The following is a 133,613-nucleotide window of genomic DNA, read 5'->3' on the forward strand; positions in this document are numbered from 1 at the left end:
AGTGGGTGTTGTCCTACTTTCAGCTCTATGGCTGTTGCTTCTACTCTTTCTAGTGGAGGGATTACTATTTGCCTATGTACTATCCTATTTTTGACTAAAACTAGTGTTCCGCCCCCTTGGCGATTTATCCTATCGTTCCTATATACTACATAGTTTCTAATGTTAAGGTTGTCCCGTGGGGATAGATGTGTCTCGTTAATGAGGGCAACATCTATGCCACAGTCATCTAGGAATAGTTCTACAGTTTCTTTTTGGTTCAGAATACCATCGGCATTCCAGATTGATACAGTTAAACTTCTTTGGGCACTACGGTCCATTGAAGTATGACATGACACCCTGAGCTATTATCATGATTTTACTGAAATTGTTGGGGGCATTTGCCAGTTGCTCTAGGGTAGATTTTACCGTTTGGAATAGTCTGGACACGTCACAGTTTCCTAGGAGACTCATGATTTGTGCGAGCATGTCCATTTGATTGGTTTGTGGAGGTGTAGGGATGTTCCAAGCTGACCTGCGTGGCGGTGCAGGTGCAGCACGCCCGACAGTCTTGGGAGTGGCGGTAGAAGTGGTGGTAGGGGCAGCAGCTGGCTGTTGTGCAGCCTGGGCTTGCTGACGACGGTTCTGACGTAGAATTGGGAATTGGTTTAGTGTGAGATCTGGGGTTGGTTTAGGTGCTACTGTGTTTGCTTTTCGAGTGGTGTTAGCACTCATTTGCTGGATCATGGAAAGCCAAGCTGTGCATTTTCTGTAGTTGGCTGGGTGCGCCCCCTGGCAGTGGACGCACTTTGCCGGTGTCGTTCGCGGTTTAGTGCACAGATTGCTGAAGTGGTCACCGCCGCACTTGACGCAGCGGGGGTTTGCATGACAATTCCGTGACCCATGGTTGAATCTCTGGCACCTGAAGCACTGGGTAGGGCCATCTGATTTTTTGAACGATTCAATCCTGCACTTAAAGTCGAGGAGGCGTTTGATCTTATAAATGGAGTCCCAGTTTGGACTCTTGGAGATGGTGACACAGAAGATCGGCATTTTACCGATCTGCCGCGTTCCATCGACTTCCTCTACTTTTTTGTATGCGACAATGTTGTGGACTTCATAGTCTAGCTCCTGTATCGCGTCCTTGACCTGGACTTCTTCAGCTTCTATCGGGAGGTCTCTTACGATAACTTTCATGAACTGTTTAGGGTCCAGGTCGTACGTGTGATATTGGATGTTTCTAATCTTTAGGCATTTTTCTACGTACTGGTAGTCATCAATATTGTCAAGTTGAATTTTTATACTATCTTTCCTGTATGCACACAGGATTTTGCTTTTGAGTCCAGGTTTGAGTTCTGTTACAAGATCTAAGTACCCCCTCGTCATGTAGCAGATGAGTGGGGGTACTTTGTATTTCCTTTCCACTGATTTGAGGTGCTGGGGCGGAGAGCATCTTCCGCATCGCGGGTAAGTGTTTCGTATCGATTAGCGGTAGGAACAGTGACCTCCATGTTTATATCCTCACAGTCTTGAGGTAGGGGGGTTTCAGCAGCTGCTGTTAGGTCCTCTGTGGCCTGACGCTTAGCCTGGCTGTCAGGACCATCACCTGGCTCATTCAGTGGTCGCGCCTGTTTACGCGGGTTTTTCTGTATAGTCGACATGTCCTGGCTGTGGTAGCCCAGTGGGCTGCCACAGCGGAGTGTGTTTGTGTCCTGCCCAGGGGCGGTTTGCTCAGACGTTTGGCTTTGGGAAAGTCCACCAGCCTCCATGCGGGGTATGTCAGTTACACCTTGGTTAACACCGCAAGGTTGCCGGTCCAGTGCTGACCCTAGCATACACAAGCACGGGACACCGGGCAACGCCACGAGCCCTGACTTGGAGTAGTCCCTATACTCGGTGGATGCAGAGTGGGAGCTCTGCTGCGTGTTATACTGGTGGCAGGAGTAACACGACAACTTTGCGAGCTAGCCAGGGGCCAGCATCATGAACAGCCTCGCGAACACTGACAATTTTGCTTTCTGCTTCACGCACGTATACGAGCGCGCAGCAGAACACCTAGTTAAAGTCGCAGAGTCCGTCCGTCTTTGTTCGAGACCGCAGTCCGAACAAAGGCAGCGAGCGGACAAAGGCGGCGGCAAGCACACGCGCGCCAGGTAGCAGGAAGCTCCGTTCGGCGCGGAGTGCGAGCTCGGAATGGCGGCTCCGTGCCCCGACGACGCGCGGCGTGGACGGTGGTGGGGGAAGCGGTGGCTGCGGTAGGTGGTGGGGGAGGGGGAGGGCAGTATCGCTATGGCGGCCGTGGCTGAATGGTCTCGTGTCCATTTGCACCGTTGCTTCTAGTTAGAGTTAGGATTGATTTCCACACCTTACTGAGTTGGTTACCAGTGTCCCTGTTGACGAGGTTGTCTGTTACGCGAATTTCTTTGAAGATGCGGTCCCAGTAGTATTTGTGGAGGCGAATACTTTTGTTTCGTCATAATTCACTGCGTGTTCAGTGTTTATGCAATGTTCTGCTATGGCAGATTGGCTTGGTTGGCATAAGCGCGTACAGTGTTGGTGTTTCTTGCATCTATCTTCCACCGTACGAACCGTTTGGCCGACATAGGATTTGCCACAGCCGCACGGAATTTTGTATTCGCCCACTTTCTTAAGTCCGACGTCGTCCTTCACCATTCCTACCAAGGCGCGCGTCTTTGCCTGTGGTCGGAAGACTGTGTCGATCTTGTGTTGCCTTAATAGTCTTCCTAGTTTGGACGACACGTTGCCTGCAAAAGATAGAAACGCCAGACCTTTTTTCTCTTCTTCCATCTTCTTCATCTTGGTCCCTACTGCGTTGCTATTGTCCGAAGGCCCTATGGATTTGGCGGTGTTCTCGCGGAACACAGTCTCCAGATGTTTGAGTTCCGTTGATAGATTTCGTTCGACCGAGATTGTATGTGCACTGCCTACCAAGGTGTTAAGAACTCTATTTAGCTGAGCCTGATTGATGATGGCAGCTGGAAGCATACAGGTACAGATCTGTGTGTGGCCTTGTGCTACACACTGTGACCTAGCGAGCCATCTGACCTGCGCGTACACCAGGATGTCAAGAACGGGTAGCTGTCCATCTTTCTCGATTTCCATAGTGAACTGTATCTTATTATGGATGGAATTTACGTGTGGACGACACATTTGTAATCTGGTCACGTGGAAAAGACCAACTACAAATATTTCCACAACATCTAAAATCGGCGCCTCCCTTCCAGATCAGCGCCGAAGTTACAGAAACTTGGACTGCGATCATTTCCAAGCGGAAGTACTAGAGTCCCTAGAAGGTGCGACTAACCCCGATGTAGTCGGGGCTGACTCAGCTCTAGCTTTTCTCAACAGAAGGATACTACGAGAAGCAAACTCAGCCAAACCGAGACGACCACAGCGACCAGGAGACTTCTCGCGGCAATTACCGTCACACAGCGTGGCAGCTATCGCCGAGAAGAATCGACTGTGCCACGAATGGCAGTTCACTCGCCAACGCAACACCAAAAGCCGCGTCAACTGCATGCAACGATAGATAAAGAGAGCAGTCGAAGAACATAGGAACAGAGGTCCACGCTCAACGCAGACGACGGCAGCTCGCCGGCCAGAGTGGCCGAGCGCTTCTAGGCGCTTCAGTCTGGAACGGGGCGACCGCTACAGTCGCAGGTCCGAATCCTGCCTCGGGCATGGATGTGTGTGATGTCCTTAGGTTAGTTAGGTTTAAGTAGTTCTGAGTTCTAGGGGACTGATGAGATTCAAATGGCTCTGAGCACTATGGGACTTAACATCTGAGGTCATCAGTCCCCTAGAACTTAGAACTACTTAAACGTAACTAACCTAAGGACATCACGAACATCCATCCCCGCGGCAGGATTCGAACCTGCGACCGTACCGGTCACGCGTTTCTAGACTGAAGCGCCTAGAACCGCTCGGCCACACCGGGGACTGATGACCTCAGATGTTAAGTCCAATAGTGCTCAGAGCCATTTGAACCATTTTTGATGGCAGCTCCTGGAGAATCATAAAGAACCTCATGCGGCGCCGACAGTGCGTACCACCGCTACAAGTCGGCAATGAATACTTCAGTGAGCCAGATACAAAAGCCAGCGTGCTTACTGACGCATTCGCCGAAAACTTCACACCAGTGGCCGACATCGTGGACTAGGCACACAGACGACGGGTCGACGAGCAACTACCAACCGTCCTAGCAGTTAGGAATGAAGAAGACGTAATTGGGCCGATTACAGAGGGCCGGCCGAAGTGGCTGTGCGGTTAAAGGCGCTGCAGTCTGGAACCGCAAGACCGCTACGGTCGCAGGTTCGAATCCTGCCTCGGGCATGGAAGTTTGTGATGTCCTTAGGTTAGCTGGGTTTAACTGGTTCTATGTTCTAGGGGCTAATGACCTCAGCAGTTGAGTCCCATAGTGCTCAGAGCCATTTGAACCATTTGATTATAGAGGAAAACGTTGCGGTATAACTTCGTTCCCTAAACACCAAGAAAGCAGAAAGAAGCGTCGGAATAAACAACCAATTGCTGAAGAATCTCCCACCAGGAGCACACCAGCATTTAGCCAACGTGTTCAACGATATATTCCGCACAGGCTGCTACCTGGCAGCCTGGAAACACGCTGAAGCTGTGGCCATCCCGAAGACCGGCAAAGACCCACGCCAGGTCACCACCTACTGACCCATCAGCCTTCTCCCGTCACTCTCGAAAGTTTTCGAGAGACTGTGCTCGAAAAGACTGATGGGAAACGTCACCCAGGAGGGTGTTATTCAAGACGAGCAGTCTGGTTTCCGTAGCGGTCATTCTACCTCTCACCAGCTTCTGAGACTGTTAGAGCTGGCGATCAGCGCGCTGGAAGCAAGAGAATACCTTAGGACAGTGTTCCTCGACGTGTCCAGGGCGTTAGATTGTGTCTGGCGTGACGGTCTCATGGTACAGACTCCTTCTACTCGTGATATCAACATCACAGTCAGTCGTCCTCGGTCCTACCTAGTGGAGCGAACGTTCCACGTCAAGGCTGAAGATGGTAGGCCACAGACCGAAAGATACATGCTAGGGTGCCACAAGGGTCGGTGCTAGGCCCGTTGCTGTACTCACTGTACACTGTTGACACAACGCAGATGGCACACATCGAATTGGCTTTCTATGCCCATGACACAGCGCTGCACACACACACACAGCATGAACGCACACACGATGCAATGCTGTCTCCGAACAGGCGCCCTGGGTTCGTGGTCAACGGAATGGCGGCTGAGATTCAACACAGCGAAGAGCCAGGCAGTGATCTCCACCTGAAGAATACTGTCCCAGATATCCCACCCATCGAAATCCTGAGAGCACCTATCCCATGGATCAAGACGGCGATGTACCTAGGTGTTACCCTAGACCAAAGACTCTTCTGGGTGCATCATATCCGAGACGTCAGAAGCAGAACCATAGGGTGCCTTCTCGTGCCACTGGCGCCTTTGCTCTCTTTACCCGCTGCTGAACACACAGTATATACTGCCACCGCAACATAACATCGTACTGTACCTAACACTGGTCCGACCAGTGTTTGAATATTCAGCAGGGGCGTGGGGAAATCCCGCAGATTCGCTCATCGCAATGCTGCAAAGGATCTATAATCAAGCTCTAAAGACCACTCTATGTCTTCCGAGAGACTGTTCCACTCGCCTGTTGCATGCAGACAAAGGCATTCCGCTCCTGAAGAACAGATTCAGGATCATCGCGAGATCCTTCAATGTGAAAGCGGGGCTATCCCGTAACCAGTTTGTCCTCGGCCTGGGTCACCAACCACACCACAGGCTGACAACAACTTGATGTGACCTGCTGCGAGAATAATTTTCTCACAGCAGACACAGGCTATCAACATATCATCCAAGGACAATTCGTATAGGTAAGGTTCTCTTCTTTTCCTCCCCACAGGAACAGCATTTTTATGCTTACACTGCTCAACATGCCGAGTAAGGAAAGCTCGCCAATGGAGCGACTGCGACAGCAGACAGATCATTGCATCAGCACCACCTGATAATGGTTGAATGGTTATTCGCCGAAACATCATGGGCATTTGACAATCATATCTGGCTGGTTATCTGAGAAACCTTCAAACAGCACGTAAGCCAGGAAAGCCTCAGATCACGCTTTAAATAGTTTGCATCACCCTGCTAATGAAATTATATATGGCAGGCAACTTAACAACATTTTTAATGAATTAATAGAGTATCTTGAATGTAAAAGCTTAAACTCAGGGAAAAGGGAAGAAATTGTTGGGAAGCTCATGGAACAACAGTACAATTTAAGAAAACATAGGCAGTACAAAAAAACGAAAGTTACGCAATTCAGAACTGGGGAACTGGTTCTTATGAAGACCAATGAAAAATCTAGAGCAATTAGCAATGGAATCAAACAGTTTTTTGATATATACTTTGGGCCATTTGAAGTGATATCAAGTCCTCATCCAAATGCATACAAATTAGTTTATCCTGAAACGAGGAAGATATTTGAGTTAAGGAACATAGAGAAACTAAAAGCTTACGGATGAGGAAAGAGAAAGTAAACTGTCATGTGATGTGGAGTAAAAAAGTTGAAAATATTTTACATACTATTCTCTGATTGGATAATGGTGTGATATATGATTTTTAGTTCACAACAGTGTCCTCATTCCCTCTGGTAAATGTGCTTTCTTTGCACATTAAGAGTGTAGAAACTCACTCCAGTACCATTTTTTCCTGTAATTCAGCCTTCTGAAGGTTCAGTCATTCTATGAGTATTATTTTAGTCTATCCTTACCACTGACATCTGACATGTGAATGTCAAATTTCTTCTAACTAGTGCTGTTAATTATGGTTATTTTGCGTATTTAGAAGAAAAAGTTTAAGTTACTTCGAGATGTTACTCAGTTACAGAATATGAAATGGTAATCTTACAAAGAATCTTAGTCTGAGTACTAAACTTTATTTTTTTCTGTGTTAACTTCACCTTATTTGTACTCTGTGAGTTTATTAACTACACAGCTACACAGCCTGTCTCTCCTAAGAGTCGTCAGGGTTTTCTCTTTTGATGCTGTCAATTGTCAGGATGAACATTCTAAAGCATTCTGTCAGGGTGAAAATATTAAATAAATCAACTTTTCTCTCTTAACAACATGTGGGCAGGGTGGGTTCTTCCTTGGCTCGGGTATGAGGTCGAATGAAACATCATTTTTACATAAGATAACTTTTATTGAAGATTTGTACAACTGTATCTTACGGGATGTTCTGGTTCGGAGAGCGGCAGCTGTGTCGTTGTGAAGTCTTCTGCTGCGGCAGTGGCGGCGGCGGCGGCGGCGGCGGCGGCGGCGGCGGCGTCTGATTACGCGTAGCGGTGTGTATCTCGTGTCGCCATCTCGCCCAGTTGACTGGAGACGCGCAGCGCGACGTGGCCCCTTTAATTATTGCGAGCGAAGTCGTGCATCGGATGGTGATACCTTGGATGTGGCGTCCCAGTGTTTCTCTTCTCTAAGCGGCCGCGTGTGTTGTGCGTCGACCAGCGGAGCGGCGCGGCGGGGCAAGGCCAGTGTCCCGAACTCGAACCACGGACTCCCGCTTGCCAGTCTTCGGCTGTCAGGTCTTCATCCCAGCTCACAGGTGACTGCTGAGGTGAGGCCGTCTCCTTCCCGTCCTCACGAGTCACCCGGGTACGTAAAAATCAGACTTCAAATACCTTTCAACTTCTGTCTTCTGGCGCCGCGGCTGCTGCTTGCTATTCCATTACAGCGGCGGACTTGGTGCGTCTGTGCATGATGCAGTTTCTTCTTGCATGACGGTCTTCAGCACCGAAACTGACTGAAAACTACTGCTACTCTTCTTTTCTTCCTTCGTCTCTCGCCTTCGTCTCCGTCTCCGTCTCCGTCCCCGTCTTCATCTGTCAGGCCCACCGCGTCTTGCGTATTTATTCACTTCAGTTCACTGGCGGTGAACGACTTCACGGCCATTGCCTCTTCTGTCACGTTGAAAAGCTTCTCGAAGAATCTTCTTGACCTCGGTCATTGGCTCTTGGAATGTAGGCGGGGGCCTCTGATCGCATGTGATGACTGAGAAACACGTGAGCCGGTCATTGCCTCTTCTGTCATGTTGAAAAGCTTCTCGAAGAATCTTCTTAACGTCGGTCATTGGCTCTTGGAATGTAGGCGAGGGCCTTTGCTCACATGCGACAACTGAGAAACACATGAGCCAGTCAGGCGATGCCCTGACGGCTGAATTGACAGTGCCCGCTTATGTGGAGCTTGCTGACTTCACGGTCATTGTCTCTTCTGCTCTGCTGTTGTGCCCGCTGTGTGCCAGTATGTAACTCTCCAAACTAAACCAAGTTTTCCATTTATATTCTAATTTCTAGTTCACTTTGATTTCACTAATTTATTTACTTAAGTACCACTCAACATTCCTCCACCCTTCAGAGAAATTCGCCCTCGAATTTACCACTCAACATTCCTCCACTCTTCACACGGAAAAAGCACAAGCACTGGAAACTCTCGACTTAGAAGATTACACACGCTTCACATTAAGTACGTGGAAAATACTTTATCACTTTACAAAAGCACTGTACGGTCAGGAATCACATAGTTCTTACATAAATGGTTGTAATAAGTGTAACAAATCTTGATGACAATGAATAAACAAAAACTAGATTTTGCACTTAGAAAATTACAGAGCAACAGCTGTTTAATCTACCCTATACTAATGCAAGAATATCTATTCTACAGTATTGTTTATGTTAACAAGAGACTGTTTAATAAAGAATGAAGTACAATAAACAAAATTAATACACTAATGCTCAAAATTAACTGCTGAAGTACACCAGTTAAGAGTGTGGTATGCAGTTAACAGGGATTTGATGAAGTGGTATATTATTATTTGGCTTAGTTTTTCGTCTTAAATAAAAGGAAACTGTACAAAGCAGAAACACCAACACAAAGGTTGCAGATATAACCGTTTCTAGCATTATAATTTTAGTTTTGTTCACCTTTTAATTGTAAGACATGTTGCATCATAACATTAGTATCAATTTTGCCTTGCTGTGAGTTTATGACTTCAGAAGGGAACTGTCAAGGGAGTCATTGAGGTAGGATAGGTTTTGTGTAGGAAATGCTTGCATGGCGTTTTCTGAAAAAAGCAAACAACATGGTTATGAACCTACCAACCTAGTAAAAACAAAAATAAAGAAAAGAGGAAATACGTTGTTAACTACAAGATCTACATGTTTCTACGTTCAACTTTTTTTTTCTTAAAAAATAAACCATTATCATTTATTAATTATTTACATTTGTATACTACAGTCTACTAAGATTCAACTAGGACATTCGCACTCTTGGTCGAAGATTGTACGGTGCCGTGTCAGTAAGTTGTGGTGGTGTGGCCACTCTTTTTCCTTTTTGGGAACTTCCTCCACTCTTCGGAAAAGCAGACACTATTGTTGAAGGAATTACATCTGGAGCGCCCTTAAAAGGTTTTAAACGACTTGCATGGATAATGGTAGTTCGGGTGGGCAGTTGCAATTTAACGTTGACTGGTGACGTGATCTCAATAATTTGATAAGGACCTCTGTAGTTTGTTACAAATTTCTTCGTTTTTCCTTTCGCTATGTAAGGAGTTGAAAGCATAACCCACTGACCGATTTTGTAATTTGGATATTTAGCTTGGGTATTACCTAATCTTTCCTGTCGTTCCAAAGCCTTTGTATTAGATTTTTGAACCTTTTTCCATACCTCCTTCATCATTAGACTGAAATCTCTTACTGTTTCTCCGACTTTTCCGTTTTTCTGCCTGATTACATCAAAAGGGGACGGCATTTTTTTCCCATAGACCACTTCATAAGGTGACATGCCAGTTGCTTCATGCGTTTTGGCGTTGTATACCGACACGATTATTGGTAAATACGTATCCCAATTAGAATGTTGTTCATTAATATAATAACTAAGCATCTTGCCAATTGTCCGATGAACTCTTTCTGTGCGCCCGTTGCACTGAGGGTGTAACGGAGTTGTGCGTAATTTGCGTATTTTTAATAAGTGGCATAGCTGTTTCATTAATTCAGACATAAAATTAGATCCCTGATCTGTGATAATAGCTTCAGGTACTCCAAATTTGGGCAACTGTATTTGCTTGCTGATCTGGGAGACTCACCATAGCTAGATAGCGTGAATAGTGATCGATAATTGTAAGAACATACTTATTACCAGCAGGTGTTTTATGAAATGGCCCGTAGAGATCCACTCTGCAGATTTGAAATGGACATGAAGCCTCGGGGAGCCTCTGTAAGGGTATTGTTGAACGAGAAAGTTCAGCTCTTTGTGCGCACGCAATGCAATTACGAACGTACTGCGCAACATCCTGCTTTCTGGTTTGCCACCAAAATCGCTCTGCTATTCGTCTTTCGGTTGTCCGCTGTCCACCGTGTCCTGCAAGGATATGATCGTGGGCCTCTGCCATTATTTCTTGTCTAAGGTGTTGGGGAACAACAATTCGCGGTCCAAGTTTTGTTTTACGGCATAATACACCATCTTCAAAGCAAAATTGTTTTTGAGTTGCATATTTTTTACATTCTGTATCCTCATCTTGTGCCTTTCTCCAGTCCTCAGTATCTCGGCCTGTTGCTTCCAAAAGTGCTATTTTCCGACTTAGGCAATCTGCATTCGTGTGTTTTTTGCCTGGTTTATGGATAACTTCGAAATCCATTTCGGAAAGACATAGGGCCCAACGGGTAAGACGACTAGATGGATCCTTTAATCCAAGCAACCATTTTAAAGCTGCGTGGTCTGTAATAACCTTGAATTTCCTACCATACAAGTAGCATTTAAAGTATTTGATACCATAAATAACACTTAACAATTCTTTCTCCGTTGTGGAATAATTTCTTTCTGCCGTTGTTAGTTGTCTCGAAGCATAGGCTATGGGGTGTTCCGCACCATTAATATTCTGACTCAAAACAACTCCTACTGAATGACCACTTGCGTCACAGGATAAAATAAATTCTTTGTTATAATCAGGGTAGGCTAATACTGGACTGTGTGTTAACTTATCTTTAAGGGTTTGAAATGCAGATTCACAATCTTCAGACCAATGAAATTTTGCACCCTTTTTCAATAATTGGGTTAAGGGTCGGGCAATTTCAGCAAAATTTTGAACATATTTTCGGTAATACGAGGTGAGACCAATGAAACTTTGTACCTCCTTAACGCGTTGTGGTGTTGAAGTCCTTAACTGCCGAAATTAATCGAGGATCTGTTTTAATTCCTTTTTCACTAATGACATGCCCTAGGTATGTAACCTCTGTCAATGCAAAAGTACATTTTTCCATATTTACTGTTAATTTAGCTTTTCTAAGTCTCTGAAAAACATTACGCAGACGCACAGCATGTTCATTAATGTCTCTGGAGAATACAATAATATCGTCTAGATATACACAACATTGCTGAGTTTTGAGTCCTCGCAATACTCCATCGAGTAGTCTTTGAAAAGTTGCTGGTGCATTTTTCAAACCGAAAGGCATTCTTTTAAATTGCCAGTGGCCTCCAGGGGTAGAAAATGCTGTTTTATGCCTATCTTCAGGAGCAACTTCCAATTGATGATATCCATTACGTAGATCGATTGTTGAAAAGTATTTACTGTTACCCAAACTGTCAATGATATCTGTAATGTTTGGAAGAGGATAAACATCTGAGATAGTTTGTTTGTTAAGGTGTCTGTAGTCACAACAAAATCTATATCGTTTCGTACCATCGGGAGACTTCTTTGGAATAATTACGATATTTTAATTATAAGGCGAATCAGAATATTCTATAATTCCATCTTTTAGATGCTGTTCTATAAATTCATCCAGTACTGGCTGTAAGTGATGCGGAACTCTATAAGGCTTCCTATAAACTGGGGGGCTATTTCCTGTTGGGATCCTATGCTGTGTGATGTCTGTTGCTGGCAATGGACCTTCTGCATTAAATAAATCTTGGAACTCAACTAAAACTGCTTCTATCGTGTCTCTATCCTTTCCTTTCAAATGCTCAATCTTCTGGCGCAATGCGGTTTTATAGGCGTCTGGTTTCTGACCATCATTAATATCTGACCAAATGAAATCTTCTTCTTCAAAAGTACTGACTGTAGCTACTAATATTCCCTTATGCAACTCTTTGTCCTCCACTCCGAAATTGTCAATATGCACCGGTACTTTTCTTTCTCCCTCAACGTCTTGAACCCGTACAACACTCCTACGTACAAAACAATGTGATACATCTAATTCCTCATTTTCCTCTAAAGGCTCTATTAGACACACTGTATCTGTAGGTACTTCGTGGTCAACGGTCATCCAGAGAAGTTTTCCTGAGCCAGATGGTATCTGATCCCGCGAATCAACCTTCAAGGACGTTGCACGCAGTATAGTTGATTTCGCCTTCCGGTTAGGGAAATCTTGCGGCAGAGGGCCCTTTGCAGCGGTGTCACCTAGCTGAAACACTATTCCGCTAAGTTCTACAGTTTGCTGTCTGAGGTCGATTTTAGCGTGATGTTTATTCAGGAAATCCAACCCTAGGATCGCGTTGTACCCATCAGTTACCTTTGTTACCACTTCTACATCTTCTTGAAATTGTACACCGTGAATATAGAAAATCAATGATGTACATCCTAATGACTTAACTGTACCTCCTCCTACTCCATTCAATCTATACCTTGGAGGGTTATATTTCTTTTCTCCAATACATTCATTACTTACTATTGATACGTTTGCGCCTGTATCCACAAGTATCCTTGCCTTTTTATCCTGTATGGTAGCAGATAACCAGCATTCCGCCTTCACATTCGCCTTAATGGCATGAAATTTTATTGGGAACGCCTGGCGGCGGCTCCGACATTCCCGTTTGAGTTTAACTGATTTCTATTTCCAAAAACTTTCTTAGACCTGCATTCCTTGAATGTGTGACCTATTCTTTGACAATTAGTGCATTGAGGTTGTCTGCAGTTTTTTGCTATATGTCCGTGTCGATCGCACCTAAAACATCGTACTCCTGCTGAAAATATATTTCGCTTCTCCTTGTATCTGGTGGCAATGTCAATTTCTTCAAAAGCTGTCGCCACAGATACAACTTCTGCTAAATTTTTAGGAAACTCTGCCGTGACACGACGGGACGTTTCAGGAGGTAGCCCACGTAAAAATGTATCCAGAGCTCTATCTTCTGCCTCTTGTAAAATAACTTTATTTGCTTCATCACTAGTTGTCAACTGATAGGTGTTAATATTAACATTTCTAATCCTATATACAAAGCTTTCTAACGACTCGTTTTGCCTCTGAGTGATAGTGTTTAACTGTTCCCTATAAAATCTACAGCTGTTCTGTTTTTGAAAACGTTTAAGCAATCCTTTCTTCAATTCCTCAAATGTTGGAGCATTCCGTAATTCTTCATGGTATAAGACGTGTGCTTTAGCCTCTCCTGTCAATCTTAACTTTGTCATTTGTAAGAGCTGTTCATCTGACCATGATCCTAACTTTGCCGCTGCTACTAAATCATCAAAATAGGCTGTTATGTCCTCGCCAGGTTTACCTGAAAAAGGAGTTACTAAGGAATCTAGGGTGGGAGGGATTGAACTGGTTTGCCTAACCTCACACAACTGCTTAAATAATGCATTATTATCATTTTTAAGCTGTGCTATTTGATTAACTAAGCTCTGAATAGCTTCATCAGTAGAAACCGCTTGTGGTGCTGACTCTGACTTTGTACGACTTCGTGTCATCATTTTACAAACTGTTAGTTACACAATCTTCCTATACTGAATTTAAAAGATGTTTAAATATTTCCGACAAACTCTTAAAATCATGAGAGAAAATACACTTCTAAATAAAGAAAATATTACGACTGCTATGCAAACCTCTATCCCTTCACACATTAAAAAATACTAACTGGGGACCTTTAGTGAATGTCATTCACACCTCATATTGAGCCAAGGGTTTTTTCTCTGACACCAAATGTAACAATTGTGTTACTAAATGTGACACTTCTGTCACTCAATGTAACTAGGTTTTCTCTTTTGACGCTGTCAATTGTCAGGATGAGCATTCTAAAGCATTCTGTCAGGGTGAAAATATTAAATAAATTAACTTTTCTCTCTTAACAACATGTGGGCAGGGTGGGTTCTTCCTTGGCTCGGGTATGAGGTCGAATGAAACATCATTTTTACATAAGATAACTTTTATTGAAGATTTGTACAACTGTATCTTACGGGATGTTCTGGTTCGGAGAGCGGCAGCTGTGTCTTTGTGAAGTCTTCTGCTGCGGCAGTGGCGGCGGCGGCGGCGGCGGCGGCGGCGGCAGCGTCTGATTACGCGTAGCGGTGTGTATCTCGTGTCGCCATCTCGCCCAGTTGACTGGAGACGCGCAGCGCGACGTGGCCCCTTTAATTATTGCGAGCGAAGTCGTGCATCGGATGGTGATACCTTGGATGTGGCGTCCCAGTGTTTCTCTTCTCTAAGCGGCCGCGTGTGTTGTGCGTCGACCAGCGGAGCGGCGCGGCGGGGCAAGGCCAGTGTCCCGAACTCGAACCACGGACTCCCGCTTGCCAGTCTTCGGCTGTCAGGTCTTCATCCCAGCTCACAGGTGACTGCTGAGGTGAGGCCGTCTCCTTCCCGTCCTCACGAGTCACCCGGGTACGTAAAAATCAGACTTCAAATACCTTTCAACTTCTGTCTTCTGGCGCCGCGGCTGCTGCTTGCTATTCCATTACAGCGGCGGACTTGGTGCGTCTGTGCATGATGCAGTTTCTTCTTGCATGACGGTCTTCAGCACCGAAACTGACTGAAAACTACTGCTACTCTTCTTTTCTTCCTTCGTCTCTCGCCCTCGTCTCCGTCTCCGTCCCCGTCTTCATCTGTCGGGCCCACCGCGTCTTGCGTATTTATTCACTTCAGTTCACTGGCGGTGAACGACTTCACGGCCATTGCCTCTTCTGTCACGTTGAAAAGCTTCTCGAAGAATCTTCTTGACCTCGGTCATTGGCTCTTGGAATGTAGGCGGGGGCCTCTGATTGCATGTGACGACTGAGAAACACGTGAGCCGGTCATTGCCTCTTCTGTCACGTTGAAAAGCTTCTCGAAGAATCTTCTTAACTTCGGTCATTGGCTCTTGGAATGTAGGCGAGGGCCTTTGCTCACATGCGACAACTGAGAAACACATGAGCCGGTCGGGCGATGCCCTGATGGCTGAATCGACAGTGCCCGCTTATGCGGAGCTTGCTGACTTCACGGTCATTGTCTCTTCTGCTCTGCTGTTGTGCCCGCTGTGTGCCAGTATGTAACTCTCCAAACTAAACCAAGTTTTCCATTTATATTCTAATTTCTAGTTCACTTTGATTTCACTAATTTATTTACTTAAGTACCACTCAACAGTACATACCCTAATATATTATCTCTTATTCATAAAAGATATAAATTATCTATGTTTTATGTACACACACACAGAATCTGTGCAAAATCATATTGAATAACATGCAGAAAAAATTGTCTGAGCGATTAAGTCACAGCACTTTGAGAACCTATTTAGTCAGTACTCTTGTCATGGACACACATTCCTACATTCTTGTATTTAAGACCAGTTCACTGGTCAGGTATTCTAAGGTCAATGGTCGGAGAACGGGATGATTGGAGAGTTTTTTGCTTATTAAGCCATTTTAGTACACTTGTATTTCACATTTTACTTTGGTAAATGCACTTAGCCTCAGTGACACACTCGTAAACTTACACTTTAGTCCTTTTGTTCATTGAGAGATGCATTTATATACACAATTTCACTATCTTTTCCTTTAGAGGCGCGTGCAACTGCAAAACTTTGTAAGTAGGCTGTTTAGGTTTTTTTATTGGTAACGCCACCTCTGTATGAAAATCACTGGCTGTGCTGTGTGCAGTCTGTGGCTGCTTTGCATTGTTGTAATACTCGCCATTGTAGTGTTAGGCAGCTGGCTGTGAACAGCGCGTAGTGTTGCGCAGTTGGAGGTGAGCCGCCAGCAGTGGTGGATGTGGGGAGAGAGATGGCGGAGTTTTGAAATTTGTCATGAACTGCTATATTTATATATGATGATATCAAGGTAAATACATTGTTTGTTCTCTATTAATATCTTTCATTTGCTAACTATCCCTATCAGTAGTTAGTGCCTTCAGTAGTTTGAATCTTTTATTTAGCTGGCAGTAGTGGCGCTCGCTGTATTGCAGTAGCTTGAGCAGCGAAGATTTTTGTGAGGTAAGTGATTTGTGAAACGTATAGGTTAATTTTAGTCAGGGCCATTCTTTCGTAGGGATTTTTTTGAAAGTCAGATTGTGTTGCGCTAAAAAATATTGTGTGTCAGGTAAACGACAGTCGTGTATTATTGTTCAAAGGGGACGTTTCATATGTCGACCCTTAGCCGAGGATACCTCACTGGAATCTTCTGATCTTTTGTTGTAGTTTGTGTAATTAGTGTAGATTTTGTTTATTTCTAGCGCGTAATTGTAGAGAAAATCTCCTTTGTAGTTGCAGTCTTTCATTGTTGTACAGTAAAACAGTTGTGGCATGCATGTAGATTTGCACCAAGTATTTCGCAGCTGCAATTAACTAGATATTATTTTCAGTGTTATGTTAATGTGTTCTCTTATTTTTGCTATTCAAATTGTGCTTTTCTGTGTTGTCGTGTGAAATACTGTGACAATAATGGCGTGTGAAAAACGTAATACTAGGCTCCAAAGTAAACTGAGAAATGACAGTGAAAATGAAAGCAGTGTGTTAGCGCCACCGAGTAATGAATTAACTGATGTTCAAAGTAGTAATTTGATAATTATGCATAGGGAAATGGAGCGGGCGGCAAACAATGGCGTGGACAGTGAAACAATTAGTGAAGAGGGAAGCATTATCGATCGATCGGTCGGCAACAGCTCGCCTCAGGAATCCGAAATGACAGGACACAATTTTGCAAATACTGTAGATTCAGGTTTTGCGTCCTCACCGTTTTCCCAAATGAGTCAAGACACGTTTTCCGCTTGTCAAAATGTGAATGTTGCCGGTGCAAATTCACTGCCGAAAAGCACTGAGGAACATGTTTCAGACACCAGTGCATTGTTATTACAGTTAATGCAACAAATGGCACAAAAGCTACAAAAGTTAGACACAACACTTGAACAAAATCAGAAACAAATGGGACAAAAGCTTCAAAAGTTAGACACAATGGAACAAAATCTTCAAAAGTTAGACACCACACTTGAACAAACACGTGAAGATTTAACTACTGAGTTACATAAAATCGAATCGAAATGTCAAAAAGTCTGTAACGACGTAAAAACACAAATTTGTGAGCATTTTCAACCTATTTTTTCGCGGTATGAAAATGCATTACAGAATCACGAAGCAGCCATAAAAGAACTGCAAATAATTGTTCATGAAAATCATGAGACCTTGCAAGCTAAAATTGACTCAGTTGCATCTACCGATTCGGTTACGCAACTTACAAAAACTCAGGAAAACTTAAAGGACACAGTAGAAAGACACATGGAGGAAATTAGTTCATTATCAGAGAAAGTAGTTGAACTTTCGGATCAGCTAAATAATTTATCTACGAAGGTAGATGATAATCTGAATGACACAAAACCGGTAGTCTTTAATAACACAGAAGAGAGCGAACAAATTAGGAAACTGAAACAAAATCTGAATCAAATTGATACGCAACACCAAAGAGAAATCCGGGAAGTACAAGATCAGCTAACACAGGTAATACAAGAATTACGTATTTCAGAGGACACTCGCGCCCCAATAAGGGAAGAGGGACATAGAAATACGGAACAGCCACAAAATAATAACATAGGGCATTTCGGAAGTTATGAAAGAAATTGGCAATGTGCACCGAATTTTGAGTTGGAACCGCCGAAGCGACGTAACAATGACCGACATGCGACTCGCCGACATGATGATTTTGACTATAAGCTGTTCATTACTACACGTAAATTCAAAACGTTTAAGAATTCTGCCAACGACATTCATCCACAAGCGTGGCTCCATCAATTCTCTCATTGTTTTCCTCCCAACTGGTCATTGGAGCACAGGTTAGAATTTATGTGTGGCTACTTGGAGAATGAACCAGCTGTAAGAATGCGATCGGTCATTCACGATTGCCACAGTGAAGGAGAGTTTTACCATGGCTTCCTCTCAGCATATTGGTCTCAAGCCACACAAGACCGAGTAAAACATGGCATCATAATGATGAAACATTTCGAACAATCTGAATTGCTTAATCAAATTGCCTGAACATTTACGACATATTATTTTAGCAGGACGTTGCAAAGATGACATTGAAGCTCTTCAGGGTCTGTTACAAGAATTGGAAATTGACACTGACAATCGGGGAACGTGGAAACGGGAGCACAACAATTACAGGTCACATCTGTCACAATTCCACGATGAAAGAAATAATAACTGGACACGACAAGGCTATTCTCACAACACATATCGTGACCAAAACAGACACCACCCGTATGACAACCGTTGGCAGAGTAGTAATAATTACAGGGAAGGATCACCTCTGTGTGGTAATGACTATCACAGAGACAATCAGAGAAACAGACAATATGGGAACCAAAACAATTATCATCAAGGGAGACAGAATAACTTTAGACGCAACGGTCCAGCGCGCAGTTACGATTCAGGGAGAAATTCTCCACCACTTAACCGACAAGCAAGAAACTATGTAAACTACCGACAAAACGACAGACGTGAATTTCATCAGAACTGGCGGGATTCAAACAGAGCAGGGCCCTCTCGTCACGGTGAATTTGTAGAAGTTAGGTCTCCTAATCCCAATAACAACGCGCGCCAACAAAGAGACAGACAATGATTCGCGCCACAGGCACCCACGTGCGCCGGCTGGCTCGGAGAAAAATAACATAGACGCTAACCTTGAGAAAAATTTTAGCATTCTTTACCGATGTATACAACATGATAATTGCGTTGAAGCTGAAACTCTGTGCACTAGGAAGAGTAAAGGTTTACACCACATTTCACATGCAAAACCGTTTATTGAAAGATAATCTGCTTTTTAACTTTGTCATTGCCATAAAACTTTTCACTTTGCATTACTAATACGATTTGGCAGACTTAGAATCTGTTTGCGGTGTTTCTGTTTCATATCTGCACAGTTTTTCTGTTTTATTCTGGAAAGTAAAACATGTTTTAGTAGTAACTTTTGTGGTATAGCTACAATGAGACTGCCTTTTCCGTAGCACAACAATACGTTACTGTACAGTACTTTCTTCATCACAACAATAAGCGTAATAACTACGATATCTATACGCAAAGCATTTCACTTTTGTGTATTATGAGGTAAGTACATTGACTTATGCAGAACTTAGCTTTCGGAGGACAATAACTATGACACTTCCACAGAGATTATGTTGCAACAAGACGCACATTTAGCGCTACAGGACACGCATTTCAGTGATTAATTTTGTACTTAAAACATTTATTTTTAAAGATTTTTGAATTACAAAGAAAGTTTTCCGTGATACATTTCATTCCATTGCTGTAATCTGTAACACCTGAGGGTATAATTACATTAATCCTCAGGGGGGTACACGCTTACTTTGTGTACCATGTGTGTGGCAACCACAAGGAACCCTAGCTAATATGGTATTTGCTTATACAACTTTACACATCGGTACCATATTTCTCTAACACATAAATTACACAGCTATCTGATCATTTAACTGAGAGATAAACATTTTTTTACTACATCAGTGACACATGTTTACGCAATACACAGTTGGGTAACTTCACACTTATGAAACTGTATTTTGTCTGTACTTTGTAAACTGTTCATATTTTTTCGGAACCATTGTGATACTATGAGAGCTTTGAATGATGTATTTGGTATGGATTCATGATTTTTAAAGTACGTTTGAGGCAGATGACACTTTTGACATGAGCAGAGAATTTTTTTAATTATTGGAGGAAGCTACGACGATTTTGAGATTTGACTGAGGTGTTATGATGTTATTTTTACGACGACGATGTGTATTATGCTGCTGAGGTATGTTTACGATTAATAGGCTGAGGCTATATGAGTTATTTGATTATGCTTCATATTTATAATGACGAAATATTGACGAGTGTCGATGGATACGTATATGTGTAATAAGGTAAGGAGTAATGAATAGGGGGTAGGGACTCTTGACTTGTGAAAAAAGATGTTGGAAACCAAGAATCGTACTTTAAGAGTTATGAAATGTGCGTAAATGCGTGACTGTATCACAATGCTGACGAATATTTTATTTGGACACTTATATTTATAGGATTTTCTTTCTACAGATTTGCAACGCTAATTCTTGACCTGTGAAATATTTTTATGTGAGACTGTCACTGTAGCGGAAACTGCTGTCGTAAATATTTCCGTAAGAAAGTTAAGTGACCACCTGCACCAAATGCGTCGTGGGCACCCAGCTGTGTCGGACGCCTGGAGAGAGGGCCATTGGCGCGTGCCTTTCAGAGCACAGGAAGGAAAAAAAAAGGGAGGCCATTATCCTGGCCATTGTCATTCCTTTAGAGAAAGCATCGCAAATCCGACACGCTAATTACTTGGAAACATATCGTACTTTCTGATATTTACTGAAATGCCTAATGAAATGACAAGAAATAGTTTGTCTACACACCTGACTATGACTACTGTCTCTCTAGTTGAGAGATTTTTCTACTAACTTATGAAATGCCACATGGCTATTGAACGATGTTCTTATGCTTTGCTGTGTACATAGTTGCTTATTTCATTTGATATCTAGTTTCTAGCTGCACTGCTGCATTGGTTCAAATAAAATTTTATAGATGTACTAATATAAATATTTTCTGTCTACAGATCGAGTATATAATAATTTTTTTCAAAAAAAATGAGGGAGCACAAAGCGACATTTACCTTCACAGGAACTGCATTCATAATTTTCTTTTCAAGTACTTGGTAATTTCTTTTGTAGAATAAATTGTGATGCATCACTCTAGTGTTAAGATGTGACATAGGTATTAGACATGGCCATTTTTAGTGTAATATTTTTTTCTGCTTGAGCTATGTCATGTTTTGATATAAGTTATTACATTTGCTGCTGCTAGCTTTGCCAATCTGTATTTTTTGTCATTGCTGCTTGTGTTAATTGTTTTGTGCTGCTGCATTGCCTCGTCCCTTAGTTTAGCATCTGAGCTCAGTAGATAGTAGATTTAAGTTAGCTTAAGATGGGGTAGGCTATATGAGAGAACGAGATGTGATGAATTGGAAGAAATGCATTGAGAAGCTATAAGAAAATGGTTTGGCCAAAATAAGTATTTTGAAAGAGGATATGAGCAAAAAAGTAGGGTTTAGGGACAACAGGTTTACGTAGGATTTTCTTGGAAATAAATAATGAGGTAAGAAATATGTGAACATATAAATACAGAAAGCATGCTTTGATAGGATTTTTTTGGTGGAAACAAATTTTGAAATAAGACGAAAGATCTATGGAATGAAGTTTTAGGTTGGACTGCAGTACCAAATGTTACACTGAAAACAAACCCTGCCCTTTCCCTTTTGTGTTATCCCACTATATGTTTGTGTACCCTTGTGTATTTGTTTTCTTCCTGTCTCTGTGTACTGTTTCATAGAACTTTTTTCTCTTCTAATACTAAGTTACATTCACTATGATGAGGAATACTGTTATCCTCAAATACAATTGGCATTAATAATGTGTTATTTACTTTGTAAAGATGTTTAGAAATTATTTATTCTGTTTTGTGTTAATGCTCATGTGTGAAGTTGATGTTTCGAAAGTTATTCGATCTTTTATGTATGTACTCATGTCATAATTCCTGTAACACTGATGTATATGTCTATTTCTATTCTTTTGTAAAGCCTGTACTACAAATGTTATCTGTATTATTATGTTCTTTAATGATGTATTTTGTACGTTTGTAATTGTATTTTCATGTTGTAAATTTATAAAATTGTAACTGACACCAGTTCATCTTATTATTAACTTGTAAGTTACATTTCACTGCACACGTTTCTGTTGGTCATAGTATATGGACAATATGTGAGAAGTAGGGACTGTTAGTGTTTGCACGTGTGTTAATAATTCAGCAAGGGACTGGATAACAGCATTGCTGGTTCTAAGGACAATTTCAAAAACTTTGTGAGTGCACAAGTGGTGGTTTATGGACTTGCTATATTATCCGCAAGACTCTTCGATGGTGATTGTGCACCTGCACAGTCACAACACATGGCTGCTGGCCATCTCTATAAGGACTACAGTGGGTCTGCATCTTTGATGGCCCACCAATACCATTATTTCTACAAGGACTACAGTGGGTCTACATCTTTGATGATCCACCAGTACCATTATTTCTACAAGGCCTGCAGTGGGTCTGCACCTCTGGTGGCCCACCAATACCGTAATCTCTACCAGGACTACAGTGGGTCTGTTCTGTGATGACCTACCTACCAATATTCTTCAAAACGTCGAATGACTCTGCTGTGGGTTTGCTATGTTGTGGCCCATTACCTGTCTGCATGTCAAGAGTCAGCACTGTCTTTCCGTTGGAAGGACAACACTAATTCTTCAAGACTGCATGGAAATCCACTACTTCTATGTGCATTTTCTTTAACTGCTCAGACTTTGAGAAAAACTCTGCATTTTTACTGTGATGAACAATGTGGACTGTCTTTATGGACTGTGAGAAATTTTTAGCTTTTGACCAACATTGTATCAATAAGTGTGTGCATTTGATTTCTTTGTTATTGTAATTATGAAAATTTTTTTTCAAATCTGTATTGGCCACTGCCCAATCCAATTTGTAAAAATTTTTGTGGGGAGCATGGGGGCTATGTAAGTAGGCTGTTTAGGTTTTTTTTATTGGTAACGCCACCTCTGTATGAAAATCACTGGCTGTGCTGTGTGCAGTCTGTGGCTGCTTTGCATTGTTGTAATACTCGCCATTGTAGTGTTAGGCAGCTGGCTGTGAACAGCGCGTAGTGTTGCGCAGTTGGAGGTGAGCCGCCAGCAGTGGTGGATGTGGGGAGAGAGATGGCGGAGTTTTGAAATTTGTCATGAACTGCTATATTTATATATGATGATATCAAGGTAAATACATTGTTTGTTCTCTATTAATATCTTTCATTTGCTAACTATCCCTATCAGTAGTTAGTGCCTTCAGTAGTTTGAATCTTTTATTTAGCTGGCAGTAGTGGCGCTCGCTGTATTGCAGTAGCTTGAGCAGCGAAGATTTTTGTGAGGTAAGTGATTTGTGAAACGTATAGGTTAATGTTAGTCAGGGCCATTCTTTCGTAGGGATTTTTTTGAAAGTCAGATTGCGTTGCGCTAAAAAATATTGTGTGTCAGGTAAAGGACAGTCGTGTATTATTGTTCAAAGGGGACGTTTCAACTTATGTGAATAATTTATGGTAGATCACAGAAGTGTTAAAATGCAAGTTTACTATTGAGCCATGATGTGTACACTTTGAGCATGTTATATCAAATATTTGTATGACAGACATGATCGATACTAGTTACACGATATATTTGAAGGAAGTTTACATTGGATAAGCTATTTGTGAAATAGCTGACAGTAAATGATGAGATGCATTGAAAACCAGCATGGATTTCGAAAACGTCGATCACGCAAAACCGAGCTTGCTCTTTTCTCACATGGCATACTGAAAACTTTGTATTAAGGCAACCAGGTAGATGCAGTATTTGTTGATTTCCGAAAAGCATTTGACTCAGTACTGCACCTGTGCTTATTGTCAAAAGTACAATCATATGGGATATCAAATGAAATTTGTGACTGGACTGAGGACTTTTTGCTATGGAGGACACAGCATGTTATCTTGGATGGAGAGTCATCGTCAGATGTAGAAGTAACTTTCTGTGTGCCTCAGGGAAGTGTGTTGGGACCCTTGCTGTTGATGTGGATATTAATGACCTTGCAGACAATATCAATAGAAAAATCCGGCTTTGTGCAGATGAAGCAGCTATCTCTAATGAAATACTATCTTAAACAAGCTGCATAAATATTCAGTCAGATCTTGATAAGATTTGAATGTGGTGTAGAGATTGGCAACTTGATCTAAATGTTCACAAATGTAAAACTCTGCACTACACGAAACAAAAAAACGTAGTACCCTATGACTGTAATTCAATGAGTCACAGTTAAAATTGGTCAAATCATATAAAGACCTGGGTGTAACACTTCTTAGGAATATGAAACTGAGTGATCTCATAGATTCAGTCGTGGGTAAAGTAGGTAGTAGGCTTCGGTTTGTTAGAAGAATACTGGGGAAGTTCAATCAGTCTACAAAGGAGATTGCTTACAAATCACTTGTGCGACCAGTTCGAGAATATTGTTCAAAGTGTTTGGGACCCATACCAGATAGGACTAACAGGGGATATTGAATGTATACAGATATGGGCAGCACGAATGGTCACAGGTTTGCTTAGTCAATGGGTGTCACAGAGCTACTGAAGGAGCTGAATTGGAAGACCCTAGAAGACAGATAGAAACAATCCCAAGAAAGTATTAACAAAGTTTCAGGAACTGGCTTTAAACCCCCTATGTGTCGCTCACATAAGATAAGAGTAGAATAATTACTACATGCACAGAGGCATTCAAACAATTGTTCTTTCCATTTTCCACATATGACTGGAATAGAAAGAAACCCTAATAACTGGTACAATAGGACATATCCTCTACCAAGCACCTCATGGTGGTTTGCAGAGTATAAACGCAGATATGCAGTGCTGAGAAACTGAAAGAAGGAATTTATGAATTACTAATTGTACTACTCTATGAACACATGTATCACTTTACTGACATGAGAGGGATACTAGCACAAAAACCTGTGCCTGCACAATGATTCCCATCAGTAAACAAACGATTTTTTATTATTTAATATTTTTAAGGTTATCGATTTTATGCGTTACTTTGCAGAGAGAGCAAGTGTAATGTCAGAATGAATATACAAACACGCAAAGAATTTGAAAATATTTTATCTCAATGAACACACAAACCAGTTTTCAGGCTGTCTACACAATGATTTAACTTGTAGTCTGTACTGGAGGTGATATTTGTGAATGTTAGCCACAAATGCCATTTGGGGAAAGTTACACACCCATACAGGTAGAAATGTCAAACCTTATCTCACTAGGAAACTACTGTTTATGGAACCATATTTGTGTACTAGAGACTATTTAATACAAATACTGTGTCTTGGTATCTTGCACTTTCAGCATCAACCATGTATAATTAGTTACTGTTCTGTTCCTTTATACACTATTTTCTTTTTGTTGGGCTGATGAATAGTGACTATAGTATGTATTTACAAAACTATTGGACATGGAGATTGTGTGCATGGGAGCACCAGAGAAATACAAAGAGACTGAAAGGAGGTATTACCGCAAATGGACTGGGATTTTCTCAAGCACTGAAACAAGTTGTAATGCCAAAGAATATATATATGTTTTATAATTTTGTGTAACTGATTCTTTTATCTATTTTTTAAATAATTGATTATTTACATTTTGAATCTTTTTGCTAAACTATTCTTTGCATATGTATTCATAGTTATTGCATACTTGATCTGCAACATTCACTTTTACACTTTGTATTCACTGAACTCTGTTGCCAACTTCATATTGATCTGAATGGTGACTTTCAGGGAATTATTCTTTTACACAATATTTGTGGCAACTGACTGAAGTTTAATTGTGGCAGAGTATCATATTTGATTCTCATCTGTGATACTCTGGAGGGAGGGGGGGAATTGTTGAAACACACCAGTATATGATCATTAGGATAAGTATGACATGAAGTATTGACACCAGGAGACAGACCATCACATTCGCAGCCTTAGACAAAATTTTGAAACACTCTTATTTTATTTATCTGGTCATATTGAAACTCTATTTATTACACTGTTTCATATGTTATCACTAATTTCATTTCAGTTTTATCAAGTGCAAAAATATCTCTGTTCTAGTATAACCACTACTAATCGATACTTAAACATAAATCATAAACAACTCTAATTTTGTATCAGTAAACTCTTCCGGGCTAAGTTGCCGTGGTCGATATGTAGAACTTCTTCTCCCTGACGTTTCGTTCTCAACTACGGAGAACATCTTCTTAGGTGAGTCGACGACTGGCTGCTAGGAGCTGGGGCCGCCGCTTATATAGAGATCGTAGGGGGCGCCACCACACGTCACGTGGCGTCGATGTGCAGCTATCTCTGGCTATCGTCTGTTCTCTCGATTGCAGGCAATCGATTGTCACGTGATTGATGCAACGTCGACCGCCATATCTTATCCAATTTTAATCCTTCTTCTTTACGATTAAAATTGTATTGATGTTTGTGGATTTCAATTGCCTCTCTATACATACGTGTGTAATAGTGCGACGTCCTCGCTAGCACGCTTGTTTCACCAAATTTTATTTCATGATCTCCATCCTTAAAAACATGTTCCGCTACTGCCGATTTGTCGATATGTCCCAAGCGACAGTTTCTTTTGTGCTCCGTCAACCGTGTATTGATGCTTCTTTTTGTAGTTCCTATGTAAACCCTGCCACAACTACACGGAATTTTATATACCCCGGGGGTGGCTAGGGGGTGACGAGCATCTTTTGTTGATCTTAGGCATTCACTAATTTTCTTAGTAGGTCTAAAAATGGTCTATGCCTGAAACTTGGCTAGTACTTTTCCAATGCGATCCGTGATATTATAGATGAACGGAAGAAATACTTTTCCAGCTGATGGTTGTTGCTGTCTCCTATTTTTAGGCATTTTTCTATTTGGGTGAAGTGTTCAGTTAATCTCGTTTTTCGTATAACCATTTTTCGCAAAGGCCATTCGTAAATGATTTAGTTCTTCTTGTAAGTAGCAATACTATGCATTTTAGTCATTGGAACAAAGTAGACAGTTTAACATTTAGATCCATGGAGATTAGCGCAGAAGTGTCTTCCAATAGGCAGAAGGAGAAGTTTGATCGTCTACAAGAGGGTCGACAGGAAACACCGATTCCAAACAATTCCCAAACGGTTATTAATTTATCGGAAAAAGAATTGTCTAAGGAAGAACTTTCTGTTCTGTCTAAAGGAGGGAATTTTGCAATAACTCCTCCAAGATTCCTGTGGAGGACATTATTGCTAATATAGAGGCAGGAATTCGTCAGTTACCATCATATTCTGCTGATGAAATTAGAATGGAAACCTCCAGGATATTACGCAAAGCTAAGCCACCCAGCAGCAATCTGTCTCAAGGGGAAAGGAAGGCATTATGGGAGATCAATGCAGACAAGAATGTTATTATAGTTGCCACTGACAAGGGAAATGTTACTGTTTTAATGAATACTGAGGATTATCACAAGAAGATCAGTGATCTCCTGGAACCCAGCACATACAAAAAGTTGAAAAAGGATCCCACAACGAATGTGCTGAATGCCACCAATCGTCTGATAAAACAGTCTTCCATTCCTACAGAAGTTAAAAAGTATCTTTGTAAAACGGAGGCTTATCCTCCGAGATTATATGGATTACCAAAGATACATAAACCTGATGTTCCTTTGAGACCAATAGTCAGCGCTATTGGAGCTCCTACCCAAGAACTAGCCAGACACCTTTCCTCTTTGTTACAACCTTACATAGGCAAAACTGAGAGTAATATTAAAAACTCTCTACACTTCATTGAGAAATTGAGGGAAATTACTGTCGGTCCTAATGACATACTTGTCAGTTTTGATATAGTGTCTTTGTTCACGATGGTTCCAGTTGATGAAGCTCTCTCCCATATAGCCGATGTGTTCCCTATTGATATAGTAGCCTTGTTCCAACACTGTCTATCCTCAACCTATTTTCAGTACAATGGTGAATTTTATGAACAGATCGATGGGGTAGCCATGGGAAGCCCCCTAAGTCCCGCAATTGCGAATTTATTCACGGAATATTTTGAACATCAAGCACTGCAGTCGGCCAAAAAAAGCCCCTCGAAGTGGTATCGGTATGTTGATGATACCTTTGTAATATGGAATCATGAGGAAGAAGACTTGAATGATTTTCTGGTACACTTAAATAGCATCAACCCAAAGATTAAATTTACTATGGAGAAGGAGAAGAATGGACAACTTAACTTCTTGGATGTATCAGTTATCAAACGAGCAGATGGGACCTTAGGTCATAAGGTCTACAGGAAAGGTACACATACTGATCGCTACCTCCATAAGAACTCAAACCACCGCCCTAGGCAAAAGAGGGGGGTCATAAAAACACTAGTGGATAGGGCCAATAATATTTGTGAACCAGGCTACTTACAAGAAGAACTAAATCATTTACGAATGGCCTTTGCGAAAAATGGTTATACGAAAAACGAGATTAATCAAACACTTCACCCAAATAGAAAAATGCCTAAAAATAGGAGACAGCAACAACCATCAGCTGGAAAAGTATTTCTTCCGTTCATCTATAATATCACGGATCGCATTGGAAAAGTACTAGCCAAGTTTCAGGCATAGACCATTTTTAGACCTACTAAGAAAATTAGTGAATGCCTATGATCAACAAAAGATGCTCGTCACCCCCTAGCCACCCCAGGGGTGTATAAAATTCCGTGTAGTTGTGGCAGGGTTTACATAGGAACTACAAAAAGAAGCATCAATACACGGTTGACGGAGCACAAAAGAAACTGTCGCTTGGGACATATCGACAAATCGGCACTAGCGGAACATGTTTTTAAGGATGGAGATCACGAAATAAAATTTGGTGGAACTAATGTGCTAGCGAGGACGTCCCACTATTATACACGTATGTATAGAGAGGCAATTGAAATCCACAAACATCAATACAATTTTAATCGTAAAGAAGAAGGATTAAAATTGGATAAGATATGGCGGTCGACGTTGCATCAATCACGTGACAATCGATTGCCTGCAATCGAGAGAACAGACGATAGCCAGAGATAGCTGCACATCGACGCCACGTGACGTGTGGTGGCGCCCCCTACGATCTCTATATAAGCGGCGGCCCCAGCTCCTAGCAGCCAGTCGTCGACTCACCTCGGAAGATGTTCTCCGTAGTTGAGAACGAAACGTCAGGGAGAAGAAGTTCTACATATCGACCACGGCAACTTAGCCCGGAAGAGTTTACTGATAAAGACGCCGGCCGTGAAAGCCTACATGGAATGATTCTAATTTTGTAATTCTAGAATACATTTCACAAGAAGAGAAACTAACTTTCCATTTGCATCTGTTGTTGTTGTTCTCGTCTTCAGTCCTGAGACTGGTTTGATGCAGCTCTCCATGCTACTCTATCCTGAGCAAGCTTCTTCATCTCCCAGTACCTACTGCAACCTACATCCTTCTGAATCTGCTTAGTGTATTCATCTCTTGGTCTCCCTCTACGATTTTTAACCTCCACGTTGCCCTCCAATACTAAACTGGTGATCCCTCGATGTCTCAGAACATGTCTTACCAACCGCATTTGCATCTGTCTAAAGAAATTGTGTACATTTTAATTACATTTTCCAGCCAATAACGTTAATGATATAAGTGATTTTGTAAAACGTTTTGTTAGTGAATTTATTTTGTAATTTCAGTACTAAAAACCAAGAACCAGCAATACTTATTATTTTAACATAAAAAGAACAAATTACTCTTAATGCTCTGCTATCAGTTTGTGAATGCTAACATGAATTTTATAGTAATCCTCAAATATTTTGTCCGTAGTAATGGATGACATCACCTGTCATTACTGAAATGATATAAACAGCAGTGGTGAATCAGTTTTTTAGAACTAGCTTAGTTACAAATTTTGTAAATTTAATAAATATATAATTGTAAAAGTGAAACTTTGTGTCAATGTGACTACTTAAAATATCTCTTGACAGACCCAATCGTTACCAAAGATGTGAAGAGCTTGGGAAGTTACAGCAAGTTTGGTGAAGAGGTACTCTCTATTCTTTTACAGCTGCTGAAGTGACAGAGTTCACCAAAACACAAAGATGAGTATTTTGTACTAAGTGTTACACTGACAAAAACAGTATATTAAATTGAGACAAATCAAGATTGCACTCCCTCAGCCTAGTTTATTTCAGCACTTGGACTGAAAATCATTCAGTAGTGCGAATGATCCTTCCATTTCCGATGTGCTACCACAAGAATTAAAAACTCTTAACAGTAATTCTAGCGCTGTCAAGTCTAAACTGAAGAATTTCTGCATGGTTCACTCCTAACATTCTGTTGAGGTGTTTGTTGAAAAAAATTAGAAAATTCTGGTATTTTAATGTTGAATATTCAAATATTTATTCTGCAGCTTGCAATCTGTGTAACATATATGTAAATTTAATTTTATATGTTATTAACATTTCTGTTGTTAATTTCATGTAATCACTCATTGCATGACCATGAAGCTTTCCTCCTCAGTTTGGTCCTATTGAACTAAATGTTTGAAATTTAAAAAAAAAGAATGTTCTTCTAAATGTCAGTGTCATTCTCCTGTGGGTCGAACAAAGCTGTTACAATTTTTGTTGCCTTTCTTTGTACTAATTAAACATCCGATGACAGACTTGTCAGGTATGGGTCCTACACTTTAACTGTATTCTAGGACTGATCACGTGAGTATTTTGTAACCAATCTCCTTTGTAGACTGATTTTATTCTCCCATGATCCTACCAAAGACCCTACATTTACAATCTGTTTAACCTACAATTGTGCCAGTTTGATCATTCTGTTTCATATCTTTATAAATTTTTCCTCTGCTGTATTTGTATGAGTCACAGATATTGTAACTATAGAAGACGACGTTTCTGTGATTTGTGAAATGCAAATTTTAAATTTATGAACATTTAAAGGAAGTTGCGAATCTTTGGACCACTTTGCAGTTTCATCAAGATCTGACTGAACTTTTCTGCAGCTTTTTTCAGACACTGATTCACTATAGATAAAGTCTGATTCAGGCAATTCACCACTGCAATTAATAGGAACACAAGGCCACATCACTGTGAAATGGTACAGTGTCCACACTAGCTCAGTATTCAAAGGTGAAAATGAGATTGTGAGATGCCATCTGTGATAATGTATGTCAGAATATATTACCTAAGTTAAGGAACTAGCAATGATAAAGTTTATGATGGTCAAAGCAAAATTCCTAACGCATGTTCTTACTAGGAAGTAAAACAACATTTCAAGGAAATAAACATACATTATCTAGCGAAAATGTATACTTACAAACACATCAACAAATATTTTAAGGGAATACATAGAGCCTGCTAATTTATCTGTTGAAGGTATTGTCCTATCAGCAAATACTATCAGAAACACCTTTATTTTTATCCTTCAGTAGAGATGAAATTTCCTTTAATAAAAAACCTTATTTAATGTAATTTTTTCATCAATTTATTTCGTTCTTAAATACAGTCCAAGAGGGAGTTCTGTTCATTTGTTGTAAAATCTGAATAATTTTTTGCCATCAGAAAATTGACCTCTTTTACTGAACGGCTCTCACTGTAAAAATATCTAAGTTGTCATGGAACATTTGCAATGCGTCATAAAAACAAAGCTAAATAACAAAATGAAGACTTAAAGGACACAAAAGCACGAAATCGTCAGCCATAGCATAAGTAGATGTGTTGAAAACAGATCAACTTTCCATGTTAGATGGCAACGCCACTGTTCCCCCACCATTAACTTCAAAACTTTCCTTCCGAAAAACGTAGACCTAGACATCCCATTCCATTGACGGTTTGCGTGAATGCCGCCGTGGAATGCACTGTGGAATGTTTTGAAGTCCTACTCTGCACCATCAAATATGTCACAATTACTATTTTCAATCAAGTTATTCATATACAAATTTCTCAATACACTTCCCTTGGCCCCACATGAACTAATTTTGCATCAGTTGATGGCTCCGCACCCAAGATAACATCCTGCATCTGTCCTATAAAGAACCTCTCAAATCAGTCACAAAATTCGTTTTACGCCTTGTGTTCCATGCTTTTTGTCATTGTTGGAATACAACACAAAAATGTGAGGAATGTTATTCACAACTATGCATTTCAGAAAGCGAGCTCCCATCGTTTCATTCTGTGTTCAACCTTCACACACACACACACACACACACACACACACACACACACACACACACACACACACACACACACTTAAAAAGCACAAAATACTCATGACATAAAGTTAAATAAAGGTATTCTGACTCAAAGTCCTTGTCTTACTCTAAGATTGGTAATACCTAATTTCCTTTTTAACTTCTTTGTACTTGTATGAAAGAGAGTCAAGAGCTTCTGATTTTAAAGTAAGACAATGACTTTATGCCTGAATACCTTTCTTTCATTTCATGCCTATCTTGTACTTTTTAAGTGTGTGTGTGTATGTTCGAAGGGTTGAATGCAGACACCCAGAGAATTGAGCTTGATTTCCTTAATGCATAGCTGTGTACAACATTCCTCACATTTGTGTGTTTTATGCTACATAGCGAAACAGTTACTTTCACAATTGCTGCCTCCAGTTCTTAAGGTGGATATTAGAATAATCATACTTTTATTAACGTGGTACTCATAGGTGGTACTGAGTCAAATGCTTTTCCAGAAGTTTAGAAATACTGCAGTTAGATTTTACAAAATGTGGACATCAGATATATTGAATAGTAGTTTTGTGTAACGCTTCTGTTACTCTACCTGTAGATAGATATGAATTGTTCTTTCTTTGACCTTTTGGCCTAAGATTTTTTTCTCAAAAGATTCTGATAATCATTTATCTCGTTCCATCTCAATTGCCTCGTATGTGAAATTTTGATGTGCCTTAAGGCCTATTCACACAGTCAGTCATGACACTGTCATGACATGGCACCATCATGTCTTGGCGTATTCACACTGTCCATCATGTAATGGCATGTCAAGTCAATTCAAGTCATGTGATCTGAACATGCTTTGCTGTCCACAACAGTTCTTTTCGCAGGAATTGCGATCTTTGCACGACGATTTTCAACTGTTTTTATGTGCAAAGTGCACGTACAGAATGCAGTAGCTTACATGCACTAATGCTGGAGTCCACATTTATTTGAGTCAAATGGCTTGCAGCTTGCAGGAATGGTTTGTGTATTAGAGGAGGGAGATGGAAGTGCAAAACAACACAAGCAAAGTGCGTGGGTCAGGAAAAATGTCATTACATGGTACGGAAGGAGAATTTCACACATTATACAAGGAGTTTGAGGAAGAGGAATCTGCATTTTATATTTTGGAAAGTGTAAGCATCAGTTTTTCCATTTGTTACATCAAACTACATCTACAATTACTAAAAGGTACGGTGTTACAAGCTGGCATCACATCTTAGTTTAAGGTTAACTTTAGATGCTAGTCCAGTGCAAATTTTTTTGAGTTAGTCTTATCTACCAAAATTCCTTTCCTTGACATATACAGGTTTTCTTTGAATGTTGCATTTGGCTTTTAGTAGTTCAAGTGCCTTATCTGTATGGTGCTAACTAGTGAAACCACACAAATATTGTTTTTCTTCGGGCTTTCCTGAGGATCTGTTGATATGTTGAATAATCAGGATTTCTGCCGGATGTTTCGACGATGTAACTCGCTGTCTTCTTCAGGTGATACCCGAAAATGGTCCTTGGATGGATCGAGTCCAGTATGTATGTCCGGATGGTTCTGGGCGCTCCGTAACCGGTCCGCACCCCATCGAGTGTTCCGGCCGCTGTCCGCGCCCGCCAGGTGCGGCTCCAATAGACCTCTCTGGTCGCTGGTGTTCTGACTGCCGTCCGCGCCCGGCTCGGCCAAACTATGGGGTCGTGGTCGTCATCTGAGATGTGTCGAATCCGATCTGTAACGTCTGGTGCTCTGGCTCATGTCAGATAAATATTGACCACAGATGCTTGCAAAACTGTTTCACACACAAATCAGAGAGCTGCTTAACAATAAATAGGCCCACTACAGAAACGTTTTTAAACAATCAGCTTGAAGTGTCTGAAGGTTTCAATGCATTTCTTTATGTAACGCTAAAAATGCCCGACAACAAACAAATAAATTCCACCTACTAATCAAACTGATTTACTCACATTATTTTTTCACTCCAATTTGCAGACATGTTGTAATCCACTTCGTTGTAAAATATTAATTGCGATACCGGTATCTATAGTATTCCATTTTATAAATGTAGGATAAGACAATTAATTTAGTAGACCTATATTGTGCAGTTCAGACTGTTGTCCCGATGCTTCAATTAAACTGTCGTCATTTATTACAAATTTTAACAAAAGACATAACGAAACGAAACAATTTATAGCAAATAACGAACACAAAAGCAACTGATATCATCCACGACGAAACGAAATATGGAGGTCTACCCATAGCTGTGTATCTGGAGGAACTGAGCTTATGGGACATGTGATCAGCAACGGACGAATAATGTCAGCCGTCAAAACTTCCCTCCAGAGAAACCTTGACGTGACGTGAAGGGACGGGACGGCCAGTGTGGATGCCGGCTATTGACATGCATTGCGGAATATTTTGACGGGATGGGACATTCCGTGACGTGACGGCCATTGTGAATTGGCTTTTGTATCGATTTTTCATCTACTTTCTTTTTTCATCTATTTCGAGCAAAGAATAGTAGTTTCTTCAGAAACCTCTTGATCGTTAACATTTCGTCTATTTCGCAGCATTATTGCCCTTTTTTTTTATCAGTCTAGGGAAAACTTCAGTAACGTTGCACAATATTAATCGTTTGAGGACCGCTTTAGACTAAACAAATGTGAATAATATTTCACTGCTGATAAATCTCAAGAAAGAGTGCAAACTGGTGTAGTCCCATAAATAATTTCACTTCTCCTGATTAATGCGTGTGGATTATGTTTTCATCGAATGTGGTTACCCTCTATCGATGAATTATCTCGATAGTCTTCGATAGCATTCCAAAGTTGAAGTAGAATCTATGGAAATCTGTATGTTTATGCATATCGCTGCTGCAATGTAACAGAAGTAATAAATGCTTTTGTCAAGATGTCGCTGACAAGGTAGTATTTGTTATTGTGGTGGTGTTATTATGTAGGAAGTAAAAATTGTCTAACAGGAAATACAAATTGTGTTTTTATTTACATTTTTAAATGTTTTGAAAGAATTTTTGCCTCGTAACTCTTTTAATTTGCCATCCAACAGCGTAGGCAATTTTTTATTTGGCTTTATGTGAAAAGCTTATTAAATTTGAATGTTCTAGTAGTTTGCACCTTCAAAATTGAATGACAACATAGGCGACTTTTTATTTGGCTTTATGTGAAGGGCTTGTCAAATGTGTATGTTCTTGTAGTTTGTACCTTGAAATTCAAATGAGTTATTTCCTTGTACTTCACAGCATATTACCAGCGCCCACACAACCTGTGTGGGACAGGGATGAAGAACGAGCCAAACAGAAAATACCTGCGGCAGCTCTAGTCGTCGCCAGTCCAACTGCACCTCCATACGGACAGAGAAGAGGATGGATTCCAAGATCTTTAGAGGTACGTCTGTGTTGTTTTGTACCATTCTTATGTGCTGTATATATTCTAAAGTTCCTTGGTGGCCAGGGAAACTTTAAATTAAACTCAACTTTGTAAGTATAATTGATGCTGCTAAGAAATAGGTACTCACTTTGTGTACAAAGGATTACAACTAGTATATACATTCAAGGAACAGCCATTGTTCCTTACAGTGTGTGTATACCAAAGGCTGGAACGTTTTTAAGTATTGACTTGAGTGCGTCTGCTCTAAACTTTGAGTATTGCCTTCTCACAATGTAACTTTACAGCTTTTAAATTGGGTCTAGTGTAGCAGGGGATACAACCCGTCGGCTTTGGACAATGACGTCACAAGTCGCCAGATAGCAGTTTACCATTTTCGCTTTTGCTGTTATGTTTCAGTTTCGTTTTTTTACTGATTGCTTAATAAAGTGGATATGTTTATTCTATCTCGTGAGATTTTTTTTTCAAAAAGCCAAAAAACACTAATCAGCCACTGAAGGGAGCTACAACACTAAGAAGAATCGCTTCTCGATTGGCGACTTGTGACGTCAATGTCCAAAGCCGACGGGTTGTATCCCCTGCTACACTAGTCCCTTTAAATTTTCATTCTGATATAGACATCCTTAGAGGTGTTGGAAACTAGGTAAATGTTTTAAACAATTATTTCCAAGCAGTTTGCTGTGTTGTTTCTTCATTGAAACCGTTTGAATTAGCCCATACAGAATAAATCTTGACTGACTAGTGCTTCTGCTGGGTAGCGTATTAACACAATCATATTGCTCTAGGTGGCACTGTGTGTTTCTGGGAATTTTATTAATAATTATGAATGCAAATATTGTGTGCTACCAGTAACATTATGGTACAGTCTCTTTCTAACTGCATTTATTTCAACATGTGTAATTTATTCAAAGGTAAGGTATGGAGTTCATGCCATGGGTGGTAGTAGTTCTGTCTGTATTGCAATATGGTCTGCTAACATGCCTTTCGTACAGACTAATACAGTAGTTTTACCTGTAAATGCCACCATATATTAATGGAAACATATATATTTCCGCTGTTGTTATTGTGAGTTAGTTTGCATGCTATAATGATATTACACATTTCATTGGTGAAGATCATAGGAAACTGACTCTCATTTCCTTATGCTTATTTTATTGAGCATTTGTATGATTGGATGTTAATTTTTGCTGTTTAAATGTACTGTAATACTCATTTGACTTATGATCGTAGTGAGAGAGTATCACACCTTTATGTACATATACCTTGTGCATGTTTTTCCCAGGATTTTGGAGATGGAGGAGCATTTCCAGAAATTCCAGTTGCACAGTATCCCTTAAATATGGGAAGAGAAGGAAAAGAAAGCACCTCAAATGCCTTAGCTGTACAACTAGATGCCCAAGGAAAAGTTAAATATGACGTAATAGCAAGGCAAGGCCATTCCAAAGACAAGGTAATCTAAAATGCTGAAATGAAGTAGGCAGCTTTGATTTAGTTTATTTGAAGTTTGATGCTTGGTGTAACCATTTGCATTTTGTTGTTTCAGATTATTTATTCAAAATTAACAGATCTGCTCCCTGCAGAAGTTGTTGCAGAAGACGACCCAAGCCTGGAGCGACCTAATGACGACGAGATACGGGAAACAACAGAAAAAACTAGGCTCGCTCTTGAAAGACTCACTCACACGAAGATAGCAGCTGCAATGCCCGTTAGATGTGCAGAGAAGACAGTAAGTTTATTATCATCAGAAATTTGCATCTTTTAATATCTCTTGTGAAACGTTGTGTAGTATATAAGTGACTGACTTTATACTGGATTACATTACCACACTGGTACAAATGCATAGCAAGTACAACAAAGATACTGTTTGAAACACATATTATGTGCTGAACAGTTAGACTGTTATGTGCCCATCAGCATCAAAGTCACTGGGAAATTACAAATAGCAATAATGAAATTTCTAAGACTATTCATGATAGAAAGCAGAATGTAACCATTATCAGCTGGGAAGCAATTCTGCAATTGAGATTTCGCCCCCTGCAGGTGCAGGGGTTAGAATTGGCCTGTGGTATTCCTGCCTGTTGTAAGAGGCAACTAAAACAAGTCTCACACATTTCGGCCTTTATGTGTTGGTCCCCTGTAGGGTTTGTCCTCTATTCTTCAGAATTTTTCCGAAGACCGAACCAATTGGGGGGAAGGGCACCTTACATGGTGCATCGTGTCCATAGTGTGTTGAGATTTTAGCCCCCTTTCTTGTTATCGCATTGCAGTCCCGCTCGTTCTCCATCTCTCGGGCGAGGATACATTGCTGGGTGCAGTTTCCAACATGCACTATGCAGTGTTCCTTTCTATGCCGATGACGACCATGGACTTCTTTGCACCTGATATCCAGCACGTTAGCCAGTCCGTTGTGGTGGGACCGCCATGTACCCTGTTGGTACAGGGATCGCTGTGCTGATGCCTGTGTTGTTGTTGTCTTCAGTCCTGAGACTGGTTTGATGCAGCTCTCCATGCTACTCTATCCTGTGCAAGCTTCTTCATCTCCCAGTACTTATTGCAACCTACATCCTTTTGAATCTGCTTAGTGTATTCATCTCTTGGTCTCCCTCTATGATTTTTACCCTCCACACTGCCCTCCAATGCTAAATGTCTTACAGTTTAAAATCTGGTTCCTAAATCTCTGTCTTACCATTATACTGTATAATCTATCTGATACCTTCCAGTATCTGATGCCTGTGCCGTTAAATCCCCACATATGCCAAGGAGTAGATGCCCATCACTCCGGGCAATGGCCATCCTGCCAGTTGGCCCATGTTGTGGTTGGGTGGCGCCCTTGGGAAGGGCTCTTGGTCGGAGTGGGTGGCATCAGGGTGGATGATACACAATGAAGCGTGGCACATCATCTCTTGTTGGTGGCCAACCATCTGCAGTCTCTAAGCGTTCGAGGGCTCAATTCAGTGCACAGAAGTGTGACCCCAAATCATTCCCCTCCATGGCCACATCATGGGAGGAACGAAAGGCTAAGGTTGGCAGTGAAGCTCATTCGCCCCGCTACCTAGTGCGTACGAGAGCTGATGGGAAGTTTTTCATGACAACGAATTCCTAGTTCATTGTAGAACATTTAGAGGATAAGTTTGGGGAGATGAAGGACTTGTCCAAAATGAACTCTGGGTCAGTTTTGATAAAAACAGCATCCTCTGCCCAGTCACGGACATTACTCGCTTGTGACAAGTTGGGCGATGTTTCTGTTACCATCACGCCCCACAAAAGTTTAAATATGGTCCAGGGTATTATATTCCACAGGGACCTTCTTTTGCAGTCTGATGACAAGTTGCATGCCAATTTAGAGTGTCGAGGTGTTTTTCATCTGGCGAGTTGATCGGGTTCCGAGGGATAATCAGGTTGCCACCAGTGCCTTCAACTTAGCCTTCGAGGGTGATACATTACCTGAGAAGGTCAAGGTGATGGTCTACCGCTGTGACATCAAGCCTTATATCCCTCCCCCGATGCAGTGCTGGAAGTTCGGCCATATGTCTTCCCGCTGTACTTCCAGCCTCACAAGTCGAGATTGCGGACGCCCATCACATCCCAATACACTATGTGCCCTGCCTCCCATCTGTGTCAACTGTGGAGGGCATCATTCAGCTTGCTCACCAGACTGCAGGATTTTACAGAAAGAGAGGAAAATCATAGATAATAAGACCCTGGACCGACTGACCTACACTGACGCTAAGCGGAAGTTTGAACGCCTCCATCCTGTTCGTATGACCTCCTCTTGCGCCTCTGCTGCAACTGTTCCTTGCCCCATCAGCTCCACCTACACCAGTCACCTCTAAGAGCCGGAAGACTACACCTTCCCCCTTGATGGTGGAGCGCAATTCCCTCCCTGTTTCTCCAGCACCACCTACATTGAGAGCAACATCCCTCCACCACCCAAGGAGCTGTGAGAAAAGTCCAGGAAGAAGACCCCAAAGACCAAGGACCTTGTGGTGGCACCCACCCCACCCCACCACCACCTACAAGCTCTGCGTCTGAGGATGGGATCTCACTGCACACTCAGACACAGTGGATATCGGCTCCTCAGGAAAACAGTCAGTGGCAGCAGGTGACCCTGAGGCGTAAGCCGCCTCATTGAATGTTCAATGTCTTCCCAGCCTCTTGATCCTATTATCTTCCAGTGGAATTGAAACGGTTTTTTCCATCAGCTTGCTGAGCTCTGACAACTTAGCCGGTTGCTCTCCAGGAAACTTGCTTTCCAGCTATGCGAACCCCCACCCTCCACGGCTTTCGGGAATATTATAAGAATCGGGCAGCTTATGAGAGGGTATCTGGTGGAGTCTGTGTCTATGTTCTTAACTCTCTTTACAGCGAGTGTGTCCCTCTTCAAACACCTTTAGAGGCTGTCGCTGTTCGGGTGTGGATGCCTCGGGCTGTTACTGTCTGCAGTATCTATCTTCCACCGGACGGTGATGTACCACAGCATGTACTGACTGCGCTGATAGCCCAACTGCCACCACCTTTTCTGTTACTGGGTGACTTTAACGCCCATAACCCTTTGTGGGGTGGATTGGTGGCAACAGGCCAAGGCACTATCATTGAGCAAGTGTTGGCACAGCTTGACCTGTTAAATAATGGGGCCTCCACACATTTCATTGTGGCGCATGGCACGTACTCCGCCATTGACCTTTCGGTCTGCAGCCCTGGCCTTCTACCGTTTGTCCAATGGAGTGTGGAGTGGGTGATTGTGCCACCTTCCGATCTTTCTGTCACTGCCGCAGTGTCACTCCTCTGGGTGCCTCCCCAGATGGGCTTTGAATAAGACTGATTGGGTCTCGTTTGCCTCCATTGCCACTATTGAGCCTCTTTCTCATGATGCCATTGATGGGGTGGTTCACACAGTAACCACTGGCATCGTCACTGCAGTGGAATCTGCAATTCCCTATTCTTCCAGGTCCCCTCAGCAGAGGACTGTGCCTTGGTGGTCACCGGAGATCACTGAGGTGATTAGAGATCGCAGGCGGGCCCTCCAACGTCATAAGCGGCACTCGAACACCTCCTTATCTCTAAGCGGCTCCGTGCCTGAGCCCGACGCCTTATTCACCAACGGAAGCAGGAGTGCTGGGAAACGTATAACTCCACCGTTGGCATCCATAGCTCTCCATTGCAGGTTTGGACCAAGATCAGACGACTCTATGGATATCAGACCCCTGTCAGCATACCTGGGCTTTCCCTGAATGGAGCAGTCTGTACTGAATTAGACACGATTGCAGAACTCCTAGCAGAGCATTGTGCTCAGAGTTCCACTTCTGTGAATTACCTGCTGGCCTTCTGCCCCTTAAAAAGAGCGGTTGGAACATCGGAGCCTTTCATTCCATACGCGGCATCCCAAATTGTACAGTGCTCCATTCAGTGAGTGGGAATTCGAAAAAGCTCTAGCCACTTGCCGTGATACGGCTCCCGGTCCTGTTCGCATCCACGATGAGATGCTCAAACACCTCTTGGTGGACTGCCTGCGACACCTCCTCGACTTTTTCAACTATATCTGGGTTTGAGGGTGAGTTCGCATCACAATGGCAGGAAAGCATCGTCATTCCAATGTTGTACCCGGGAAGAACCCACTAGAGGTGGACAGCTACCGCCCCATTAGCCTCACCAATGTTCTGTGCAAGTTGCTCAAGTGCATGGTGAGCCGGAGGTTGAGTTGGCTGCCTGAGTCTCAGGGCCTTCTGGCTCTGCCACCGATAATCTGGTCTGCGTGGGGTCTGCTGCATTTGCCCGCCATCAGCATCTGGTTGCTGCCTTATTTGACATGCGGAAGGCATACGATGCAACATGGCGACATCACATCCTCACCACGCTTCATGGGTGGGGTCTTAGGGGTCCGCCCCCGATTTTTATTCAAAATTTTCTGTTGCTTCGTTCCTTCTGTGTGCAAGTTGGTTCCTCCCATAGTTCCTCCCGAGTCCAGGAGAATGAGGTCCCGCAAGGCTCTGTCTTAAGTGTCTGCCTCATTTTAGTTGCTATCAACAGGCTCGCTGCAGCTTTGTGAACGTCCGTAGCAGCTTCTCTGTATGCTGATGACTACAGCTCTGCTGGCATTGCAGTTACTGAACAGCAGCTGCAGGGCGCTATCTGCAAGGCACAGTCTTGGGCCATAGCACACGGCTTCCAGGTTTCGGCCACCAAGCTTTGCGTCATGCATTTCTGCCGACGTCGCACTGTTCACCCTGAGCCATAGCTTTATCTAGACAGCAAACTTCTTGCTGTGGTGGAGACGCATCAGTTTTTGGGATTGCTTTTTGATACCCGGTTGAGTTGGCTCCCTCATATTCAGCAGCTTCAGCAAACATGCTGGCGGCATCTTAACGCTCTTCGTTGCTTGAGTCACACCAGCTGGGGTGCCGATGGGTCTACCCTTCTACGACTGTATCAGGCGTTGATTCAGGCCCGTCTCAATTATGGGAGCCTGGCTTACGGTTCGGCATCGCCTTCCACATTGCGGTTGCTTGACCCCATGCTTCACTGCGGGAACAGACTCACGACTGGAGCTTTCCGCACAAGCCCTGTAAACAGCATACTTGAGGAGGCTGGTGTCCCTCCATTGCAGATCTGGCGCCAGCGACTATTGGCCACTTATGCTGCACATGTTTGTAACTTGCCCGGGCATCCAAATTACCGTCTCCTGTTCCCCAACTCGGCCATCCATCTTCCCGAATGGCGGCCCTGGTCAGGGTGTCCGATAGCAGTTTGCATCTGGTCTCGTATTTGTGGGCTTGAGTTTTTCCCTCTCCCACCTCTTTTCCGGACCCATATACGCATACCCCCATGGTGTGTGCCATACCGACGGTTCGCTTGTTGCTGGTTGAGTTGGGTGTGCTTTTACTCTTGGGGAACAATCTGAACAACACTCCATGCTGGATGGCTGCAGTGTTTTCACTGCAGAGCTTGTCGCCATCTCTAGTGCCCTAGAGTATATCCGCCCCTGCTCAGGTGAGTCCTTCGTTATCTGTAGTGACTCTCTGAGCGGTTTACGAGCTATCGACCAGTGTTTTCCTCGCTCTCATCTGGTGATGGCTTTGCAGGAGTCCATCCATACTCTTGCTCGTTGCGGCCGCTCCATGGTTTTTGTGTGGACCCCGGGTCATGTTGACATCCTAGGTAATGAACGTGTTGACACGCTGGCCAAATAGGCTATCAGTGTGCCGGCCCTGGAGATTGGCCTTCTGAAATGTGATCTCCAGTCAGTATTGCGCCAAAAAGTCCTTGGTACTTGGGGTGATGAATGGCACACCCTGCATCCCCCAACAGACTTTGGGTCATCAATGAGACTACAGGTGCGTTGCACTCCTCCTTGCGAGCCTCTCGCAGGGACTCAGTTGCTCTCTGCCGGCTACGCATTGGCCGTACCTGGCTGATGCAGGGTCATTTATTGCGCTGCGAGAACCCACCTCTATATCGCTGTGGATCGGCATTGACAGTGGTCCACATCTTGTTGGACTATCCACTTTTAACTGTGCTCAGGCAGACGTTTGCGCTGCCTGCTACACTCCCTGCCCTTTTTAACGGATGACGCTGCAATGGCAGGCTTAGGTTAGAGTTCTATTCGAGCAGGGGGCTTTTATCGCTCAATCTGAGGGTTTCTCCCTTTCATGTGTTGAGTCTGGCCTTTGGCGTACGGTTTTAGATTCGGGTTTTTAGTTTCTCTCTTGCTGGTTGGCTTTTCCTTGTGTTTTTTGTTTCCATGGTCGGCCAACCACTGTAACACTCTGTGTGCTTTTAATTCCTCTTTTCTGGTCTTTGTCTATGTCTTTCTTGTTCCGTGTCATCCCTTGTCGTCTCCGTTGCTTGTTTTTCTTCCTTATGGGTGTTCCATGGTCATGGAAAAGGGGACCGATGGCCTTTGTAGTCTGGTCACTTCAGCCCCCACAAACCAACAAACCAATTGAGGTTTTCTGGTTAATCTGATTGATAGAGTCTGGTCAGTGTATAATTTTGAAGGTAATGAGAGACTGAACTATGGTGAAAACAGCACCCCCTCCCAACCCCCCACCCCCAACTCCCCACCCCCCCCGGTGGGTGGCACACAAATATTTTGTATGTTCACAGCGAGCATGAGGCCTTGATCCGTTGCTGTACTTCTTCATTTCTTGTGCTGCAATCTTACTCTCTGACAGATTCCCTGTTGACTAACTCATTTGTAGGACATTCATTATGGCTTTCCCCACTTTATTTATTTCACACAACTTATTTCATTTACTCATATTTGGTCCCTGCATCTGGCTTTGACCTCCACCTTTTGTTTTACAAAAGTGCGAGCCATACAAGGAAGATCACCCAATGCCCAATACGGTAGCCTGTCAGTGTAATGTAGATAACCCAATGGTGGTATCCCCTCAGACTACGCAGGGTATGCAATATTGATGCCATGCTCAGAAGTAGTTGCCTGTCTGTCTGAAGGCACTGGCTCCACCAGGTTTGCATCTGTGGATGTAGCTATTGTTCTGAGCAGATGGCATCATGACAACTTAAAACTTTGTGTTCTGTCTTACGGCATTTCTTGTCATGGGGGAGCCCCATCAGAGAGGTCCATCGCATGAGCATCTTGGGAAGTGATTCCAGTGGTGGTTTCCCATTGCCTTCCACTGATGGTAAAGAAATGATCTACATCTACATGGATACTCTGCAAATCACGTTCAAGTGCCTGGCAGGGGGTTCATTGAACCACTTTCACAATTCTCCATTATTCCAGTCTCGTATAGCGCACAGAAAGAATAAACACGTATATCTTTCCGTACGAGCTCTGATTTCTCTTATTTTATCATGGTGATTGTTCCTCCCTATATAGGTCGGTGTCAACAAAATATTTTCGCATTTGGAAGAGAAAGTTAGCTATTGGAATTTCGTGAGAAGATCCCGTCGCAACGAGAAACGCCTTTCTTTTAATGATTTCCAGCCCAAATCCTGTATCATTTCTGTGACTCTCTCTCACATATTTCGCGATAATACAAAACATGCTGCCTTTCTTTGAACTTTTTCGATGTACTCCGTCCGTCCTTATCTGGTAAGGATCCCACACCACACAGCAGTATTCTAAAAGAGGACGGACAAGTGTAGTGTAGGCTGTCTCCTTAGTAGGTCTGTTACATTTTCCAAGTGTCCTGTCAATAAAACGCAGTCTTTGGTTAGCCTTCCCCACAACATTTTCTATGTGTTCCTTCTAATTTAAGTTGTTTGTAGTTGTAATACCTAAGTATTTAGTTGAATTTATGGCTTTTTGATTAGACTGATTTATCGTGTAACCGAAGTTTGACTTCCTTTTAGCACTCTCGTGAATGACCTCACACTTTTCGTTATTTAGGGTCAACTGCCACTTTTCGCACCATTCAGATATATTTTCTAAATCGTTTTGCAGCTTGTTTTGATCTTCTGATGACTTTATTAGTCAATAAACGACAGTGTCATCTGCAAACAACTGAAGACGGCTGCTCAGATTGTCTCCAGAATTGTATATATAGATAAGGAACAGCAAAGGGCCTGTAACACTACCTTGGGGAACGCCAGAAATCACTTCTGTCTTACTCGATGACTTTCCATCAATTACTACGAACTGTGACCCCTCTGACAGGAAATCACAAATCCAGTCACACACCTGAGACAATATTCCATAAGCATGCAGTTTCACTACGAGCCGCTTGTGTGGTACAGTGTCAAAAGCCTTCCGGAAATCCAGAAATATGGATTTGATCTGAAATCCCTTGTCAATAGCACTCAACACTTTATGTGAATAAAGAGCTAATTGTGTTTCACAGGAACATTGTTTTCTAAACCCGTGTTGTCTGTGTGTCACTAGACCATTTTCTTCGAGGTAATTCATAATGTTCGAACACAATATATGTTCTAAAATCCTTCTGCATATCTACGTTAATGATATGGGCCTGTATTTTACTCATACTACCTTTCTTGAATATTGGTGTGACCTGTGCAACTTTCCAGTCTTTGGGTACAGATCTTTCGTCGAGCGAACGGTTGTATATGATTGTTAAGTATGGAGCTAATGCATCAGCATACTCTGAAAGGAACCTAATTGGTATACAGCCTGGACCAGAAGACTCACTTTTATTAAGTGATTTAAGTTGCTTCACTACTCCGAGGATATTTACTTCTACATTACTAATGTTGGCAGCTGTTCTCGACTCGAATTCTGGAATATTTCCTCTTGGCCACAGTTTGGTAGTGGCTTTTTATCCTGGTGGGCAGGTGGTTAGCAGTTGTACTAATAAAATAAAAGAGGAAAAAAAAAAGAAACTTCCCTTCGCTGACTCTCCACCATCCCCACGCCTTTACTTGCTGGTTCCCTGCTTGTCACTGTTGACACCATTTCCAATTACACCAACATCCCTCATGCACATGACCTTGCCACTGTTGAATACTACCTCTCCCAACATCCTTTAGATTCCAAAGCCACTACCTCAATCCTCAAACCACCAGCACACTTCTCCTTTGAAGGGAAGATATACAACAAATCCATGGCACAGCCAATCTGTTTATAGGCCATCCCAAACTGTTGGTGTGGATCAGGTTCACTGATCATAACTTCTTGATCTGGAAACTGGGTCAAGAAACCCTATCCTAATTCCTTTACAACCCCAACACCTTCTCTCCCCATTCGGGAGGACGACGGTTCAATCCCGCGTCCGGCCATCCTGATTTAGGTTTTCCGTGATTTCCCTAAATCGCTCCAGGCAAATGCCGGGATGGTTCCTTTCAAAGGGCACGGCCGACTCCCTTCCCCGTCCTTCCCTAATCCGATGGGACCGATGACCTCGCTGTCTGGTCTCCTTCCCCAAACCAACCAACCGACCAACCTTCTCTCCCATCCACTTTACCTGTCCTCCTTAACTCAGTATGCCACCTACCTAGACACTGACCTCCTCCTCTGTAATGGCTCCATCCACACTCTGCCCACATTAAATCCACCAACCATCGAAAGTACCAGCATTTCGACAGCTGCCATCCCTTCCGCACCAAAGAACCTCTCCCATACAGCTTGGTCCCCATGGATGCCGTATCTGCATTGACAAGAACTCCCTTTGCCCAGTATGCTGAAGGTCTCACAAAGGCCTTTCTAGACAGGCACTGTTCCCCCAGACCTGGTCTGCAAACAGATTTCCTGTGCCGTATCCCCACAGACCTCTAATCCTCCCACTACCCCTGAGAACCACATCCTTCGTCAGGGCTTCGGTTACATGTCATGCCCTGAAATGAGACATCCTACCCAAGATCCTTCCCGTCCCTCCTAAAGTGGTGTTCCGTCACCCACCCGACCTCTTGCCGCAGGTTTCATATCCCTGTGAAAGACCCAGGTGCCAGATCTGCCTGATCCACCCACTCAGCACTTCTTATTCCAGTCCTGTCACAAGCTTATTCTACCCCATCACAGGCTGGGGCACCTGTGAAAACAGCTGTGTCATATACCAGCTGTGCTGCAATAATGGCACAGCTTTCTGTACTGGTATGACTATCAAGCAGCTGTCCACTACGATGAATGGCCACTGCCAAACTGTGACCAAGAGCAAAGTGGACCATTCTGTGGCATAACATGCAGGTGAACCAGTTTGTATGCGTTCCAGAACAGCTGCGAAATCCGGGAAAAATGTGGGAATTTTTTTCATCTGGGAAGAACACAGGAATTTTTCATTGGTGTAATTTTGAGTTAAATTATTGTAATTTTGGTAGGTAAGAACTGACACTTAACAAGAATTTTACTTTAGCCCACTACTGCAGAATAATACTGCAACAGTAAAACATAAAGAAGCGAATGACACAAAAATAAAACTTTAGGTGCAAAGAAAATGTGCCATTGGCAACAACAAATCACAGCACACACACAAGTGTCTGCTAACATCAAAATGTGTCACACGCTTTAAGAAGAAGACTATGCAATACTTCGTAACAACAAACTGCTGTCGATGAGTATTGTGTCACAACTGTTTACATTTCTGATAGGTCATGGGAAAATGTTGCCTTGAGAAGCATTACTTTCAAAGTAAATTTCCTTTTACACAACATTAATTCTGTTACGTGTAGGAATGTGCAATGAATATCCTATATCGCGGATCATTTGACTTTCATTTGAAACTTAACACTGTGAAGACCAGACACTTAGAAAAATTTTGGGCCCAGAAGACCAGCCATTATTTAAAATTTTACTGTTACATTTGTGTTTGGTATATCTTAAAGAATAGCACATGCTATAAAAGATCAAGCTTCAAGGTTAGTTTTTCATATTTATTTTAGTTCTTTCATAGATTACAAATTATGCAAAAATGATGGCAAAAAGTATAATCATCCTTAAAAAAAGGGGGGGGGGGAGTTGAGTTCTTGAGCAATTTCATACATAACTGGCTTTTTTATGGAAAAGTCAAAATATTCTGGCATGCAGAGAGAGATATGTTGCAATTAGAGCAATACCCATTTGCTTCTTTTCTGAGTGTTTCGCCAGCCACTTTTGTCATCTTCCCCTAGCGATGCTCCAAACAACTCTAACGTTCGCTAGTGTTTCTTTCAACGTAATTCCATAAATAGATAACAGAAATCACTGTCAAGTGACAGGTGCAGGACATCCGTACCTCGCTCTCATACAAAATGAGTCCAGTTTTCGAACGATACATGGTTTGTGGGTCGAGAAAGTTGCACCCCGCACTGTGTTTGGGCTTGATTGACAAAGTGTTAACCATAAAGTGAAAACATATGATTGAAGTTCAACTGCTATAGTCACTGCTTTAAAATTTGTTTTCAATCTGGACAAGTTTGTCCTTTAGCTCTTTCGTTACCCAATTTTTCTGATCATTTTTTATATTATCTTTTTATTTAAATACAAAAGCTTTGCTGTGTGATTTAATCATCGTTATGAAGTGTGTCAGTTACCCTTGCATTTTTGTCCCTTCTCTTGTTTTATAATAATAAAGAGATTTTCTTCCATAAAATATTTTGTTAGTTCTTAAAGACTTTCCTATTTGTGTGTTCAGGCGACTTAACGATCATGTTGTCATTGGTTGACTACATCACATTGCATAAACTATTATTGGTTGACAAAAGCTCATTGTGCAGAGCAATCAGGAGTTCAGTACTTTGGAAGCTACCACGCTGTATTTGTTCAAATCCGTGTTTATACTTTCGTCATTCTAAAATATGCAGTGTGCGTGTTGCAGCGCATCAAAGTCTCTACAAAACAAGTCACTTTTTGCTAGTGCTTGGAAGTTCTAAGCCAATGAATAAAACCTTTGCCGTTCAAAGGATTGACAAGTTTTACAGCTCCGAGGGAAAGTTTATTACCACTTAACGCAGAAAAAAATGTATTTTGAACTGAGAAAAATGTGGGATTTTTTTTTCTTCTCCATGTATACGCCCTGTGAAAGCAGTAGGCTTGATTTCATTGGCTGCTTCACAACCTGGGCCATGCGGATCCTCCACCAGCTTTTCTGAACTGCACAGATGGGAATTACATTTACAACACATTCCCCATTCCTCAAATCGTCCTGGCCTTAATGTACAGTAACCTGCTGTTCCTACACCCTCCACCAACAATTTTTACCCCCTCTGTCTCCCAATTCAAGTCACAATTTTCTGCCCCCTCTTGTCTCCCAGTTCAAGTCCTCTTACACTCGTTATGCGCTCCTCTCTGCCAACGCACCAGCTAATCTGTCCCATTTTTCTGCTCTTTTTCCTTTTCCACTACCTGTGCCCCTCCTCCTCCAGAGCCTCTTGATGCTGCACCTGGCACCTTTCTCCTGCCAACATCTAGCCCCACCATGCTCCGTCGGCCAATGCTAGATTCTCTCCTCCCACCCATACTCTGATACCTCTCCCCACTCTGGATTGCTGCTTCTGTGTGATGCGGCACAGTTGCATTCTGGCCAGAGATAGCATTGTATATACGAGGTGTGCTTGCTTGTATGAGAAGGTTTTGGCCAAGAGCTCAAATGTGCAACTGTCTTCACATCATGCCTGTTTGCAACTCAACATGTCATCATTATGATGAGTACCAGTCTATCTGTTTCATAATACAGTTCATACCATAAGCTCCATTTTTATAATAATGAAAAATGTCATCTAGATCACAACTTTTTATTAATGATGACTGTTTTGATCTGAGTAGTGGATCATCTTAAGATCTAATGCTGCAAGGTGCAGTTAGTGAGTAGCGCTGTGGATGTAACATAATAACCAGCATTAGATATGAATGTGGCCTGCAGGCCAAATGGAAACCAATAACCAGTCATCATTAACAAAAAATAATGATCCAGTTGGTGTTTTTATTTATTATTTATTAAGGAGAAAAAGAAAAAGTCTCAAAAGACTTATGTGGTGATTCTAAATGCATCAGATCTCCCACACCATTGGGTTCAGAACATTTAATTGATGATGTCGTACCATCCCCACTGAAATGTACTTTTTTCTTTGCAGTGGAGGGATAGTGTCATCATCCCAATCTTTAAGCCAGGCAAACTGCAGTGTCCATTTACAGGTACCTTAACCAACATGCCCTGCAAACTGCATGAAAGGATGGTAGTGCAACAATAATGTTTGGTTTTGAATTACAGGTGTTTTGTCCCCATATCAGTATGGTTTCTGGGAGAGATGATCCACAGTCAACCATCCAATTATGTTGGAAATTGCAATCTGACAAGTTTTATCTTAATGCCAACCACTCACATTCCAATCTTTTTTGACTCGTGTAAGGCATACTAAACCACTTGGTTCCATCGCATTTTCCTTATCCACCATGACTGGAGATTTGAGGCTTCCTACTGATTTCTGTTTGTCAGTTTTATCCCCATGATCATTTTAGGTTAGAGGAGATATGTGACTCAGTTCCCTACAGGTCAAAGTGAAATGGCACCCCACAGGGCTCCATACTGAGCTGAAACTGTTCCTTACTGCCATTAGTGGGCTAGTGATCTCCAAAACAGTGGTTACCTCCACACTTTATGTTTACGACTTGTGCATTTGGTATTGGACAGATCAGTTGCAGTGAAATATATTTTCAGTTGCCCTCAGGAGTGCAGCATGCTAACATAACTGATACTGACAGATCTAAAACCATGCAGAGCACAGGTATACTTTTACATCTCCCACCAGTCAGGAACAACACTGATAGCCATTAACATGGCCCTATGTTTTTATTAAACAGATCTTCCTCAACCAAGTTTTGATTTGTAGTGACTCAATCATCAGTTTCCAAATAATTGACCATGTTACTGTTGCCACCCTGTGGTATCTGTTGTTTAGACTCTTCTCTCTGACAGAATGTATTTCTCTGCATCCCAGTTTGTGTAGGTAGGGACATGGTATCAATACTGTACTCATGAATAGTATTATACCCAGGAAAGTATTGCTACCCCTTACAGAATAGTATAAACTTAACTAATTAGCAAATAATGGAAATAATGGAAATAATTCATTTCAAATTGAATTAATCAGTTCTATGTTACTCATCGTAAGGATAATTCAGAGGTTGTTGCCAGTGTTTAGATGGAATAACCTTTTGGCATGTCACTGTAACTACAATGTGCCACTAGGATCAAATGGGTATCACAATACCTTTCTCAGGATGCACCAGTCATCCCATTTTTCTTACTTAATATAGGCTCAAGACCTTCTACGTCTACTTCTAATTTACTCTTTCTTTTCTTGTGATTTGTTTTCCAAAAATAATTAATTTTCCTTTTGTTTGTACTGTACAGCGCAAACTTAAATGTGCTACTGAACCTTACTCTTCTCCTCTCAGTACCAAGTTTCTCTCTTAATGCTTGTACTAAGTTATGGTAATATAATTCCGTAACAAAATCACACTGTCCTCATAAATCAACGTCAAATACCATCTGACAAGCAAAGTCACTGCAATTAGCTCTAAACTGTCAACAAAAATCATTTATATATTTTTCCCACCAGTTTAGCTGCCGTTATGTGCTATATTTACACAGTTACTTTCCATGCGGATTCCTCACATGCAACAGAATTAAAATTACTTTCTGCTTGTGAATGTAAATTATATGCTTACGTATTTTTATCGTTAACTGATGAGTTAGGTGTCTCTAGGATGATTTGGTCTCCTCTTGAACCTTTTGTTCAATTAAAATATTAACACTTTCCTCCAATGTTGAAATGGAACATAAAATTTCTATTTCGTTTGAGTATGTACTTTGTTTTGAAATAGTAAGTATGACACTTGTCTGAAATTTGTTTCAGATCTGTAAAAAATTCACTAGAATGTTCATTTATTGAATCAGGCTGTTCATTTGTGCCTGAATGTTATTTTTCTTTAAAATTTAATATTGTAGATTCCAGCTCTATTAAATTTTTGTTTATTTCTCCATTTTTCTTGTGGGATTTAGCAATGTGTTTATCTAATTTATTGTAATTTATTGTCTTGTTTGTCTAACTTTACATTTGTTTCGGCAGTAACTCTCAGATTATTTGCTTGTGCATTTATATTAATATTGATCTGCCCTATATTATCATTAGTTAATCTAGCTTGGCATTTAGTTTAATACTTAATTGTCCTTGCACCTCTCATTTAACATTAATTTGCCCTGTTGTTGCATTCACACCAATATTGTTTTGTGCAAGCTGACCTATTTTAGTGTTCAGACCTGCTTATAACTGCTCTTGATCTGTCCTAAATTGTTACTGATCATCCTTATATTGTTCACAAATTTTTTTTGAAAAATCTATGAAATAGTATTGGAGGGCAGCGTGGAGGGTAAAAATCGTAGAGGGAGACCAAGAGATGAATACACTAAGCAGATTCAGAAGGATGTAGGTTGCAGTAGGTACTGGGAGATGAAAAAGCTTGCACAGGATAGAGTAGCATGGAGAGCTGCATCAAACCAGTCTCAGGACTGAAGACCACAACAACAACAACATAACACTTTCATAGAAAATTTGTAGTAAAATCCAACTCCTAAACTAAGAAATTAAAAGTTTTTGAGTAAATACAGCTCAACAGGCCCTATCGCACAGCTTTTGCTGCAAGCACCTACAGAATTATCAGTCACCCATTAAAAACAGTTCCTATCTGTAAAAGCATTGACCATCAATCTTTTGACACACTGTCTTAATAACTGGCTTTGTCATATGTATTTCTGTCAGTTTTAACTGTGTTTCGTCAGCAGTAATATAACAGCATCACATTTTCAGTGCCTGTACTGATATGCGCAAATCTCATCAGTTGATTATTTATATGGTTGCCAAGAACAACAGCACCATTTTAGAATAACCCTTTATTCTTTTCAAATAATTCCATTTAAAAATAATTCTTATCAGCATTTGATTGCCTGTATTTCTTCCAACAATAATTAGATCTTCGTCCTGCACTATGATGCCACGAATGTAGTGTGTTGCCATAAAGTTAATTTGTTTACAATTCTCAGCCTTGGACACTGTATGTTATACGAAAGATTTATAAATCTGTCACTCATCGATAAAATGTCTATTCAGAAGATGTCAAGCCCTGGCCACTATGAAAGTCTGTAAGTGTTATTTAGCTGTTCAGTACAATGTCTGTTCATAAGGTGTGGAGCCCTGACCACTGTAAAGTCTAAAAATGTTATTCATATGGCAAACACACAAATGGGCTCAGTGCATAAATATTGGCTTAGGTACAAACACCACTGATGCTCTGGAGAGGGGATGCTTGCATCTCATTTGCACACTCGTGCCTCCGTGGCAAATGTAGGGAACGCATTGGCGTAACTGGCGATGCACGTATTTGAAAGTGCAGTCGTCCAGATAATGGCTGTTACCGCAGTTATTACTGTAGGAAATGTGGTACTGCTGCTCTAAATTCTCTTGAATAATATGTGAAGGCCTTTTTTCACCATTGTCGATAAACGTGTAGAACATCAACTGGATAACGTCAAACTTCTGCCTGATTACAACGTCCAATCCGAAACCTCTATGTAGAAGTGTGTCCAAAGAATGAATGAATGAATGTGAATGTAACATTTGATTCGGCTGATCAACATCATAACTATTATCAAAAAATGTGTATTTTCCCAGGACTTCTTGCTTTTCAAAAGTAGCCCGATGATGTTAGGAGCTTCTATATTCACATGAGTGCAGGTACTTCCTCTCACGAAGTTACTGCAACCACCATTCAGTGTTGAAGACACATGTTGTCCTTAGGAATAAGTCTCTAAATGCAAATAAAGTAACAAGTCTGCCCATATTTGTGTTCTTCTCTGCAACAACTTGTTTTATGGTTTCATTCATGAGTATCAGTTATAGCCAAGAATACATAAGGATGCGCATCATTCTTCAGTAGTGTGTTGCTGACCATCAGTGTGGGTGAGGTCAACATCAAGGAAAGTGATATGTGATTTAAAATAGGCCCATGTGAAATTTAATTGGGAGAATGTATGTAGAGATGCCAAAAATAATAATTCCATCCATCCTCCATCTCCTTCGATACTTCTGCCAATAGAAGGGGCCATTGGCTGTGATAGCTAGCATACTTTTTCAACCTTTGTGTGTAGTTTTTTTTTTATTCTGCCACCACTTGGTCAGCAGATTTTTTTTATCCATCCAGTTGTATTATATTTTCAAAAATTGATTATTTTCATTTACTTATTCTGTTGGAAAACATGTGATGATGGTTTATAGCCTCACACAACTTTTCTTTATAAGTCATATACACAGGTACATTACTATACAAATGTATTTAATGAGGACGGGACAGGTGGGTGGCTATGGCCTTGTTAATGAAACCATCCTTGTATTTGCCTGAAGTGATGTAGGACAACCACAGAAAACCTGTATCATGATGGACAGAGACAGCCTGAGCCTCCATTCTTCCAAAAGGCATATCTTTAACAAATGCTCCACCTCAGTTGGACATACATAACTTATTGTTCTTACATTTGTACATACTTAGAACATGTTATCTTAGAAACGTAAAAAAAAAAAAAATTATGCATTTTTCATTTAACTCGATAAAAGAAGATACTTCACTGCACGCGATCCCATACACTCGCCGTTGACTTTAGTACCACAACCATGCTGCCATGCCTCTATTACATCGCCATGTCTTCCCTTCTGCCAGTCTGTAAAGCTCAGTCAGCATTCCCTCATGATGTCTGAGATACTGAACTCAGAAAAAGGGTGAGACATTAATATTACACTCTAGCAGTCACCAATTTTTATTGTTATCTTGTACTCGGAATTTCTTAAGTAATCTTTAACTGTGTAGTACGCAATATTTTAAAGGTATGCTTCCTGTCTTCTTAAATAAATGTATTTTTGTTAGCTCTTTCATTTCAGTGTACAAATTACTATACAATTTTAATCCTTGATAAAAAATGCTGTTTAGAGTTTGTGTCTGTTTTCCCTTAGCAAAAGTCAGTCCGAATTAGCTCTCCCCATGATGAAGTGTAGAATTGTTTGGGACATACTTAGTAATGTTTATTATGATGTGCACTACAGATTGGTTATCTTACTGCATCATGTGAGTTCATCTGATGTAGTAAGGGTACCCATTTTTTTTTAATTTTTACTGCCAGTGACCTCTGCTACTACTTTTACTTATTATCTGTACACCCTTTTCTGATAGTTTGAATATTGCATCAAAGTTTCATGGATTTGATGCCCAGAATGGAGTTACATAGCTAAGAACTGAACCATACATTGAAACAGTATGTTCCCAAAAGGTACTGGCTGTTCACACAAGATACGACACCAAGCCCTTAACATGCTGATGAGTCTCTTTGCCAGTACCAACATGCATTCATTACATGTCAGTTGACAATCAATATTCATCCCTAAAAGCTTTGTGTTTGCTATTTAGTCTATAATTTAACATTTATGCTTAAAGTGACAGAATTATTTTCCCTAATCTATCTGAAATTCATGTGATTTGTTGATTAGATACTTTGTGCCACATGAAATCTGTGTTCTGTGATGTGACGTGGTGTGTGTGTGTGTGTGTGTGTGTGTGTGTGTGTGTGTGTGTGTATTTTACACCCTCAGTACACATTTTAATGTCTCTTTTTCTCGTGTTTTTTAGGGACCAGCCCAATACATTCGTTATACTCCTTCACAACAAGGCGCTGCATTCAATTCAGGAGCTAAACAGCGTGTGATTCGAATGGTAGAAGCACAGAGAGACCCAATTGAGCCACCAAAGTTCAAGTAAGTTTAATGCAAACCTGTGAGATCAGTAGCTATTCAGTGGAAAAGTAAAAGATTTTTTACTGTAATGAAGTAGTCTTTGTTTAGAATTATTTTGTATTAGCAACAAACCTAAACTTGTATGTGACATCAGTTACATCTTTGCTCGAGCATTTTATGTGACACGTGTGTGTGTGTGTGTGTGTGTGTGTGTGTGTGTGTGTGTGTGTGTGTGTTTACTTCCCTCAAGTATATTGATTCAAATTCTTTTCCTTTATGTTATCTGTTTATGCATGTCATGTGTCAAGAACTTAATGAACAAAAGAAGGTTTGTAACTGGGAAAAAAAAAAGTTCAGAAGGTAAGTTAGAAAAGAAATGCACTGCTATCAGTTCCCTTGGAGGTGGTTCTCTTCCACCACGGTACATGAAAAAAATTACACAAAGTACCCTACTTTAGTGCACTTAATTTTACTTCTAACTTAAGTATAAGTAAAAATTGTTTAACACTAATGGTAAATGATAGTCACTACATCATAAATAGACACATTTCATAGTTGTTATAACGTTACCACAGTTAGCAGTAAATTTGACTATAGTACGAAAGGTGTGGACTAGAAAATTTTTTAATTGAAGTGCACATTACACTACAAAACATTACTCTAGGTGATAACTCTTTTCTGAAACTGGTTAAACGTGAAAGACTTGGGTCTCTCTTCCCTTTGCAAAATAGCAAAAACTCAAGATGTGCAGTAGCATAGATTTACTGATCATTACTTTATGAAAAAAGAATAGTGTCACCATTGCATAGCTTAATTACTACTCAAATCAAAATTAAGGGGATGGAAGTTGTACCAAATCATAGCCACACTTGTCTACTCAACTCTGAGCACTACTCTTATTCAACCAGAAAATTAAATCCTCACAAAATGTTACCAAATAGTTGACCTGTCAGAAATATTCACATCAGTCTAGCACCACAGTTATTAGTTGTTGTTGTGGTCTTCAGTCCTGAGACTGGTTTGATGCAGCTCTCCATGCTACTCTATCCTGTGCAAGCTGCTTCATCTCCCAGTACTTACTGCAGCCTACATCCTTCTGGATCTGCTTAGTGTATTCATCTCTTGGTCTCCCTCTACGATTTTTACCCTCCACGCTGCCCTCCAATGCTAAATTTGTGATCCCCTGATGCCTCAGAACATGTCCTACCAACGGGTCCCTTCTTCTTGTCAAGTTGTGCCACAAACTCCTCTTCTTCCCAATTCTTTTCAATACCTCCTCATTAGTTATGTGATCTACCCATCTAATCTTCAGCATTCTTCTGTAGCACCACATTTCGAAAGCTTCTATTCTCTTCTTGTCCAAACTATTTATCATCCATGTTTCACTTCCATACATGGCTACATTCCACACAAATACTTTCAGAAAAGACTTCCTGACACTTAAATCTATACTTGATGTTAACAAATTTCTCTTCTTCAGAAACGCTTTTCTTGCCATTGCCAATCTACATTTTATATCCTCTCTACTTCGACCATCATCAGTTATTTTGCTCTCCAAATAGCAAAACTCCTTTACTACTTTAAGTGTCTCATTTCCTAATCTAATTCCCTCAGCATCAGCCGACTTAATTAGACTACATTCCATTATCCTCGTTTTGCTTTTGTTCATGTTCATCTTATATCCTCCTTTCAAGACACTGTCCATTCCGTTCAGCTGCTCTACCAAGTCCTTTGCTGTCTCTGACAGAATTACAGTGTCATCAGCGAACCTCAAAGTTTTTATTTCTTCTCCGTGGATTTTGATACCTACTCTGAATTTTTCCATTGTTTCCTTTACTACTTGCTCAATATACAGATTGAATAACATTGGGGAGAGGCTACAACCCGGTATCGCTCCCTTCCCAACCACTGCTTCCCTTTCATGTCCCTCGACTCTTATTACTGTGATTGGTATCTGTACAAATTGTAAGTAACCTTTTGATCTCTGTATTTTACCCCTGCTACCTTTAGAATTTGAAAGAGAGTATTTCAGTCAACATTGTCAAAAGCTTTCTCTAAGTCTACAAATGCCAGAAACGTAGGTTTGCCCTTCCTTAATCTTTCTTCTAAGATAAGTCGTAAGGTCAGTATTGCCTCACATGTTCCAACATTTCTACGGAATCCAAACTGATCATCGCTGAGGTCGGCTTCTACCAGTTTTTCCATTCGCCTCAATTCTTGTTAGTATTTTGCAGCTGTGATTTATTAAACTGATAGTTCGATAATTTTCACATCTGTCAACACCTGCTTTCTTTGGGATTCGAATTATTATATTCTTCTTGAAGTCTGAGGCTATTTCGCCTGTCTCATACATCTTGCTCACCAGATGGTGGAGTTTTGTTAGGACTGGGTCTCCCAAGGCCGTCAGTAGTTCTAATGGAATGTTGTCTACTCCCGGGGCCTTGTTTCGACTCAGATCTTTCAGTACTCTGTCAAACTCTTCACACAGTATTGTATCTCCCATTTCATCTTCACCTACATCCTCTTCCATTTCCATAATATTGTCCTCAAGTACATCACCCCTGTATAGACCCTCTATATACTCCTTCCACCTTTCTGCTTTTCCTTCTTTGCTTAGAACTGGGTTTCCATCTGAGCTCTTGATATTCAAGCAAGTGGTTCTCTTTTCTCCAAAGGCCTCTTTAACTTTCCTGTAGGCAGCATCTATCTTACCCCAGTGAGATAAGCCTCTACATCCTTACATTTGTCCTCTAGCTATCCCTGCTTAGCCATTTTGCACTTCCTGTCGATCTCATTTTTGAGACGTTTGTATTCCGTTTTGCCTGCTTCATTTACTGGATTTTTATATTTTCTTCTTTCATCAATTAATTTCAATATTTCTTCTGTTACCCAAGGATTTCTACTAGCTTTCGTCTTTTTACCTACTTGATCCTCTGCTGCCTTCACTACTTCATCCCTCAGAGCTACCCATTCTTCTTCTACTGTGTTTCTTTCCCCCATTCCTGTCAATTGTTCCCTTATGCTCTCCCTGACACTCTGTACAATCTCTGGTTCTTTCAGTTTATCCAGGTCCCATCTCCTTAAATTCCCACCTTTTTTGCAGTTTCTTCAGTTTTAATCTACAGTTCATAACCAATAGATTGTGGTCAGAGTCCACATCTGCCCCTGGAAATGTCTTACAATTTAAAACCTGGTTCCTTAGCTATGATTAAGTTATGCTCTGTGCAAAATTCTACCATCGTCATCTGCAGAGCTAGTTGGCATATAAACTTGTACTACTGTAGTAGGCATGGGCTTCGTGTCTATCTTGGTCACAATAATGCGTTCACTATGCTGTTTGTAGTAGCTTACCCACACTCCTATTTTTTTTATTCATTATTAAACCTACTCCTGCATTACCCATGTATTCATAACCCTGTATTCACCTGGCCAAAAGTCGTGTTCCTCCTGCCACCGAACTTCACTAATTCCCACTATATCTAACTTTAACCTATCCTTTTCCCTTTTTAAATTTTCTAACCTACCTGCCTGATTAAGGGATCTGACATTCCACGCTCCGATCTGTAGAACGCCAGTTTTCTTTCTCCTGATAACAACGGCCTCTTGAGTAGTCCCCGCCTGGAGATCCGTATGGGGGACTATTTTACCTCTGGAATATTTTATCCAAGAGGACGCCATCATCATTTAACCATACAGTAAAGCTGCATGCCCTCGGGAAAAATTATGGCTGTAGTTTCCCATTGCTTTCAGCCGTTCGCTGTACCAGCACAGCAAGGCCGTTTTGGTTAGTGTTGCAAGGCTAGATCAGTCAATCATCCAGACTGTTGCCCCTGCAACTACTGAAAAGGCTGCTGCCCCTCTTCAGGAACCACATGTTTGTCTGGCCTCTCAACAGATACCCCTCCGTTGTGGCTGCACCTATGGTACGGCCATCTGTATCGCTGAGGCACGCAAGCCTCCCCACCAATGGCAAGGTCCATGGTTCATGGGAGAAGGTTATTAGTTAATCAGCAAAATTACTTTTCTTCATCCCAGTATTACCAGTTTAAGCTCATAATTCCTCAGAACACAAATAGAGGTTTTTCAGATAACATAGATCCAATGATGCAGCATTATATGACTTGTACCTCACAAAAATATTTCTGTTTATGCTAATCTCTCATTCCCAACTGCAGTGTCATGAATTGCACTATATAAACAGTCCCCAAAGTTGTCTAGTTCAAAATTAGATCATCAAGATAGTTACACCACATTCATTTGTATATAGTTACCTTTTTCATTAATCATGTCTGTCACCTCCATCATTTCACTTACCTTTCTTACCTCGTTAGCTAGCGGAGTGCATTCTCAAAAAATATCCCTACTGCAGAGACAGGCTCCCTAACCATTAAGACCCTAACATTATTCATTATTTATTATTTCATTATTGTTTCATTTTCTGATAAATAAACACCTGCTCTGCTTATCCACTGCAAAATTGACTCTACTGAAAAACACTCCACAGTAACAGAACCCTATGCTAATCAAACTTAACTCTCATTATCGATCAGACAAAATTATCACTTAGAAAAACTATTATTTTACTGGATTCCATCAACTTGCTTCAGATTCTAGCCTGAAGGCAATATACATACAAACCTAGCTTATTCTTTCCACACATATTACTCGAGGCAACTGTATTTAAAGTTGTAATTCCTTAATGTTAGAAACGGCTGTACCATGACACAGATGGATAGGTACCTCACATATACTGATTGTACCAAACACAAACACTTCTACTATACCATAATTAATATTAAGATGCTTTGTACTGCATATTGCCTCTGGTGCTACATCAATGAGGTGGTTACTTCAGATGTTAATTATCCTCCACATATGCTGACACCTTTCATTTTCAGTTTACCTTACATTTGTTTGACAGAAATTCTTTAACCATGGTACCACTTTATTTTCTTCCATTCTCTTATGATTACATTATTTATCTCTAACACAACATAATACACATAAATAATACTGGAGAAACCTTTTTTAACATATCCCTATACTAAAATATCCTACTGCACAAAATCACATGAAAGTCGAAGAGAGACTGTGTCTAATTGACTTACAAACTACATATAGGATAGGAGAAGAGTTTGACTGCCTCAGGAAAAATGAGCCAGACAGCTGGGGTAAGCATTATTGCCAGATAATGTGCCCAACACAGAATGTTGAACCCCCTACTTACTATTTACACAAGAAATTAGTTCCAAGTATTACATCAATGCTGATATTTTGAATTATCAAGAAATTGCACTCCAACAACTGTCCACCAATTTCACAGTTAATAGTCTCTCTTGTTTCACACTCTTTAATAGCTTACCAGTAGGACCAAGAGTTTTTATTCCAGAAATGTGCTTCACTACTATACCCTCTGTGTTCTTAATAGATTCAAAAAAATGCCTGTGAAATACTATTCAAATCACTAGCACTGTCCCGTAAACACTTAACATATTTACCTTGTATGCCTGCTGTTATTACCGGTTGACACACTTCGTTTTACTTACCATGTGATCTTCTCCACGCAACAAATTATCAGTATTTTCCCTGGAAAAACTATCATCCTGCTTACCAAAATAATTACCCGACCCACTGTCACTTTCTCTATGCTTTAGATTTTGTACTTCTTCCACCTTTTTCTCAATTTCAGCCAATTTTGAATCTACATTTTTATGTACTTTTACCAGTTTTTCCTCTACCACTACTGCACACATGGTTTCTACCTCCGTTTCTAAATCATTTTTAATCTGATCGATTTGGTTCTCAAGTTTAACCCTGTTTTTAGCAAAAAAATTCCTGGCAGCTTTGACTTCATCCTTATACTGTATTTTGGAAGCCTCCACCCTCCTACTATAGGCATCACAAAGCTTCTTTCTCTCTTCTACACATTTACTACTCATTAATGTTATTTTCTCGTCAGTATTCTGATCTGCTTTCTTTATCTTTTCGTCACAATCTGTAACTACTGCATCAAATGTCTTATTTAATTCTGAAAGATTATTGCTAACTTCCTTAATTTCCTTTTTGATTTCTTTCTTCAGTTCATGTTTTAAGTTAATCATGTCAGTTTTAATGCTATCAGTTTTCCTTTTCCACCCTACACATACTACTCATAATTTGCTTTAACATCGCTTCCAAGTTTCCGTCTGCCATAAACTGTTGCCCTTGCTGCCTTTGGTTACTAGGTTCCTTCCTCTTAACCTTAATGATTTCATCCACTTCAGTACTGTTTTGGTCCATTTCGCTCACATGACCACACAATGTAGATGACGCTTTTATCTTTTCATCTACAATGGGACTTTAGTCACCATCATTCAAAGTTACATTCATGTCTGATTTATAATCCCTATCATCTACAGAACCAGTATTACTTACGTCCTTCTGTTCATGTTACAACTTAACCTCTATAGCTTTGTCCTCAGTCACACTGTCTTGTTTGTTAAGGCCACTTGTTATGTATCACTCAATACAAAACAGCTTTTGCTATGAAATTACCTTATTCTCATTCACTCTTCTTCTGCTGCTCTGTTGCTGTTCTTGTTGTCATCTGGATCTGCAAGGCTGTGGCAAGTTGTAATTCTCGTGGCAAGGCATCTCAATTTGTAGTCCTACTCTTTCTGAAACTTCTTTAAGAATTTCAGTTTGTTTTTGAGCTGTGGTAATATCCATAGTGCTAGATCATCTGCAAAGGCAAGGCAATCTACTGTAATATTACTTCTACCTAACTTGATTGCTTGCTCTATATTTTGACTTGACTTTTGCTCTCACTATTTTGTAATTGCCTTTTCCAAAACACAGTTAAACAGTGATGGGGAGAGTCCGTTCACCTGTCTAACACCTCTCTTTATATCAAATGGTTTAGAAATTTCTCCCATGAATTTAACTTTAGAGCTAGTGTCAGTTAACATTTTGTTAATCAGTGTTAGAATTTTGTTATCTAGCCCTTGTTCCTTTAAAATTTTGAAAAGAGATTCACGATCAGTTGAGTCATAGATCTTTTTAAAATCCCCAAATGTACATACAATATTGTTACCAGAAATCTTTTGGTGCCTAAGGATTAGTTTTAAATTAAGAATTTGTTCTGGACAGGATCTGTGTGGTCTAAAGCCTGCTTGGTATTCACCAGTTGTTCTTGGGCTTAATCAAGTAAACACTGTGAGAGAATTTTGTATGTGACTGAGAGGAGTGAGATTCCTCAGTAATTATTAACATCAGTTCTGTCCCCTTTTTTTATGCACTGGATGAATTGCCAGATATGTCCTATTAGTTGAGTGATCTTTTTTATAGTGTTAGGGCCAGCCGATTTTAGTAGTTCTGCAGTTATAGTCTTCTCTGGATGCTTTATTGTTTTTAAGTCTCTTAATTCGTTTAATTATTTAGGTATCGTCAAGTTCGTTAGAGCTAGGGTTGGTGTTATTAGTTTGCCATGATTGGAATTTATTCACTGGTTCTGGACAGTTTAATAGTTTTTCAAAATAACTAGCAAGTACCTTACATTTTTCCTGCTTGTTAAGAGCTAAACTGTTGATTTCATTTTTGAAACAAAGACTTTGTGGTTGGTAACCAGCAAGTTAAGTTTTGAATTTTTATAAAAGTTTCTTATATTGTTCATTAATTTAGATGTTTCTTTTCTTACAGTTAGAAAGGTGTTGTAAATATTTTCAATTTTGTTACTATTCAAATTTTTGAATGCCTCATACCAAGGCTTAACTGGTGTTTCACAATCCACATTCCGCCACGGGTGTTTTTGTGAATTTCGAAATGGAATTAAATTTGTTGCTGTTTTTATTAACTTTTCTTTTGGGCTTTGCCAATTGTTGGATTGTTTTTTTGTCAAGTTCACTTGTTGGAGATGCGGTTATTTTAACAGTGTCAAATTTTGGAATAACATTTTTTGCTTTGAAGAGTTTTTTGAGGTTGAAGTTTTACTTTTATTCATGTTAAATAATGGTCAGAATCAATGTTAGCCCCTTTCCTAACTTGGAAATTTAAAATTTCCTGGTAGTTAGGGCATGAAATTACTACATGATCGATTTGAAATTCCCCTATAAATGTATTGGGAGCCTGCCAAGTTTTTTGTTTAGAAGGATTCTTTTTAAAATGTGTTGACATTATTTTAAGGATAAAATTTTGCATGTTTCAACAATTCTTTGGCCATTTTAGTTTGTCCATATATATGTTGGAAATCCACCCATCAATTCTTATATTTTTTCTCTTTACCCCATTGAGCATTAAAATCACCCATTAAAACTGTGCAGTTTTTTGTTTGTATGAATGTTTTCTAAGTGGATCTTTATTGCAGGATCAATAAGAAAATACCAAGAGGGCCTCCTTCACCACCTGCACCCGTAATGCATTCTCCTACAAGAAAGGTGAGTTTTTGCACTGTATGTATTATTAGCTTATTCATATATGCCTGCATTTTGGGAAGGAAAAAACTGAGAGATTATGTCCCATCCTCTTCATCAGTTGTTAGACATCCATTGCTGTATAAAAGCTTCCTCCAGGTTTCTCTATACATTACAAGCTTCACGCACATTTCATCTGATATGTATATATACCATAGGGCAACGGCCTTGCCACAGTGGGTACACCGGTTCCCGTGAGATCACCGAAGTTAAGCGCTGTCGGGCGTGGTCGGCACTTGGATGGGTGACCATGCAGGCCACCATCCGCTGTTGCCATTCTTCGGGCTGCACTCAACCTCGTGATGCCAATTGAGCAGCTACTCGACCGAATAGTAGCGGCTTCGGTCAAGAATACCATCATAATGACAGGGAGAGCGGTGTGCTGACCTCATGCTCCTCCTATCCACATCCTCCTCTGAGGATGACACGGCGGTCGGATGGTCCCGATGGAGTGGTTATGTATATATACCATTCACCCAATTTGAATTTGGTCTTTACTACAAATCAGGACATGCACAGAAGAGCTGTTTTTTTTTTTTTTTTTTTTTTTTTGCGATGGCTTAATATCTATACCAGTTTTGACTGACCAGCCTTCTTGGCCAATGTTTGCAACCGAGCATGCTAGGAGTCAACATTTCCATGATGCTTTTGCTAGAGCCTTCTACTAGAGGACTTACATGATAATTGAGAGAAATAAACTTAATAGTTAAAATTAATTTGCTCGCCGCTGTTTTCTGCCAACAATATGGGAAGTATGAAGAAATTATTGCCTAGAATCTTGAAAAGTACTTCCTTGGTCAGTTTGCCTTCAGTTCACCTAGCTATAGATCCAATCCATCTCCATTTCTGTTACAGTCATAATGTTGTCTTCCATTCTGCTGTGTTCTCTAACTCATTTATTTGTTTTTCTGTCTCTCCTGGAATTCTCAAATTACATTCCTCAATTGCTTGCTGGGAAACCAAGAGTTTTTCAGTGTTTTTCACATTAAAAGCTCATGCCTTTTGCTGTAAATCAGAACTGATAATATACACTGACTGTAAACTTTCAGTTTCAGACATTTTGGAATCTTTGTTTTAAAAGCACTGTGTAATTTATGGAAAGCACTTAACCCTCCTTAACTGCCCTAAATACAACTTTGTAGCATTATCTTTTGGAGTGTTGGTTGCGCCCTATTTTAGTTGTATTATAAATGATTTTTCAGGGCTGCTTTCAAACATGCTCTTTAATTTTTCCTTTAATTGTTGAGGGTTATCTGCATTAGAGGCAAATGACTTCTGTTGTACAGACTATTTTTGCCTGACCCCTTTTCCAGTTTTTAATCTGCACCTGAAACACTATAATCACTTGGAGTTTGAAGATGTTTAGTACTGCCATATTCTGTGGAATGTCTTTATTGGCTGATAAAATTTGGTTCGTTTGAGTTCCATTTTGATCCTGCAAAGCTAATCTTCTATTTGTTTTCTTCTGTAAGAATACATTTAAGACAAGACATGTTGTTCTTGGCCAATTGCAGTAGTGTTTGACTTGTCATTTCTAACATGATATAAGAAGTTTCCCACTGAAGAACCAGTCTTTAAGTGTTACGCTGCTTTCACTTTGAAATCCCCCAAGGATGATTTGCATCATTTATTGGATTTTGCAAACCTTTGTAAAAGTCTCCTACCTCCTCATCAAATTGTGAGCTTGTTGTTGCACAGACATGAATGATTTCTATGGAGTATATTTTAATTATTTTTAAAACAAATCTTATCATTCTGCTGGAAATTTGTTCAGTATCTGTACATTTTATTGAATTTTCTGATTTTCCATAAACTGTACACTTATATCCCCACCCCTCTGCTGTAGTCTTCTGTACTAAACACATCCTCTGATTTTAATTCAGTTTGTCCTTGGTTTCTCTGGCGCAGTTCTGATAACCTTAACATTTTATTTGATGTTATTTAGCTCCTTTTCCAATTCCACTGAACCATTTACAGATTCTAGAGTTATGGAATTTTTTGCTCCTAAATCAAAAATAACAGCATCAGGATTTCCATGTAATTGTTTAATTAGCCAAACTGTGTGCAAATAGGTGTTGTTTCAGTAGCTTCTCCATATGCCCTGCAGTGTAAGCCCATTGCCTATGTTCCCTCTATCCACTTCTCCAATTGTTATTTCAACCAGGCAGGGATACCAACATTCCAGATACTCCAACAACGCTTCTGGTGCACTTACCTGTTGATGACACATTAATTAGTGACAGATCATGGTCGAATTATGCTCACAGCAGTCTCCGACCAGGCCGGAATATGTCCGCATCTCAAAGAGTATGAGACCAGTGCTACCATTTTTCAAGCTGATCATGTAGCAGCAAACTCTGCTAGTCAGTTTTCTCATTTAGCAGTCAGTCTGTCTTAAATAATATATTATCCCAGAAAATGTTCAGACAGTGTTACCATACTGTCTACAGTGCAGGTTCGTGGGCAGTTATTCCATATTTTTTGTCCATAAAGGCATTCATCAAGTGTTTTCTGGGTACCAGCAACTGTATAATATGAACATCTGGATTGGACATTGGGATCTCCCCTGGTTGGTTCCTTTCATTCTCACTAAGATGCAATTTTTTGCTCCCTCCATTTCTTAATAAAGTCATCTTTTGCAGCCTAGAAAGATACTATATGTACCACTACATGTATTTTTGACAAGCAACTGTACATTGCATGGCAGAGGGATATTTTGTGCTCGCTGGTATCTGCATTAATAACGAAGCAGTGAGTGAAGACTTTACCAGTTTGTATTGAATTTAATCTATGTTTTTCTTTCCAGGTGACTGTAAAGGAACAGAAGGAGTGGAAAATACCACCGTGCATATCTAATTGGAAAAATGCAAAAGTAAGCCCTGCATATGTGATACACAAATTTGTTAGATTGCTTCTGATTTCAAATATTTCTATGTGGTTCAATCAACTATTTTCTCTTTTAGGGCTACACAATTCCACTTGATAAACGTTTAGCCGCAGATGGTCGTGGACTTCAACAAACACACATTAATGAGAACTTTGCCAAGCTAGCTGAGGCCTTGTACATTGCAGACAGGAAGGTAAATCAACACTTCAATTTCATACATAAATACTCATACAAAATGAATATGTTCATTTTGTCTTAGAAACAATAAGCAAGTAGTAGAGTTGAGATCAAGCAATTGTGTGATAAAGTAACATTTCTGGTACTCAAAAATAGTTTTATTTAAGTGATGAAATCCCATGTTCCCTTGTGTCAGTCCCCAATTTAAAATAAATTAGTTCCGTTTCAGTTCATAATGTGGTTCTAAAATTTTTTGAAGATATACCATACTAAGTTAGTCTTACAAAAAAGATCTGTTTCTTTTACTTTTCCAAATAATTTTTGCTAGTCTCAACACATCTATCCATCCTTGAAAACCTAGTGTCAAACATTATTTTGCAAGAGTTCAGTGGCAGCTATAGTTGAGTTAGTGTAAGATGACCTCTGGCAGTGCTGTTGCTAGCTTTCGGCTCCATATCGCTAATGGTTGCACGTGAAAATAGTACCGTATTTACTCGAATCTAAGCCGCACCTTAAAAATGAGACTCAAAATCAAGGAAAAAATTTTTCCCGAATCTAAGCCGCACCTGAAATTTGAGACTCGAAATTCAAGGGGAGAGAAAAATTATAGGCCGCATCTCCAAATCGAAACAAAATTGGTCCATTGTAATATGAGACACAATTTAGGTCGAATGAATGACGATACAGCTACAGTAGTTTGGTTCGAGTCGTAAGTTAGCCGTTAAGCTTTACCAGGTAGCCATTGCTATGCGTCAGGCGCTCCGTCCGTATTTATACGGGTACCCTTCCTTTTCCACGTGCTTCGTCTGGTTTGAATTGATAGCTTATTTTTCTTTGATCTGATAAGCGCAGTTTTCTTTGTTAAAGGTGTTTACGTCACTCTAAGCTGAAAATGCGTTGCTGTACTGTGTCATGCATTGTTTGTCGCATTCTGACAGTGCGTGTTTACGGCCTGTCACCGCTTGCGGCATGGCTTGCTTTTGTGCGCGCTACCGCCGCATTTTTTTTTTTTTTTAAAAAAAAAGAGGAATCGTCTCATTAGCGAAACAATGGCAAGAAACTGCTATTTGTTGTTACTTACACTGCTGCTTTCTTTGATAATGATCAACAAGAACCAAATAATAGACTGCGTATGATAGAAGATGTTCTGAACGAGAGTTTAGCGAAAATTTTTCTCCATTTGAATATCTTTGCAGGCGCCTCTTTAGTACATTACATTCTACACAGAAATTAGAGTCATCTTAGATTTAAAAATCTAGTCAATTGCCGTGCTTCATTTCTGACTGTATCACTATTAAGCATAAGAATAATACGAATATAAACATGACATGATATGTATATTCTTCCGCGTTTGCTGTTGTCTCACTCTAGTTTCGTAGTTTATTAGGCAGACCGGATTTAAATGAGATAGCAGCAAACATGAAACAATATATGGCAAAATGTTTATTTGCGTATTATTCTTATGGTGACAAGAATACTGCATGTGATTCACAATTTATAAAAGTTCCTATTATAGCAACCATCTCTTCTCACAGATAGGAAAAAATTCAGAACGAGTTGGCCGTATTGACAAACATCCCAAACAGTCTTTCCAGTCGGATTTTCTTAGTACATTGAAATGCTGCTACGTTCGAAGATGAACCATGCGGAATTTGTATTTACTTCGTTGGATAATTTATTTATCTTTGTGCCCACAAAGCATGCCTGTGTAGCGCTACATATATTCAACGGAAGAAGTAAGTTGTGACGGCACCCACCAACTTTTTTCAGAATTTTCGCTGGCTTTGCACTCGATTCTAAGCCGCAGGTGGTTTTTTGGAGTACAAAAACCGGAAAAAAAGTGCGGCTTAGATTCGAGTAAATACGGTAGTCTTCTATACAGCTACAACAGCACTAAGCCATAGCCATATAGATGTTTACAAAATTGCGTTCCTCTTTTGGGGGAGGCACATGTACACATGTAGCTGCCGTGCCCAGCTCAGAGCAACTCACCGAGCGAGGTGGCGCAGTGGTTAGCACACTGGACTCGCATTCAGGAGGACGACGGTTCAATCCCGTCTCCGGCCATCCTGATTTAGGTTTTCCGTGATTTCCCTAAATCACTTCAGGCAAATGCCGGGATGGTTCCTTTGAAAGGGCACGGCCCATTTCCTTCCCCATCCTTCCCTCACCCGAGCTTGTGCTCCGTCTCTAATGACCTCGTTGTCGACGGGATGTTCAACAATAATCTCCTCCTCCTCCTCAGAGCAACTGTTGGGTATCTACTTATGCCATCTTGACTATAAGTTCATTTGTTGTCCTAAAATTACAGAAACAAAGTGAGATGGCTTAAACTTTTCAAACATAAGACATCTATTTATATGCACCAAGGCAGAAATCTCCATTTGCCCACCCTGATGTTGGTTTCCCGAATCACTTGGGATGTGTATTGAGATATTTTTTTTTAAAAAAAGTAATTAATTTACTTCCCCAATCGCCTGCAAGTTGACATTGTTCTTCTTTTCTGATGATGTCAAGATGTTCAGGTATCCCTAATCACTTTCCTGTTTCACAATTTGGTTGGAATGTCATAGTAGTAGAGAGAGATAAATACAACTCTAGAATTTTGTCGTTTTGTTACTGTGGTGGCTTTCTCTTTAGTGATTGATCAAGAAATTTGTTTTCAGTGTTTAATACCTCAGAATGATCTACAGATTTTGTCAGTCTCTCAGAAGAATTGTACAGCTAAATTTAAAGGAGGATTTAAGGGTGGGTGTAAATATGCCACCTAAAATTTGAGTAAAAACTTGTTCTCTTTGCCTTCCACCATTGTCAGTTAGCAGATAACAGTATGCTCAAAGCATGCTCATAAACAGAAGCAGACATACATAAACCAAGAAATTCCAAATCACAGAAATTTTATGTATTTGAATTTGATGCAGTTTAAATTTGATGATGTGTTCAGTGATGCTACTCTTTGTTACAAAATAAGTAGCAGTACTGCTTAAATCAAATTTATTATTAAAAGTATTTGAAAGCCATATAGCTACTTCTGATGATTCATATATTTTACTTCATGCTTTTCATTTTACCTATAGGAAACATTGTCAGCTGTAGGGTTTTTGTCTGATTTCCACTTTCATTTGGAAATCTCATTTGCTTCCACATTTTTAGTAATTGCAAATATGAATTTCAAATATCTTGAACAGGCATAAATCATTTACGAATACTGTGACCACACAAATTAAGAATTGTAATCAAGTATCGTTTAGACGGATTAAGGCAAAATTCACACAACATTGAATAGTTACTGGTAACAAAAAATTTTTATTACTTTTGCCGAAAATATATAACTACAAGTACGTTAAATCTGAACACAACAAATCATTACACGGTTGGTCTAGTTTACTCCAGACTGTCAGTTCCACCCTAATCAAGCACAGTCACTTCTCATATAACAATGAAAATAATCAATTATGAGAAGGAAAGCTGTTACTCACCATATACAGGGTGTATATGACCCGGGACAACCGGGAGATCCGGGAAAAACCCGGGAATTTTTTCATCTGGGAGAAAACCGGGAAAAACCCGGGAATTTTTTAGAATTCCGGAAAGTTTTCATTGTTTTAGTTTTCAGTTAATTTTTTGTAATTTTGAATGGTAAAAGCCGTTACTCCAACAAAGGATATTACTGTATCCCGCTACTGCAGAATAATACTTCAACAATAAAACAAAAACGAGAGAAAAAAAGGAAAAGAACTTAAATTGTAAAGGAAATGAGCCATGTACAACGACGACACATAGTCCTCATGCAAGCGTCTGCCAACAGCAAATGTGTCAAAGGCTTTAGGAAGTCTATGCAATACTTCATAACAACAAATTCCCTCCATTGAGCGGGAAGTCACAACTGTTTACATTTGGTTCGTGTTAGCAGTTATGAGCGGGCTTATGCGCATGCTCTGTTGATTTGCATTTGAATTGTAGATTCTCCCCCTTCTGGCTACAGGAATGTGGCTGTTGGCTGTGCAAGCAGTCGCAGCAAGCAGGTAGATGCTACCGGGAAAGGGGGCACCAAATTTATATTCTCGAGGAAAAAAAACTTGTTTCACAAAGCGCCTAGCATCCAGCGCACGTTGATCTATCGATCATTTATATAATTTTGAAACGCATCCCTGTTGGTTTTTGAACATTTTTGAACATGTTTTAAGTTCATTTCTGAATGAATCATAAGTAGATTTTTGAATGCGTGCATAGTGTACGTGATGTCTGTCAGGAGAATCCTTGTCGCATCTGGAAATAAACTTTCCGCAAACTAAAGGGGATGGGGCTACACAAGCTGAGCGGAGTAAAGCCAAACGGATGAATGCCAGTCGCTGTCGTATTATGTGGTTGATTGGGTTTCCGAATGATCAGCGTTGTTATAATTACTAGCGAAATCCATAGATTCAGTCTTCCAGAATGGAAATAAACGACTACAGGAATAACAAGTGAGAAAGATTACGTATTATCTTCTCGTTGTATCCAAGAAAATGAAATTTTGACAGAAAATTTTTGGTGAGACCGCTACACTAGTAAGGAGGACCAGTTGTACAGTCCCCGGCTAGCAGCCGCTTAAGTTCTATTTTGGAAGTAACGCAGAAAACGTTTTGTACGAATATGTAACAACGCCTAACTGCAGAATAATCGTGGGTTTACTAAACTGATTATTCTGGCTGTGTTAGTGAAGCTAACCGGCGAACAAATTTTGAAAATGGCAGGAATAGCTACAGAAATGGTGATGACAAGATTGTTAGAACGATGAAGCAGAAGAAACTGGGACATCACACAAATTATGGAAGAATAAGACGATTCAAAATCTATATAAAAATTTCATAATACTACTTTTCGATCTCGTGCTTGAGAAACCGGTGCGTATGAATGAAATGTGAAACTATTTCCTAACATAAAGCTTTTTGCTTGTAGTAGGCCTAATAGGCATTTGATATTGGCACCCATGAATTATATTCTGTCGTGTTATAAAAATAACCATTTGTGCCAAAACAGTCTCGCTTATTTGGTGTGTGTTACAAAACTGCTGCAATATTAGAAAGGCCTATTTTGCTTTATCTAGCATCAGATCGAGAAACCACACCAGTCCTGGGTATTATTTTGTATTAACAGCTTTTTCAGTATTAGATAACGAAAGTTCGATTTTTCATTTAGCAAACCGTTTGACGAACTTTGGTGAGGTAATAGATTCTTGCGCAGAAAGGAAAGCACATCATGTAAAGCTGTAGCAAGGTTAGAGAGAAAAAATTCTAGGAAGTAAGGATTGAAGAAATGTTTACTTTCTTGCTTGTCTCTTGTCTGTATTGATTTATGTATCCTATATTAAATTTTATGCCACACAAAACAACAAGTTATTAGCTAATAGACAATAAAGAGTGCAAATTTTCTGAGGAGTTCTTGTTCTCCAGATTACAAATAATCTCATCCGCTATTAATGGCGAGTTTTTTAAAAAATAAAATAAAAAAGAGGGGCATGCTGTCAAACCGGCCGACTGGGAGCAGGAGAGGCACCACAGGACATTTCAGTTTCCACTGTCCTGAATATACTTTGATAGTATCGCTTACAAAATATACACGTTTCAATTCCACAGAGCGAAATACGCTGACGTGCGATAGAAGAATGCTGTATGAAGAGGCTTGACACTGCACTTAGGCACACTTAAGACCAAATAACATGTCTTATATTTTCTCGAACACATATGTTTTATGTTTCAAACTTTTCAGAATGATGTGCCCTACAAGATGCACATATTTTTGAAAATTCGATTTTTTTTTAGTATTGACCCGATTCGCAAATATCGTAGATCCGGGGCTGATGCGCAGACCAGCCTGAGTTATAGTGGGTAGTCTCCATGTGACCCGTGTTTACATTTAGTGATTTTGCTGTTTCCCCTTCGTTTACTCTCGCGCAAATGAAAACAAAACGGATATATGTGGCCGGGAGATATCAAGTGAATTAAAATACATTCATGTAATTATGGAAGGCTAAAATACATTATTAGTTTCAGATTTGATTTTATTTCCACCTTTCTGACAGCCAAGCATTAGTCGCCTTGCAGAACAATGAAGTTATTTTTGTCTGTTTGCAGAAGAAATTTGGCTTTCATTAACCTTTTTCGCAGAGACAGTCAATGTATTTGAAACTAAATTTTTAATTCCACAGTACTGGCTAGTTTCAACTGTTCGCTGCGTTTCAAGTGCACGTTTTCATCTTCTAGCACGTATGGCATTATGCCATAATAAAGAACCAAGCATGATATAATACAGTACTGGTGCTCCAAGAAAATTTGCATCCTGAAAACCACACTGAAAAGCTTAATATCAGATCGAGGTCTACTTCATTGGGAATCTGGACATACGAATGTGTACTTTAAGTTGCAGTTTAAATGTGCACATTTTAATATGGTTCACGAAAGTCTGATGCTCTTGGAGTACCCTGTGATGTCTTGCTGTTTTTACAACATAATGTAAAATCTTTTAATGTTTTACATGTACGTACATACGAGCTTCCTACGTCATGGTAGCTGCGCAAGCGAGGTGTTGCTTGTTATCTGCGTGCTCTGGCAACTGCTGAAATGAACCTATTTCTAACAGGTCGCGGAAAAATATTGCGAATGCTGGTTTGAAAAGCATTACCTTCAAAGCAAATATCCTTTTACGTAAGTTGGACTACGCGCGAGAATGTACCAAGAATTTCTTAAATCACAGAGCGTTTGACTCTCATTTAAAAATCAACTCTTTGATGACGAGCCATTTAGAAGAATTTCGAACCCTGAAGATCAGACATTTATGTCATTATTAACAATTTTACTGGCACATTTATGTGATATATCTTAAAGTGTAACACGCGCAAAAAAATCAACATTATATGCGAAAGATTAGCTTCTCTTGCAGCTCATTAACCTTAGGGACCAATGTTATATGTGAAAGCTTTTCTTTTCTTGTAGCAACACTGTGTAGATTAAATTAAACCATTAACTTGTGTGTTCGTGCTACTTAACAGTGATGTTGCTGTAGGCTGACATCATCACGCGTCCTATGCTCTGAATAACCGCAAGCTAGGAAACACAACTCCTGACCATCGCTGCTCTAAATTTCCCAATAGGAGCAGCAAACGCAAATAAACACTGTTTACCAGGCTTCCATCAAATCCACATCCAATTGTGCATTCTATATGAGTGTGTGGTGGTCCCTATCAGTATATTCATTAGACCTGCCAATGTCATTTGGGTTCACTGCATTTTGTACTTCCATTTTGCAGTAACGCTGTTAACAGTCAACATATAACTCGTATGAAATATTTCTGATGGAATACCCTGAATTAGCTGTTTCCTACAAGGGTGCACCACCACCATGCACAAAGTTCTTTCTGTTGACATAGCCTGTGTTCGATCTTAATAATTGTTTCCTTAAAAAATTTGTCACCAAAAACATGATATTGTAATGACCTTGCAGTAAATGCTGTTTTGCACTTTGTCTATACACATGTGATCCTCCCTCTCTCCCACTCTCCCTCTCCCTCTCCATCCCCCCCCCCCCCCCCCTCCCCAAAGCAGGTTACTGTTTGTATTGTTATACTTCTTGTACAAATCCTAGAATAATCGTCAATTGTCGCTTCTGTTACTTGAAACAAGTCAATGTGGCACATTGAAAATGCTGTAGACTTGAAATTGGGAGGAATGTGGTTAATACCCCTTGTAATAGTGCATATTTAGTTTCTCTGCAGGTCTCCCAAACCCTCAAGGCAAATTTTGGGATGGTTTGTTTGAAAATGATATGAGCTATTTCCTTCCTCATCTTTGTTCAGTGTGCAGTTGTTATTCTGCTTACATCATTCACCCTTGGAACCTTTCTTTCCTTCATTTAAGGAACTTGAACTCAGTCGAATCGCTGATTTCAGAAACAACTGTTGTTCACAGAGACTGTTTTTCAGAAAAATGCACAAAAATTTTAATTTCATACATTAATCTGTAACTGCTAAAACATAGTGCACTATCCAGTGGTGTATGTGTATGTATTTTTGGGTGCAATTGCAGGTATCTCGCTTAAAGGGAAGTATTTCATAAATATCAGGTCAAGTATTGTTTCTGAGATTATGTTAATTGAATAACACACAATAGCAGGAAAACAGTATATGATTTGCGCATTTCTTTTTTCAATTTTTAACTTTTACCTTTATGAATTTGATGAAGTTGCACAGTCAAATTTTGAACTAAATCCGTCTTCACATTGTTTTACATTACACTGCACTCCTTTATTCTACTCACAGACCATATCTCCAAGTTAAATTGTTGACTAATTGTAGACTGTGGTGTAAAATTCATGGACTTTATCTGGAATAAATCCTTCTAATTTCTTGATGTCAGCAATTTTCTCCGAACTTATTGGCACACGTGTTATATGCTTTCTCTGTGGGAAAGGGAATTGAGGAGTTGCAGTCAATACAAAGACAGAAAGCTTACATGACAGAGCTGTGGATATATGCCTTTCAAATCACAGTACAAGAAGTGTTACTTTCGTATTCATATTCAAAGAATTTGGCACCACTAACGACTGCTTCTGATCCCTGGGCACCTTTCTACTGGCACTCACCAGAGAGATGGTATTTTGGGCCACCAGTTTTTGAATGCAAGAATACTGCTTGTTGAAACTACCTTCACTTGGAACGTGTTAACTTTTGAACTTGAAATAGCAGTCAGTTCACCAAATTGCTTGATGTGGTACATCCTATCCACTGAGTGGATTTTTCTCTTCACTACCACGAAGTCTCTATCTCAGGGAAGAAATGAATGTCCATGTATAGGGAAATAAAGATTAATAGTGAGGAATCGCTCTGAAGCTTCCAGAGCCAGGAAAAGCCTTACAACTGTATGATTCCTACTTTGCCTGGGGCAACCACCTGAAAAAACACGCAGGTGCTTAAAAACATGCAGATGTTTAATGTTTTTTGGGAAGTTGTTTGTGATGAAATATAATAAGAATGAACACACTTCATTGGGTGTCTTCTTTACTGTTCCTTCATGATAAACACAGAATTTTGATTCACCGGTCTGCAGGTAGTGTATATTAAAGACATTCACAGTAAGCTGTTGATAGAAGAAGACCTCTTGAATGGGTATAGTTGGTAGGCATAGATTCTACATGAAGTCAATAGCAGTTCCTACTATTTCCTCATTATCAGTGCATTTCTCTGTAATTTAACTAATGAGAAAAGAAAACTTAACTGCCCCTCTCTTGTGTATGACAAGTTCTGGAGAAGCTGTCTGTTTCTTTGTGTCATTAAGCATTGTATTTTTCATTTTAGTTGACAGTTATTCAAATTTGCCACACGTGTCAATGTGTCATCTTCTGAAACAGAGTGAAAAGCTTGTATTTTTCAGCCATGTCATGATATTTCACTTGAAACTGTTCATGCATGGTTTTTACATTAAACTGATTCTAGCAAATAATGGTGATCTCGAGAGCCATAGTGGGTTACTTTTTGTGGGTAGAAGTTAATATGTTCAACAGTAGCATTTATCTCTGTACTATTTTTCGCATTGCCTGAACGATTTTTACCTCTTTGATTGGTAGGTGGGTTGACAAGTGCGAGTAGTTTGCTAATCCTTCATACTCTCATGTTTGTCACGCCATGAATGCTCCGGAATGCTTGCGTACATACCTCCACTTTTCTGGTACTAGAATTCAAAGAATATCTGAAGTTTTGCTGTCAAGGTTTATTATTAGAATCATTTGATTCTTTTCGCAAATGTCTTCTTCCAATACCTTTGATGGTAATCAGCCCTTGTGGATCAGTCTTGTGCATCCTTTGAGTCCATATTGTAAAAATGTGTGTAGATCCCTATGCTTGTTTCATTTATTTCCTCAGAGCACTGTCGACAACTTCTGTGAAGTGAGATAAATATTCTATGTGAACCAGCAATACCAGCATTTTGCTTTTTACCAATTAATGCAAAAAATGTTAATAACAACATATAATGGTTATAGTATCTACTCTATTTCTTCAGCACTATTTCCCACTGACGTTTTTGTGCTCCTGTCCTTTAGTATGCAGCCTTTTAATCTTATCATGTTGATATTTTGTATTTCTCACTCCTTCTTTCATTTTAATGTCCTGCAACCTCTAACTGTCAACAGAAGACATGTTGCACAATAATAAACTGCATGCGGTTTACTCTCTTCACATGCAAAAGTGTCAGTGCGAGAGCGCACTTGTCACTTATTTCACTTCTACCAACACTATGTATAGAAACAACACTTCTCAGGACAAGTGTTCTTTCTGTGCTCTCTGTAAATTTTGCCGATCCAAAACGCCTATATCAAGTGTGGGACAAGTTCCATTTCTCTTACCAGCCGACAGTGCTATTCTCACAGGACACTGCTGCACCTTAAACTCAAAACCAACAACTTGTGGACAAGTGTTGTTTCTGAAATCAGCTATTCAACTATATTACTGTCACATACAGTTCTCTGCCATTGACCACTGAGCTGAGCTGTATAAGTCTATCTCGCAGGTTAACCTTAAATTATTATGGTATATATAGGTGTAAAGTGGTTCTTTTTAAGTTCAAATAAATCTTCCTTTTGGGGCATATTGTGTTACTGACATACATCATTTTAAATATCCAAGTGCTGTTTTTTAAGATCTACACCCAGTGCTCTATATTTCCAGTTATTTGTAATTATGTGTGACTTGCAGCTGATGTTATAGTTATATGTTTCAAGCTTTATCTTGCTGATGTATACATGTGTGATTTTTCTTAGGCTCGTGAAGCTGTGGAGATGCGAGCACAATTGGAGAAAAAGCTTGCACAAAAAGAAAAGGAGAAAAAGGAAGAGCACTTGAGACAGTTGGCTCAGAAGGCACGTGAAGAACGAGCCGGAATCAGAACACAGGCAGCGGCAGGTTTGTATTAAATTTGTCCTATAAATATGGTCAGATTTCTTGAGCAGTATAGAGATGTAAATCATTTTCTTTACAGAAAAAGATGAGGAGGCGAGGGAACGTGACCAAATGCGTTATGAAAGGCACAAGGATCGCCAGCGGGAAAAGAACATTGCAAGAGCTGCACCTGACAAAAGGTACCATTTAATTTCTCCATAGTATCGAAAAACATGTAAATTATTTTTACTTTTACTAAAAGAAGTTCTAGTTAGAACTGTTACTTTCCTTTTTCAGAACGAAACTTCAACGAGAACGTGAAAGAGATATAAGTGAACAAATTGCCCTTGGTTTGCCAGCAAAAACCATCTCTGGAGGTGAAGTACAATTTGACCAACGTTTATTCAACACATCCAAAGGAATGGATTCAGGTTATGGAGATGAAGAGAGTTATAATGTGTATGACAAACCATGGCGTGATACTGGAAATCTTGGTTCACATATTTATCGCCCCAGTAGAAATCTGGACAAAGATGTGTATGGTGATGACTTAGATAAATTGATCAAGACAAATAGGTTGGTATTTTTACATTTCTATAGTTTTCTTTATAGATATACAACTGAGAGATGGTGTAGTAAAAAGAAATACTCGAAGTACCTAATTTAGAAATACTGTTCTCATACTGAAAAAACAATTTTATGAGGTTAAATATTGCAGTGTAATATTAGTAGACTTGTGTTCGTGCCATTGACATCATAAAAAGGTTGATTATTCTTTTGTGTAAAAGCCTTCCTTTCATGGATGCGTACCATTTTTTAGTTATATTCTTATTTCAAATTTAAAATATTTTGTAATTCGTATGTTGACGTAGTAGTAATTGTAAGACATACAGTAGTTTTACACATTAAAATGTATATTAATGATACAAATTTAATCTTTAAAAATTTTTTCTTTTTCGTGGGTTTCGGTGAGGAACTGTGGCTTATAAAAGAAATGTCCTGGCAAACATATTTTAGCAACTTGTGATAGCAAGCGAGAGTGCAAGTCTTACATACTGTACAGGCCCATCAGGACAATAGCCTGAACTTTTAGACTTTTAGATCACAAACTGGAATCATTTCTTCTTGTTAGTGGACCAACCTGAAACTGAAGATTTCCATTGACTGCCATCAATTAATATAAATGTTCATCAGCAGTAGAAATCTTTTTCCATGCATTTGTGAATTGAACCACAGAACATATCAGTAATGTTAAAAGAACAAAGAGGAAAGTGCATATCATGCAACTTACACTTTGGAGCATACCATAAACTTAGAGCATTTGTCAGCAGTAATGATTTCACATAATCCTTCTCATATTGATGTGCTTTATTGTATGTAGTTCAACAATGTAGACTGATATAGACAGTCCATTTTTCCATTTGTTGATTCTTGCTAATGGTCTTGTGATCATTATCTTTCTTCATTCTCTGTTTTTGCATTTTTACATGCATGAACCTGAATTCTGTAGATCTTTATTAATTTTTGTATTACCCCATTTGCTGATCAGTGTGCCTGACACACTTGTCTGTCATTTATCCAAGTAAAGTGGTGCAGTGGTTAAGGCACTGGACGCACACTTTGGAGGAACGGTATTCAAGTTCCTGTACAGGCATCCAAATTTAAGTTTTTTGTAATACCTATATTTTCACTCTTCGAAAGGGATACAGTTAAATTCCTAACCTTGCCTTACAATTTTTGTATCATAATGGAATGTTGTGGAATATATGAAAAGAATGCACGTGTACGCGCTCACACATGTGCATACGCGCACGCACACGCATGCGCGTGCGTGTACACACACACAGGAGAGAGGTGTGTGTGTGTGTGTGTGTGTGTGTGTGTGTGTGTGTGTGTGTGTGTGTGTGTGTGTGTGTGTGTGTGTGTGTGTGTGTAACTGATTTTTTTTGTTACTCCATAATTGATAATATAGGTTAAAACTATGGCTGCCATTTTCTGTTGCAGATTTGTGCCAGATAAAGAATTCAGTGGTACTGACCGCAATGCAACAAGAAGTGGACCTGTACAATTTGAGAAAGAAGAGGAAGATCCATTCGGTCTGGATCAGTTTCTTACACAGGCTAAAAGAGCCAGTAAACGTCCAAAAGAAGACAGAGATCGTAGGGATGACAGGGATAAAAGAAAACGAAGGGATTAACTCCAGTGAACACAATACAGATATCAAGTATAGATGTGGATGACTGTAGCAAGTGTTAACAGTGCATGAAATGTAACTTTGTGGACATATTTGTTAGTGATTTGGTGTACTCTGTGACATTATAATTTGATTTCAGTTATTTCTTATGATGCAGATTTCCTTAAATTTCATCTGAGTTGTTAACAGTGTAATCATTGTGGCTGCTGTACATATCACCAATATATGAATAGTCCAAATGATCACAGACTAATATGAAAAATATTTTTTAATAATAGATAACAAAGCTATTGTGTTCAAACAGCAATAACATTTTGTTTCAGTTACAGATTAGTGTAGCACCTGTACATAAAACTATTCGTGGAAGCTAATGGTATATTAGCTACCCAAATATGGCAGATTTGATGCAAATGTCATTGTATGAAACTAAAATTTTCAACTTTCATATATGTTATGAATCATACTGCATTGTACATTGTACAAATACACTAAAATGTGTATTATGTGCAAAGTATCTTAAGTATATAAAAAAAGGTTCAAGTAAACAAGTGTGCACAAATAGCAGAATATTACCTGCCAGGTAAGGCTACTCTAGTTGACATGTGGAAAGAAATTGCGAAACTTTGTGTTCAAAATGAATGATATTCGACAACAGACAGTTACAGAGTTAATTAGTGTAGGGTTTGGCAATTATTGAAAATGCCATGATTACTATTATGTATTCTTCTAGAAGTTGCTAATGTTTGCACATAATTTAGTGACTGCTGGAGGCCAGCTTGTGACTGCAAATGTTTATGTTAACAGATCTATCTTCATCCACCTCCCACAGTTGTCTTTTAAAGAAGCGTTTAGTAGCCATAAATTTGTGCAAGTTATGAAATATAACAACATTGATATCTTTTTACATGTTTAATGAATTATTTGCTGAAGTTACTGACTGATGTGTAATATGACCACTTGTCCCATTTTTAAGATGTTTTGATTTATGACATCAAGTGAATTTATTTACAGCAGCAGTCATGTTGTGGAGAGGTATTTGAAGCAATAATGATGTACATATGCCTTTCTTGAACATCACAAAATTCCTGCAAAATGTTTCTTGGAGAAGCTGTGGTGCATATGGTCAAAATAATACCAAGTTGATCATCTAGAAATGAGCTATTCCCAGATGATTTGCCATAATGAAACCTTTGACGTGTTAGCTGGGATTTGCATGTGTCTGCTGATTGTGATACTTATTCCCTGGGGAAATTGCCCTTGCTAGGCTGGGTTCCCTTTACCAACATGCAGCTCAGGCCAAATATACAGTGTTCATGTTTCATTTGTGTGAACCCCAAATATGTATTAGTACACATACTGGAACAAAACTCTTAGGTGTTACTTTGATAATGTTGTTTCTTAGCTCAGCTACACAGAGTGACTGAAGACTTGTTCTGCATGTACTTTCCACCTTTACTCAGAAAACTTGATACTTCTTAACACTACAACAATTGCACCAGTTTTCCTTCATGTGTTGTGAACCATTTGATAATGCCATTTTGATTTGAATCACCCTGTCAGTCACAAAGTTACTTTAATTTCATCATATATTATGCTAACTACTTGTAGTTGTCTGGTTTGTGGCATTTTGTTTTGCACAACACTATATGGGGTAGAACAGACTGATATGTGTAGTTTGAGACAAAGATAAAAACAATTAAGAATGCTACAGGAGAAAAAATAAACATAACACTCTACCACCTCGTTTACAAGTTAATGTGAAGGTGTAAGCACATATAAGTTTAAAATAATGTATCAGATGATAAAACATTCTTGAGTTTCCAACCATGTAAACTGGTTAAAAATCTGTGAACTTTCAGCAAAGTACTCCTCAGCATTTGTCAAGTGGTGACTGTAGTGTGACTGCTGCTGCTGTTCTTAAACAGCCACACTATTATTTGTGACGTCATATGGTGCCCAGCCCAACACCATATAAAGTATTGTGTTGCAGGTCCATCATGCCCACTTCAATCTTCCAGTAGCCGGATCTCAAACTCTGCTTAACTATAGATCACCATCTTTATTGAGGGTGTTTCCAGAAGTTTTAGGTGTATCACTTCATTTATTGCTATTCCAGAAACTATTTGTCCATTCAATAATAGATGTCTCATCAAAAGAAATTGAGTGTCCGTTTTCCAGAGTGTGTTCTGCTATCAACGACTTCTCAGAATATCATAAGTGCAAACCACTTCATGTTCTATAAGGTACTTTTCAATAACACACATAGTATGTCCAGTGTAAAACTGTCCAACATACATGGTGTTTTGTACACCACTGCCATTCAGATCATCATAATCATCATTCATGAACCTAATGAGTTAGTTTTGCGAGAGGCCTGAAGACTGAATCAGTTTTATATCTCTGTAGGAGCGTACTAATCTTTCCTGGGCCACAGAATGGCTGAAATCCAAGCTTCTACGCGTTCTCCATGGGGACCTTCTTTTTAAGTGCCTTTGATGAAATGGCTTATGCAATTTGTCAGTTGTTGTAGCTATTTTTCTTTCAACACTTTCTGTAAGTGGTTCAATTTCTTCAGCAGGTTTTCAGCTACTGAAATTAGTTTATTCAATGCACCAAGGCCCTAAGAGCAGAACATTTCTGTGTAGGGCGGTGGTAGCTAGTATAGAGCAAATACTGGCCAGTGTGGGTGGGTTTCCAGTAAACACTGTGGCTGAGAAACCCATTTGGTTTTCAGCAGACAAGAATTTCAACGAACAGCAAGTAACTCTGTCTCTGACCTCCACCATGAACTTGATGTCATGGAGGATGCTGCTGTTGTACTAGAACTCTCCCAGTTTTTCATGTCCATGAGGCCAGACAGCGTATGTGCTGTCAGCGTAATGATAAAAGCATGTAGGCTTCACAGTAGCCATGTCCAAGTGATGTCTTCCATGAACTGGTTGGTTATAACTGCAACTAATGGGCTCCCCATTAAGACACTTCTGTATGATTAAAATATTGTCCACCATCCAAAAAATACAATGATGGAAGAGTGTGCCCAGACTTCAGCACAACTTATAGCTTACAGTCCATTCTCATCTCATATCCACACATAATGTAGAGAGCTGCCCACTTCCCAGAACATTGAATGCAAATATGGTATGCTGTGTTTGAACTGATTTATTACTAGCCACACAGAAAGGTGTGCCCCCAATACTAGAGGAACTCTGTGTTATGGGGGAGCAGTCACTTCTTTATTCAGAGTGATTGTGACATCTTTCAGTCTGAGTTTTTTTCTCTTCAGTATAACAGTATGCTGCAAAACATCATACCATGCTACAAAGACTCTTAGTTAACATCTGTGCATGTCCAACCTGCTAAATCTTTTTCTTGTTTTGTATTGCACTGGAAGTCAGTGGTGTGGCACTCTCCCACCCTTTTTTTCCTGTGCCTTAAAGGTAGGTATTTTCTTGTCCACATCTAATATAAGTTGGACATTAGTTCCAAATCTTTCCACTTACAAACACAGAGTGCCTGAAGGTCCCTAAGATATATATACTCAATGCTTCAGTATCCCATAATCATATGGGGTTAAGCATTTATCAGCATTCATAACTAAGTTGAAGTCTGAGCTACAGTTCTAAAAGAACATTAAAGGAGGAGAACTGCATTTAGCTACTCATATACTTTGCTGTAAGGCGTTGGCACACCTTGTCACAAATGCGAAATATTGTAAAATGCCTTACAATACATTATGATACATAATTTTTACACCCTAGTAAACACTCTTTAAGTGTTCATTTTTACAATTAACTTCAGCCTACGTAGAGTACACTTACAGTAAGTTCTGTGTGTTTTGCTCTTGGTACTATTTGTAATGCAGGTAAGTTTGTGACAAGCTTAAAATAGGAACCTGAAGGACATACTTAATCTTCTGTGTGTTTCAGCCATTAAAGTATTGCAGAACTGGTATGCGTAGAAACCTGTCAAGATTATCTACATCTTTTTTTCTGGAAGTTGTGATATGCTGCGGTGTAGTAGTTTTGAATGTTGTTATTGCAGTTGTAATAAAGAAGGAGCTGCACTAAAACAATTATGTGCCAATGGCACAGAAAAAGAGCCATTGAGAGCTGCAATTTGTTACTAGTTTCTGTCTTAATGTGTCCAGAAATGCCACTGCTTTGGAGAATGAACAAAAATTTAGAGACAATGAGATCTGGTAAAGTCTGAGAGCAGAGAGGTAAAAATGTAAGACAGGACTAGCATTCAAAGGATTAAGTTCAATTAGATTATTTAGCTGCCTAGTGGTCATGGAAAAATGTCAGAAATGATGTAGAATGACAAATAGCAGATAACCACTATGTTTAAGCCAAAGGCAAAGTCCAGATGGAATCAATCATTGTTTGATTCATCTAGGAAATCGTCTTAATAAAGAAGGCCATATTAGGATTACTGTACATCATTACACTAATGTAGCTTGTTATGTTTATGGAAAGTCTCCTCACATTAGAAGATAATGTTGTCTTTGGTATTATCTAAAAGCTCTAAATGAAGTGTTCTGTTGATCATGTATGTACATTGATCGAAAAAATTATTCTGGGGACTGGATCATTCATACATTGATGTGAAAGGTATGTTGCTTCTCACTGAGTGATATAAAATGTTGCTTGCAAGATATGCTACTAATGTATTCATAAAAGTCATAGCAGCATCACCCACTGTTTTTACTAGCTTTTAAAAAGAGGAAGCATGCTTACAAACAGAACTGCAAAATAACTATGGATATAAGAGAAACACCTCATACATTTTTTTTTTAAATGTGTGTAAGAAATTGTGCTTTTGCAATATCAGCACAAAAAATTAAAGAACAGATATAATATCTGTAGGTGCAGAATTACTTGCTTAATATGGATAGATTACTGGACAGTGTACTTTCACATGGCTTAATATCTTCATTCTCACCTATTAGTAAGAGGTCGTGTGCATAATGGATTAATAGCTGACATACGGTGGACATACAAATTAAGCAGAATAGGAGCCAAGACATCCTTGAGACAGTCCATGGTTTAGGATTCTCCATCTGCTTGCTTTTACGTTCAGAGAAAATGAAAAATGTTGATCTGGGAGCACGTGGATTAGTAAACATGCTAGCTTCTGATGTGGAATTACTTCATCAAACTTGAACATCAGGCTTTATTCATCATAAGCTGCCCTTAGATCCATGGAAGCGCTGCAGCCGGTTTGATGCCTTTCTGAAATCCATGTTCAACAAATGATTTAAGTGTTAACAGTTGATCACAGCAATTCAGATTTTCTGCTTGATTGAGGTTTTTTTTTTATCAATAGCCTCTCAGATGTGATTGAGAATTGGCTTCTCCAGTGATTTATACATCATGCCAAGTAGTGGGACAGGTTGATATGTAGCCACTTCAATTCCTTTTTTGCCTCATTTCAAAACTATGCCAGCTGCAGCTGTCTCAAGTATTTTTAGTAGTTTCCCACGTAATATTGATTGATGATGCTGTAACATCCATAGATAACTTGTGTAAGATTCACTTTTCCTCAATTAATTAGACTTAAACCAATAATAAACTTTTTTCTGACATAGCATGAGCTTCACCTCTGGTAGTAGTTCACATACCTGAGTAATGGCAAACTGCTTGGTTCCACATTTAAGTACAAGTTCTCTCCTTAACTTAGGGTGAATTTGCAGATTGAAGGAAAACAAAGGCACAGTGCATTCAATAGGACCAGGTCTAGTGCAATATTGTGACAATCAGACCAACCTTCAGGTTGTTGTTGCTTTATTTGTCTGATCGTAATGATAACAATAAATCATTTTGATCAGTCAGACATTGCTAATTAAAGGTTAAACTGTTTCACAGAACTGTAAATGGTATCAAAGTGTAAATACTTGGATATATGTTACAGGATAATTGCTGTACAAATCACTTGCTGTAAAAAGAGTAATGTAATTCCTGCTTAAATATATTTTTTAAAGTGCAGAGAATACTCTTTTGTTAAAGACAGTGAATGAAACTTACATGTACTACCGGATTAAGACTTTGATGATGTAATCCAAGTCGGGTTAAAATTTTGCTTTCTGAAGTGACAATGAAATGTTCTGTTGCCATTTTTTTTAATTTGGTGCCAGTGGTACAGTGGCTTTATTTCTATTCATTCTGTTTAATTAGTGATGAAAGATTGCTTGTCAACATTGATTTCTTCAAGTAGAGCAGTGTTGCTGAATTGTAATCAGTTGTAAAGAATAAAGGTACTTTTATAACAAATGTTGTTTCATCAGTTTACTTTTAAGTATGCAATCTTTCTGTCTGTGTGTGATTTCCAGAATGAAATTTTCACCCTGCAGCAAGTGTGCACTGATACGAATCTTCCTGGCAGATTAAAACCATGTGCAGACTGAGACTCAGACTCTGGACCCCTGCCTTTAGGAAAGTCTGGGTCCAGCACACAGTTTTAATCTGTCAGGAAGTTTTGTGTCAATGGACACTCTCTAGCAGAGTGAAAATTTCACTGGAAACATCCCCCAGGCTGTGGCTAAGCCCTGTCTCCGCAATATTCTTTCTTCCAGGTGCGCTGGTCCTGCAAGTTTTGCAGGAGAGCTACTGTGAAGTTTGGAAGGTAGGAGAAGCACTGGCAAAAAGTAAAGCTGTGAGGACGAGTCACAAGTCATACTCGGTAGCTCGTGGTAGAGCACTTCCCTGCTATAGGCAAAGGTCCCGAGTTTGAGTCTGAGTCCGGCACACACTTTTAGTTTACCAGGACGTTTCAGCATGTGATTTGTTTTTTTCTCTTGTGCAAATGTTAAAAACATAAATTAAGTACATCATAACATGGTGGCAGATGAGAACTAAACAACTTTCACAAGAAGCGTATAAAATTTAAGATAAATAAAAGGCCACTGTTCTCTCAGGGTAACATCATTATATAATAATAAAATTATATAATAATAAAAATATCTTGGGTCGTGAGTTCGTTCTACGCTGCTTTATAGATTTTGAAGAAAAATCATCAGCAATGATGACTGAAGACCACCAGTATATTGTATACCCCATTTCTACCAACAGCCTTGTCAAACAGGGCAGAGTAGCATACTGGGGATCAGGGCACCTCTTGCCCTTAGGGTGGACAACTGCCCCTAAAGGTGACGCAGTTAGTGGTGGCATCAGAATGCAGGAGACAATGGAAATCACTTCATTAAAGACACACGATGTGCATCCATACCACATGTGGTATGTCATTGAAAAAGTGTCATGATGATCTCTCCTTTAGCAGAAGATTCTGGATTAGTCTCCCATCCAGATTGCTGGGAGGGAATTCCCAAGGGGGAGGTAATCATGAGAAACAGCTTAAAAAAAAACAACAAAAGGATAACATTCTGTGAGTTTGAACATAGTGTATCAAGAGTCTGAAAGTGGTAAGGAAGATAGAAAATATGAGAAGGTAAATGTAAGTCTCAAATTAGATGTACTGAAAGTCATTGAAGTACAATGGAAAGGAGGTAAGGATTTCTGGTATATGAGTACATTATAACAGAAGCAGAAAATGCTATCATGGGAGTAGGTTTCATTGTTTAATAGGAAGGCAGAGCAAAAAGTGAATTACTATGATAATGTTAGTAATAGGATTATTCTAAGCAGCATCAACAGCAAATTATTGCCAACCACAACAGTCCAAGTATTTCACAAACAGAAGAGAAAATTGTATGATGTTTCTGTACAGGCAGCTCACTATGTAAAGGTGCATGACAATCCAATAATCACCTGTGATTTGATTGCTATAGTAGGAGAAGCAATGAAGGAGACTTCCAGGAGAATACAGTTGCAGTAGTAGGAGTGACAGAGGAGTAAGACTCCTGACTTCTGCAATAAAGTTCAGTTAGTAATAACAAATGAACAGTTCAAGAAACACATTGGAAAGAGATGTCTACATGATTACTCTGCCTTTCACAATTAAGTGCCTGGCTGACGGTACGTTGAAACACCTTCAAGCTATTTCTCTACCATTCCACTCTCGATCGACATGAAAAACGAATGCTTAAATCTTTTGTGCAAGCTCTTATTTCTCGTATTTTATTGTATGATCATTTCTCCCTATGCAAGTGGGCAACAACAAAATAAGTTTCACCATCAGAGGAGAAAGTTGGTGATTGAAATTTCACAAGGAGATCCTGCCGCAATGAAAAACGCCTTTGTTTTAATGATTGCCACCCCAATTCGCATATCATGTCCTGGCACTCTCTCTATCCTGTTTCACAATAATACAAAGGGAACAGTCCTTCTTTGAACTTTTTCAATGTACTCTGCCAATCCTATACAATATGGATCTCCACACCACACAGCAATACTCCAGAAGAAAACGGAAAGTACAGTGTAGGCAGTGTCTTTAGTAGAGGTGTTACATTTTCTAAATGCTCTGCCAATAAATCAGTCTTTGGTTAGCTTTCCCCACTATGTTATCTTTGTGATTGATTGTTCCAGTTTAAGCTATTCGTAAGTGTAATCTTTAAGCACAGGGTGTTTCAAAAACAATGACCTGACTTCAAAATTCCATATTTATTGCTAAAAACATACTACAGGCATGGGATGCATTGCAAAACACAAAATCTTAGTTTCAGATTTGATATTACAAATGCTTTGTGCTTGCTCACCAGCGGCAGCATGAACATCATCTATACGATAGCTAAATTCATCATAAACTTTACACAGTGTTTCTGCTTCTACAAAAGTTATGGTGGCTGTTATTCTGTTCTTAACTTTTTCTATGTCACGAGTTAAACGGGAGATGACCACGCTTTCCTACACATATCCCCACAAGAAAAAATCACATGGGGTCATGTCTGGCTATCCTGGAGGCCAAGAATGCCGGGTCATGTCTTGGGGCCCTGTGTGCCCCTGTCCAGTGTTGGGAGGCAGAGTGTCATTGAGAACTGATATACATTGTTGTGCTATTATGGTGGAACTCCATCCTGTTGGAAAATGAAGTGCTCAGAGTGCTCTTGAAGTTAAGGGAAAAGGCAATTCTAATGCATTTCAAGATTGCTCAACATTGGATAGGTACACAGGAGCCTGAGACACTACCCTGCATTCTCGTGATCACCAGACATGACTCAAGCGATTTTTTTCATGTGGGAATATGGGAAGGAAAATGTGTTTATCTCCCCGTCACCTCATGATGTAAAAGAAGGGAAGAACAGAATAACTGCCTCCATAACTTCTGTAAAAGCAGATACATTTTTCAAAGTTGTTTATGACAAATTGAGCTATCATCTAGATGTTGTTCATGCTGTTGCTGGTGGACACACAGAGCATCTGTAATAGCATAGCTAAAACTTTAAGACTTTGTGAGTATTTTGCAATTATCACATGTCTGTAGTGTGTTTATATCAATGAATAGTCCGCCCCCCGGTAGCTGAGTGGTCAGCCCGACAGACTGTCAATCCAAAGGGCCCGGGTTCGATTCCCGGCTGGGTCGGAGATTTTCTCCGCTCAGGGACTGGGTGTTGTGTTGCCCTAATCATCATCATTTCATCCCCATCGACGCGCAAGTCGCCGAAGTGCCGTCAAATCGAAAGACTTGCACCAGGCAAACGGTCTACCCAATGGGAGGCCCTCGTCACACAACATTATTATCAATGAACACGGAGTTTTGAAGTCAAGTCATTCTTTTTGAAACACCTTGTATTTAGTTGAATTTTCAGCCTTCAAAATTGTGTGATTTATTGTGTAACCAAAATTAAGTGTGTTTCTTTTAGCCCTCATATGGATTTCATGCTTTTTGTCATTTGGAGTCAATTGCCACTTTTCGTACCATCAAATGTCTCATCTAAATCATTTTGCAATTGGTTTTGATTATCTGATGACTTTATAAAATGGTAAATAACAGCATCATCCACAATCAATCTAAGATGGCTGCTCAGATTGTCTCCTATGTCATTTATGTAGATCAAGAATAGCAGAAGGCAAATATCACTTCCTTGGGAAACACCAGATATTACTTCTGGTTTGCTCAAAGACTTTCCATTAATTACTATGAACTGTGTCCTTTCTGACAGAAAATCATGAATCAAGTCACAAAACTGAGGTAACACTCCATAGACACACAATCTGAATAGGAGACACTTGTGAGAAAAGGTGTCAAAAGCCTTGTGAAAATCTAAAAATATGGAATCAGTTCGACATTCCCTATCAGTAGCTCTGATTACTTCGTGAGAATAAAGAGCTGTTGTGTTCCATGAGAACGATATTTTCTGAATACATGCTGACTATTTGTCCATAGACTGTTTTCTTCAAGGTAATTTATAATGTTTGAAGACTGTATATGTTCCAAAATCCTAATGCCAGTCATTGTTAATGATATTGATCTGCAGTTCAGCAGCTTATTCGTATTTCCTTTTTTGGGTGCTGGTGTGACTTTTGCAACTTTCCAGTCTTTAGGTACAGAACTTTCGGTGAGTGAGGTGTCATTTGTGATTGCTACATATGGAATTACTGTAACAGCATATTCTGAAAGGAACCTGAGTGGTATACAATCTGTGCTAAAGGCCTTGTCTTTATTAAGCAATTTAAGCTGCTTTGCTTCACTGAGGATATGTGCTTCTAATTTACTCATGTTGGCAGTTGTTCTAGATTTGAATTCTGGAGTATTTACTTTATCTTGTTTGGTGAAGGAATTTCAATAAAACCTTGTTTAGTAACTCTGCTTTAGTGGTACTGTCATCAGTGATATCACCATCATCATCACACAGTGAAGGTATTGATTGTGTCTTGCTGCTGGTGTACTTTACATATGACCAGAATCTGTGTTTTCTGTCATGTTTTGAGACTATTTCGTTGTGGAAACTACTGAAAGCATCTTACATCGAAGTTCACACTAAACTTCAAGCTTCTGCAAAACTTGGCCATTTTTGAAGATTTTGCATTCTTTTAAATTTGGCATGCTTTTTTTGTTGCTTCTGCAACAGTGTTCTGACCAGTTTTGTGTAACATGGGGTATCAGTACTATCTCTTATTAATTTATTTGGTGTATGATCTCTCAACTGCAGTCAGTACTACTTTTATCTGTTCTTTTGATGTTACAGTATTCAGTCCAGCTACAACAACCTTGTGGACACTAATCCCTGTATCTGTCATGATGCCCTCTATTTGCTCAGGATTATTTGTTGCTGAGGGATTAAGTATGTTTTCACAACCATTTACGCTTTGAGTGGGTCCATGAGCTAATTGTTCAAAATAATTTTCTAAAAAAGCCTTCACTACAATTTCAGATGGCCTTTTATGCCTACTACTGGCTTTAAGCCTGTATTTCTATCAGCATATCTAGGATAGATAGAAGTCGCTACCAACTATAACTCTGTAAGTGGGGTACCTGTTTGAAATAAGACTCATGTTTCCTTTGAACCGTTCAGCAACTGTATCATCTGAGCCAGGGGTTTGGTAAATGGAACCAATTCTTAATTTATTCCAGCTGTCAAGTATAACCTCTGTGGTCCTTTGTAAAAATTTCAACTGAGCTTATTTCCAGCTCCCCATACCTGTAACAATTTGAGCTTCAGTACTTTCTATTAGCACTTGGAGCTCTTTTCTTTCCCATCACACAATTTATAACTGCACTACCGACTGTTGCTAGGTCTTCCTTCTCATCTCTGTCGTGCATCATTTTAGACTGACACCCCTTTCTGTAGTTTCCTGAAAGCCTCTAAGCCAGGCTGTTCCAGCCCGTCAGCTCCATTGTGAGCCGCGGAGCGCTCCCTGCTCCAGGGAGCCGTGTCGCTCGCTGTGACCATTCAAGTGGGCACAGCTGGCTGAGGCAGGCGGCAAGGTAAGCGTTTTTATGTGCCAGCTGCGTCTTACAAAATCGACAACCTCATACTCTTAGCTGCTAACACGTGGTGTCATGCTACCCCAGGAAATACGATGTTCAGGAAATAAATAAGAAACAACTATTTTACAAGAAACTGCATACTAAATATTGGCCCTCTGTAGCTTGACATTTTCTTTTCATTACAAGATCGGAAACATCGGGCGTCAAAGTGTTTGCAGCGTTAATGTGGAGGATGGCTTTCATTGTTGCATCCTGAAGAAACAATCGTTCCTTACTTTTTACTCTTTTCATTGCTGAGAAATGCTGCTCACAACAATACGTACATTCAAACACGCACATGATCTGAGTGGCATTGTTCTGAAGCTTGGGAAATGTTTTTTGCTGTAATGAATGATACCATCGTGACTAATCCAATGTGTTGTAGTACCTCTCTTTCAAAAAAGTTGAATTTTGCAAATCGATAATCTCCAATTGAAGTGACGATGCCGGCCGGGGTGGCCGAGCGGTTCTAGGCGCTACAGTCTGGAACGCGCGACCGCTACAGTCGCAGGTTCGAATCCTGCCTCGGGCATGGATGTGTGTGATGTCCTTAGGTTAGTTAGGTTTAAGTAGTTCTAAGTTCTAGGGGACTGATGACCTCAGAAGTTAAGTCCCATAGTGCTCAGAGCCATTTGAATCATTTGAAGTGACGATGACAAGTCATCGGGGGAAACTGAAAAAGGATTGCTGAAGACCTTAAGTCCCATTTCCAAACTAGTGAGGTCTCGGAATCATGTTTCAAATGATGTGATGAGCTGCTTTAACTTTGCTTGGTAATCGCCGTAAGTAGTACCTTCAGGTAGTTTTAAAGAAGCAAGACGATTGAAGAAAGTTAAATGTCCATTACTCATCTTCCTCTCAAATAAACGTAACTTTTCCATGAACGCCTTAATCTGGTCATGCATGTCAATGATTAGCTGCCCTTTGCCCTGAAATGACAGACTGAAATTATTCAGATGCATAGTTATGTCAGCTAGAAACGCCAGGTCTGATATCCATTTTATATCTTTCAGACAACGTGTTTCTTCCCCTTTCATTTCGAGAAAAAGGGATATTTCCTCACAAATGGCAAAGAAAACATCAAGAACTTTTCCCCGACTCAGCCAATGAACTGTACAGTGGTAAGGTATATCCCCATACTCTGCTTCCATATCTCTCAGGAATCCTTTGAACTGGCGATGATTCATACCGTGGCGCCGCACAAAATTCACACACTTCCCGACATCTTTCATTACGCCACGTAACTCTGCTGTTTCAGCACACAGTGACTCTTGGTGAATAAAACAATGAACATTCAAACAGTCAAAACATCTTTCCCGATTTCGTCCCTGAGTTTATTTTTCAAACGAGAAGCAAAATCTTGGTGACGCCCGATCATTTGTGGTGCACCGTCTGTCGCTACAGAATGGAGCTTATCCCACAGCAAATTCATGTTGTCCACTGATTCACAAACAGCTTCAAAAATGTCACGTCCTGTTGTGGTGTAATCGAGTGGTACCACATCCAAGAGTTATTCAGTTACTTGCAGCTCCATGTCAACACCACGCACCAAGACTGCAAGCTGAGCACAGTCCGATATGTCGGTGCTTTCGTCAAGCACTAGCGAAAATGCAACAAAGCTTTCCGCCTTTTTCCTGAGCTGTGTCTCTAAATCCACTGCCATGTCCAGGATTCGACGAGACATTGTTTGCTTCGACAGGCAAACCCCTTCAATTGCCTGCACCTCCCTTGGAAATAAACATTCTGCAACTGCTACCATGCACGATTTTACGAGTGGTCCTACCAAAAACGGCTTGCCACTCATCGCAATGATGTGAGTGACCCTGTAGCTTGCTCAAATTGAAGTGTTTTCTCCGCTCTCATTCACCTGAAAATTATAAACGCATTACAGAACACGAATTATGTTGCATGTTTTGATACCCTCCGTTTTTAAACTTACGTCTCCTGGTATGTCGTTCTTAAGCCTGGCTACCAGTTCTCTGCGTGCAACACCTTCTACCTGATCGTAGTGCGCTGCATGAAGACGTATAATGTCATTGTATATTGTACCTCTTCGCAGAATTAAATACTTTATGACATACAAGACACTGCGGACGACCATCCCTGTCAATGAATAGAAAGGTATCCTCCAATAGAGGTACAGGGCTCCTGCGACTAGTCATAGCTGTCGTTGAACATGGATTATTGTGTCAGTTGCGGCTGCATGCGGCCAGGGGGCATTGAGTTCGCTTTCCCCCTCCACGCGGGCTCCGAGCTGCCGCAGTGAGCGCTCCGGCTCCCTGGAGCTCGGTTGGAACAGCCTGCTCTAAGCTAAAATATAGGGAAAATATATGGAGACACTGGGAGATACCAGGTGGATCACACCATGGTGAGTCAGATAGTCCAAAGTGAACTGTAAAACATACTTAGGTACAGATATAGATTCAGATAAAAATTAAGAAATTTTGAAGAGTAGGGTAAACTTGAAGAGAATTGTCAGAAATAATCAGTGTTTGAAGAAGTGGAATTCAAAAGTATTGAAGAATCATGAATACTTAAAGCTGTCCATGACTAGATAATGTAAAAACCATGATAAGCAGTTCACTTGAAAAGGATTCGACACCCCCGGAAAGAGCAGTCACCAAATTTGAACAGACAAAGCAGGTACAGGTAACTAAGAAGAAACCTTAAGTGAAAGAAGATTCATCAGTTGGTTGACAACAGAAGGAGAAATAAAAATGTGCAGAAAAAGAAAGGCATACAACCATACAATTCATTTAGGAACAAAATAAATAAGAAGTGCAGAGAAGCTAAAATAAAATGACAACAGCAAAAAGTGAAGAAACTGAAAAGGAAATAATTTTCAGAAGGATAGAATTATTGTATAGGTAAGTCAAAACAACTTCCAGAGAAATTAAAAGCAAAGGCACCAACATAAAAAATACAGAAGAAATTCCCCTGTTGCTGACATGGTTGAAGAAGAAATGTGTGGCTGTTTAGAAGGTAAACTGGATTCAATGTTAAACCAAGAATTTGAAATAGCTTTGGAAGATTTATAATCAAATATGGCAAAAGGCAAAGGCGATGTTCTATCAGAATTTCTAAAATCATTTGGTGAATAGAGAACCAAATGATTGTTGAAGTTGATGTGTAATATCTACGAGACTGGAGATATACCATCAGTCTTTTGGGTAGAGTGGAGATACACCATCAGACTTTTGAATATCCTGGAAACATACCATCAACCCTCTGGAAGAATTTCATCCACACAACCCAGAAAATATCAAAGGCTGATAAATACAAGAAATATCACACAGTCAGCTGAACAGCTCATACATCCAAGTTGTTGACAAGAATAATATACAGAAAAATGAGAATCTGTTACATGGTGGTCAGTTTGGCTTTAGGAAATGTGGAAGCACCAGATAGGCTGCTCTGATGTATTTAATAACAGAATCAACACTTGCGGGGGAAAATCAAGACACATTGGTAATATTTGTGGAACCCAGAAAAAGTGTTTGACACCATAAAGTGGTGAATGAAGTTTAAAATTACTAGCCAAATAAAGTAAGCTATGATGAAAGATGGGTAATAAGCAATATGTTCAAGAACCATGAGGGAAAAACAAGAAACAAATGCTTAGACCACAGAAAAATGGTCAAGAATGAACAAAAATGTAGTCAGACTGCCAGCTCGACACAAAGTGCAGCATATTTTGGCATTCCACATTTGAACGCACAAAAATAGGTGTTCAAAGACAACTCAGAAATCCATAATACATCCACAGACATAAAAAGGTACCTATTCAAGTTAATAATTTCAATACAAAGCTCAATAAGCCTGTTTACTTTGCATTATTTAGTTGTAGACTCAGAAGTACTGTAAAATAAGTTAGTTGACATTTTAATTCACATTTAAAAGAACTGCATTTCTCCCTATTTACCTATTTTACCGCTTCTTTAATATATCCATAAAATATTATTAAGCAAAACATAGATCTTATTTAGCAGTTCAAGAGCACCAGTCTATTACTTCTGAATGTGAAGAAAAAGATTACCTGGGATTTTAATTTTGAAAGATTTTTCTTTAGGATCCTGGTTCTCATTATGCTTCCCTGCACTCCCTTTAAATTACATTCTCTGACTAGTTGTCAACTTTCATCCCCTGTTAACATCCAGTTGTTTGCTAAACTAAACTAAAACTCCGTTCGAACAGGCCACAAAGGCCTAATGGTACCGACCGACCGCCGTGTCATCCTCAGCCCACAGGCATCATTGGATGCGGATATGGAGGGGGCATGTGGTTAGCAAACCACTCTCCCAGCCATTTTGTCAGTTTACGAGACCAGAGCCACTACTTCTCAGTCAAGTACCCCCTCAGCTTACCTCCCAAGGGCTGAGTGCATCCCACTTGCCAACAGCTCTTGGCTGACTAGATGGTCACCCACGCAAGTGCTAGCCCAGCCTGACAACACTTAACTTGGGTGATCTGATGGGAACCAGTGTTACCACTGCAGCAAGGCCATTGGATCATTTGTTTGCTTACTCTCACTTATTCATCCTGAATCACATGCTACTTCTATGTGTTCCTGCTAGAGGGAAGTTATTCCCAAACACATTTTTATTTGCATGCAAAAAATGGTTCAAATGGCTCTGAGCACTATGGGACTTAACATCTGAGGTCGTCAGTCCTCTAGAACTTAGAACTACTGAAACCAAACTAACCTAAGGACATCACGCACATCTATGCCCAAGGCAGGATTCGAACCTGCAACCATAGCTGTTGCATGGTTCCAGACTGAAGCACCTAGAACCGCTCAGCCTCACAGGCTGGCTCCATGCAAAACAACTACTATTTATTTTGCCCCTTGGTTCTTCCATCAACTAAACAACTCAAATGCATCCAGTGGGCTATTTCATGATCTTGAGCCTATTCCCTTTACAAATAAATCAACCATGTACTCATTAAGAAAAAGAGTAGTAATATCAATACCAAAGTTCAAAGTCCAGCAATCACCATCCCCCCCCCCCCCCCCCCCCTCAAAGCCTTGTGTGTTTCTGGTCGTTTTAGTGTTTCCTTTTGAGGGATGGAAGCCATCCTGATGACTGGCAATGCTGGGATGTGCTCTGCATGGGGACACTAAGTATCTGCTTCTGACTCTCTCTCAAAAAATTTATATGCTTGGAAGGCTATAGCCATCACTTTTTAATATAATACACTCCTGGAAATGGAAAAAAGAACACATTGACACCAGTGTGTCAGACCCACCATACTTGCTCCGGACACTGCGAGAGGGCTGTACAAGCAATGATCACACGCACGGCACAGCGGACACACCAGGAACCGCGGTGTTGGCCGTCGAATGGCGCTAGCTGCGCAGCATTTGTGCACCGCCGCCGTCAGTGTCAGCCAGTTTGCCGTGGCATACGGAGCTCCATCGCAGTCTTTAACACTGGTAGCATGCCGCGACAGCGTGGACGTGAACCGTATGTGCAGTTGACGGACTTTGAGCGAGGGCGTATAGTGGGCATGCGGGAGGCCGGGTGGACGTACCGCCGAATTGCTCAACACGTGGGGCGTGAGGTCTCCACAGTACATCGATGTTGTCGCCAGTGGTCGGCGGAAGGTGCACGTGCCCGTCGACCTGGGACCAGACCGCAGCGACGCACGGATGCACGCCAAGACCGTAGGATCCTACGCAGTGCCGTAGGGGACCGCACCGCCACTTCCCAGCAAATTAGGGACACTGTTGCTCCTGGGGTATCGGCGAGGACCATTCGCAACCGTCTCCATGAAGCTGGGCTACGGTCCCACACACCGTTAAGCCGTCTTCCGCTCACGCCCCAACATCGTGCAGCCCGCCTCCAGTGGTGTCGCGACAGGCGTGAATGGAGGGACGGATGGAGACGTGTCATCTTCAGCGATGAGAGTCGCTTCTGCCTTGGTGCCAATGATGGTCGTATGCGTGTTTGGCGCCGTGCAGGTGAGCGCCACAATCAGGACTGCATACGACCGAGGCACACAGGGCAAACACCCGGCATCATGGTGTGGGGAGCGATCTCCTACACTGGCTGTACACCACTGGTGATCGTCGAGGGGACACTGAATAGAGCACGGTACATCCAAACCGTCATCGAACCCATCGTTCTACCATTCCTAGACCGGCAAGGGAACCTGCTGTTCCAACAGGACAATGCACGTCCGCATGTATCCCGTGCCACCCAACGTGCTCTAGAAGGTGTAAGTCAACTACCCTGGCCAGCAAGATCTCCGGATCTGTCCCCCATTGAGCATGTTAGGGACTGGATGAAGCGTCGTCTCACGCGGTCTGCACGTCCAGCACGAACGCTGGTCCAACTGAGGCGCCAGGTGGAAATGGCATGGCAAGCCGTTCCACAGGACTACATCCAGCATCTCTACGATCGTCTCCATGGGAGAATAGCAGCCTGCATTGCTGCGAAAGGTGGATATACACTGTACTAGTGCCGACATTGTGCATGCTCTGTTGCCTGTGTCTATGTGCCTGTGGTTCTGTCAGTGTGATCATGTGATGTATCTGACCCCAGGAATGTGTCAATAAAGTTTCCCCTTCCTGGGACAATGAATTCACGGTGTTCTTATTTCAATTTCCAGGAGTGTATTTAGTGTACTGTCTTTATGTCACTCTTAATAAACACTACAATCACTAAATAGCCTCAGCATGGCCACATAAATACAAAAATCAACACTAAAGATTCTGTATGCAGCCTGAAGTGCATGCTACAGTAAAGTATGGCAGAATAACTGGCTAGTGCATCACATGGTAAGCATACACTGCCTCTTGCTACTTCCTTTGCCCCACCACCTGCCGCCTTACATGCACACCACTTTAGTAGCTGGCTCTTGGGACAACAGAGTTTGAATGCAGCACTTCAGTGACCTGAAATGAGCAATGAAAACATTAAGTTCTAAACGACTGGCCTAATTCTCACATGATTCAGGTTTCTGCGTGTGTAACGTTTTGAGAAATCAGTATGCTTTATATTTTTACACATCAGCAACCTTACCCTCTGTAGTTCCCTCTAGTACCATGGAAGTTATTCCCTGATGTCTTATTAGATGTCCTGTCATAGTGTCCCTTCCTCTAGTTAGTATTTCCATGTATTCCTTTCCTCTCCAATTCTGCAGAGAATCTCCTCATTTCTTAACTTACCAGTCCACCTTCTTTTCAACATTCTTCTGTAGCACCACACCTCAAATGCTTCATTTCTCTGTCTTACACCCTTTTTTATCCGAGCACTTCGTTCACAATCTTCCACTCTCATTGCTCCCTCTTGGTACCTGTGCATACTGTATATTACCAGACTTTCCCTTAAGCTTACCCTAATTTTTCTCAGAATTTTGGACATTCTGCAACATTTTACACTGTCATAAACTTTTTCCAGATCAACCAGTCCTATGAATATGTCTCGATTTTTCTATAGTCTTGCTTCCATTATCAGCGACGATGTTAGAACTGTCTCTCTGGTCCACTTACCTTCCTTAAAGCCAAACTGTTCATCATCTAAAAGCTTCTCAATTTTCTTTTCCATTCTTTTGTATATTATTCTTGTCAGTAACTTTGATACATGAGCTGTTGAGATGGTTGTGTGATAATTATTGCACTTGGCAGCTCTTTCTGTTCTCAAAATTGTGTGGATGATGTTTTTCATAAAGACTGATGGTATATCACCAGTCTCATATAGTCTACACACCAACATGAATAGTCATTTTGTTACCACTTCCCCCAATGACTTCAGAAATTCCAAAGGAATGTTATCTACCATTTCTGCTTTATTTGAGCTTAAGTCCTCCAAAGCTTTTTTTAAATTCTGTCTCTAATACTAGTTCTCCTATCTCTTCCCTATCAACTCCTGTTTCTTCTCCTATCACATCATCAGACAAGTCCTCCCCCTCATAGAGGCTTTCAACATACTCTTGCCACCTATCTGATCTCTCCTCCACATTTAACAGTGGAATTCTCATTGCATTCTTAATTTTACCAACCTTGCTTTTAATTTAATCACAGGTTGTTTTGACTTTTCTGTATACTTAACCAGTCCTTCCGACAATCATTTCTTTTTCAATTTCTTCACATTTTTCTTGCAGACATTTCACTGTAGCTTCCTTGCACTTCCTGTTTTTTTTCCCATTCTTACTCGTATTTCTGTTTTCTTGAATTTCCTGGAACAGTTTTTTACTTCTTTCACTGATCAACTGAAGTATTTCTTCTGTTACCCATGATTCCATCACAGTTACCTTCCTTGTACCTATATTTTTCTTTCTAACTTCTGTGATTGTTCTTTTTAGAGATGTCCATTCCTCTTCAACTGAACTGCGTACTGAGGTAGTCATTGTTGTCATATCGACAGCCTCAGAGAACTTCAAGCATAGCTCTGCATTCTTTAGTATTTCTGTATCCCACTTTCTTGTGCATTGATGTTTCCTGAGTAGCCTCTTAAACTTTAGCCTACTTCTCGTCATTACTAAATTGTGATCTGGGCTTATATCTGCTTCTGTGTACACCTTACAATCCAGTATCTGATTTCAGAGTCTCACCCTGTCCATGATGTAACGTAACTGAAATCCTCCCATATCTCCCAGCTTTTTCCATGCATACCTTTTTCTCTTGTGATTTTTGAACAGAGTGTTTGCTATTGTTAGATGAAATTTGTTGCAGAGCTCAGTCTTTCTCCTCTCCCATAACCCTTTCTTGTACACCTTCCCGTACAACCGCATTCCAATGCCCCATAATTATTAGGTTTTCATCTCCCTTTATGTACTGAATTACCTGTTTAATATCCTCATATACTTTTCCTATCTCTTCATCTTCAGTTTGCAACATTTGCATTTATACCTGAACTATTGTCGTCAGTGTTGGTTTGCTGCTGATTCTGATGAGGGCAACACTATCACTGAACTGATCATAGTATCTCACTCTCTGCCCTACTTGCTGCTGCTGCTGCTGTTGATATTACCATATACTCATATGACCAGAAATATTTATCATTTTTCCATTTCACTTCACTGACACCCACTATATCAAGATTGAGCCTTAGCATTTCCCTTTCAGATTTTCTGGCTTCCCTAGCATGTTCAAACTTCTGACATTCCATGACCCAACTCATAGAACATTATCTTGCCATTGGTTATTCAGTCCTTTTGTCCTGAATACCGCCCACTTGGTAGCTTGGTAGTCCCCTCCTGCCCTCATGATGACACCTTTTCGATTACAGGGCATTTGCCCTGTGGCTACACATTGTGTCTTTAATGCAGTGGTCTCCATCACTTTCTGCATCCCCATGCCATTGATCACTGTTGATTTTTACGGCTCTTAGGGGCAGTTTCCCATTCCATGGTTAGAGAGTGCCCTGGACCTTTGTCCGCTTCTCCATCCTCTTTGAGAAGGCCATGGCAGAAACAGGGTGACATCTTCAAACTTTAAGCAGTGGTGGGGTTTGAGTCCAGATCAAGGATGTTTTGGGTTACTAGTCAAAGATGTTCGCCCTTGACTGTGGGTACTGATGGGGAAAGTAATGAAAATGAGATGAAGGTGGGTGGGACATGTAGTGAGGTTAGCAGCTGTAGATAACTAAGGGAGTTCCTTACTGGATTCCAAGAGATAAGAAAAGGTGGTGATGACAGCCTAACGGAAGACGAGTTATTAGAAAAGAGACAGAAACCACATGGACACTTAAAGACAGAGATCATAATGTAGGAACCACCTGGTGACACAACGAAATCGCACAGTGGACTTTGGCATTTATTCTGTGAAGAATGTTATTTACGATATGTTTGTTCTTTGGTTTTGTTCTAGCACAATGCCATCTCTTTTTATATATCTTGGCTTTGGTATTGTTCCTGTGTTCAACAACATGCAAAAATAAAGTTGTATTCTTGAACGCATTACTCTCTCTTGAAAATAATTATTAATTAGCCTCAGTAGCTTTAGTGGTGGCCCCAAACACTGAACATAAAGAAAATTATGATGTACAAACAAGAGAATTCAGCTTCAGAAAGTTCACGGAGGAATGAAGAGATGCAGCTGGTGAACATTCAAGAACAGATACATGAACAACTTGAAACACTGAAGTTAGCATTGGAGACACCCATTACTCCAACGCCAAATAAGTGTGCGGCTGTACAAACCAGCAGCCCGATGGAAAACACGCAGCACTTAAAAATTCGAACACTGCAGTTCGTGCCGGACAAACTGCAGCTATGGTTTGCAATGATTGAGCTCATATTTGCCCAAAGCAAGATCCATGATGAGCAGACAAAGTTTGCGATAACAGTGAATGTGCTGGATGCTAGAGCAGCAACCACAGCAGAAGATGTAATACTCCGACAAGCAGCAGAACGACCGTACACGGCGTTGAAAAATGCATAACTCATCAGAATGCATAAACCGTTAAATCAACACATATGGCAGGTGCTTAAAGAGGAAGCTACAGGTGACAGGACACCGTTGGAATTTTGGAAGCACTTGTGCGGTATTGTCAACGCAGAATAATTGTTAGGCGCGACACTCAAACACATCTGGCTAGATCAATTATTAAGCATGGTAAAGGCCGCACTAGTAACTCATGAAAAAGACAACATGCAGAACCTCTTGGAGATAGCAGAAAAAGTCCATGAGACCATAGGCAATCCACAGATGGCTTGCATGGAAATCTTCAATGGGGAAGAAGCGTCAGAAGTGATAGCAGCAATACAGAAGACTCAGCATACGGACATCAACAAACTAATGCAAGAACTAACATGACAGATGACATTATTGCAGTAACAGGTCTCACAACTGTTACAGAATGAAAACAGCAAGGCCAATGGCGAAATTCAACAAGGACAGGTATGTTGGTACCATTGACGTTTTGCAGATAGAGCAACAAAGTGTTCACAGCCATGTGCACACCCAAATGTGAGCGATAGCCAGCAGTAGTCACAGCAGGCCACGATAGCACAGAAAAGCACCTGCAACAGTGAGGTAAGATTGACACAAACTACGGATGGGTGAGTAACGTCAATAATTTTCTTACCACCTCCAAACGGCTTTATGTCAGAGATGTCAAGTTGAACCGTTACTACCTAATAGACTCAAGATTCGATGTGAGTGTGCTCCCCTTTACTGACTATCAAGGAATGAATGGGACTCCATTGATGCAATTAACCACAGAAAATAAGTCACCCTTTATTGCTCATGGCACACATAAAATCGAAGTCGCTTTAGGTTTCTCACAAGGCTGTCAGTGGACCTTCATTCTGGCAGAGGTGTCAGAGGCGATATTGGGTGCAGACTTTCTTTGTGACATGTACCTTACCGTAGATCTTGCTAATGCACAGATTAAATGAAATCAAGAGACAGTAGATGGCATCACAGAACGTGACACTAACCCTGCTGGCAAGCATAACTGTGACGCAGTGTCACAAGCCGTAAATGATAGCATGGTCACAGAAAAATCCTCAGTAACTCACAAAACTGTACACCGCATTTACACCACACCCAGTCATCCAATACATCAACGACTGCGCAGGTTAGCACTCTATTGGTTCATGGCAGCAAAAGCAAAATTTGAAGCATTAGTCATGAGGTGTCATACGTAGATCAGACAGCCCTTGGGAATCACCCATACATTTAGTAAAGAAAAAAGATGGGTTATGGAGACCATGTGGCGATTACAGGAAGTTAAACGCTAGTACTATACCAGATCATTACCCAGTGCCTAATATTTGTGATTTCACAAATCATACTGGTCGCAGAAGAAGACATACCAAAAACAGCAGTTACAACACCTTTCGATTTATTCGAATATGTCTGAATGCATTTCGGGTTAAAGAATGTAGCTCAAACATGGCAACGATTTATTGATGAAGTATTGCGCAGGTTGAAAGGATGCTTCATGTATCTTGATGACATAGTAATCTCATCAATGATGGCAGAAGCACATGAGAAGCAACTGTCCGCAATGTTCACCCGCATAAACCAGTATGGAATAATAGTCAACAAAGCAAAATGTGAACTGCAAAAGTGGCAAGTGATGTCTAGGATATGAAGTTTTGGCAGAGGGGATACGCCTGCAAGAGGACAAGGTAGCAGTAATCAACAACATGAACTGCCCCGAGACTTACCATCAACTCAGAAAACTTTTAGGTACGGTAAATTTCTATAGACAGCATTTGCTGCGAGCTGCAATAGTACGAGCGCCCTTGACAGACGTTCCCACAGGTAAAAATGCAAATGGCAAATGACTGTTGAAATGGAACTTGAACGTGGAGAGAGAATTTCAACACACAAGGGCCGACTTACAAAAAGCAGTACTCATTACTCATCCGGTACCAAAAGCATCTCTGTCAGTAGTAGTCTATGCCAGCCAAGACGTGTCGGGAGCCACACTGCACCAGAAAGTAAATGACAAATGGCAGCCTTTGGGTTTTTTCTCATGAAAACTTACAGACCCACAAAGGAAATGGAGGGCCTGTGACAGAGAATTATTAGCAATATATGAAGCTATCCTGTACTTTCGTCCATATGTAGAGGCAAGAGCATTTACTGTATACACCAACTGTAAACCAATAACCTTCGCATTCAGTAAGTTGCAGGATAACTGTTCTCCATGTCAATTTCGCCACTTAGAATACATCAGTCAATTTACTACAGATATCAAGCAAAAACATAGTCACCGATTTCCTGTCATGGGTCTTGGTTATTTCACAAACCACAGCCGCAGCACAAGGTAATGATGCACAACTCCAACAGTACTTACAGGATATAACAACCAGACTTCAGTTAAAATTAATCCAGCTGGTGGGCACGAATGTGAAGATATGGTACAACATAGCTATGAACAAACCCAGCCCTTTCATCCCAAGGCAACTACAGAAAGAGGTTTTTGACAGCATATACAGACTCAGTCATCCGGGTAGCAGAGCAACTATCAAACTACTCACGGAATGTTTTGTCTGGCTGAGTATAAGACAGGATTGCCGTGCTTGGGTAACAACATGCACACTGTGCCAAAGGAACAAGATTGGAAGGCATGTACATAAAGCAGTTGGAGATTTTCCCCCAGTAACAAAGAGGTTCTCCCACATTCATTTTGACATTGTGGGCCCTCTACCACCTTCAGAAGGCTACAAGCATTTTTTGACATTGGTGGATTGGTATACAAGATGGGCAGAAGCTTCTCCACTGTCAGACATTTCAGCAGAGATGGTAGCTCAAGTATTTTTGGCTTCTTGGATCTCCCGTTTTGGATGTCCACTATACATGACAATCGATCAAGGACAACAATTTTAATCCACTTTGTTCCAACAATTAGCCAAGCTCTGTCGATTCTGCCATAACTACACCACCGCTTATCACCCAGCGAGCAATGACATGGTTGAGCGGTGGCACAGGACATTAAAGGCAGCATTGATGTGCCATAAGGACAGCTGGACTTCAGTGTTGCCAGTGGTGCTGCTAGGTCTCTGAACTGCCTGCAAATCAGACCAATGTGCATCCATGGCTGAACTGTTTTATGGAGAGAACCTCAGGCTGCTGGTAGAATTTTTCATTGAACCGATCAAAGCGATAGCGGGCAACATGCCTTACATCTTACAACAAGTCTGCAACCACATGGCACAGCTACGACCGACACGTGTTTCTCGACATGGCACCAACATGCTATTCATTCACAATCAGCTTAGCAATTGTCCTTACGTGTGGCTGAGGACGGACGCTGTATGAATGCCTCTTCAGCTGCCATATACTGGGCTGTATAAAGTACTACCGAGAGGTGAACATACACTGCAGATAAATCATGATGGGAAGCGACAAACAGTTTCCATTGAGAGAGTTAAACTGTCGCACATGTGGCTACCAGCTGATGAAGAAAGTCAAGACACCAGTGAAGAACTGCCACCTACACAATATGACAAAGAGGTGTTGCGTGCAGAGAGCAACACACCAAGCCAGAAGTAGGAAACCACACCGGAAGACCCACCACTCTCAGAAAAGCACTCCAGGGTGGGCAGAATTATAAAATACAAGTATCCTTATGTGCCCGGAGCTCTGCTCTACAAAAGGGGGGGGGGGGGGGGGGGACTGTGTAGGAACCGCCTGGTGACACAACAAAATCTGTGAGGAATGTTATTTGTGATGTGTTCTTTGATTTGTTCTAGCACTATGCCATCTCTTTTTATATATCTTAGCTTTGGTATTGTTCCTGTGTTCTGTGACATGCAAAAATAAAGTTATATTCTTGAGTGCATTACTCTCTCTCAAAAATAATTATTAATTAGCCTCAGTCGCTTTAATAATATACGGAAAACTTTAGAGGAGGGTTTGTTCTGTAGAGGATGTCAGATACCTAGTAATGGTGAACTAGAGAAATGCACCCTAGTGTTTCATTTGCATTTTTTATTATGTCAATAGGTCCGTTAGCTGCATAAATGAAGTACAGATGCATTATAATCACTTCTATAGTTCAAGATTAATGTACTGTAGCTTTGTGCTATATCATTTATTTATTTGTTATTGTCTTTTATTCTGTTAGCTAGATACAAGAATAGACCAAATATTGCACATGAATTGCAATGAATGTAGCACATAATACTTTCACATCATTCCAAATGTGTTAATATAATGAAGCATAGATTTGTGTTACATCATGGGAACAAGAACTGAGGGTGCAATTGTGTTAAGTGAGTGGAGTGGACAAGAGCTGCAAACCTGAACTATAACTTTTGCCATCCAAACTTTGTAAAATGGGAACATAGTTATTACATTACTGATTGACTTCATGATGAAATTTCTGTAGTTTGGCATTGGCAGAAGGATAAAGGATGTAATCAACTTCCATGTCTTTTTAATTCCTACTAAGAGGCAAACTGTTCTAGTCAGTTGCCACAGTACACACTAACACTTTATGAGAAGGATTGTTAAATGTTGTTATTCCTGGAGATTAGCAGCTCATCCCAGACACATTGTTGGTAATATTTGATTGTTTACAAAGTAAAGACACAGTATAATACCAGTTTAAAGAAATTACTATCAGTATATTACAAGAAGTGGAACATGTAACGTATATAAGCAAATTAGTGAACAATATCAAAAGGGGATAAAACCCTAGTTGTTAGAATTTTTTTTTTGTTTTGTTTTGTGTGTGTGTGTGTGTGTGTGTGTGTGTGTGTGTGTGTGCAGAGTGAGGAGGAAACTTATAAAATGACACTCATTCACTTTCTCTCACCTCACATGCATTGACCCACATAATTGTTAATATGTAATATAAGTACACTATGAGAATATAGCTGTGAAGTGTTGGAAACATTGTTAATTCAAACTTTTCAAAATTAAAGTGAATTGCGTGTATCCCCATGGATACCGGAACAATAAAAGAATTACACTGAGTGCGTGTGTGTCAACAATTATGAGATATTCATCTGTAGATTAGGATAAACTAATTAGGATAAACTAATTAATTTTTATGTTTTTTATTATTTTAGGATTCATTACATAAATGTATTGAATTTCACCTTATTTATCAACTGGTATCTTTCATCCCATTTCTTCTTTGTCATTTCATCATCCCTTCTAAAGCATCTGCCAGTAAGTATTGTCTTCTTAGACAGTACTGTAACCAATTATTTTTTCTCTTTAAAATCTCCTGTAATATTTGTTTGTTTTTTCCACAACCCTTCTTAGTACTTCATTTTTTGCTATATCCATCTGATTTATCTGGACCATCCTCCTTTGACCATCCTCCTCCATATCCTGATCTCAAAGGCCTTCAGTCAACTTTTCATCTGCCTTAGTTATTGTCCTCATTTCTGTGCCTCCGTACAACACTCCACACAAAGCATTTAATCAGTCTTTCTCAGTCATCTGTTCAGTTTCCCATATAGTGGCTGCATTTTCCTGTTGACTGCTTGCTTAGCCATTGCAATTCTTGTTTTTATTTCTTGGGTGCATGTTCAGTTGCGCCCTCTTTTAGTCTTAAGGTTGTCTTACTCTTTTGCACCAATGACCGTATATTGCCTTTCTTGTTATTAATTCTCACCCCTTACCCGGAGCATGCTGCACTCAGAACTTCTACCATTTTACTCATGGTCAGTTCACCTTCAGCCAAAACACAGTGTCATCAGCAAATTTTATATATTCTTCCATTTTCCCACTGTCACTTTGGTTCTGCAACTACTGTCAGTTCATACGGGTGGCTGGGATAAGTGTGAAGGCTGCCGGTCTCATACATGGAATGTAAGCAGAGGTTGCAATTTGCAGCATTGTTACCAGATCTGATCAGCATACTTTCATTTGGAGTCTAGTAGAGGGTCTCTACCAAAAGCTTCATCAAATCTATGAGAGTCATTGTTGCAGGTTTCTGGACCTAGATCATCAGGTGTAGGGTTAAAGGACTGCCCCTAATAGGCCAGGGTGGCACTACACAGAGGCAGCAGCTACTCAGGTAGCAGAGCACTTGTGGAATGCACATTGGGGTCTTTCAGGCTAGGCGGCAGTTTGAGGTAATCTGATGAACACCTGCCATTTGACATGCAGAGAGAAATCAGACAATGTTCAGAGTAAAGACACTATGACTGTCAAAATTTAGTTGAAGTATTAATAATAAATTTCTCGAATTTACTGGCCTCCAGGAAATTTACCATGTTCAAATTATTCTCAGGATAGACACCTATCTGAAACTCAAAGTAGAAAGCACTGAAGTATTTAGGAAGTCATATTGGAAAGACAGATTAGATGCCATAGAAGTGCAAGTGTTCATTGCAGTCAACAAAAATATTTCCAGAATGAGATTTTCACTCCCAATTTGAGTACGCTTTGTAGAGCACTCTATGGCATTGGCCCCCTCACTTAGTTTACATTTATCATGACTCTTTTGCCTAGTGCAAAGTCTCAAATAATTTGAAAAATGTGGAGGTGACTCTTGTATATAAGAAGGGTAAGATAACTGACCTGCAAAATTACAGACCAATATCCTTAACATCAGTTTTCTGCAGAATTCTTGAACATATTCTGTTCAAATATTATAAATTTCCTTGAGACAGAATAGCTTCTGCCACAAATCAGCCTGGTTTTAATAACATCACTCGCACAAAACTCAGCTTTCCAGTTTCTCACATGGTATCCTGTGAACTATGGATAAAGGGCAACAAACAGATTCCATATTCATAGATTTCTGAAAAGCTTTTGACATGGCACCCCACTGCAGGCTGTTAACTAATGTGCGAGCATCTAGAATAGGTTCCCAGGTATGTGATTGGTTGGAGCTCTTCTTAGGTAATGGGACCCTGCACACTGTCCTTGTTGGTGAGTGTCTATCAGAAACAAGGGTACTGTCATACTGTCAGGAGTGCCCCAGGGAAATGTGATAGGACTTCTATTACTCTCCCCCCCCCCCCCCCCCAACTCAAACAAATATTAGACAGACACTTCAGGAACTCAAATAGGAATCCTGGAGGGAAAGCAGTTTTCTTTTCAGGGATAGCGATTGAGAAAATTTAGAGAACCAGTATTTGAAGCATACAGAGGCCTATAGACAGTTGTTTGTCCCTCACTCTATGTGCAAGTGGAACAGGAAGGATATGACTAGTAGTGGTACATCGAGCCCCCTGCCATGTACCATATGGTAGCTTGCAGAGTATGTATGTAGATGTAGATTCACATTAGTGTATTTGATAGAGTACAATCAGACAAGATTTTACACTTGTAAGAAAAATGGGAGCAGATCGGAGAGTTAAGAAGCTAATCAAGAACCTATACATGGAACAGAGTGTCAAGATATAAACTGAAGAAAAGACAACAAATGAAAGCTTAGTAGGCAGACAGATCTGATAATGGTGTTGTTCCTAGTTAAAGACAATAACTTATTTCATTTACAAACTACTTGATACATTTTAGAATAGTGAATTTAAGGCTATTGCAGTATGGACGTCTGGTTTCAGGGGCATGAACTTATTTACTTCAAGGTTGAGGCAACAACTGTGACTAAGTCAATTTTCAGTTAAAACTAAATTACAGTGTTTAATGTCTTACAGGTACAAGAAGTGGGGTATGGGGTATTTTTATTCACCTTTCAGTATTTTCCATAGAATTGGTTTTGTCAAAGTTTACTGTGGTGTCAAATACAATAATCAATTACATACGCAGAAAAATAACATAGAAAATAACTAGTTTATTTAAGAACTGAAAGATTTTTTTTATCTCTCAGGAAAAATGTATATTATAATGATTAGTGTCTAGGAATTCTTCAGTTCAATAGAACTCACTGTATCTCAGCCAAGTTTATAATACAATTTTACATTTATTTAGAGGTACTGTACAATCAAAGCATGGTAGCTTATTGAAAAATTTTATGCTGAAGTATTTATAGTTATTATGAATTATATCAAGTCTTGAGGAAGGCAAATCCAATAACTGACTATTTCTGATGTTGTGTACATACACATCACATCTCATGTTGAATTTTTCCAAATTTTCTCTGCCGCATATCAAGCAGTTATATCTACAAAGGCTAGGTAATATCGAGGCACTGGAAATGGGTTCTGCTGGTCTTTCTGGGTGGTAATCCTACTAAACATCTGACTGTCATCTTCTGCCATCTCAAAATACATACAGCTGCTGGGGAACTGCCCCAGAACAATATTCCATGCTGCAGATGAGAACTGAAGAAAACAAAGTATGAGTAGAGCAACAACAGTTTGCTCATACTGTTCCTTAATTCAAATAATAAAAAAAAGTACATGAGCTAATTTGCTGCACAGATAATTTGTGTGTTCTTCCCAAGAGAGTGTTTGGTCTACAAACAGTCCAAGTAGTTTTACCATTCTGTTTTCGTTTCTTGTTACCTTCAGGTTAAACATTATTTCTTCTGTTTTTATTTGGTTACATACCCAGATGATTGACATGACACCAGTGATTAGTCATCTGCATCATTTCTCTGTTGTCAGCTAGTACACTTTGTAAATTCTTACCTGTGATTATTAATGTCATATAATCAGCATATAGTATACTCTTACATGGCATATAGTTCGAAAAGTCATTAACTTAGACAATAAATACTTAAGGCCCAAGAACAGAGCATTGGGTATTCCTCTTTTTATCTGGAGTATTGTTGATCTCCGATTATTTGCACACACAAGGTGTAACCTACTGCTTAAATAAAATCTGAATAAATTGAATGATTTATCTCCTGTGTTAGAATATTCTAACTTTTTGATGATTATGTGAGACAGGGTTGTAGCCTCTCCCCGATGTTGTTCAGTCTGTATATTGAGCATGCAGTGAAGGAAACAAAAGAAAAATTGATATAAGATGAAAATCAACAAAAGCAAAACAAGGATAATGGAATGTAGTCGAATTAAGTCAGGTGATGCTGTGGGAATTAGATTAGGAAATGAGACACTTAAAGTAGTAAAGGAGTTTTGCTGTTTGGGGAGCAAAATAACTGATGATGGTCGAAGTAGAGAGAATATAAAATGTAGACTGGCAATGGGAAGGCAAGCGTTTCTGAAGAAGAGAAATTTGTTAACATTGAGTATAGATTTAAGTGCCAGGAAGTTGTTTCTGAAAGTATTTGTATGGAGTGTAGCCATGGAAGTGAAACATGGACAATAAATAGTTTAGATAAGAAGAGAATAGAAGCTTTCAAAATGTGGTGCTACAGAAGAATGCTGAAGATTAGATGGGTGGATCACATAACTAATGAAGAGGTGTTGAATAGGATTGGGGAGAGGAGAAGTTTGTGGCACAACTTGACTAGAAGAAGGGATCGCTTGGTAGGACATGTTCTGAGACATCAAGGGATCACCAATTTAGTATTGGAGGGCAGCATGGAGGGTAAAAATCGTAGAGGGAGACCAAGAGATGAATACACAAAGCAGATTCAGAAGGATGTAGGTTGCAGTAGGTACTGGGAGATGAAGAAGCTTGCACAGGATAGAGTAGCATGGAGAGCTGCATCAAACCATTCTCAGGACTGAAGACCACAACAACAACAATGCCACATGAGACTGAGTCAAATGCTTTGCTTACATCAATAAATGTTCCGTACTTAGGTAGCATTTTTCCATACTCTTCATAAATATTATTCACCATAGCTTCAACTACTTTTACATTGACACACGATTACTGAATCTGAACTGTTGCTCATTTAAAATTTTGTTGCTTTCAAAATACGTGTATATTTGTTGATGCATACAGTTTTCTATTATATTGGACATGTTTGGTACCACTGAAATGGGCCTGTGGTGTTGATAGGTATATCAACCATAGACGACATTAATCTTTGGGACTCAGGTCGCTCATCCGAGCCGCCATGTTAATTCAATCTGTTCTTATACCTTGTACTGTGTGCACATGTATGATAATTGTTGAAATATATGAATGTGCAGATATTAGTGGGGACAGTTTATTCCATATACCGTTATTCGTATCCTGTTTCCCATACTGGTGACCCCGAAGTCTCTATGTCTTCCGCGACTTCTGCACCAGGTGTTGTAAATCAACAGGTTATGCACATGCCGCCATGGCCACCCACTCAATGCTTTGTTTGAAGATTTGGAAGCCCAAATACGACTGCCGGGCCCCTTCAATCCTTTGCCAACGGCCGGCTCTCCATTAGTCCATAGTGATTTGCGATCTCCAACCAAGTTAACCTCAAACTTTGTTGTTCTACAACGGTGGAGTGCTACACTGTTAACCCAAACAATGGACTCAGGTTTTGTGTTGCCGGACTGTACTCGCCAACATGTGAAGTGTGAAGTGGATAATATTCAAAACTGTGTACTTACTGATCGATCGTATAATGTTAAAAGCGATCTACATTCGCACATGTACTTTGACTCTCAGCAGGCTGCAACAACAGCTACTGTCGTGCCATGTGCAATGCTGCCATTTGTGCAAAAAGCCCCCGGCCACTAACAATCGTGACCTCTTCCGGTTTTTCCTCATTTGCAGACTAATGATGGACATTTTTGTGTGCAAAATTCTCCTTGCTCACCCCCAGACCTGTTGCTCAGCTCAGTTCCGCACTGTCGCTTGCTCCAAAAAGTGTGCACTTACGGTCTATCCGATGACATATGCGGTTGGATAGAAAGTTTTCTAATGGACAGGGAGCAGTATGTTGCCCTGAATGGGGTGACTTCAGCAGAAACAAGTGTAACTTCAGGTGTGCCCCAGGGCAGCGTAATAGGTCTGCTGCTTTTTACAATTTACATAAACAATCTGGTTGACGGTATTGACAGTGACTTTAGACTGTTTGCCGATGAGGATGTAGTCTACAGGAAAGTAGTATCAACGAAAGTTGTGAACAAATCAACGAGGATTTGCAGAAAGTAAATATGTGGTGTAGTGACTGGCAGTTGCCTCTCATATTAGTAAGTATAACATACTGTGTATAACAAGGCAAAAATCCCCATTAATGTACGAGTACAAAATAAATGCCTAGTCTTTGGAAGAGGTAACATCCATCAAGTACCTGGGTGTGACTATCCGAAATAATCTCAAATGGAATGATCAGATTACACAAGTAATGGGTAAGACAAACTCTAGATTGCAGTTTATTGGTAGACTCCTGAAGCAATGCAGTCCTTCAACAAAGGAAATTGCTTACAATACCTTAGTTCATCCAGTCTTAGAGTACTGCTCGTTTGTATGGGACCCTTACCAGTTGGGTCTGATTCAAGAGATTGAGAAGGTCCAAAGAAGAGTGGCAAGATTTGTGACTGGTACATTTAGCCATCGTTAGCATGTTACAAATCTCATAGAAAGTTTGAAGTGGGACACACTTGCAGATAGACGGTGCGCTAAACGGAAGGGGCTGCTTGCTAAATTCTGAAATCCAATCTTCACCAAGAACATAGAGCATATATTATTATCACCAACTTTCAAATCACACAATGATCACCATTCAAAGATAAGGGAAATTAGAGCTCGTACTGAAGCATTCAGACAATCGTTTTTCCCTCGTGCAATCTGCGAGTGGAACAGAGGGGGAGAAATATGACTTTGGTGTGAATTGTGCCCTCCGCCACACACCGCTTGGTGGCTAGCAGAGTATATATGTAGATGTAGATGTAGAACTTTCTGACCACTTGGATTTGAGTACATCTTTTGGCGTTTCGCCTTCCAGGGGCGTCTTACCACACCACAGTGATCTTCCGCTAGTTCCACCGGTAATTTATAGTGCAACCCCACGGGGCGTGATTTCAACATGTGCAGAGAACTCACACTTTTGTCACACAAGTTACCAACCCACCCCCTCCTGCTCCCCCCACACTCACAGGGGGCCCCGGTTCTGATTGCTCAACCACTCGCATCTCCCACAGCTCCGCCAGTGTCTGCCACGTCGGCCTTCCACATTATTTCCAAGGTGGGAATATTCAAATCAGTACCTGTAACATTCGGTCCAGTTTACGGGACCCCTACACATATCACGCAACTGCTTGTTCCCACGGTACTGACTGTGCCAGCCGTGTCGTGTTTACGCGACACGTCAAGGACAATGCAACCCGCCGTTGCTGCGGACATTCTTGCCAGCAACACACCCATGCCTACTGTGCCGGCCTGCTGTACGGCCTCTCCTGCCATGGGCCAACTGGTTTTCCAAGGGACACCAAAATCACTTAGTCCCCTCCCCCAGTTCGTCTGCCAAAGCTGCCACCTTTATACGAAGACAACCCTGTATCATGGTTTGCGCTTGTCGAGCATCTTTTTGAGTTGCATAATGTGTCCAACGACAACTCTAAATTACTTTGTCTCATCACGCACCTCCACGATCACTCGGACTTAATATGCGATCTACTCCTCTCACCACTGCCTCCACCGAAGTGCGTGTTCGCGAAGAAAACGATCATGGAACGACTCACCTGATCACCACAAGAATTAATCATCAAGTTCTTGCACGAGGAACAACTGGGGGACCAAATTCTATCACAACTCTGGCGCCGCCTTCGGTTACTTCTGAGTGAGCATACCACGCCAGACGTCACTCTGTGGGTGGTGTGGTCTGCCAGATTGCCTACCGACCTACAGATCCCCCTGCTACCGCACTCCTTCAAGTCAATCAACTCTCGTCTCCACATCACAGACCAGCTGTATTTATTGAAACGACAACACCAACCAGCTCACCACTCACTGCTAGTTGGCACAACTGCTCCTGCTTACAAGCCGTCTGCTGACAGAGGCAGCCACCGTCCGAGCCCTCCAGGATCGCTCACACACCATATGTGCCGGTATACATGCCGGAACAAATCAACAAGAACAAGGCTCCTCTGCTGCTGCAGTCACCACCACCACCGCCGCATCCGGCTCATCTGTACTGCTGGTACCACAAGATTTTCGGCTAGAATGCCAATAAGTGCCTATTACCTTACCAGCAGCCAAACGCCGACTGCAGGACCTAAAAGACACCGAGTCCTGCAAGGAACCTCACAGGTGTCCTCATACATTGCACTCCGTCCACTCATCCATCTGGCCGAGCGGTCATTTGTACGTGAGTGACATTTCGTCATGGCTCGTTTTCCTGGTGGACACTGGTGCTGACGTGTCTATCATACCTACATCAATGGCTCCCCCGTCTTTTCACCAACAAAAGTCACTTCTACGAGCTGCCAATGCATCAACGTTACAAACCTCAGGCTCTGTCAAAGCTATGGTGCACCTATCTCCTTCTCTGTGTTTTCCATGGACTTTCTACGTTGCAAAATCAATGAACTAATTCTCGGTATGGATTTTTTGTCCCATTACAAACTTTCTCCAAATGTAGTCCAGGGCTCAGTGCTACACCATCCCTCTAACACTCAGATACTGTGCTCCCACACTTATGTTCCATGTTCTGTTTCTCTCATGACAAGTGAGTTGGTACGCGAGTGCTCTGCCCTCGCGGGCAACATTGTGTCCTGTGTCACTAACCTACTGTCAGAATATGACTAGGCGGCACAACTCCACCGGGAAAACGACGAGCTGAAACAACGAATAGCACACACTTACAATGAGCTCGTCGCAGCTCGTACCTCGCTGCTGAAACTGCTGTCCACAGTCCTACCACCTAATCGTGTTTCTCCAGCAGACACCAGCTCGGCCACTCATCAGGTTAGTCCAAAAACATTAATTGCATGTGACAATTTGCATCTGGTAGACTCCGCATCCCCAATACACTCGCCACATTCACTGCCATATGTTTCAGACAGTGCTCCTAATAACAGTCACGCACACAATACGACCATGCCCACTGTGCGGGCAGCTGCCCCGTGTGTTGATAAACATTCACCCTCTCTTGCATGCCAGCCACATGACTCGGCGGCCATTGCTGTTCCATGCGCGATGCCAACGCCACTCTCACCCGCGCTGGGTACCAAGTGCAAGGTTGACAGCAGACAGTCGCCATGCATTCTGACCCACTCCACACTGCGCGCGCAGCTGCCCTCTCCAAACAAGCACACGCCGCACTCATGTACTAGACATGAGACTTTTGTGCTGCCTTTTCCCACTCGCACTAATGGCTATGCCTCGTCAAGCCCTACCCATCCAAAAACTTCGCGTTACGACTTTGATCAGTCTTGTGTGCAGTTCTCAGTTTCTTCCATTACTGATGGAATGACACACAAGATAGTTACCACTGGCAGCCCTCCTATTAGGCACAAGGTTAGACGCCTCAACCCTATTAAGTTGCGCACAGCCCGGCAGCAAATTAACGAACTTTTGGAGGCAGGTATCCCGCAACCGTCAGACAGCAACTGGTCTTCACTGATCCACCTTGTCCTCCAACATGATGGTTCTTTCCAAATGTGCGGTGACTACAGACGTTTAAACACTTGTACTGTCGTGGACAATTACCCCATGCCTAACATAAATTATTTCAGTCATATGTTATCGGGTATTATTGACTGTAAATGTGCCTACCACCAGACTCCCGTAGCACCGGATGACATCCCTAAAACATCTACTATCATGCCGCTGGGTTTGTTCCAATAAAACTTCATGCCATTCAGCCTAAAAAACGTGGTGCAAATGTGGCAGTGTTTCATTGACTCCATCTTATGACAGTTCGAGTTTTGCTTTGTATATCTGGATGATATACTCATTTCCAGCAAGTCAGCTGAGGAACATGAAAATGATCTATTCATGGTTCTCCAGACCTTGAACTCCAATGCCATCGAGGTCAACAAAGAAAACTTCTAGTTGTGTCAGCCTTCTGTCACTTTCTTGGGCTACACCGTCTCCACCGACGGAATACAGCCTCCCAAATCTCGCATGCATGCCGTCACTTCACTGCTGCTCCCGGCTACTTACAAAGAACTTCGACATTTATTGGGCACATCAGCCTTCTGCTGCTGCCGTGCATGTCCCACTGACACAACCCGTTCGCTGGACTGCACCTGTGCTGGAGGCTTTCAATGTATTAAAGACTTCTTTAGCTCCTGCTGTGACTCTCGCCCACCCTGAGCCCTCGGCCGAGTTGTTCATCACTACGGACGCCAGTGACATCACAGTGGGAGCAGTACTACAGCAATTGCAAGGCAGACACGGTTCCCCTCTTCATTTCTTCTCTACACTCTCATTTCTCTTCATTACATGGCTCGTCTCCGAGCATTTTGTTTGGAAAAATATAAAACGGGACTGTCAGACCTGGGCATGCAGCTGTGTCCCCTGCTAACGCAACAAAATCAGTCGCCACACTGCCCCACCAACGGGCAAGTTCGACATCCCTCCAGGACGATTTCGCCGTGTACATATCGATCTTATCAGTCCTCTTCCACTGTCGGAGGGCCACAGATACATTCTATCCACAATTGACCGCACATCCCGCTGGGTAGAGGCAGTCCCCTTACCTAACATCACTGCCGAGACTGTGGCCAAGGGTTTTATCTCTTCATGGATTGCTAGGCTCGGTTGTCCGATGACCACCCCCATCGACCAGGGTCAGCAGTTTGAGTCTTCCCTGTTCACCATTTTATGTAACGTCTGCAGCATAAAGAAAATTCACACCACAGCCTACCACCTACAAAGCAATGGGTTAGTGGAACGGTGGCACCTCACTCTGAAAACGGCGCTCAGGTGCCACGACTGCCTCTGGTCCGAAGCACTTCCATGGGTACTGCTCGGCCTCTGTTCAACTTTCAAGTCCGACTTACAGGGAACTATCTCAGAATACTTTTTTGGAGAGAACCCCATCCTACCAGCGAAACTCATACAGCCTCAAGTACCTGAAGACTTCCCCCCCCCTCCCCGGATTTTATGTCACATGTGCACCCACTTCAAACATGCACACCTGCACCCACCTATGAGCCACTCCCTGCCAGACACTTACGTGCCAACCGCTCTCAACACTTGCTCCCATGTAATGCTGAGAGATGATTCGGTCCGACAACCTCTGCAACCACCTTATCTCGGCCCCTTTAAAGTCCTCCGGTGGGGCAATACTTCTTTCAACATCATCGTCAAAGACAGTCCGCAAACTGTTTCATTACAATGACTCAAACCAGCATTTGTGGAGCCCGACGTCCCTCTGCTAGCTCAGTCTCATTCTCCTAATGACTCTCCCGCCAGTCTCCCTCCCGCCAATCTCCATCCTGCTGTGGAGTTCAACAATGTGTCTCCTCAGGCCACTACACTGTCTTGTTCACCTGACGCCTCCCTGTCACCTTTCACAGGTTTCTCAGACACGTCACCCCCAACCCCTTGTGCGGGTTTCGCTGCTACCTCATCGACTACGGAGACAGTCTCACCCATAGTCACCCTACTCTGCAACGTACCCCCACACCGCGTGGATGACATTTCAATTGTCACTCTCGATGACCAAGTTCTCATTCTACTCGCAGACACCGCGGCCTCGCGACCCAACGATCAATGAAACGTCAGTGCTGTGCATAGCCTCAACCTCCCTCGTAGGTGTGATCTGACGACAATTCGCGCCTTCATCTCACCAGACGGCTTGAATAGCATCCAGGCTTGCCACACCTACACCCCACCATCCACCGTTCAACCCACCTGCTCTTGGGCTGACCGCCGCATCGTCTGTCCTCACTGGCTCAACGCTTCAAGGTGGACCTGCCTCCCATCACTCTGCCTCCACACCCGGCGCTGGTTGGGGGGTCCCAGTCGTGTTTCTGCCAGCAGCTAGTATGACCACCAACAGCGCCAATGCCCACATGGTCTCCCCTCAAGACTGATTGCAGTACTCCATACTGCGTGGAGGGTGGGGGGGGGGGGGAGGGGGGGCTGTGTGGCGTCGATAGGTTATATCAACCATAGACAACATTAATCTTTGGGACTCAGGTCACTCATCCGAGCCGCCACGTTAATTCAGTCTGTTCTTATACCTTGCACTGGGTGCACGAGTATGATTATTGTCAAAATATATGTATGTGAAGATATTAATGGGGACAGTTTATTCTGTATACCGCTATTTGTATCCTGTTCCCCATAAGCCTATGGCTATTTCGGAGGTTTTTATCACCTTTTTAATACATAGGTAACTGTGAGCTTAAGACATTCTGGGAAAACTGCTTCATCTAGTACTCTATAGACAGTGAAAGAAGAGACATTTTGATATTCCTAATTCCATAACATCATACTCAAGAGATATTCTGTGTAAATTATTAATTATTTACCAAGTCACAGATCCACTCTGGTGGGCTTATAATTGAGACAGTAATACTTCAATAACTTCAAAGAATTAACAACATTAATGACATTTTTCTCTTTGTCCTCATGTCTATGTTATGTCACCTAGAATTATGATTTTATGCTGTTTACATTTGGACAACTGCAATATTAAAGTTTTAATTTTCTCCTATAAATGCTACCTCACCGGAGCCTCGAGTTTGATAACTGAGACAATAACAATTTGTGTGTGAGCATTATCATACCAGCTACTTCAAATAAGCCTTTAAAGCATATTCTGCTAAGGTCTATGATTCAATAATGTAAATCAAAATTGCTTTTAATGTAGATTGAGACCTCACCCTGTGACTTGCGTTTTCTGCAGTAGCTTTTTTTTTTTTTTTTTTTTGCGGCTAGTTCCTTAGGACCAGATCGAGGTGCAAATGTCCTATGTCATGGAACGTGTCAGTACGTGAAATTACAACACAGAAGTAATAACAGATAAAATCAAATGTTTATTAATCCAAGAAAAGACAAGCCACAAGTTTATATAAACACAAACAACAATGTAACACAGCAATGAGCTTAACTTTTCAAGAAACTTCTTGACAGAATAGAAGGAGTGAGGAGTGACCCACAAGGAAGCTCTTCAGTTTCAATTGGAAAATGTGTGGATTACTGCTAAGATTTTTGAATTCTTATGGTAGCTTATTGAAAATGATGCAGCAGTATATTGCATACCTTTCTGCACAAGAGTAAGGAAGTGCGAACCAAATGCAAATTGGATTTCTGTTTAGTATTAACTGAGTGAATGCTGCAAGTCCTTGGGAATGAGCTAATATTGGTAACAAGAAATGACAGTAAAGAATGAGTATATGTACAAGGGTTGGAACTTTAATAGTGGCAACTATTTATTTCTGACTTGTACAAAATAGGTATGTGTTTCAAAGTTTTACTGACCTTCAAAGAAGTCACCAACATTGTGTATAAGCCACTGCCAGTGATGTGGAAGTCGTAGGATACTCTTAGCAGTGCCAGTTGTGTTGACAGTTCGAGCGGCACGGTCTATAGCCCAATGAATTTGTAGCAGTTCTGAAGCGAATTCTGTGAAGTGTTTCCTTCAGTTTAGAAATCGAGCTGAACTCGCGAGGGCTTAAGTCAGAGGAGTGTAGTATGTGGTACAGCTTTTAGCAGCCCCATCAGTCACACAAATAAGTAACAGCTTGCACTGTACGTGCTTGAGTATTGTCTTACAAAATGATGGTCAGGTCCTGCAGAAAGTGTCATCACTTCTGTCTCTAACTCGGTCATAGCTTGTGTTCCAAAAATGAACAGCATAGAGACAGAAATGACGACACTTCTACAGGAACTGACCATCATTTTGAGGGGCAATGCTCAAGCATGTACAGTGCAAGCTGTTACTGATTTGTATGACTGATGGGGCTGCTAAGTGCTATACCACATACTGCACTCCCCTGACTTAAGCCCTTGTAAGTTCAACTCAATTTCTAAACTGAAGGAAACATTTCATGGCATTTGTTTCAGAACTGCTACAAATTTGTCAGGCAACAGACTGCGCCACTCGAACTGTCGACACAACTTGCACTGCTAAGAGTATCCTACTACTTCCACTTTGCTGGCAATGGGTTATACACAATGCTAGTGACTACTTTGAAGGTCAGTAAAACTTTGAAACACATATCTATTTTTTATTAGTTGTAAATAAATAGTTGCCACTATTGAAGTTCCAACCCTCGTATGTTGAGAGGCCAATGTCAGAATATCTAGTCTAATGAGCAGGGGTCGACAAGAGGTTCACGAAATTATGCCACTTATTGCCCAAATTGCCCGTTTCTGAGCCAAAAATATTCTTTGAGAATGGGAAGAGTTACCCCAAAATATAATACCATATCTCATAAGCAAATGAAAAGAGGCAAAGAAGACTACTTTTTGTGTTGAACTATCACTTACTTCAGATACAGTTCGAATAGTAAGAATGGCAGCATTAAGTCTCTGAACAGGATCCTGAATGTGGGCTTTCCACGACAGTTTACTATCTATCTGAACATCCAGAAATCTGAACTAATCGGTTTCACTAATCACATGCCTATTCTGTGAAATTTAAATGTTAGGTTTTGTTGAGTTGTGTGTCAGAAATGGTAAAAACTGAGTCTTACTGTGATTTAGCATTAGTTTTTTTTCTACATTAGGTAAATCGAAAAAGATGCCTAGCATTCAAAACCTTTTGTTTACTCCATCCAGTACCTCACAGAGAAAAGAGAATATAGCATTTTCAGTTGTTAAACCACTTCTAAAACTGAACTGTACATTTGATAGTAAATTATGTGTAATAAAATGATCAGTTATCCTTACATACACAGCCTTTTCAATAATTTTAGCAAACACTGATGGCATAGAAATAGGTCTAAAATGATCTACATTATTCCTTTCATCCTTTTTATAAAGCAGCTTTACTACTGAGTACTTTAATCATTCAGGAAACTGACCATGTTTAAAGGGCAAATTACAAATATGGCCAAGTACAGAACTAACATGTGCATCACAGTACTTTAATATTCTGCTAGGTACTCCATTATATTCATGAGAGTCCTTAGTCTTCAGTAATTTAATTATTGACTCAATCTCCTAATTGTCTGTATCACAGAGGAGTATTTCAGACATCAGTCTTCAATTCAATTCAATTTTCCAAGAGAGTTATATGATTCTCTGTAGAATCTAAGGTTGTATCTAATTCACTAGCAATGCTCAGAAAGTGATTGTTAAACACTGCACGTATAGCTGAATTATCAGTAACAGAAATATTTTTAGTGTGAACTGACTTTATATTGTTGACCTTTTGCTGCTGACCAGACACTTTCTTCACGACTGATTTTATCCTGTGAATTAGCTATTCTATTTGCATACTACATACTCTTTGCCTTCCTGATAATATTTTTAAGCGCCTTACAACACTTTGTAACTGGGTTACTGCAGCTTGATTGTGACTACTTCTAACATTTTGATAAAATTCCTACTTTGTTACTAACAAGGATCCCAGTGAACTCTTTCACCCAGTATTCACTGATATGCAAAATGCTGCAGTTAATTTATCAAGCCAGTATTGCAGTTCACTGACTGAGAGATTGTACATTTATATGAAGAAAGGGAATACTGTTATTAGCACAGAAAGGTGTTTTGATTTCACTGGGTCTTGCATGTTCATTAATTTTCACTGGTGATCTGAAGCAGTATAATCATCTAAATGAATTAGTCTGCAGCGGTTTCTTCTTAACTTGTGTTCTATGCTTCCTTCCCTTGTAATATCATTTGCCATAAAAAACTATATATATTATCATGCATGGAAAGACTGCCTTTTAAAATAAAACTGTTGTGTTCATGAATTTTATTTATAATCCTGTTTATCTCTTGACACAGAAATTTCTTCGCATGGTAATTCAGATGCTCACCACCTTCAGTGTGTATAGTTTTCTCTAGTCGACTACTATCTACTACATTGCATTTCACATTAAGTGGAGCATAGATGTTTGATTTTAACGTTGGTTTTACAGATCTCTTTGTTGACACACAAATTAAAGATCAGGTCATGTTTATGAGGTATCATTACAACAACTGTGTTTTTCATTTTATTTATGTCTAAAAAGTTCTTCAAACCTGTTATACAATTTTCGGCTTAGTTATGTGGCATGTCGTTTGCATCAGTCACAAAAACAACAAAATTACTGTCTTTCAGCACATTCTTATGTTCCAAGACATCTTCAACAACATTTTCCATTCTTGCGACAGGTTTCACGATACCAGTCCACAGAAGTCAATATTCACATCCTGTAAAATGCTGGCTAGCTTTCTTCTGTGACTGTCTGCCTGAAATAGCACACTGCATTTGTTTGTCCACTTTTTATGATTGTTGTTGATTTTACTTTTACAACTATCCATTCTTTAACCTTCACACTGGCTGGAATGTTTGCTTTCAATGTTTATGAACTCACTGTTGCTTTCTGATAACTTACTAAACCTGTTTGTGCACTCGAGATTAGTTTCATATAGCAAATTTTGTTGAGAGTGTGGCACTTTTTTAATCACTTTGTTAGGCATTTCTAGAGAAATAGGAAGAGTTGATTACACAGTGAACTTAAACATTTTACCTGGTGGACAAAGGTTGTACCTAATGGTCAAGGATGGCTGATAGAGGATATGTTTGTGTCAGTGATCTTCTGTAGTATTTGTACACTCTCAATGAACATGGAATAAGACTTGCAAATGGCTTATGCCCTCAGTTAACAAAACAATAAAAAACAATTTAAGTTCCATCATGCCATTGTTGCCTCCTGTCAGAAAAGCATGTGGTGTTTCAGCCTATTAGCTGCAAGAATAAGAGTTTTGAATTGTAGGAAGTTCCATGAAATGTGATAAAAAGTATTTACTTATTTATTATAGGTGAATGAAGACTTGGCCCATGCTCACAAGCAAGGAAGACAGAAAATTGATGTTCCTCACTGAAGCAAAGGACCTGTTCATTATAAAATTCAGCTACAATAACATTTTTTTCCCTCTCAATGATCCCTTATTTCTCAGTGTAAGGATCACTATGGAAATTTATTAAAGGTACTCAGCAATGGTGTTTTCCTGTAGACAGTCAAATTATGATTATTATTTTCATGTACAAGACACCAATTTACATTATACAATAACATGGGGAAAATGCGCACCCCATACAAGACAAGAGAGATCAACTGCACAAAAAAATAAAAAAAATGGACTACGCAGTACAAAATTGATTTACCTCAACAGAATTTTTTCATCAAATTTCAACGGATCACACATAATAAGGGTTCATGCAGTTTGCTGCAGGTATGTCACACAGCACTCCATGTCTACAGGGTGACCTTCCAGTGATGTTTTTCGTCCTCCTACAGGTACTCCTTGTACCATATCACTCCAGCCCTCAGAGTGTTCAGAGCCTTCCATGTCACACAGGATATAAGGTATGTCATAGCTAGCATCATTTTCCTCTTTGACATCCTCAGGTTGTACTCAAAGTACAGTATTTCATCAGAGCTCTATTCAGCTGAACCTGACATACGAGTAAGTTGTCATCTGTGGGGCTGGTTTTCTTTTGTTTTGTAAATAAAACCACCTTTTCCTGCTGCCACTTAATTTATTTATACTAGACATGTTTTGCCTTTTTCTTGTTCTAAGACATCATCAGCGGGATCTGTAACGGTACACTTCTTTTAGTTTTAGATTATTAAACAGTTCATGTTGGGATTTTTTATGTAAAAAATAATTACTTACAATTTGCTGGTCTGTGTTTCCACTCATCTGGTCTGGGGGTTGCACTACCACTTTATCACTGACATATAAGCACAACTTTGCAGTCTGGCCTTCTTTCAGACCAGATGAGAGGAAACACAGATCAGCAAATTGTAAGTAACTACTTTTTTTACATAAAAATTTGTGATATGTACTGTTTAATAATCTAAAACTAACAAAACTGTATCGTTATAGACCCCACTAATGATGCCTTCGAACAAGAAAAAGGCCGAATGCGTCTGGGATAAATAAAGTGGCAGCGGGAAAAGGTGGTTTTATTTACAAAACAAGTATTTCTATGTTTGCTGCAGAGGATGGCCATGCAAACAAACTTGCCTAAAAACCATACAAGAAAGACTGATATACTTTTTTCTACTTCATCTCAACTTCTATCCCTATCCTGTGCCTGATATCTAGTGAGCTATGCCCATAAAGAATATACCATGCTGAATGGAACTGCTTGGAACAAATCATACTGTCTTGTTCAGAACAGTCTTGAGCACTTTGACAGGAGCAATATTCCTCCAGATGGGTGCTGAATGTCCAGCTATAAAAATATACAGAGCAGAGGCAGATGTATGAAGGATATCAGGGTGTGTATCCACAGTCAGTCATATGTGTAATGTTACAAAATAATGAAGCCAGTGTTTTATCTTGTAGGGAGACAAGTTTCCTGATTTCTGTATTAGCTGCTTTTATTAGTCAAGATGACACAGAATAGCTTATTTTGTAGCAAACATTGTATGACCCAAGATAGGTATTAATCTCGTGTAGAAACATGTAACTTCCTAACCAACGTTTTTTGCCTAATGGCGTCTATTCCACTTTTAATTCATCAAATTCCATGTTTGTGACCTGAGCTCTTTCAAATACATATGTAGTATGCTGGGCTAGATTGAGGATGTAATCAGAACACAACCTCAGTAGACGGAACCTACATTGCTCTTTTATAAGATTTCAGAAATATGGTTAAGAATCATCCTTTCCACGACTTTGTGGAGATGTCGGAGGACTGCGGTTGCTGGGAGCTTTCCCAGTCTAATGGGTCCTTCCACAGTTTTAATAACACTACAAGCTTCCTTTGTAAGACATCTTGGGTATCATCAGTTGACTTCCTTCCAATTTGGCCACCTAAGGACCACTTGACAATTCCTTCCAATTTTCTCTTTTTCTTCTCCTCCAACATTTTTTATCTTTTCATTGTGTCATTTTTTAGGTTTTGTACCTATAAGGAACTCTTACAGAATCACTTAGTTGTTTGTGGGTCTGACTGTTAAGACCAATTTTTCTCAGGAATTGAAATTTATGTCATATACTATGGTTTACAGACTTTAATGGTGTAAAACATTTACACTGCTGAGTCAATGGGCTCAAAAGATAGTCTTTTTTTGATGCTCGCAGACCCACTCATCAAAATGTCCCTTCAGCCTATAATTATGAAATTTGGCAGGAAGCAAGATTTCATAAGTTCAGGAAAAAATCGAAAAAATTGTTAATTTTTAATTACATCACATAAAAATATTTTTCTGCTGTTACAAACTGTTGCATTTGTAAGCTGTGAAAAATTCAGGAATCACTGTACAGATTTTGATCTGGTTTTCAGTAACAGGTAGAATGATTCACAAGGAAGGTTAGTAAATACACTCCTGGAAATTGAAATAAGAACACCGTGCATTCATTGTCCCAGGAAGGGGAAACTTTATTGAAACATTCCTGGAGTCAGATACATCACATGATCACACTGACAGAACCACAGGCGCATAGACACAGGCAACAGAGCATGCACAATGTCGGCACTAGTACAGTGTATATCCACCTTTCGCAGCAATGCAGGCTGCTATTCTCCCATGGAGACGATCGTAGAGATGCTGGATGTAGTCCTGTGGAACGGCTTGCCATGCCATTTCCACCTGGCACCTCAGTTGGACCAGCGTTCGTGCTGGACGTGCAGACCGCGTGAGACGACGCTTCATCCAGTCCCAAACATGCTCAATGGGGGACAGATCCGGAGATCTTGCTGGCCAGGGTAGTTGACTTACACCTTCTAGAGCACGTTGGGTGGCACGGGATACATGCGGACGTGCATTGTCCTGTTGGAACAGCAAGTTCCCTTGCCGGTCTAGGAATGGTAGAACGATGGGTTCGATGACGGTTTGGATGTACCGTGCACTATTCAGTGTCCCCTCGACAATCACCAGTGGTGTACGGCCAGTGTAGGAGATCGCTCCCCACACCATGATGCCGGGTGTTGGCCCTGTGTGCCTCGGTCGTATGCAGTCCTGACTGTGGCGCTCACCTGCACGGCGCCAAACACGCATACGACCATCATTGGCACCAAGGCAGAAGCGACTCTCATCGCTGAAGATGACACGTCTCCATTCGTCCCTCCATTCACGCCTGTCGCGACACCACTGGAGGCGGGCTGCACGATGTTGGGGCGTGAGCGAAAGACGGCCTAACGGTGTGCGGGACAGTAGCCCAGCTTCATGGAGACGGTTGCGAATGGTCCTCGCCGATACCCCGGGAGCAACAGTGTCCCTAATTTGCTGGGAAGTGGCGGTGCGGTCCCCTACGGCACTGCGTAGGATCCTACGGTCTTGGCATGCATCCGTGCGCCGCTGCGGTCCGGTCCCAGGTCGACGGGCACGTGCACCTTCCGCCGATCACTGGCGACAACATCGAAGTACTGTGGAGACCTCACGCCCCACGTGTTGAGCAATTCGGCGGTACGTCCACCCGGCCTCCCGCATGCCCACTATATGCCCTCGCTCAAAGTCCGTCAACTGCACATACGGTTCACGTCCACGCTGTCGCGGCATGCTACCAGTGTTAAAGACTGCGATGGAGCTCCGTATGCCACGGCAAACTGGCTGACACTGACGGCGGCGGTGCACAAATGCTGCGCAGCTACACGCCTACACCGCGGTTCCTGGAGTGTCCACTGTGCCGTGCGTGTGATCATTGCTTGTACAGCCCTCTCGCAGTGTCCGGAGCAAGTATGGTGGGTCTGACACACCGGTGTCAATGTGTTCTTTTTTCCATTTCCAGGAGTGTATAATTCACAAACATTTCATGGCAACTGACTGAGGTACAATGAAGGGTAGTCCTCTGCCACAATGAAAATGATGCCTTTGCCATATAGCGGTGATAGGTGGAAGACCAGCCAACATCAGTGGTAGCATTGCATATTCTTTATGAATTGCTCACTCTACACACAAACATTCCTTGACTGTCTATGCACACAACATGTACAGCATCTATAATGTTTTAGACCAACGTGATACTGACAACTAGTGCAGGGTTGCACTTTCATTGTTGATACGAGGTTCTAATATCCCACAAAATATCCATTGAAGCATTCCACAGAACAAATTGACAACTGCTTAACAACAGTAGCCCTATCGCTTGCTGTACCTTTTCTTCTCTGGAGACTTCTGTCAAATCTTCCCAGTAATCGCAACAGGGACATGGCTAGATGAAGTCAGCACATCTGCAATTGCCATTTAGTGTAGCAAGTTAATGTAACTCCAAAATTAATAAAATAAATTAAAAATTACGATAGTGAATGTGAAATAACACAGAAACTTTAGACTTAAAGTTAAAACTTTTTCGAAAGTCTTGAGATTCCCAGGATCAGAATAGAAATCGATAACATGCAAAAATCGTGAGGATTCTTGATTCCTGAGATAGTTGAGCTACCCATATACATAATTAGGTTTAGTATCTCTGTTTACTGATCCTTCTGTTTTTATATTCTATATTTCCATATTTTTTATAGTTTCTTGGGTCCAGTATATTGTTAATTTATTTCCTTAAAGATACTTGAAGATTTGTCATCCATCCTCGATTAGTGTTTCAGATGTTCCTGCAATTTTTCTCTATTTTATATATTTCATCGCTCTTAATTTCTTGGCTTCTATGCTTCTTATTAGACCTAAAATTTGACTCATGGTTCTCCTTTTTAAAATTTGTATTATTTGGCCCAATCAAATTAGGGCCTTCAAGTCCTCTTTTCCACCCAACCAGGAATTATACATATCAAACATTGCAACTAAACACTGTTTATCAACCTTCTCAACCACTAAGCATACTTGTGGGTCAGTTATGTATACATATGAGGTAATATTATGACTAATTACAGATACAAATGCATATAATAATAGTGATTAATAATAACATTTAGGATCCACTTCTAGTTTGCCAGATCAAAATTTTATTGATTTTACTCACAGATCATCAAACTCCACACATTCTAGACAGCATTAAAATTACAAAATATTCAGAGAAGAATTTGTATTGTGGGCAAAAGATTATTTCATACAGTGTGTCTTTCCCAGATGCACTTGGCTCAATAAATTCTTTAAGAATGTGTCCAATTGTTTTAAGCTGTTGCAGTACCCTATTATATTTGAGATAATCACATATTTGAAAAGATGTCCACTTGTTGGACATATATAAGTGAATGAATGGAGCCATGTGTTTCAGCCCATGTAATGCTTACAAAACAACAGATTTTTGTTTTTCAAGTGTAGTCATTATAACTAAGAATGACTACATTCTTGGTTCCTGTAACAGTCAGATTTTATATCCATTGTCACATAATCTGTTATTCGGAGCAACACTTCTTCTAACCGGCCTCTAACCTGTAAGTGGTGTCGATTTACCATGCCATAAATTCCACTTAAATGTAAATTATCCCAACAACTACTGCATGCATAGTGATTGATACTTCACAATCAGGCCAGGCCAGGCTATGTCATCATGCATGATGCTCTGCTGTGGCCATCAGCAGCCTCATGGCATTCAACATGTTAAGGGGTTAATAACGCAGTTTGCCTCAAGTAATAATTAACAAAAAATCAATCTGGACATAGCCTTTCATTCACTTTCAATTGTTTCCTTCACCTTTCAGCACTCACAAATATGCAGAAACTGTGCTCAGTGTAAGAGGAGCCAAAATAAACGAACTTCTGTCTCGGCTTATTCGTAGTTGCTTGACCTTTTCTGAGAAAATGACTCTAAAAGTTTGTGACATAATTTAGATTTCTTTTAGTGCAGAATCAGCTCAGCCCAACTGATGGCACAGCGGCTAGTGCCACAGCCTTCATCTTTAGCATCCTGTGTTCGAAACCCGATTACTGTTGTTTTTTTTCATTTATGTACCCTTGTCCACGTAAGGTTACTACAAGAATGTTTCTAATCAGTTAGGGGATACAACTGCATTATATTAATTGTAAAATTACAACTGGGTTCACAATAACTGTCATAATTTATTATATGTCTGTGTGAAATTTCCAGGGGTTTAGAATTTTTTTAAATTCTAATATTTTTATATTTCCTTCTTATATCAACTCTTAATTCTTATATTTTATTCTTCAGGAAGTTATGGTGCATTCTCCTGGATGATACTGTTTTTAGAAACATTCTAACCATTGAAACTCCGAATAGCACGAGTGTCATTCGCAGGTTGGTTTGCCACAGTGACATTTCTTCGTACGAATCTCACTCTGGAAAGAAATATCGTTAACATTGCTGAAGATTTCATGCATCAGCAATAATTTTGTTGCAAATCTCACATAATGGATCATTTTTTTGAAAACTGGCATTTGCAATCAATTACGATCAAGACACACAACAGGGACTTCACTGAAAACAATTTCAGATAATTGTGTTATTTTTTTAATTCATTCAACAGAAATATAATTAGTGGACAAATAAGGACAACATTAAAAAAATAATAATATAAAATAAAAAATCAAGTTTTGAAGGAGCACAAAGTAGGATATCGCAATTCGAGCCACTGTTATCTCACTGAAAGGCACACAGAGTACCTCAAAAACTTTGACCATTGTTTTCCCAAAAATAGTCAAGTATCTACAGATAAAACGACACATGTTCACTTATTTTGACCCCTTTTCCACCGAGTGAAGCTTCTCATAAATCATGTTATGGCACTTTCCATTTTCCTCATAAGCAGAAGTACTGCACACTTGCAACCTCGTGCGTGTTGGTCTGAAGGAGACAGAGCAGATTCATTTTCTATGAAAGTGCACTCCCCCGCAACACCACTGCGCAATAAGCAACAATTTAAATTTGTTCAGATGAAAGGCAACTATTTATGGACTTTTAGCCAGCAGCTGATATCATTAACACAATTAGGGTTAATGTAAGTTCTGCCTCATTGATTAAAACCACAACACCTGGGGTAATTAAGATACAAAAAGGCATTTTGTGAAACAGGATGGGAAATAATGTGTGTGTTGGAAAAGCGTGGTGTAGTGAAGATTTCAAAATAATCGCATTCAGCGAGGTCACTGGTGCAAAAGAATTGTATTCAGAGAGGAAAAAAAGAGACCTCAGACGTATGAAGGAATACCTACCTGAGGTGCAAGAGGTACAAAAATCGCAGAACTTGCTTGGTGGACTTAGCCTGTTTAGCATTTCAGTGCAAATTTATTTATAAAAGTCAGCGTTTATTTGTTATTTATGGATCGTACCAAGTGATAACTTCCTTTCCTAAAGTCTTCCAGCAAGTGTTAATGTGGAGTTAGTGCATATTTAGGTTCTTGTTATTAGAATAAAGTTTGTTCTGAATAACTGAGAATGTACATTTTGTTACTGAGCCCCTTTAGCATGATAACCCCTCAATCTCTTTCACCGTTCAGTGGAGTGTTCACGAATCTGAAAGATCGTGGCAGATTAAACCTGTGCGAGATTGGGACCTGAACCTTGCATTTTTCAGACAGTGCTCTGATTGAATTATTTATTCACGTATGTCTCAAGGTCTAAACCCACAGCTCCAATTTGTCAGTACTTCTCTCCTTTTCGGACTTCACAGAATATCTCCCATATATTTTCTGGAGTAGCACTCCGGGAATAAAGGCTGTTGTCAAGTTGCTTCTCTGTAATATCATAAGGGATTGCTTTTGCAGTGAATCTATGTTTATGCTATATTGGAACTTCCTGGCAGATTCCAATGCAGAGTGGCTGCCAGAAATGTAGTTGCGAGAACAGGTTGCGCGCCATGCCAGTACGACTTGACCAATAAAATCAATGTCCACAAAAGGCAAGGTTCCGTATTTGAATCCTGGTGTGGCACATAGTTTTAATCTACCAGGAATTTTCAAAATAGCGCATATTCAGCTGTACAGCAAAGATTCATTTTGGAAATGATCCCCGACGCTGAGGCTGTGCCTTTTTTCCTGCAGTACTCTTTCTTCGAGGTGTGCTAGACCCACAAGGTGTGTAGAAATGTTTGTTAAATTTGGAAAGTAGGAGACAGGTGCTGTCAGAATTGAACCAAATCACGAGTTGTGCTGGATAACTCAGTTGGGAAGAGCAACTGCTCTGTGAAAGGTTAAGTCCAGGTTTGAGATCCATCCCAGTACAAAGTTTTGACCTCAGGAAGTTTCAAAGACTTACTAGAACAGAGTCTTACGTTCTCTTACACAGTTACACAAAAGCCAGCATTATGGTTAATTCTTACCAGAGCAGCACAGAGCTAAGAAGCCACAGAATGGGGAGAGATGCAGTAGCTAGGCGACTATCACCTAATTCACTTGTCAACAGCATCATTTTTCAATTCTGTCACATGCACTGTGCCATACAAATTGAACTTTTAGCGCTGAAGTGAATGTTAGTGCAATAATGGTTATTTTGCGAACACGTTCATTATGGATGACACAAAGGAAATACAACAAAATATTACCTGGACAAGTGATAGTGGGTTTGTTCCATGTATATCAATTATTCGAGGCAGGATCAGTATTAGGTTCAGAACACTCTAAAGAGACTAAGTCATGGACATTGTACGCAGAGTTATTTCAGATGCATAAGGAACTTTTATATTGCCCATTGAATGAAAATTCAACAAATGCCATACATACTTTATACAGTGATGAAAAAAAAAATTGCAACACCAAAAAATTATTAATATGGAGCAATCAAATTTTGGGGACACACTTCTCTAGCTAACATATTCGAGTGATTAACACTGCAAGATCACAGGTTAATGTAAGCATAAGACAAGCCATTGCAAATGTGAAATGCTGGTACACTAGTAACTGATGTAACCACAAGAATGTTGAATGCAAGCATGTAAATGTGCGCGCACTGTGTTGTAAGGGTGCTGGACATCACTTTTTGAAATGCTGTTCCACGCCTGCTGCACTTGGTCGCTCAACACAGGGATGGTTAATGTTTGTTGTGGATGATGCTGGAATTGTTGTCTAATGATGTCCAATATGAGCTTGACTGGAGACAGATCTGGTGATCAAGGAGGCCAAGGGACTTGTTGACACTCTGTAGAGCTCGTTGGTTTACAACAGCACTATGCGGGCGAGTGTCATCCTGTTGGGAACCACCACCTGGAATGATGTTCATGAGTAGCAGCACAAGTCGAGTCAGCATACTGACGTACAAATTTGCAGTCAGGGTGCGTGAGATAACCATGAGAATGCTACTGCAGTCATACAAAATTCCACCCCAGACCGTAACTCCAGGTGTAGGTCCA

The 133,613-nt window shown here is 40.5% G+C and overlaps 1 protein-coding gene across 1 annotated transcript; it reads left to right on the forward strand.

Annotated features, from left to right (window-relative positions):
* Positions 1-34,987: 34,987 nt before the first annotated feature.
* Positions 34,988-86,582, forward strand: LOC126458542 (puff-specific protein Bx42). Its single transcript, XM_050095659.1, has 12 exons — positions 34,988-35,053; positions 35,389-35,533; positions 36,816-36,983; positions 37,077-37,259; positions 55,596-55,720; positions 64,041-64,110; positions 66,953-67,018; positions 67,110-67,226; positions 78,002-78,143; positions 78,220-78,319; positions 78,417-78,695; positions 80,124-86,582. The coding sequence occupies exons 1-12, from the start codon at positions 35,040-35,042 to the stop codon at positions 80,314-80,316; spliced, it is 1,602 nt and encodes a 533-aa protein (XP_049951616.1). The 5' UTR covers positions 34,988-35,039; the 3' UTR covers positions 80,317-86,582.
* Positions 86,583-133,613: the final 47,031 nt, after the last annotated feature.

This window comes from Schistocerca serialis, chromosome 2 (genome assembly GCF_023864345.2).
Source record: "Schistocerca serialis cubense isolate TAMUIC-IGC-003099 chromosome 2, iqSchSeri2.2, whole genome shotgun sequence".
NCBI classification, from domain to species: domain Eukaryota; kingdom Metazoa; phylum Arthropoda; class Insecta; order Orthoptera; family Acrididae; genus Schistocerca; species Schistocerca serialis.

Bases quoted from the DNA above. Each gene is read 5' to 3' on its own strand.
- LOC126458542 (XM_050095659.1), top strand. The intron at 37,260-55,595 runs GTAAGTTTATTA...CGTGTTTTTTAG, and splicing joins TTAGATGTGCAGAGAAGACA to GGACCAGCCCAATACATTCG. The intron at 67,227-78,001 runs GTAAATCAACAC...GATTTTTCTTAG, and splicing joins TGTACATTGCAGACAGGAAG to GCTCGTGAAGCTGTGGAGAT.